This window comes from Polypterus senegalus, chromosome 4 (assembly GCF_016835505.1).
Source record: "Polypterus senegalus isolate Bchr_013 chromosome 4, ASM1683550v1, whole genome shotgun sequence".
NCBI lineage: Eukaryota > Metazoa > Chordata > Cladistia > Polypteriformes > Polypteridae > Polypterus > Polypterus senegalus.
Window position 1 is genome coordinate 14,950,169 of NC_053157.1, and position 144,179 is coordinate 15,094,347.

Here is a 144,179-nt window from a genome sequence, read left to right on the forward strand (position 1 = left end):
AGCTTGGAAGCTCAACCCTACAGGGGCTCGTGGCCACCACCAGGGGGCGCCCCGGTTCCTGAAGAACCCTGAACCTCAGCACTTCTGCCACACCAGGAAGTGCTGGGGGGAAGAAGACTGGGGACACCCGGAGACCGGGTGCGCAGCTGGCACTTCCGCCACACAGGGGAGTGTTCGTGGAGGAGTGTCGGGGAGCAGCTGGAGCCCATCCGGGCTGCTATAAAAGGGGCCGCCTCCCTTCATTCAAAGTCAAGAGTTGGGTGGAAGAGGACTGGAGTCTGAAGAGGGAGGAGTGGAGGCGGCCAGAAGGAAGGCACTGCGTAGAGAGGCCTGGACTTTGGGGGATCGGTGCTGGAGGTACTGGGTTTATGCACGAACTGAACTGTAAATATTGTAAATGAAATGTGTGTGCTGGGTGACAAAATGCTGTCCGTCTATCTGTGTCTGGGCCACGTTCCACACCTGAATCAGTGGAACAGATGCTAACAGGAGAGATGTGCAGTCTGTGGTAGAAATTTAACATCGCTCTATTATAATCAAAAAATCCTGTGATGAGACAACACTTTTTGGAAGATTTTTTCAAGTCCCGCGAGTCGAGACTTTGGCTATGAGATGTTTTCAAGTCCCGCCCTCCTCTCAACCATAGAAAACCACGCACACGGTAATCTCACCTCTAATTCGTGTGAATGCTTTTGACAGACACAGTTCCTGCTCTCTAAGCTCTTATAAATTTTTACATTTTCCCCACTTTAAGTTTCCAATTAAAGACTACGTATTATGTCCAAATGTTATTGAAGAATTTCATCACGAAGGGTTATCAACAGTAAAAATGAGTACACAGCAATCCTAGCACCGAGAAACGGTGAATTAACACGTCGTTCAGTTACATGGCAAATTGGTGCATCAATAGACTATGCTGAGACAGTTGGTGGTGATTGTGCAGAAGATCAGCTTACATTATCACGAAGAATATCTACAACCGTTAATACTGTCCAGTCTTCCTCCGCACGAATTACTGTAGAAATAAGGATGTATCCAAGAAAGGTAATGTAGTACATCTTCAGGGGCTAACATTACACAACAAAGGAGATCTTGATATGCTATTCATATTAAAATGTTAACAGTTTCCCATTAGAACAGCTTTTACAAAGACAATTTACAAATCTCAGAGCCAAACATTTGAAAAAATCGTTTTATTTAATAGGGAGAAAGAAATGAAATTCTCTCACGGGCAGTTATATGTTGTGTTGTCACGATAAAAGTCCAAACACAGAATCAAAATTCAATGCGCTATTGATGAACATTTAATTCAAAAAATTGTTTTTACTGAAGTTTTACAGTAAAAGTGTAAGTTTAAAAAGTTTTTGCATGTTAATTTCAAAGCCAAACAGAATGAAAACGTTTAACGCAATGAATACCTCTGACGCAACAAGAAACATCATTTTCTTTCAAATTGTTATGTTTTACTATTTTCTAATATGGTTAATTACTCGCTGTAATGTATACATTTTACATAATGTAAAATACTTAGTAAATTGTACATCTGCATCCCCATACGCGAGCAGCAGAACCGCAAACAGGCTAGAGCGTAACACAGGCAAGGAGGTGGGCGAGAGAAGCGAACAAGGGGCAAAGCCCCGTAGTCTTATTAAAGAAAGAAACATCTTCTAGCAAGACAAATCAATTATCAGGCAGGAGAAGCAGCTGTTCAGGGTATCTTTTAATGACTGGAGGGAGCATTCTTCAAAAGCAGTCTATAGGCGCTTTTCCACTGCATAGTACGGCACAGCACGGTTCAGTACAGCTCACCTTGGTTCGGCTCGGTTTGCGTTTCGACTGCAGTTTAGTACCGCTTTAGAGTGGCAGGATTATTCACGTGTCGTTAGAGTTGCGCCGCCTCTACTGCCGTGACACCGTAGAACTTTTACAACAACACGCAGACAACGACAACACTTTAGCTCGACGACGCGCAAGGTTAAGCATCTAAAAAAAGCACGTCACTAGCTAACTTTTATCACTGTTGCAAAGCATAAAATGAACTTAACTGCCAGTGTAACATTAAAATGCTGGTTCTGTATATTACAGATCTTCCACATTTTGCAAAAAAGTCGCCACAACAGACCATCTGTTTGGGCATTTAACCGTGCTTCAGAGTGGTGGGATGTGATTGTTCCCGGTTTTACAAACACTCAGTGGCTGGAGAACTTTCGAATGTCTGAAGAAACATTCATCCACTTATGCAACAAACTGTGTCCAGCGATGGAGAGACGGGACACAAACTTCCGCGTGTATAAAGAAAAGAATAGCCAGTGACGCAGTAATGACGATTTTCTCCGGCCAATCAGTGACCAGCAGTTTACACGTCACGTTTTGGTAACGGTTCGGCGCGCTTGGAACCTCGGCTGAGGTGGTACTAAAAAAAGGACCAGGTACCAGGTACTGTTCCCAGTGGAAAACCCCCCAAAAGTGAGCTGAACTGAACCGTGTCGTGCCATACTATGCAGTGGAAAAGCGCCATATTACAGCATGGTCAGAATGATCAGAGAATCAAAGAATAGAGATTACTTTTATAAACTATTGAATCTGCATACAGTGTGTCAGAGATGGCTGGGGAGGCGACCCGGCTGGGACGCCTAGGAGGACCGGAAGAGGGCTTGCACCTTCCCCAGACCATGTGGGGTTGACCGCCCTGGTTGCTTTGGGGACCACGGGTAGAAAGCTTGGAAGCTCAACCCTGTAGGGCCTGCGGTTACCGCCAGGGGGCGCCCCAATGCCTTGGAGACCCTGGACCTCAGCACTTCCGCCACGCCCAGAAGTGCTGGGGGGAAGAGGAGCAGGGACACCCGGAGTGCATCCGGGGATACAGCCGGCACTTCCGCCACACTGGGGCATGTCGGCAGGAGATTGCCGGGAAGAACCTGGAGCACATCCAGGTGTGTATAAAAGGGGCCTCCTCCCTTCATTCATTGCTGGAGTCAGGCGAGGAGAGGACGAAGCAGGAGAAGAGAGAGTGGAGGCGGCCGAAGAGAAAGGCAGATAGTGTGAGAGGCCTGCACGTTTGGGGAAGTCTTGGGGTTTGTGGTGCACTTTGAACTTAAACGTAAATACTGTAAAATAAACGTGTGGTGGTGAATTTGCCATGTCTTCCTGTCTGCGTCCGGGGCTTAGTCTGCAAGTGTCAATCAATGCATACATTTACTCTGGTTGGTCCGTTGGTTAACACCTAAATGACTTATCTTATATACTCAGCAAAAAAAGAAACGTCCTCTGACTTTCAACTGTTTTTACTTTCAGTAAACTTAATGTGTAAATATTTGTATGAACACTAAAAGAGTCAACACCATAAGACATAAACTAAAAATGTTTCACAATGTGTCCCTGAATGAAGGGAGGCTCAAAATCAAAAGTACCAGTCAGTATGTGGTGTGGCCACCAGCTGCTTGAAGTACTGCAGTGCATCTCCTCCTCATGGACTGGAACAGATTTGTCAGTTCTTGCTGTGAGATGTTACCCCACTCTTCCACCAAGGCACCTGCAAGTTCCTGGACATTTCTGGGGAATGGCCCTAGCCCTCACCCTGCGATCCAACAGGTCCCAGACGTGCTCAATTCCTTCGACGATAAACACAAATCCGTCCATCACCCCTGGTGAGACAAAACCGTGACTCATCAGTGAAGAGCACTTTTTGCCACTCCTGTCTGGTCCAGCGAAGGTGGGTTTGTGTCCATAGGCGGCGTTGTTGCTGGTGATGTCTGGTAAGGACCTGCCTTACAACAGGCCTACAAGCCCTCAGTCCAGCCTCTCTCAGCCTATTGCGGACAGTCTGAGCACTGATGGAGGGATTGTGTGTTCCTGGTGTGACTCGGGCAGTTGTTGTGGCCATCCTGTACCTGTCACGCAGGTGTGATATTCGGATGTACCGATCCTGTGCAGGTGTTGTTACACGTGGTCTTCCACTGCGAGGATGATCAGCTGTCCTTCTTGTCTCCCTGTAGTGCTGTCTTAGGCGTCTCACAGTGCGGACATGGCAATTTATTCAGCAGTCCTCATGCCTAATGCACGTTCACGCAGATGAGCAGGGACCCTGGGCATCTTTCACAGTCGGTAGACAAGTCTCTTTAGTGTCCTGCGTTTTTAGAACTGTGACCTTAAATGCCTACTTTCTGTAAGCTGTTAAGGTCTTAACGACCATTCCACAGGTGCATGTTAATTAATTGATTAGGGTTAATTGAACATGCATGGAAAACATTGTTTAAACCCTTTACAATGAAGATCTGTAAAGTTATTTGGATTTTTAAAACATTATTGTTGAAATACACAGTCCTGGAAGAAAGAACATTTCTTTTTTTTCTGAGTATATATAAACGTCTACATGTGGAAGTGTGTGTGTGTGTCTGTCCGGCCCGGAAGTGAGGGGCTACAGCATGAAGCTCAAAGAAAGTGACAGTGTTGCCAAAGTGAAACTCGCTTAGCCCCTAATACACAAGCGAGGCAAGCACATCTGCAAAATGAAACCTCCAAGGAGAGAAAAACTCGCTTAGCCACTGATGGACAAAGGAGTGGAACACATCGGCAAAATGAAACCGACGAGGAGCCGCTAATACACAACCGATGCAATTGATTGATTGAAGTACCAGATTCCATGGTTTCTAGGAGTCCAAGCTTTTTACAGCACAGGCTTACACAGTTAGTATAACATAAAAGTCTGTTATATTATATTAGCTGGGTAAGCCCGTGATGTAAAAAAGAAACCATGGATTCTGGCACTTCAATCAACCAATCACCTCACTTGTGTATGAGCGGCTAAGCGAGTTTCTCTTTTCTTGGAGGTTTGACTTTGGCGACAGAGTCGCTTTCTTTAAGCTTCATGCTGTAGCCTCGCATTTCATGGGCCGGACACACAGACACACACACTTCCATGCGTAGACATTTCTATATTATATTCTGGTTCTTCTTATACCTTTGAGTTGAGCCACCAAACTTGAAATTTCTGCGCATATAACAACTGTCCATTCTGGTTCTTTACAGGACATCTGCTGATTTCTTAGTCATCTCTCAGTACATTTTGTTGTTCACTTGACCTTTATCTGGTTACCTCACATGCCTGCCAAGGTTTCTGACATTTATTAACCCTTTCATGCTATTTTCTTTAAGATGAAAGCTATGCTACCCTAAAATTATTCTTCCACAAGTCTTCCTCCACTTTAAGGAGCTAATTAGTTTCTGAAAACTGAGTTGTGAAATGAATTCTTGTAACAGAAATACCTGATTACAATTAAATTAATTTGAAAAAAATGTTATGTGTTGCCTGCCCTAAAAGTGGCACCCATTTTTATTGAAATAAGGCTGAAGTACATAAAAATTAATGTACAAACTGATTGAATTAGTTTAATAAGTAAATTAACCTGACCTCATCAATAAACACTAAATAAGTGTTTGATCAAGCACTTCCCCTAGATGTCATCGCTTCTTGTATCACATTTAAAGGAATGGCCTTTCAGTTTATGCTTGGGCTCTCCCAGCTGTTTCACAATCTGTCGTGGAGCTGCGATGCTCCTAGTAACGTGAGAAGACACACAAGAGACTAGGAGAGAGAACAACGGCAGCCCGGGAATCAGCCCTGCCCTGTTTAGCAGGCTTCTGTGTGAAGACACCATCTGAACGCATCAGAATTAGCCGTAGACTTGTGTGGTGGTCCAGGTTGGCTGCAGCTGTCATCACGTTCTTGAAACAGGACCGTTGGTAGACATGTCTGAGGTGAGCTGAGCCAACAAGGAAACAAACAAGTAAGAGTGAGGTGCGTCAGATTAGATAGACAGATAGACAGATAGATACTTTATTAATCCCAAGGGGAAATTCACATACTTAATGTTTTTAGATTACATTAGATTGGATAGAACTTTATTTGTCCCCAGGGGGGAAATTTGGATTTTTACAGAAGCTCTTTAAACAAATAAATACATAAATAATGTGGCGGACGCCCCTTCGATGTGTATTCAGGGGGAGCAGCCCTGGACAGTGCAGTACCTACCCCTGGACACTGGATGGCCACCCCCCTGGGTTGGAGCAGTGTCTCAGTTTCTCGCAGGGCTTCATGGGAGATGGAGTTCTCCACAGCCCTGTTGAGGTCTGGGATGGCCACCAGGGGGCGCGGCATGGGACCCTGAGCATAGACATAGAATTACTAGACGCCGCATGACCAGCAGCATCGTACGCCAACGTTGCCGCCATATTGCGAGTGGCACTGCTATGGAGTGAAGTAATGGATAAAGATGCCTCACGCATGTGCTGCTTGGGATTGTACAAACCGCTGTACGCTCCAAACCAGATCACGGGGGATTACATTTCATAGGTAAGGCTGAACAATTGTTTTGGTTATATTTGGCCATTAGAAAATCACGTTTTATATCTTTACTTTAGCTACACCAGGCTAAGCTAGCAAAGCTACGCATTTATGTGCTCAAGTGAGCCTCCAAACAACGTTTTTGCTAAACGTATTTAGTCACTAATTATGTAGATTGTTGTTAGCTGTTAACATTTCTCAAACTCTGAAGGTTTCCCAAAGAAGTCCACCTCAGGAAGCAGTGGGAGTTCAGGTAGCCCTTAGACGGGACTTTGAGAAAGCTGTCCTGTGATGTGTGCCATGCTAGTTTGGTAACAGATGCTGTACTGGCATCATATGATCAAAGCTACCACTCGCTCACATTAAAAAACAAAGGAGGTTTGATGATTCCTTCTGAGGGTCCAGTCAAGGTGGTCAAAGTAGCTGAGCGTGTTATCCGACAGTCGACATTAGGGCAAGCTGTCAGTGTATCTTTGATCGATCAGTTTGTTTGGGCTGAGATTGGTTCAGATGATGTGTTTTTTGTCAAGGAGCACATCGAGGAAACACAGTTTGAAATTGACAACCAACATTTCATGCTCGTGTCTTTAGTTGTGTCTGTCTTCCACAAACTAAGGCTGCACCATATTGACAGACTGAATACTCTCAAATTACAGGATCTGAGTGAGCGAGAGGAGTGTCAGTCTGGAGGAGATCAGTGAGGTTGTGGAGAGCTTTCAATGTTCAGAGCGGGATTGTGTATTGTATTCTGTAGTGAACAGGGAGCCAGTGACGTTGTGAGAGAATCGGTGTGATATGTTCAGTGGATTTTGAACAGCAGGTTATTATCCTGGCAGCAGAATTTTGAAGAAGTTGTAAGCGATGGATACGTTTTTGTGGGATGCCAGATAGAATAGCATTACAGTAATCTATACGTGAGGTGACTCGGGCATTAACCGATACTTCAGTACTGTGTTGTGTAAGAAAAGGACGAAGTCTAGAAATGTTTCGGAGATAGAAGAAGGCAGTCCAAGAAATGTTACTTATATGGGAGGAATTATTTAATAATAATAATTATTATTATTATTAATTAATAATTGCCATTATTAGTGTATAAATGGATATAAATAATTGCATTTAAACGGTTCACCAAAATCTATTGTATGTAAACGATACTGTTTAAAACGTTATTGTTTTTTCATCAGAAAACCCGGTTTCCACATCTACCTGTATTAGTTGGCACTTTTGCCACTCGCAATATGGCAGATGCGCTGACGTATCGTGTCGATTGGGCAACACAGTGAATGCGACGTCTACCTGTATATGTCTATGTCCCTGAACCCAGCTGGACTAATCTTCAGATCCTCCCGGGAATGCAACCGGAAACAGGTGATCAAGCACCTAGAGCACTTCTGGGTGGGCCATAAAAGGAGCCAGCAACCACCACTGAATGGCCAGAGTCGGGTGGAAGGTGGACAAAGCTGTGGAGAAGTGGTGGTGATGGGAAGAGGAGTGTGGTGATTTAGTGTTTAGTGTTTGTCTGGTGGGTTCACGGGGAAGACGTGCCCTCCAGCTGAAGAAAAATAAAAGTCTTTTTATTTTATACGTGCCTCCCAAGTCAAGTCTGTGCCAGGTCGGGGGCAAAATATTGCCTTTCTTACAATAGGTATAAGTAAGTAAATAAATAAATACACACACACACAAATGGTCTGAACACACACTCAAATGACTAAAAAGCAAGAAAATTAAAATGACAGAAAAAGTCTTGACACACTAAAATCATCCCTAGTAAATGGTGTGACAGAGAGAGGATGTGCAGCATTGTTCATAGTGACTCCCAGTTTGTTTTAATTCTCCCCTTTGCTGCGACCTCCAGGGGGTCCAGCGTGTACCCCGTAACTATTAAACCGGCGTAGTTAAAGTACCTCTTTCATTGGAAATGTCAAGGAAATTGATGTGTCCGTTCATTTCTTTTTCCATTGTGAATTGGATTGCGGGGAATACTGAGTTTATGTGGCTGTAGAATTCATTCGTCTGGTTATTTTTTAATATGGTGAATGTGTCGTCGATATAGAGTGTCCAGGGTTTAAGTTTGAAGCAAGTTAGAGCCGCGCTTTCAAATCGCTGCATAACCAGTATATCTAAGAGTCCTAATAACGGAGATCCCATTGGCATGCCTTCTTTCTGTCTATAGCAGGGGTGTCAAACTCCGGTCCTGGAGGGCCATTTTCATTCTTACCATCTTCTTAATTAGTGACCAGTTTTTGCTGCAAATTACTTCTTTTAATTAACTTGACTCAGGCCCCTCAGTTGTTTCTTTTTCCTTATTTAGCAGCCAAACAATGAGACACAAAACAAGCCACCACATCACACAATATCTGAAAATAAAGAAAGGTGAAGGTCTCAGTAAGGTTGATCCATCAGCTCACCAAAAAATTTTGCCGAAGTTCTTATGAAAAACAGAAAATCAACAGTTTTGGAAATGTCAGCTGTGGCAGAACGGGAGCAACAACAAGCCGTGGAATTAAATAACGAGTTTAATTAACAGCAAACATCGGCTTCTCATTAAGAAACTGGTTGGAGTTTGAAGCCCCAGTTTAGCTGGTCATCTGTTGGCTCGTTTCACGTCTCATTTCTGTTTGGCTGCATTTTAATGAGGAAACAAATCAATTCAGAGGACTGAATCCTTCTAACAGGGCTATTAAAATGTGAATTAGCAGTGAAAACAGTTCACTGGTTGGGAAAAGGGTCTGAATGAAAACCTGTAGCCGCTGCGGCCCTTCAGGCCTGGAGTTCGACACCCGTGGTCTATAGTATTGTCCATTAAAATTGAAAGGAGTTTTTTTGGCAAAGTGATATTAGATGCATTATGTCCTTTATGTAGTTGGCGCTGTTATGATGGGGTCATTGATTAGTTCAGTCAGTCAAGTCCAGTGTCCGACTGACATTAACAATCAGTGGGAGCTTTCATGGTGGCCTGCTGCCTGGCAACAGCAACCAGTGAAATAAACTAATGGTGAAATTATCTAATGTTATTATACTGGGAAACAAAGAGGCGTTACTGCTCTGTAGTGGGCACAAATCCTTTCGGTTTCTTGTTTTTGTTCAAGTCAAGTTTTGACTACGCGTGCGTCTCGCGCTCTAACAGTTAAACAGGAGAGCTTTGATTAGAACGGGTGCGTACGTCTGATGCTTTTGTGATTACAGATATATATATGAAGATTGTTTAAAAGTTTATAATATACTTTAAATTATATGGGGATGTTGTATGAGTTTGGGTATTTTTTACTGTATATTATGTTTTATTTTTGTTTCAAATTTTAATGAATTGTAGCCGGGGCGGTCCTAGCCTGTTTGGTGCCCCTGGGCGAACACCCCCTCTGGCGCCCCCACTGAACAAAATCGGTGCAATAAAACAAACTATTGGAAATGTAATGTCTAACAGAGACAAAATCTAATTTTACATTTATACAACACCAAAATATTTTGTTATAGTGTACCATCTCCAGTCATCAGTTCACCAGGTCACCAACAACTACATAAACCTTTTCTCTCAGAGCTGCAGTCAGTTTATTAACTCAGGTTAACTTTCCCCGCCTATCACTCTCCACTACGCGAGTCACTTGCATTAGTAAGTTATCACGCAAACATATATATCCATACAAAAAAACTCTTACTAACTCAGATCATTTTATCAACATGTTCAAAATCTCATTCACGATATTTTACCGTTTTAAAGCCTGAAATGTGCACTGAAATTACGGCGAATTTACTAACCTGTGATAAAGAATAGAGCGGGCGTCAGTTTCACACAGGGGAATCCCCCGCCGCCCCACCCCTCTCCTCCCTGTGCGGCAAGCAGCAAGCACACCTCGCAAATGGAGGGCGCCCTTACTCCCCACAAATGGCCAACAGAAAACCGATCGGTGCCCATGCCATCCCAAAAATGTGCTGGCATGATGTCGGGGCAGCATGGGCATGCGCAAAAAATAAAAAAAAATTTTTTTTTTGCCGATGCCCAAGATGTCACCCCCACCATGATGCCGCCCTGGGCAACGATCCATGTCGCCCATATCAAAAACTGCCACTGAGTGTAGCGTATGGTCACATTTTTAACCATTTTTTTTTTCCTTTTTCCCTCATAGTGACTGAATAGGCTACACGAAATGTTTTATTTTATTTTATCTTTCATTAATGAAACACGTATGTGAGTGGAATGATTTGTCTTTTTAAATGTACCTAACCCTAATCCTAACTTGTTCCTTATTTCATGATATTTGTTAATGAACGTGTCTTGTTACTTTATTTGAATATTTTTAAAGTGCGTCTCTCGTGCTCTGACAGTTAAACCTTAGCGCTGTGATGAGAGAGCGACTGGACAGGCTAAACGAAATGTTTTATTTTATTTTATCTTTCATTAATGAAACACGTATGTGAGTGGAATGATTTGTCTTTTTAAATGTACCTAACCCTAAGCCTAACCCGAACCCTAACCTGTTCCTTATTTCATGATATTTGTTAATGAACGTGTCTTGTTACTTTATTTGAATATTTTTAAAGTGCGTCTCTCGTGCTCTGACAGTTAAACCTTAGCGCTGTGATGAGAGAGCGACTGGACAGGCTAAACGAAATGTTTCATAGTTTTGTATTTACTAAGTGCATTCTTTAAGAAATGTTTGACAGAATTCTATGGCACGGAGACATTTTCCGAGTCTTTTGTCTATTGAAGAAATTCGAAGTGGTCTTTTTTGATTAACTTTGTGGTAGAGTATTCAACGTTACCACCAAGACACGGACAGCGGCTTGGCTGTGGAGATTCAGGACTCCCAGTTGAAATTACAAACATAATCTCAGCACTGGGGATTCCACTGACAACGACGTTTTGTGGTTCAGTGCTTTTTACACATTTGTTTTGATATTAAAATTTCTAGAACTACAAGGTTTATTTATTTATGAAGTGTTGTTCCACACATTATCAGAGGTTGGCTTGAGACTAAGAGTGAAAACTATGTGTGAAAGCTCAATCTACTGTCTTCTCATTCATAAAGTAATTCCAAGACAAAATGGTGTTTGTTGGCTTTTTGAGTCTGTGCCTGTACAAGAAAACTGATGTCAATTGTGTGGTCTGCTGGGTTAGACTTGTAGGATTCCCGGCCTGAATAAGCTTCCCAGTCCGGTGTTCTGACATTTCAGCATACCTATCAGAATGGCATACTGTGAGCTACGTTAACACGCTATTTGCGCATGCGCTAAACTTTGTTTTGCTCTTGTCTATCATTTCAGGATATCACCGACTAAAGGTAAGTAATTGCGCATTATTAGTACCATTTTAACTGTCCATTTGTTATATACTGTAGCTACAGTTTGAGAGCAGTTCACTCATAAAAAACATAGTTGTACTCTTTGAAAGTGAAGTTTTATTATAGTTTTCTGAAATTGTTTCTTGCGATTTTGCACTACCAGTATGCTATTCTGACAAACTATGCTGAAATGTCAGAACACCGGCCCTGGTAAAGTCTCTGTGGCCAGATGAATTGGTGTCGTAGTAAATAATGACACAACGTGCTGTACTTTCTGATACACCACAATGATAAGGCAGGATGGGGTAAGTGCGGCGGGGGACCGACTTGGAGCCGACTGTGTGCTGAGGTCTGCGGCGTCTCCTATCTTCTTACATACCGTGGCTGCTCGTTTGTCTGTCCAGGATTTTAAATCAACTGTTGCTCGTAAACCACTTCACCTACCAACCTTAAATTTGGTACACATACACTATGTGACGTCTACTATCAGCTTTCGGGGTGATGATTCTTATTACTCTTTTTATTTTTATTTTATTGTAGAATCAACTTTTGGCAGGGCGGCCGTGCGGTGCATGTGTACGTGCATCGTTCTCATTCCCTACCACCTTCGCCGTCACTTCCCCTACATCTTCATATCTTCAATCATTCTTGAGGCAGATTGCTTCGCTTATGTAAAAAATTGAGAAAAATGTGCTAAGTAATTGCAACACAAAAACTAACACGAAAAGATGGCGACGAAAGAAGAGAAGCAGCGGGGCCGCTAGGGGGGAGAAAAGAAGAGGCTGCTCAGGAAGCAGCAAGCACATCAACCTCTGAGCAAACGAATGGTAAAACGTACAGAGAAAGAAAGTCAAGTGTATTCACTGCACGTCATCATGCAGTGTGCCGCTACTGGTTGTTTAATAAATGTTTTGGGGTAGCCGCTTAATGTGAACAGACAAAAAAGATACTGTCTTTCATTCTTTTTTTCTGTTCATTGCATTTTGGTGGGTGTTAATTCTTCTGAACAAAGTCCTAACACTCCATTTATGTCATTAAGTATTTTGTTTGCTTAACATTCCTGGCAATAAACATGGAGTATGATGAATGCAGCCAAATCCCAAGAGGTCCTTGAAGAAGACCTGCTCCAGTGTGCACTGGGTTCATCTTCCAGCATGACAGTGACCCAAAGCATACAGCCAAGACAATGCAGGAGTGACCTTGAGTGGCCCAGACTTAAAACCTTGCATGGGACATCTGTGAAGAGAGCTGAAGATTGATGCTTGCAGACGCTTCCCATCCCATCCCATTTTAAAGGAGTTTCTGAGGATCTGCCAGGAAGAATGGGATAAACTGCCCAAATCTGTGCAAAGCTTGTAGAGACTTACTTCAAGATGACACAAAGCTGGAACTGCTGCCAAAGGAGCTTCTACAAAAAGGGCAGAATTAAGGGACTGAATGCTTCTAGGAATGAGAGATTTCAGATTTTGATTGTTAATACATTTGCAAACCTTTCCTAAAACATGTTTTCACTTTGTTATTATGGGTAGAGGTAGATTGATGGACAAAAATGGACAGACGTATCCATTTAAAATGAAAATTACTCCACAGTAAAATGTGATTAAAATGAAGAAGTCTGAAAACTTTATGAATTCTACTGAAGGTCTTAGCACATAGAAGTCTGATGAGACTGGCGTCGGCTGAATTACAGGAACTACAGCGGAGTGCGTAGGCCATAATGACACAAGAGGAGCAAACACAACATTGCGTAAAGAAGAGGAGAGGCAAGATAGAATGTTCTGCACCGAGAGACGCCCTCTACCAAAGCGGGGCTCAACTATTGTGAAGTGACTATTTGTACAGTAAAGTCCAAACTGTTTACTTTAACATTTACTGTAATGTTGCACTGATCTGCAAATGTGCAGTTCCATGCCAAAGTTTAGACACCCCCGGCCAAATTACATGTTGATTTTTGAAATAAAAAATACTAAATACAACTTCAACATAAAAACTAAAACAGCATGTCTATGAACATTTTTTTGATTAACATGTCCTGTCATTTTGCATTATCCAGAGCAGGGTTGTTACGTGGAAGGGCTGGAGCCAGGGCACAAGGCAGGATCAAACACTAGACAAGGGCAATATATAATAGATAGGTGTAAAAGGCACTATATAGATAGATAGATGTGAAAGGCACTATATAGATAGATATAAAGTCACTATATAATAGATAGATAGATAGATAGATAGATAGATATGAAAGGCACTATATAACAGATAGATAGATAGATAGATAGATAGATAGATAGATAGATAGATAGATAGATAGATATGAAAGGCACTATATAATAAATAGATAAGAAAGGCACTATATAGATAGATAGATACGAAAGGCACTATATAACAGATAGATAGATAGATAGATGATACACACATAATACACCCATACATACACTGATACACACTTAAATGCAGATGTGTTAAACACAGATAGAACAAGGCAGAAGCTGATTAAACATCAACGGAAGCCAACAATATCTATCCATTAATTAAATATGGCAAGATGACAACAGTGGAGATTAAACTGTAAAAGAGAAAGTCAAAAATAAAGTCACCGTCCTGTAGAGCTCGGCCAACTGGCTGCCTACCTGTTCCAGGATTTTCTATAGTGGAGTCTGTGCTGGCTGTCCAGTCTGATGAGAGAATCTTTCCATGTGATGATTCCAGTGCTTCTTTATCTAATATGATATTTCTGTATGCAGGAGAGCAGCCCAGCAGTAGAGCAGTGGCACCAAGTGGCACCAAGTGCCACATTCAGATACTGAGAAGAGAAAACGTATAACATTATAAAGGATGGTTAGTAATGCCATCCATCCATCCATTATCCACCACTTATCCGAGGTTGGGTCGCGGGGGCAGCAGCCTAAGCAGGGAAGCCCAGACCACCCTCTCCCCGGCCACCTCCACCAGCTTCTCTGGGAGGACCCGAGGCATTCCCAGGGCCAACTGGTAGATATAATCCCTCCAGCGTATTCTTGGTCTGCCCCGTGGCCTTCTCCCAGTGGGGCATGCCCAGAGCACCCCCCCACCCAGGGAGGCAGCCAGGGGGCATCCTGACCAGATGCCCGAACCACCTCAACTGACTCCTCTCAATGCAGAGGAGCAGCGACTCTACTCCGAGTCTCTCCTGGATAACTGAACTCCTCACCCTATCTCTGAGGGAGAGTCCAGCCACCCTGCCAGAGAAAACTCATTTCAGCTGATTGTATCCGCGATCTTGCTCTTTCAGTCACTACCCAAAGCTTGTGGCCATAGGGGAAGGTAGGAACATATATTGACTGGTAAATCAGACCATTGCAGAGCCCGCATTACTGCAGATGTCGCACCGATCCGTCTGTCAACCTCCCACTCCATTCTTCCCTCACTCGTGAACAAGACCCCCGAGATATTTCAACTCCTTCACTTGAGGCAGTAATGTGTTCCCAAACCGGAGAGAGTATTCCACCCTTTTCCAGCAGAGAACCATGGCATCGGATTTAGAGGTGCTGACTCTCATCCCGCCGCTTCACACTCGGCTGCAAACCGCTCCAGTGAGAGCTGGTGGTCACTGTCCGATGAAGCCAACAGAACCACGCCATCCGCAAATAGCAGAGACCAGATTAAGAGGTCACCAAACCAGACCCCCTCCGCTCCTTGGTTGTGCCTAGAAATTCTGTCCATAAAGCTTATGAACAGAATCGGTGACAAAGGGCAGCCCTGGCAGAGTCCAACCTCAACAGGAAATGAGTTTGACTTAATACCGGCAATGCGGACCCAGCTCCTGCTCCTCCTGTACAGGGACTGAATGGCTTGTAACAACGAGCCTTGTACCCCGTACTCTTGGAGTACACCCCATAGGATGCTTCGAGGGACATGGTTGAATTCCTTCTCCAAATCCACAAAACACATGTGGACTGCTTGGGCAAACTCCGATGCCACCTCCAGGATCCTGGCCAGGGTGTAGAGCTGGTCCAGCATTCCACAGCCGGGGCAGAATCCGCATTGTTCCTCTTGAATCCAAGATTTGACCATCGACTGAACTCTCTTCTCCAGCACCCCTGAATAGACCTTACCGGGGAGGCTGAGGAGTGTGATCCCCCTATAGTTGGAGCACATCCTCCAGTCACCCTTCTTTTTAAAAAGGGTTAGTAATGGTATAACAATATTGTAATACTTATAATTTTGTTCAAATGACTTGAATAACAGAAATGCAGTATGCACAGCTAATCAGCAGCTCTAGTCAGGGTGTGCCAGACTAAAGTAGTAAGTCTCCAAATACTGCTCCTTTTTTTTTCTCCAAACAAACCTGTTTTGTTGTTTTGACCAAAGAGTTCAATTTTAACCCCTATCTGTGAGCATTATTTATTTATTTATTTCTCCAGTGCTTTCAGTGCCATGCAGCCATACCTGTTATGGGGTAAACTCAGAGATATGCAGGTGAATGCGTGTATGGTGTCCTGGATGATGGACTGTCTGTCAGGGAGACCACAGTTTGTGAGACTCAAGGACTGTGTGAGCAACACTGGAGCAGACCTGTCTCCTTTTCTTTTCACTCTGTACACCTCTGAAAAGAAATATAACTGCAGGTCATATCACTTTCAGATGATTCTGCACCTATGAGGTGTATTGACAAGGGAGATGAGTCAGAGGAGAGCAGTCAGGTGGAAAAGTTTGTCTCTTGGCGCAGAGAAAACTGTCTACATGTTAACATCAGCAAATCCAAGGATCTGCTTATTGACGTTCATCACTCCAAAAAGCCTCTACTCAGGGAGTAGATGTAGAGGTGGTCCACTCCTACAAGTACTTGAAGGGTCCACAGAGTCGCCCTCTCTGCAACTGTCTTTTCTCCTACTTACACGGGTCTGGAGGCCTCCCGATCCCCTACTTCGGTCACGCACTCATTCCAGGCCCGAGACTTGGTTCTCGCCCAAAGGCCAGGATGCACACGCTGGGGAATCCACCACCAAGCCTCCCGACTACCGCTGCCTTTCCAGTCTTTTGCGGCCAGTTGCCCTTCACTGGTCACTCCCGCTACTTGATTACTCAGCGGGAGCGACTTCTACTACGACTCCTGGGTGTCGGCCTAACACCCAGGCTCCCACACAGCTGCCTGCAAGCATTCTCTTGCTCGCTCGTTCTCCATCCACACACCGGTTCTCTCTCTCTCGCGCGTCCTGCCTTCTCCAGCCACTTCCGTCTTTCTTTGTTATTCTTTTTTCTTTTTCTCCCCTCTAACCATCTCAGGCTTCTCTATATATGCAGAGAGGACATGGCAGCTGCAGCATATTAGCCCCAGGAACAATCACGGATGTGGGCAGTCCCTCATCTGTGCACTTAGGTGAGAAATGCCCACACCGCAGATCGCCCTGAGACGCTAAAGCAACCACGCCCCCTCGCTAAGCCACGAGCACGGTGATTATTTAAAACAAAAACGGCCTTTGCTGGAAGAGCTGTGGACCCATATCACCACAACCTCACACTCAGATAAACGGACTTGAGCTCTGAGAATTTAACATCTGACATCAGCGTCAGTGAGGGATGAGATAACAGGCTGCTTGCTGCTTGTGCTGATTGACACATTTGCAGAACAAAAGACGCTGATGAAGAGGTGCAAAGGAATTTAAGGTGGCCTGGCATTACGACTTTTTTCGTAGGCTCCAGGGATTCTAGTGTTAAGGGTATGGCAACACTTTTTCTAAAAGGTCTCCCCATTTCAGGGCACCGTAATGTTTCAGACAATTGTCATCCCAGGTGTTTGTGATTTCCCCTGGTGTGTTTCATTGCTTCATAAGTTACCTCGTCTTGCTTCTAGCCTTTGGAGTCTGTAGATGCCATTGTTCAACATGAGGACAAGGGCTATGCCAATGAAAGTCAAAGAAGCCATCATGAGGCTGAAAAACAAGAATTAAACCATTAGAGACATCAGTGACACCTTAGGAGGAGGAGGAGGAGGTTAAGAGCACACACAGAAACAGCGCATTGCCACACCCACCACATGACAAACCAACTCAGTATCCCAGATTAGGACCCGAGCGCAGCCATGCAATGGGTGACACCTCAACACCACACCAGTTAAGATGGAGTGGAACAGTGTGAGGTTTTTTATGGAGGCTGGAATGCCAATTCTGCCACCAACCCCCAGGTTCTCCCTGCAGGTTGGAGGGTCTACATGCAGGGCTGGAGGCAGTTTAATGTCATACCCAGGACAGATAAAACCTTAGGATAACCGAAATTAACTGTGTGGAATATCATTAAGAAGAAAGAACAAACTGGAGAGCTCACTAATCACAAAGGGGCTGGTAGGCCAAGGAAGACCACCTTCACTACTTCAAATGCCTCCAAATGCAGATCAGAAACAGTCTTCGGGAAACAGATGTGGATGTGTCATAGACGACTATCTCCAGAAAAGACTTCATGATCAGAAATACAGAGGACACACTACAAGGTGCAAAACACTAATTAGCCTCAAAAACAGGATGGCCAGCTTACAGATTGTGAAGAAAGGACTTGAAAGAGTCTGCAAAATTCTGGAAAAAAATCTTGTGGACAGACAAGACAAAGATGAACCTGTTGCATCAGAGTGATGGCAAAGTGTGGAGATGAACGGGAACTGCCCAAGATCCAAAGCAGACCACCTCATCTGTTAAACATGGCGATGCTGGAGGTGTTATGGCTTGGGCATGCATGGCTGCCACAGGTCCTGGCACTGCTGATGGCAGCTGCACATGAATTTTGAGGTGTGTAGAAACATTTGATCTGCTCAAGTTCTAGTAAATGCCTCCAAACCTAGTGGATAGCACTTCATCCTACAGCAAGGTAATGATCCACACATACTGCCGAGGCCACACAGGAGTTTTTCAAAGTTAATTGAATTGGAATTGGTTTCAATCTAATTGAGCAGGCCTTCCATATACTGAAGAGAAAACGTATGGGGACAAACCCCCGAAATAAGCAGGAGCTGAAGATGGCTGCATTAGAGGTTTGGCAGAGCATCACCAGAGAAGAACCTCAGCAGCTGGTGATGCCTGTGAATGGCAGACTAATAGACCTGCCATTGCTGTGTGACCAACATTACGGTGTCCTGAAATGGGGTGGACCATGTAGAAAAAGTGTTGTCATTTCTACATGATGTGACCAAACTGTATACAAATACTTTAATGGAAAGTCTGCAATGTGCACTTCAATCGCATTAATCTGAGGTGTCTGATTTATAATTTGAAACTGTGGAGCAAGGGGGTAAATCAAGGACAAATTATGGAGGGCACCATAGATATTAACACGCAGAGTGGTTGCTCTGAGGCTAAGGATCTGCGCTGGTATCCTGAAGGTTTCCGGTTCGAATCCCCGTCACTGCCAAAAGAGATCCTACTCTGCTGGGCCCATGAACAAGACCCTTAACCTGTAATTGCTCCAGAGGCGCTGTGCAATGGCTGACCCTGTGCTGTGACCCCAAGGGGTATGTGAAAACTAACAAATTCCTAATACAAGAAATTGTGCAAGGCGAAATAAAGAAAAAAAAGTAAAGCTGTGTGTTTTACAGCAAATTTGCTGGCTTTGCTGAGTTATTTCTTGAAAATTTGCCACGCAGCTGACCTGGGCAAACATTTTTTTTCCTAATGTCCCATGATGCTTTGCAAGGCTAGTGTGACACATATCGCTCATTCCTGGATGTTTTTGGGACTTCCCAAAACAACATAAAAAGATGCAGCAAAATGGTAAACATTTTCTATTTTCATATTTTACCATAAAATGAAACAAAAATGTTATTTTTAGATTCCTTAAAGTTCAGAACCTCAGGTTTGAATGCATACTTACTAAAAACTGTCCAAGAAAAACTACAAAAAGATGAAAAAAGGGCTGCTAATCTGCATGTTTGGACCCGGCTAGTACTTGGATGGGAGAGAGAGAGAGAGAGAGAGAGAGGGAAAGAGGGAGAGAGGAGGAGAGAGGAGGAGAGAGGGAGAGAGAGGGAGAGAGAGGGGGAGAGAGAGAGAGAGAGAGAGGGAGAGGAGAAGGGCCAGTAGGGAATGGCAACATGGAGGAGGTCAGACAGATATGGAGGGGCAAGGTTGTGGATAGCCTTAAAATAAAGCATGGGGTACTTACCCTATGGTCTAAATGTGGGTCCTAATGCTCCAGTGCACTGCTGAGGACACTGTGTTGTAAAAATGGCACCATCCTTCAGACGAGACATAAAATCAAGGTCCTGACTCTGTGGCCATAAAAGATCCTGATGTCCTGGCTAAATTGTCCACTATGGCCGAGTCATTCTGGCCTCCTAATCATCCCCTGTCTCTAGTTGGCTAACTGTCTCTCACCCCTTCACCACCTAACAGCTAACGTCTGGTGAGCGTACTGGAGCAAAAATGGCCATCATTGTATCATCCCGTTGGATGCTGCACATTAGTGGTGGCTGAAGTGGCTCCCCACTCACTATGTAAAGTGCTTTGAGTAGTGGGAGAGCGCTACATAAATGTAAAGAATTATTATTATTATTTTTGTCTCTCATCACTCGCTCTGTGGGTGTTAGTCGTAACGAGAGGAGCTTGGGAAACACAGAGAGAGGTAAAGGAGTACTCTGCTATGCTATTGTAATTTCCTTTATCATGATTAAAAGGTCAAAGTCTGAATATATAAAGTCACATCTATGCTTATATGAGGGTGAATCAAAAAGTAAAAGAAATTTGAAAATTACATGGTGACCAAAACGGCGATGGCTCATTATTGAAAACGCACAGTGCAGCACTCAGCCATCAGTCTAGTTGAAGCCAAGGGAAAATGAACATGGATGCTCCGTTGAGGGATTGCACCTTTGTTGTACAACATGCCGTAGTGAGATTTATTTGGACAGAGGGAGTAATGTCAGTTGAAATTCAAGTAAGGTTGTTGGTTCAGTATGGAAGTGAAAACAGCGCGACTTAACGAAAAGTTTATGAATGGGTTGGAAGGTTTAAAGCTGGAAGAACAAACATAACTGACGAAGGTCGAGCTGGTTGTGCATCAACATCGCGCACACAAGTCCACATCAGCACGGCGAATGCCTTCATCAAAGAAGACAGATGGATTATGTTGTCTGCTGTTGCTGCACATTTGGATATCAGCTATGGATCTGCACAGCCATAGTGCCTGAAGACTTGGGGTACTAAAAAGTTTACACAAGATGGCAACCCAAAGATCTTACTGATCTGCTCACAAGCCAATATGCTTCAGTGAATTATCAGCAGGTTTCCATTTCCCCCTGTGCCCTGATGGACTCCCACCTGGATTGTTCCTGGCTTGTGTGCTCTGTGCTTACTGGGATGGGCCCCAATTCCCCCTGTGACCTTTTTGAAAAATCCTTGAGAGCGGGTACTGAAAGATTTGTTTGTAATCTGAGAACGATTTGTTCTTAAAAAACACCGCCGTCAGAATGCACCCTGATGCATGGCTGTAATGATTTATCTGAATTTCATGTTAGCTTTGGGGTTAATCTTCAAATTATTCACCACAATCCTCAGGGCTCCAGACAAATCTGTTTATTCGGTTTTAGCCTTTGCAATATAGAAGAGTCTAAAGTGGTGATTGATTTTCAGTTAAAGGAAAAAGTTAACTTCACCCCTGTTTAAAATATAGACCCCCGCAATACTTCAAAAGGCACACCAGTTTAAAAATGTCTCTGCTTTTGCAGCAGTACACCATTGTAGGGTAATATTTTATTACAAGGAATGAGGTGTAAGAATCACAACCTAACATCCATTTTAGAGTGTGACTGATGGACAAATTGGGCAGGAGGAATAGTTGGGGTACCAGCTGAGACATCCCGTTTAATTTCCAGGCATTCAGCCAAAACTAGAAAAAAAAATTGCTCTGCGGGTTAGTGGGCTTAAACAAAAGTGGAGTCATTCCGGCAGCCATCAAAAGTGGGTTTCCTTAGTGGGAACTCCGTCTGTATTTGCTGGGTTCCAAAAATGAGCCCTTTTGTGGACTTCAAGGAGCAGAGCCATCTCAGGGTTGAAAGTGGGTGCTGGGTGTCTTTCTGGGGCCATCTCTCGGAAACTGGGGGTGAACATGAAGGCAGTGTTTGCAAAAGGCCCCCCTCTTGTCTTACCTAGACAGAGCCAGGAAGGTGACCCCCAGGACAAGAATGTCTGGAGACTATCCAGGTAACAGTGGACATAAAGTAGGAGCCAGGGCACTACCACCAAGGTTCTGAACCTTTATTCCTCCATGGTCCCCCCCCAGTGAACATGAGAATATGTGCAGGACCCCCTACATAGGTCATGATATTTACCCTCTTGTACTTTCCCTACAGACTCTATCGAGGTCCTGGTTCCAAAAGAACGCCTCCCTGAAGGGGTGGAGCCTTCTTTGGTCCTTGTGGGTGGGGCTAGCTGTTCTCCTCAGACACCTCGTCAGAACTGTGGCAGAGAGAGAAGTGGTTAGTGCCAGCGCCCCCCTCTTGTCTTGTCCCAAGGTGCTACTGCTTACCATCTCAGGGCCTGGAAGGTGGTCTCCAGGCTCACATGCACAACACCTTACTAACCAATACTAAGAACCACTTAATACTAGTGAGTAAAAATACGTCTTCAGCCATCTCTTAAGACACTTTTAAAATAAAAGGAGACCTAATGTGCAGCGCAAGACATTTCCACTGCTTGAAGCCAATTACAGAAAAGGCTCCACCACCCTTTGTTTTACACTTCCTCCTCGGAATAGCTCAAAACAATTTATCAGAGAATCTTAATGAGATTGGATGTCTCCTGAAGGGGTGGACCCTTCGCTGGGCTTTGTGGGCCTCCCTGAAGGGGTGGAGCCTTCTTTGGTCCTTGTGTAGGAGTTCTCTTTGACTCTAGCGTGTCATCTAAAGCTCACATTACAAAGTTGTCCAAATCAGGTTTCTTCCATCTTAAAAATGTTGGGAAATTAAGGTGCTTTCTAAATAAACAGGATTCTGAGAAATTAATTCATGTATTTATCTCTAGTAGGATTGACTACTGCAATGCGAGTTCACTGGATGTTCAAACTGTTCTTTATTCAGCCTCCAGTTATTTCAAAATGCTGTTGCAAGAATTATTACAAGAACAAGAAAATACGAACACATAACTCCAGTTCTTAAATCCTTACACTGACTCCCGGTTAAGGTTAGGGCAGATTTCAAAATCCTCTGTTTAACATATAAAGCATTAAATGGCCGAGGTCCGGCTTACTTGTCTGAACTTATCATGACTTACAAACCAGAGCGCACATTAAAATCTCAAGATGCTGGTCTGCTTATGATTCCAATAATTAATAAAATAATGGTGGGAGGTCGAGCTTTTAGTTACAGGGCCCCTAAACTGTGGACTGGTCTGCCTGCTTCTATAAGAGATGCCCCTTCGGTCTCAGCTTTTAAATCCCGGCTGAAGACTCACCACTTCAGTTTAGCACACCCTGACTAGAGCTGCTGATTAACTGTACAGACTGCATCTCTGCTGTTAGTCATTAGCACTAAAACATAAGTAACATGAGAGTTATAATTGGACACTAACCCTCACCTATTCTGTTTCTCTTCTTGGTACTCAAATGTGGCACTTGGTGCCACGGCCCACCTGCCAAGTTGTTTTGCCTGCCTGTGGTAAAGTCATCCCTGATGGAGGATCACGGGAATCATTGGGTAGAGGGGTCCTTTCATCTGATTGGCTGGCCCAGAGCTGTGGAATGGCCAAGTAGGGGAGGCGGCTTGATGGCTGAGGTCTTGAGGACTCTAAACATATCCAAATCATATTATGGGATATCATCTATTGTTAAATTCTGCTCCGTACTTGTAATATTTTTATTTTACTGCTATATTGTATTGAGGATGACTTGTGTTCAGTTCTGTGTATTGTGTTCTATTGTATTGATCTCCTTTTTTTGACACCCACTGCACACCCAACCTGCCTGGAAAGGCGTCTCTCTTTGAACTGCCTTTCCCAAGGTTTCTTCCATTTTTTCCCTACAATGGTTATTTTTGGGAGTTTTTCCTTGTCTTCTCAGAGAGTCATGGCTGTGGGTCTGTCAAGAGGCAGGGCCTGTTAAAGCCCATTGCGGTACTTCTTGTGTGATTTTGGGCAATAAAAAAAATAAATTGTATTGTATTGTATTGTGGGCGGGGCTAGTTGCCATCCTCAAACACCTCATTGGAACTGCAGTGGAGAGGAAGAAATGGTTAGTGCCCGCTCCTCCTCTTCTCCCAAGGTGATACTACTTACCATCTCAGACACTGGAAGGTGGTCTCCAGGTGCCCATGTGTGACACCATACTGAGAACCACCAAACACCAGTGAGTAGGAATACGTTTTCAGCCTCACCTTAAGACACTTTAAAGTAGAAGTAGTCTTAATGTGCAGTTGAAGACAGTGCCCATTGCTTGAGGGCAGCTACAGAAAAGGCTTAGCCATCCTTCGTCTTATGCTTCATCCTTGGAACTACTAAAAAGCAATTTGTCAGTGGATCTCAGTGACCTTGGGGGGACATAAACAGTAAGGTGGTCCGAGATATACAATGGAGCAATACCTTAAATAAATAATAAAATCTTAAAGTCAATTCTCATTGTCTGCCTCCAGCCCTCCATCGCTTCTACATTAATCCAATGGGCTGCCTTTCAAAGTTCCTCTGTACCACAGTTAAAGAAGTTGAGGGCATCCTAAAGAGGATGAGGTCTTCAGCGTGTTCCTTGGACCCTTTCCTACTTTTCTGGTAAAAGCTAATGTATCAGATATAAGCCCTCTTATTGCTGATATCATTAATCACTTTCTCCAGAGCGGCTTGGTCCCACTGGCCTTGAAAACACCAAAAATTAGACCTCATTTAAAAAAATCCTCTTTGGATCCTGAAGTGATAGCAAACTATCGTCCGATCTCCGACCTTCCATTTTTGTCTAAGGTTTTGGAAAAGGTTGTTTTGGTTCAGCTTCAGGATCACCTCAAAAAATTCAATCTGTTTGAAAAATTTCAATCTGGTTTCCGAACTTCTCACAGTACAGAGACAGCTCTGGTCAGAGTCACCAATGACCTCCTGATGGCTGCTGACCAGGGCTCTCCATCACTCCTTATCCTCCTGGATCTCACAGCTGCATTTGATACGGTAGATCATAATATTCTCATCTTCACTATATAATTGGACTTTCTGGCATTGCTTTGGAGTGGTTCGAGTCCTGTCTTACAGATAGGGCTGAGTATGTGGCCTTGGGGGATGCTAAATCTCATACCCACACTGTCACCTGTGGGGTCCCACAAGGATCAGTTCTTAGGCCGACCCTCCTTAATATCTATATGCTACCCCTGGGTCACATCATCCGCAAGCATGGAGTTTCATTCCATTGCTATGCTGATGATACGCAGCTCTATGTGAGGCTGGATTCGACTTCTCTTACACCTCCATCAACTCTTTCCTCTTGCTTGGATGAGATTGAGGCCTGGATGTCCAAAAACTTCCTCAAGCTGAACAGCACCAAAACTGAAGCTCTTATAATAGGCACCCCCCATCAACTTCGTTCTTCTGTAAATTATATTTCCTTTTCTGACCGTAACATTAACCTCTCCCCTTCTGTTACAATTCTGGGTCTCAAGTTAGACTCCCGTCTGTCATTTGATACACATGTCCATCAAGCATTCCTTCATCTCAAAAAACACAGCCAAACTCCATCCCTACCTCTCCCTCTGTGATACTGAAAAGCTGGTTCATGTCTTTGTCTCATCCAGGCTGGACTATTGTAATGCACTCCTCATCGGGATCCCCAGTAAGAGCCTTCAAAAGCTCCAACAAATTCAAAATAGTGCTGCAAGAATCCTGATGAGGGTGGGGAAATATGAACACATTTCACCAATCCTTCGGTCACTTCATTGGCTCCCTATCCACCTCTGTATCATATCGAATACAAACTCTGTTTATTTAGATAGACAGATAGATAGATAGATAGATAGATAGATAGATAGATAGATAGATAGATAGATAGATAGATAGATTAGAAAGGTACTATATGATAGATAGATAGATAGATAGATAGATAGATAGATATGAAAGGTACTATATAATAGATAGATAGATAGATAGAAAGGCACTATATAACAGATAGACAGATAGCATTGGAAATCAGTTCATATTTCCTTTGACAGTTCGTGACATTATCAAAGTCTTTTTGATTTGTGATAAAAACAACAATGTCATCTGTGTAGGCCGTGACCTTTACAGGATTCCCAGTACAGTAAGGAATGGAGAGACCAGTCAGCACTTTTCTCAGGTTGACTAAGAATGGCTCTAAGGTGAGGCAGCCCTCCCATATGCTACAGCATCCCTGATAGCGAACATCCTTGTCGGACTCCTCTTTGAACGCTAAAAGGCGGTCACCAAGACCCCAGTTCATTGGTCACAAAGAGATAAACCACCACTGACCTTAACCTTTACCAGAAATGTCACAATACAACAGCCGAATGTACTTTATAAATTGTTCCCCAAATCCAAAGGCCTTGAGAGTGTTCCATAGATACGTGTGTCTGACTCTATCAAAGGCTTTTTCTTGGTCAATTGTAATACGTCCTGTTCTAAATTGAACAGTTTTGCTGCAGCAATAATATCTTTGACTAAAAAACTGTTATTACAAATGGATCTCTCAGGGATGCAATAGCTCTGATCTGGATGCACCAGTTTCACTAACACTAGATACTTTATTCATCCCAATGTGAAATTCACATACTCCAGCAGCAGTATACTGATAAAAACCAATATTAAATTAAAGAGCAATAAAAATGCAGGTATAACAGACAATAACTTTGTATAATGTTAACGTTTACCCCCCCGGGTGGAATTGAAGAGTCGCATATTGTGGGGTCTCCTCAGTCTGTCAGTGGAGCAGGACGGTGACAGCAGTCTGTCGCTGAAGCTGCTCCTCTGTCTGGAGATGATCCTGTTCAGTGGATGCAGTGGATTCTCCATGATTGACAGGAGCCTGCTCAGCGCCCGTCGCTCTGCCACAGATCTCAAACGGCCCAGCTCCGTGCCTACAATAGAGCCTACCTTTCTCACCAGTTTGTCCAGGCGTGAGGCGTCCCTCTCCTTTATGCTGCCTCCCCAGCACACCACCGCGTAGAAGAGGGCGCTCGCCACAACTGTCTGATAGAACATCTGCAGCATCTCATTGTAGATGTTGAAGGACGCCAGCCTTCTAAGGAAGTATAGTCGGCTCTGTCCTTTCTTACACAGAACATCAGTATTGTTCAGAATCAGTTTACTCACCAGTGTATCCATGGAAATGCTCCACAATATCTCAAGGAACTCCTTATACTACAATCCATTGCAAGAAACCTCAATTTTACAAATATCTACTGCCTTCGCCCCCCTGTCACCAAACTTTATACAATGGGTGACCGAGCCTTTGCAGCCGCTGCTCCACTGCTCTGAAATGCCCTACCAGAGAGCCTAAGAACACAGCAGATTGTGGGCCGTTTTAAAAAACAGCTAAAGACTTTTCTCTTTAGGAAAGCTTATTAACAAGAATGCTACTAATTATTGTTGTTTTATCTCTGTTTTTATCTTGCTTTGCCTTTGTTTAAACTTTTTATGTAGCACTTTGAGATTTACTGCTAATGTAAAGTGCTCTATAAATAAAATGCATTATTATTATTTCTATATTTAAAAGGGTAGCCAATGGAGCACAGCCAAGACAGTTATAATGTGCTTGCCAGTTGAAAGACGAGCTGCAGCATTTTGGAGCAGCAGAGTCTGGATAGCAGGGTCTGGCTAACCCCAGTATAAAGTGCATCTGGGTGATATAAAAGCATGAACCTCTTTATCAAAGTCCAAAGGAGGTATACAATTCTGCAGTTTTGAGATCATTCTTAGCTGACAGAGAGAAGTGTTAGCAACAGTGAATTTGTCAAATTTTAAAAACAACCCCAAGGTTCTTCTTCTGCCAGGACCGCCAGCAGGAATGTAAAGCAGCAGGTGTTACGTCCAATTCAGTTCCCATTGTCTCCCCCTGGTGAAAACATCAATGAAGATCAAAATCAGTGGCATCAGGGCTTGCACAGAAATCAATACTGGACCTCGCCCCTTCTTTATGGATCATAGCAAGGTCCAAATTTCATTCTCTTCAAAAAAAAGTTATTTGCTTTTATGAACGCTCTGCCCACAACAAGGAACTTGCAAAAATGCACATTTCTGTGGCTCGTTCACAGGTGACAATTGCACGTCCATCCATCTATCCATAATCCAACCTGCTATATCCTAACTACAGGGTCACGGGGGTCTGCTGGAGCCAATCCCAGCCAACACAGGGCTCAAGGCAGGAAACAAACCGCAGGCAGGGTGCCAGCCTACCGCAGAGTGCGCACACACTCACACAAACACACTGGGGACAATTCAGAATGCCAAGCTTAATTCTTCTCATATCACAGAAAAGGAGCACCGACTAATAAAAGACCTACAAATAACAGCACACTTCGAGACACCAATTCTCATGACGATAAAGTCGCACAGTGCCCCTCACACAATTGTGGCAACTCACGAGGAAGCCTTTCTCTTTGCTGCATCTCCTGAAATGCCATCTCACACCACCTATGGGGTGTGGGCATCCCAGGTTTGGGGCTCTAACTAATGCTTCTCGACCTTTTTTGAATTTTTGACAACATTTTTGGAGCCCTCAACCCTTATGTGTTATGGGGGCCTCCTTCTATTATGGGGGTTACCTTCTTCAATGGGATTGTTCCATGACAGTTCACCACACATTTTTTTGAAAAGCGTAACCACTACATCTCAGATCTTAATTCAAATCGTTGTACTGAACTAGTCCATTATTCATAATTATTTTTTATTAACTACATTCAGAATGAGACATCCTCAATTTGAATATTTTAATAATTTACAGCTAACCAATGTGATACTTTAAGAACCTTTGCATTTTTATTTTTACTAATATATTGTATTGAATTACACTGTATTATTATTTATGTTATTATTATTAGACACCCAAAACTTTGAAACAGTGTGGACTAAAGTTACTTGTGGAGCCCCTCCAGGATTCAGGGCCCTGAGGTTTAAGCTTCATTAGTTTCATAGTAGATCTGCCCCTTTTTCACAAGTACGTGTCTTGGTGAATAGAAGACTATTTACTGAATAGAACGTGTCATGATATTTTGCACAGCAATGCCGATTGTTTATACAACTCATCGTGTCCCACTTCCATTGTAAAGAATAGGGACTTGTGACCCACCGGCAGCAGCCCACATCCAATTTGTTGAGAAACGAGGCTCTGAACTACCGAGTCGTGTGGTAGACTGTAGGACTTTAGGGACCTTTAACTCGCAACTTGATGTTATTTTCGAGAATCTGGGTTAATAAGCTTGTTGGACTGAATGTCCTGTTCTCGTCACAAGTTTCATAATATTCTAATGTTCTAAAGGGTCACCATGTGTTTACCCCAGCACGTGTGTCCTGGCATTCCAGCTGTGGAATGGATAAAGTTGATTCAGAAAAATGGATTGTTGAATGGTCCAGCCAGGCAACCTCACAAACTCACTTTTACTATTTTAATGTGCTTTTACATATCACAGAGCAGGATGTTTGCTCAAGTATGATGAAGAAAACTGCTTGGGTAAGCCAATATGTTACTAATCATATGGTTTTTGTTTTTTGGAAATGTAAATGAGTAGGCTTTGGTGACAGGGATATCAGTATTTGCTTAGATTTTATGCAGTCATACGTTCAATGGCCTTTTGCTCTGTTTGATAAATAAAAAGCATTGATAATCACTGTTCAGAATCAATCTGGAAAGAACCAAGCACAAATATTTGCCTTATCTTGTGAAATTATTTTGAGCATTAAAACCACCTCAGGTCAAGTTAATCTTTTACTCATTCAAATAAAACTAAAGCAGGACTGGGAAAACAAACAAACAAATAAACCAAACTTAAAAAATCTTCTCTGCTGAGCTGGCCTCGCAACAACACTGGGAATAAAAATAGCGAGTTGGACTGTCACATGTACTGCAAGCGACACCTAGTGGTCAAGTGTGGCGGTGCTGTACATTTTGGACACATTTAAATAAATACATACATACATACATACATAAATGCACTGCAAAATGTTCAAGGTTGAAGGTTTTTAATTTGTCACATGTAAAACCACACAGGAGTATAAGATGTAGTAAAATGTTTTCTTCAAAGCAGATCCCAGACTGTGCCTAAAGAAAAAGCTAATACTAATACAATACCAGAAAATATAATCCGTCTGAATTAAACTATACGTGTCTGTCTGCATGTCAATCCAGTTGCTGTGTCTACGTCAATCCAACAGATGGTGCATCAGAAACATTAACACAGCTTTCATGAACCCCACACCAAATATAACATATGACAGAGATACATACATTGCATTTGTCATTCCAACAGATGGCACACTACAATCAATAACACTGCTTTTACAAATTCTGCACCAAATGGCATATAACTGAGACATATGCATTGCGTTTGTCATTCGAACAGATGGTGCATCACAGACATTTGCATTAATAAAACCCATTGCACAGAGTGACTGGCATTCTGAATGAAAAGGGTTACCACGGTTGGGCTGTTAGATCAGCAAAAGGGGGCTACATCAATGGATCAAACATTTGAATAAAATGTTGTACACTTAATAATTCCTTGACTTTTTTGCCATTGTTTTTTTGTTCTATACCAGTGTAACACTGTCCAAGTTGTACTTCAGAGGGTGTAGTAACACAGTCTGCTCCAACTCTGCTTTAAGACACACTGAGGGTTTTTAAGTAATCAACAGACGTTTGGACACCTGTATAAATTGTTTGCTTCAACTTGCAAAGCTTTACTTGTTGCAAAACATCTGTAGTTGTTCCCTGAAGAAGGCCCATTTGTAATATTCTGAAATGTCCCTTTTATTTCAGTGTGACCATGTCAAGACTTGGGGGAGATGTATTGGAGAGGGGTCCCATTTTTTTTTTTTTTGCCTAGGGCCCCCACAACCCCTAGAATCGCCTCCGATTTGGTCAATGCCAGTGGTGGACCTACATTTTTGGGGCCCTGAAGCTTTAACTGTTATGGGGGCGCCTTCAAATCCAGCAGCGAGGTCTGGGTAAACACTGTTATTTTCTTCAATGGGGCTGATCCATGACAGATCATCATTTGTTATTTTTTTAAATGTATCCACTACATCTGAGATTTTGATTAAAATTGCTGCAATGAATTATCTCACATGTCAAAGTCACTGGTGTGAATACAGATTTCCTAGGCCTTATAGTTTCAGCGTCTCCCCTTTTTTGTTACAACATGTCATCTACCGTTTGCATCTACCATAAATACTTTATTAACGTTTCATTTCTAATGTGAATTAATTGTACATAGGTAATGTTAACTATTAGTAAAGCATTATATGTTTAATAAGTTTTTAAGGTTTTATAAGATTACTAGCCATAATGCCTGTTGAAGACAGGTAATTGAATAGTTTAAAAATATTTGCTATCTCTTGCCCTACATGTACCTTCAGCGCCTCTCTTCTATATTTGTGCGGGTGAACGTCTTCTCACCACCTCTTCATCCCGAGCGCGTTCCCATAAAGCCTGCTTCTCAGACTCTGCCATTATTTTCAAGGCACCTTTTTCACCTCTGGTCCGGTTTTATACTTGCCATCTTTGAAGGAAACTCCCTCATTGTGTGCCTTCACTTTTCCTTTTGTGTCTCACACTCGTACTTTCTCTTTTGTTGCATCACCAAAGCCAAACTGACCAATCAGATTGCTTAGAGCAGGGGTCTTCAATCACAGTCCTGGAGGGCCACAGTGGCAGCAGGTTTTTATACCAACTAGTTTCCTAATTAGAAAGCAGTCCATGCTGATAATGAAACTTGCTATTGAACTATTTGGCTTGTTAATGCTTGCATTCATCCAAGAGCAATTTTAATTGCACTGTAGGGTTTCCTTCTGTGAGAACGTTACCCATGTGTTTTGTGGACCAGAATAGATTTAAACTTAACGGTCCTTCCAATACCCCTCGCATTCATTTCTAAATATTTTTATCACACATACTTCATGGTAAGCACGTGAGCTGGAGAGCTGCTGGTTTATTGGTTATCTCATTATTAACTAATGTCTGATTAAGAAAGCAGGCAACGATTAAAACTTAAATGCAACTGCTAAAATCTAAAACTTTCAATTAAGGGTTCTGAATGGTAACAGGCAAGACAACTAAAATTAAGCCCAAAAAACATATTGCTTTAGTGGTAAATAAAAGGGTTTGAATCAAAAAATGAGTTAAAGTGAAAACCTGAAGCCATTGCAGACCTCCAGGACTGTAATTGAGGACCTCTGATCTACAAAGGAACTGAAATTTGTCTTTAATGAATGAAAGGCATAGAGTTAAACAGCAACTATCATTATCAGCAAGGACTGAGTTCTAACTAGGACACTGGCTGGAATGAAAACCCGTAGCCACTGCGGCCCTCCAGGACTGTGATTGAGGACCCCTGGCTTATAGGGACCGGACACACAGACCTTAGTGTTTTAAGAGTCATGTAAATAAAAACTTACCAAAATATGCTTTCATTTTTTTCCAATTACGGCTAGCCTAAGGGAAATAATTTTAATAAAAAGTTCAGTTTCTGTGATGAATGTTAATAGTGTTTTAAATTATTTATAATTAGAACATAGGTTTGAACAGGCCATGCAGTCCAACAATCTTATTTTACATTAAATATACAGTGTTTAGAATTAAACATTCTTAATATGAACATTTTTTGTTTAAAAGCCTTAATTATTTTTCATTTTAACTAAAATTTTGTTTTGAATTACACTATATTATTAGTATGATTTTTTTAAACCCCTCTTATTCAGTAGACAAGATTTAAGGAATGTGGACTAAAGTCGCTTCTGGGGCCCCAAAGCTTAAGCTTCATTAGTTTCCAAGTAGAGCTGCCACTGGGTTAACGTATTTTTACACCCTACCAAAATGAAATGCACCGCAGGCATATGATTTACACTGCAATGTAGTTAACACGTTGTACTGCATTTAATCTTGGCACAATTCATCTTCCATATAAAATATATGAACATTTAAGTCAAAGCTAGCGGTGTCTTTTGTGGACGGTGCGCAGCTGACTTGAAGGCACAGTTTAGTTTGTCCCAAAGCTCTTCTAATGATTTGGGATCACAGCGACCAGACAGTCAATGTATGACCTTAAAGTGTTTGTGAAGAGCAGACCTGCTGAAAATCTGTGATGACAATCTCCGAGTCAAATAATCTTAACACCACAAACTAAGTGCTGCTGTGTTTTCGATCACAGGGCGGTTTAACAGGAACCTTTCTTCACTCGGCTGTTTTACGCCGGGGGGACACTGTTTCTCGCAACATTCCCGCCATCCGAACCTTTGCACACAAACAATACTGTATTGTTTGCAGGTTGTTAAATGCGCCGTCCTCATTTAAGGGCAAGAAGATGACTACGCTCGTGAAGTTTCCGAGCCTTCTGCATGCAAAATCATGCTTTTATTACAACTGTCACCCCGGTGCCATCCCGAAGTTCATCTCGAAGAAAACATTCTGGAGCCTCAGCTGCTCGCGTAACTCACTGAAGAAAAGTGTCGGCAGCCTTGTGTGCTGTCACGTCCAGACACCCAGAAGAAATGCCTCGACGAGTCAGAAGACTGTCCGGGTCGGCTGCGCCTCTGGCTTTTGGGGGGACACGGCCACCGCAGGTAACGTGTGTGTGTGTGTGTTCAGCCGGGTCGGCGGGGGAGGCGAGGGCGTGGTGACCGGTCAAGAAGAGCAGCTGTGTGACAGCAGAGCTAAGGGCGGGTCCTTGTCTAGGTGTGATACGCTGGGTTGACACAATGCACAAGTAGCGGGACTCAGAGGGAGGGAGTTCACAGCAACTAAGTGAAATTTAAAAGACCGCTGAGTCGTCGGACACTTGCCTTTCCAGTGACTGTCACCTTGCAATGATACAGGTAGCCCCGCCCAGTTGAAGGGAACCCAGTTACATAAACACGTACCCGGAGGAGTAGCATCCACTTGCAGAGCCACAGCACCATACGTCACCGCAGTCGTAGACATATATAGGTTGACGCCGCATTCACTGTGTTGCCCAGTTGACACGATACGTCAGCGCATCCGCCATATTGCGAGTGGCAAAAGTGCCATTTAAACTAATACAGGTAGACGTGGAAACCGGGTTTTCTGATGAAAAAACAATAACGTTTAAAACAGTATCGTTTACATTACAACATATTTTGCACAGGGAGCCCTGAAGGTGCAGCAGGATGGCTGTGATGTGCTCGCTGCTGTTGGTTTGTGTCAGGACATTTCCAGTTGAGTTTTTAATCAGCTGGAGCTGTGGTATATGATTATATTATTATAAAATTAAGATAACTTAATTATATTATAAATTAAGGCATGAGGGTTGCCCTGGACATGAAATAAAATACATAGTGTCTGACAATGGGTCCAAGGATTTCATCCCAATACCTAATGGCAGTCAAGGTGCCGTTGTCTAGCCTGTAAAGGTCTATGTGTCCCACCATGGATATGCCTCCCCTGACCATCACTGACCAACCACCAAACCGGTCATGCTGAATGATGTTACAGGCAGCATAACGTTCTCCACGGCTTCTCCAGACCCTTTCACGTCTGCCACGTGTGCTCAGGGTGAACCTGCTGTCATCTGTGAAAAGCACAGGGCACCAGTGGTGGACCTGCCAATTCTGGTATTTTATGGCAAATGCCAATCAAACTCCATGGGGCCCACTAGAACACGTTGAACCCTCAGGCCACCCTCATGAAGTCTTTTTCTTTTTGTCCAAGGTCAGAGACATTCACACCAGTGGCCTGTCTGCTGGAGGTAATTTTGTAGGCTCTGGCAGTGCTCGTCCTGCTGATGGATTAAGGACCTTCTACGAGGGGCCCTGTCCAGCTCTTCTAGAGTAACTGCTTGCCTGTCTCCTGGAATCTCCTTCATACCCTTGCTGGGAGACACGGCAAACCTTCTGGCAATGACGCGTATTGATGTGCCATCCTGGAGAAGTTGGACTACCTGTGCCACCTCTGTACGGTCCAGGTATTGCATCCTACTAACAGTAGCGACACTGACCGTAGCCAAATGCAAAACAAGTGAAAAAACAGATGAGGAGGGAAAAATGTTAGTGGCCTCCCTCCACCTGTTAAACCATTCATTCCTGTTTAGAGGGTCGTCTCATTGTTGCCCCTCTAGTGCACCAAAGCAGTTGAAACTGATTAGCAACCCCCTGTCATCCTTCACTGACCAGATCAATAGCCTACAAGTTTCATTGACACGATGCTATACTGAGCAGTATATTTTAATGTAATATTGGGGTTTTATAAGTCACTACATAAATTACTGAAATTCACTCAGTAAAAGAGTTGGATAGCCTCACACTTCAGTCCTTCAGAAATGCAGTAGTTTACAAACATCATATTTTAATTTCTCTTTGAAAAGCATGAAAGATAATTGTGGTGAATCTCAACTTATGATTACATTTTTGCGACGTATGTATTATTGAAGGACTTTTTTTTTTAAAATCAGATGGTCACTTTATTTTAACAAGCAATGTAAATAACCTGTTTACTCTTTACCCTATTTTCATTTTCTACACAATACTGTAATAACTGTACAGTTCACACAGTGAGACACACAGACACACTCACTATGCATACACACTACAGGTGCTGTCATTGGTTCCTCTGTGGATTGGACTGTTGAAGCAACACAATGGCTGCACATGCTGGGGTCTTTGGCACATGTTGTCCGAGAAGAATGCGAGGTGTCACCAATGGTTTACCCTGCTCCTAAAGAAGGCTCTGTCTCCTTCTCCCTGTTCCGGTCTCAGTTCAAGGTTGTCCAGATGACAAAAGTATTTTTTTCTGAGATGTTCAATATATTGAAAAAAGTGTGTGTGGCTAGCATCCAGCGTAATGTTTTGTCTAAATTTTCCACTCCTCTTTTTGTAGCATTAGCGTCCATTATCATTTCTAGCTATGGAATCTCCTATCCCTGTGCAGGTCACATTGTGCACCAAGGACGTGTCATTTGTTTAGACCAGTGTTTCCCAAACTTGGTCCTGGGGACCCCCGGTGGCTGCAGGTTTTTGTTCCAACCGGATTCCTAGTCCGTGACAACACCTGATAACACTGAGCTCATTTAATTAGCTGGTATTTTTTTTATGTATTTTTTTTTATTTTATTCGACATTCAGAAAAGCATAGCAGCATGATTTTTACATTTATAAGACATTTATAAATATTTCTGCTTTTGCTATAGATTTAAATGCTTAACTCTCTTTTGTTGATTTCATTATATTTTGCCCTTTCTCTGTGCAGTTTTTCTCCCTTTGTTGTATCTTAATAATGACAATTAGAGCAGACACCCAGGCAAACAACATGGAATAATCAAAGGCTGCAGCTACTTTAGAATCAGACCCACTAATTAGTAAATAATGGATTAATTAAATAATTAGAACACCTTAAAAAGCAGGATGAAAATCAAGATGAAAATACTGTTAAAAAGAAAAAAATACATTATCCCTGTATAACTGCTTGGTACATTTTAATATACAGTGTATATATAGTTTTGTAATTTCTATATTGTTTCCTAAACACAGAACAGGAGTTCAATTAAAAACAGAAGCTGGTTGGAACAAAAACCTGCAGCGACAGGGGGTCCCCATGACCAAGTTCGGGAAACACTGGTTTAGACAAACTTTCATGTTTTCACTGGCCTATTCTGTGTGGCTAGCAGTTGAGATGGGATGTTTGGCTTATTTTTCCTTATTGTGCTAAGCATTGTTACCTTCCTCTTGAGGAGCTACTGTCCCGGTTTGTGTAAAAGTAAAAGTTTTTGCATGTGGCTTATGTCATGTCCAGGGCAACGCTCATGCCTTAACTTCTCACAGGAGTTCCTCCATCTGACTTTCCATTGTTAATGAAATGACATCCTCTGCTCTTCTGTATCTCTATGCTTCCCCTTGGGTTATCATTTTATGCAGATGATGCTTATATCTATTTCAGTGTTAAAAGTGACACTTCACAGCTTTCTCAGATCACAACTTGCCTCAGTGAAATGAAATTAAAATTAACACCTGAACAGAGAAAAACTTTTTCAAATTAAATTGCAACATAACTGAACTTCTGCAAAGTGGCACTAAAGTGTAACGTAAGAAAACAAGCTCCTCTTCAACCATTCTTGGTGATGATCTCATCAGACCTTCTTTTACTGCAAAGAATCTCTGTGTCACTTTGATTCCTCCTTTTCTTATTTCACCCATGTAAGCCATATTAAGAAACTTCCACCGGTGTCACATTTCTTATGCTTGCTCATTCCTCTCCTTTTCTAATGCTCAGAGTCTTGTCCCTGCTTTTATCACATCCTGCATTGATTATTGTAAGTCACTACTGGCAGGTGACATTCTAATCATATATCACAGCTCCAGCTGATTCAAAACTCAGCTGCAAGAGTCCTGACATGAACCACCAACAGCGAGCACATCACAACCATCCTGCTGCACCTTCACTGCTCCCTGTGTCTTATGATATCAAATTCTGTTATTGACCTGCCCACTAAGGTCTTGTCATTCTGTGCCCCCCACTAACCTGCACTCCGTGGGTGACAGCAGGGCCTTCAGCTCTATATAGCGCCCAGACTGTGGAATGACCTCCCAAAATGAATGAGATCAGCTGACTCCATTCATTTGTTTTTAACTCATTAGTTTAGGAAGACAATAAACAGACCTGACATTCTGCCCCTTCATTCAGTTTACCCCCCTCAATCTGTCCAGGTACTCAGGGTTTGCATTTTTATCACAAATTATGTTATTTGTTCAAGATTTTTTTGTAGTATTATATGTTGTATTTTAGTTTGGATTATTGTCTTTTATTCTATTTAAATGTTTTGTATATCCTGTATTTATCTTTATTTTTGAACTAGAGCAGTTCCATATAATGCAATTAATACAGTATATAGCATAATTCAGTGTAGAATATGTATTGCCGTTTTTTCCACATACATGTTTAAAAATATTAGATTGGCTTAAATGTTTTTTCTAAATTGGTTTAGAACAATATTGCACTGTACATTTAAAAAAATGTAATAACTTTTATTATTAACGTTTTACTAAACTCTAACGTGGTGTAAACATGAATATAAACGAAAAACTATTTTCAATTAGCACAGATCTTGAGGATTTTAATTTTGCAAACGTTAAATGGTTCCCACAGACCCGAACACAACGTAAATGTTAATAGTGTATTTCACAGAAACGATCCGTATTGTTTAGTTTGATGTATGACACGACATGATGGCAGAAACCCTCTGAACTTCACAATGATGCGTATTATTTGGTGTGATGTACTGTTTTTCCCTTCTCATTTTTAATGCTTAATTTCTGAACGGGTCCTTGACCCGGTGTTACTTTCTGGGCTTTGCCAAAACCTTATGAAGTCAGTCCTGAAACGAAGTTGATGCCACTTCCTGGTCTGTAACTGCGGTGACGTAAGGTGCTGTAGCTCTGCAAGTGGATATTATTGGCCCGGAGCGCTCTATTTGGAATACGGGTTTGAGGTTTGACAATGCTGGGATTGGCTGGCTCCTGGTGCCGCGACACCTTGCCCTAGAATAGCGGATTGGATGCAAGGAAAATGGATGCATGGATAGATACTGACATGGTAGCAGCGAGACCTTAGTAAATAAGGACATTGGGTAAAGGCAGTATGTAGGTGAGAATATACACCACATTGCTATAGGCATTTCAAAACATGAACAGCGTCAAGTATAACATATAATATTATACAGAAAGGAATGTTTGTAATCAGTCTGCATATGGTAACTAATTAAGTATGACGCCTCCCCCCTCCTGCCACATGGGATTTTGCTTGTAAAGGAGGGTTCTGAGATTAATTGGAGAAATATAATCGTGGTATGTAGATGAACTTACAATGCTGTCCTGTAGGTGGCAGCAATGGACCATCAATGATGATATTGGTGAGCGGTTCAAGTCTATAGGGGTAGCCCTTGCTGGTTGAAACCCAATTGGAGTCCTAGGCATGGTGCATAGTTAAGGGGGTAGTGGCCCCCTTTTGGTTTCCTGAGCTTGCCCTCCTGCAGTAGCACAGACAATGCCATGCTTACATTTACTTTTATAAATGGCGCCCATCAGGTAACAGCGGCCACTCTGTATCATCAGGGTTCATGATTTGGTTTGTCTCCCTCGGTGTCCAAAGGGCACACGCATTAACTTTCATAAATGACACCTTTCAAACAATGGTGCCCAAAATGACTCGACTAGCTCTTAGGATAGTAATTGGCATTTCAGTTCACTTTACCAGTTTGATTCTTTCAAACTACCAGTTTAAATTGATTCCTTTGTTACTTATGATTCTTTTCATTCATTTTTAGAATTAGACGCTGGTGTGTCCATAAGGTAATGCCTCGGATCAGGTCAGGTCAGGTTGGGGAGCATGCACTTGTACAGTGCATTGCTGCACCCACCACACAACGAAACAGCTCGGGATTCTAGCTGGCAACCCCCAGGCAGACACGTGGTCCAGTCCCACCCTTTGGAAATGACTGCAGCCAGGTGGTTACTTGGGCATCCCCATGGCCTGGCCCAGCCGCTCAGGTCCTCCTCAACAATGAGCCGAATCACCCTTGAGGAGTCACACCACATGGCCGTTGTGCCATAACTGACGCTCCCTCACAATGCAGGTCATGTGCCTCATTCAGGACACCATGAGCAACATAAAGTCAGACCAGCAGCATCCAAGGATTCTCTGAAGAAACACAGTACCCTAGGAGTCCAACTCTGATTTCAACACAAATACATATTTGAATAATTTATATGTTTGTTTATATACCGTACCATACAATATCAAGGTTGATTGGCTGTGATGTGAGTGTGTGTGAGTGCACATGTTCACCCTGTGATGGGCTGGCACTCTGTCTAGGGATTGTTCCTGCCTTGTGACCTATGCTTGCTGGGTTAGGCATCAGCTCCCCCGCAGCCCTACTCAGGATTATGCTGGCTTAGAAAACGAAATGGTAATTTCAATTAATCAATCAACATTTATTTATATAGCACATATTCATACATAAAAAATGTAGCTCAAAGTGCTTTACAAAATGAATAGAAAAATAGAAGACACAATAAAAAATAAACATAAGTCAGCATTAATTAACATAGAATAAGTAAGGTCCGATGGCCAGGGTGGACAGAAAAAACAAAAAAAAACTCCAAAGGCTGGAGAAAAAAATAAAATCTGTAGGGGTTCCAGACCAAGAGACCGCCAAGTCCCCTCTGGGCAATCTACCTAACATAAATGAAACAGTCCTCTTTGTATTTAGGGTTTTCATGGAAGGACCTGATGATGATGGTCACGTAGACTTCTGGCTTTCAGTCCATCAATGTTGGTGCATCATGATGCTTTGAGTAGGTGGTGGTGGCGCAGGCCGCCACCACAAAGAAACCGGAAAAAGATAATAATTTGTGGCAAGTCAAATAGTTTTCCCTTCAGTCTCAGCTTTAATTTCAGGAACCAAATGAAATCACAAGGAGCAAGATCTGACAAATTCAGGGAGTGTGAAGCAACATCCTCTTTCTTTTTGGTCAAACAACTTTGACTGATAGTGCAGTGTGCGCAGGTGCGCTCTACTGGTGCGGTTTCACATGCGCTGCTGATGCTTTCCTGCAGATGTCCCATCAATTTGACGTAATGTTTCTGATTAATAGTCTGTCTACTGGGAAACTCTTTATCAGCAAGTGTCAGTTTGCAAAGACACAGTCATCATTGTGTTTTATATGACCTGATGTGCTTTTTTTTTCAGTCTAGAGAAAAATCGCTGAAGTCACCCGCACGATTAAAGAATAAATGTCAGAAATAAGCGCTCGATCAGCTCAGCACAATGCCTCTTGGCAGACTGGTTCTCGGTCCTGGAGAGCCGCAGTGGCTGCAGGTTTTTGTTCCAACCCAGTTTCTTAATGAAAAATCAATTATTGCTGATGAAGCCCTTATTACTCAAGTGACATTTTGATGCTTCACTTTATCGGTCTTGCTTGTTAAGGTTCCCCACCCTCAATTGCCTATTTCAGTCTTAAACAGCTACATTCAGTGTTTTAATGGATCCTTATTAGCAATAAGATGTAAATGACAAAGCAGCCAGCAGCTCTCTATCTAGCTTGTTTCCGTTTACACCTGTATGGATCCATCATGCACTATCTGGTTTATTAAAACACTTAATAGATAAAGGTGACATTTGTTGGGTTCAATTCACTTGGATGATATCCTTGGAAAGGAAAAAAAAATCTATGAAATAAGATCCTAACTTGTAGATAACCAAGCCATAAAATGAAATAAGGTCAGATTTTGGCAAAGATTGGTTTCTAGTTAAGCAATTTGGTTGTAATGAAAACCTGCAACCACTGCGGCCTGCCAGGACCGACGTTTCTCGCCCCTCGGTTAACAAGACTGTAGGCAGGCAACACCTGGGAGCACAGATAACTACACCCTACTCCTGTGCTATTGCCTGATTCTGGGAATCTTTGGAAACCCCCTGATATAAAGAGTAGACACATGTGTATTCAATTATATCCATCCATTATCCAACCCGCTATATCCTAACTACTAATTATATATTTAACATAATAATAATAATTCATATACATGATAACATATTTAAGATGCACAACTAAAATATGATTATGATACAGAATTACAAGTGAACAAGAATTGTGTGACTCGTTTTTGAGTTAATGCTTCAGTTCAACAATAAGATGAATGAGCATCATGCAGTTGGTTCTCAGGTAATTTATTTGTACACGAATAAAGAGGAGAATCGTGCAATTGGTTCTTGGGTAAGGATTATTTAACAAATCAAATCAACTTTGAAGGGTGAAAAATGGCAGTTTTCATTTCGAGGCATATTTGGTATACATGTCGTATATAGGTATATATCTTATATATAAGCAGCTACGTGTGCAAGTGTGTGTGTCTGTCTGTCCAGCCCAGAAGTGCGAGGCTACAGCATGAAGCTCAAAGAGCCGGCAAGGCGGCCCCAAGTTAACAAGTCGGTAGAAAAAAGAAATACAAGGCTACAGCATGAAGCTGGAAGAATTCGACTCCATCGCCAAAGTGAAACCGCCGAGGAAAGCAAACGAGAGAGTAACTCGCTTAGCTGCTGATAGACAAGGGAGGTGAGCACGTCCGCAAAATGAAACCTCCGACCCTGTATTTCAGTTTTTTTTCCTGACAATTTCACTAGGGTCTAGGAGCCCAGGCTTTTTACAGCACAGGCTTACACACCTAGTATGTCTATATGTATATACAGTTGTGCTTGAAAGTTTGTGAACCCTTTAGAATTTTCTATATTTCTGCATAAATATGACCTAAAACATCATCAGATTTTCACTCAAGTCCTAAAAGTAGATAAAGGGAAACCAGTTAAACAAATGAGACAAAAATATTATACTTGGTCATTTATTTATTGAGGAAAATGATTGAATATTACATATTTGTGAGTGGCAAAAGTATGTGAACCTTTGCTTTCAGTATCTGGTGTGACCCCCCTTTTCAGTAATAACTGCAACTAAACGTTTCCGGTAACTTTTGATCTTCCTGCACACCAGCTTGGAGGAATTTTAGCCCATTCCTCCGTACAGAACAGCTTCAACTCTGGGATGTTGGTGGGTTTGCTCACATGAACTGCTCACTTCAGGTCCTTCCACAACATTTCGATTGGATTAAGGTCAGGACTTTGACTTGGCCATTCCAAAACATTAACTTTATTCTTCTTTAACCATTCTTTGGTAGAATGACTTGTGTGCTTAGGGTCGCTGTCTTGCTGCATGACCCACCTTCTCTTGAGGTTCAGTTCATGGACAGATGTCCTGACATTTTCCTTTAGAATTCTCTGATATAATTCAGAATTCATTGTTCCATCAATGAAGTCAAGCCGTCCTGACCCAGATGCAGCAAAACAGGCCCAAACCATGATACTACCACCGCCATGTTTCACAGATGGGATAAGGTTCTTATGCTGGAATGCAGTGTTTTCCTTTCTTCACACATAACGCTTTTCATTTAAACCAAAAAGTTCTATTTTGGTCTCATCCGTCCACAAAACATTCTTCCAATAGCCTTCTGGTTTGTCCACGTGATCTTTAGCAAACTGCAGGCGAGCAGCAATGTTTTTTGGAGAGCAGTGGCTTTCTCCTTGCAACCCTGCCATGCACACCATTGTTGTTCAGTGTTCTCCTGATGGTGGACTCATCAACATGAACATTATCCAATGTGAGAGAGGCCTTCAGTTGCTTAGAAGTTACCCTGGGGTCCTTTGTGACCTCGCCGACTATTACACGCCTTGCTCTTGGAGTGATCTTTGTTGGTCGACCACTCCTGGGGAGGGTAACAATGGTCTTTAATTTCCTCCATTTGTACACAATCTGTCTGACTGTGGATTGGTGGTCCAAACTCTTTAGAGATGGTTTTGTAACCTTTTCCAGCCTGATGATCATCAACAACTCTTTTTGTGAGGTCCTCAGAAATCTCCTTTGTTCGTGCCATGATACACTTCCACAAACGTGTTGTGAAGAGCAGACTTTGATAGATCCTGTTCTTTAAATGACACAGGGTGCCCACTCACACCTGATTGGCATCCCATTGATTGAAAACACCAGACTCGAATTTCACCTTCAAACTAACTTTCACATACAGGTACTTTTGCCACTCACAAATATGTAATATTCAATCATTTTCTTCAATAAATAAATGACCAGGTATAATATTTTTGTCTCATTTGTTTAACTGGTTTCTCTTTATCTACTTTTAGGGCTTGAGTAAAAATCTGATGATGTTTTAGGTCATATTTATGCAGAAATATAGAAAATTCTAAAGGGTTTACAAACTTTCAAACACAACTGTATGTGGTATGTGGTGTCACTGAAATAAGTAAATGAAGAAATAAATAAATGAATAAAGAAATAAGGAACCAAGTACATGTATTTAATTATTTTTGCTCATTTATGTAAATATTCCTCCATACAGTAGATGCCTCGTGAGATGAGCCGTTATGTTTGCAGCAAGGGCTTCGTCTGGCACAATAACTAAGATTAAAATGTTTTACAAATGTGTATTACAAGTTATGTATATTTGTGCAAATATTCACATGTAGGTTTAAAATTCTGGGGGTTTCAATCAAGTATGTTTACTGTATGTACTGTGGTATGCCAGTCCTGAACACCGAATGTTCCTAACACACACAGTTTATTTTCAAAGTCCGGCACACAACACAGTGCTCTTGCACCAAACACCTTTCTTTCATCCTTTTCTCTCCTCTCCGGACTTCTCCTTCCGCCTTTCCACCACTCCTCCCGATTGTTACCTTCTTCCTCCCGACTCCAGCTCGTCTACTCGAGGGAGGCGGCCTCTTTTATAATCACCCAGATGTGCTCTGTGGCGGCCTTCCGGCGGCACCACCTGGTGTGGCTGAAGTGCCCATGAGCACCTGGGAGCTCTCCGGTTGTCCATGGAATTCCTTCCGCCAGCACTTTCGGGTGTGGCGAAAGTGCTGACATCCAGGGCTCCTCAATCCTCCGGGCGCCCCCTTGTGGTGGCCACGGGCCCCAATAGGGTTGAGCTTCCATGCTCGGTTCCCGTGGCCCCCTTACAGAACAAGGCGGCTGCCCTTTCGTGGTCGAGGGGAGGTGTAATCCCTCTCCTGGTCCTTCCAGGCGTCCCACCCATCCGCCACAGTACATATGAGATACCCAAATATAGGAGACCAAAGTTTTAAACTTTCATACTGTACATCCACCAGTAATAAATTACTGGTATTAGTACTTGAGAAATCTAGTCATAAATAGTGACCCCCTTATAAAAATGGAAATAGCTAAAGAATAAGAAGAAGAAGGAAATACAAGGGGACAGTCAAAAAGTTCATGTGCAAGTTATAATAATAATAATTCTTTGCATTTATATAGCGCTTTTCTCACTACTCAAAGCGCTCAGCAATTGCAGGTTAAGGGCCTTGCTGAAGGGCCCAACAGATCAGAGTCCCTATTAGCATTTACGGGATTTGAACCGGCAACCTTCCGACTGCCAGTGTAGATCCCTAGACTCAGAGCCACCACTCCGCCCTACAAATGGGGAAATCGACTTCAGATACGCTGCAGTGACGCTAGCGTACGAGTCCGAAATTTGCACATGAGCTCGATGTTAGCATGTTGTTTGAAATGCGACATGGCGCCGAATGACTATGCACATGTCTAACGCAAAACGGTAATTAAAACAACACTACACGCCGAGACCAATCCAGACCTGTTGTAACTGGTCTACAGATGTGCTGCGCTCCCCTCCACAACAATGTGTGCGTAATCTGATCTCTCACTCTCCCGCTATATCACAATTCTGCAAACTGCTCCTTGTATATATTAAACACCGTTTGGTTTTCAATTACTATTGAAAGTTCAATGTTAGTTAACCACTGAAGAAAGAAAAATATTCTGTGATTCTCTGTATCTCTACACCCATTTTTGTTTTCCAGCCATTTTTATTTTGGTGTTGTATAATGTTTGGGCGTATGGCTTGAATGACACCGCAACTGTATAAAGTCGTGTCATGATAATGGAACTATAACAGATGAGGCTGTGGTTGGTGATGTCATAAGTAGTTTGTGAAGTGGTTCAAGGCCTTGGTGGGTTGGGGGACAGAATTTGGGAAGCAATAAGATCATCAGGGTAGACCCTGATAATGGCCATTAGACTTTCACCCTCGAGAATTAGCTTTGTAGCTGTGCTTAAATTTGGGTTGCACATAAAGGTCCAGACACATGTGAACAGTCACAGAAAACAAAAAGGCGAGTGTCGGTAAGACAGTCCTCCTCTAAGAACCCACCATGATGTCCTGAAAAGTAACAGGAAACAACATTCCATCTGCTCTAACTCTTAACAGTCATGGATGTTCAAGATAAAGACGAGGGAAAAAGAATAGTTTAGGATCATTACTGCAAGTGTATTAATCTCAGTCAGTGCCATATTCCTTTTAAACTTTCCCCTTTTCATGAAGTGAGGGTGAAGTCTCTGGTATTATGAAAACTAAGCAATAATTAAAGAAATAAACAAGAAATCTAACTTGAACAGGCCCTTATTCTTTGCTGCTGTTCGGCCCGTCACTAGTAAAGGTGGATACATACTTTTGATTGTGTGACAGCAGATGGCGCTATACCAGCGCTTAACCCAACACAGACAGATGCAGGAGGCACACTTATAAAAATACAAATCTTTTTATTTTTCTTCACTCGTGGAGAATGTCTTCCCTGTTCCCAGGAGCACAAGCACCAAACACAATGCTTTACTTTTTTTTATTCCTTTCCTTCTTGTCTCCCTCTCCGAGTGGTGTCTGCTAGCTCCATTTATATGAGTCACCCGGAAGTGCTCCAGGTGATCATTGCCCCACTTCCTGGTGGAAGAATGGTTCACATGGGCTCTGGAGCAGCTGCAGCGCCCCCTGGCAACACCCCCGGATCCCAACACGGCTGTAGATAACCCCATCTGCCATGAAGCCATGAGGCCCCACTGCAACCCAAAGGGTCCTCTCAGTGAAGAGTCGCAAGAACCCCGGCCGTCTGTGACAATTGGTAGTACTGAATGTTTTGATGACCATCCATCATTTTTCAACCCACTAAATCCGAACATAGGGTCACGGGGGTCTGCTGGAGCCAATCCCAGCCAACACAGGGCACAAGGCAGGAACCAATCCCGGGCAGGGTGCCAACCCACCGCAGGATACACACAAACACACCCACACACCAAGCACACACTAGGGCCAATTTAGAATCGCCAATCAACCTAACCTGCATGTCTTTGGAAACCCACGCAGACACGGGGAGAACATGCAGACTCCATGCAGGGAGGACCCGGGAAGCGAACCCGGGTCTCCTAACTACGAGGCGGCAGCGCTACCCACTGCGCCACTGTGCTGTCTATGTTTTGATGTTTAGCATTTTATTTGAATTTTTTAAAGAACCAACGTGTATCCAGGTGTCCGGCCTTGTGACTTTGACATATGTAAAGGGAGTTTGATAGTGGATCGATAACATTATTTATCAAAGAAAAACAGGTAGCCATTTTTGTATGTGCACTGTGTGATGAAACAACTCTGTTTTTGTTTTCTGATAGAAACAGATGGTCATGATAGTCCCAAGCCCCCCACTCCCTGTTCTTTCAACTACCTAATATAAACTGGCAATAGTTTTCCATCACCTTTAAATGATTTTAATCATCTTTGTAAGGTTCACCAATCACAAGCGTCAGGTGCTGTCATGTTCATATGCGGCTACAACACCCTCGACACCATTTCTCACTTCTGTGGTGGTAAATGCTGTCAGAAAGTAAATTCTGTATGTATGTCCTATATTAAAATAACAGGTGGAAAATCACCCCTTTTCTCCCATCTTTTCCTGATTTTAGCAGAGTACATAAACATTAATATCCAAGGAGCCATGCCAGACTATTATTCTGTGAAGAGCGTTTGTCACTAAGCTTTGTATAAATCTCTGATTGTTGTATTTCAAGGGTAATAAAAAACTGTTTGAAAATTAAAACTTGTAGAAAGTTTGTCTTTTTTTTTAAAACACTAACTAATTTATTTGATCTCTTTTGCAGTTCCACAGCTTGTGTATGGAGGGAAGCTGGACTTTCTTGTATTTGACTACCTGTCTGAGATAACTATGTCTCTGCTTGCAGCTGCTAAATCCAGGTCAACGGTATGTTCAGCTCAGCTTATTCTTACTAACGACAGGAACTGAGCTCCTACAAACATTTTCAAAGGTAAAACTATAACAGAAAATGCAAGGCCATGCAACATTTACATACAAACCTACTCTGAACAGCAGCTCAGTTAAAGCAAAGGTGTCACCCATTACAACATCATGATACTAAAAAGAAATACAGCATGAGCAGTGGTTAAAAAGAGATGGTCATGAGGGCTTCCACAGCTTTTACTTTAGATAAATAACTAACACAGTATGATACGCTTAACTTCCAACTCTAGATCAGTTCAAGAGCGGGCCCACCAAATCAACAAGCTAATTAAAAGGGCAAACTCAGTCGTAGGACGCACTGTGGACCCCCTGAAACTAGTCGCAAAGGAGAGAACTAAAACAAAACTGAGTGTCATTATGAACAATGCTGCACATCCTCTCTGTGTCACACCAACACTGAGGACTTCCAGGCAACAAAATATTCAGCAGAAGTGTGTGAAGAAACCCAACTGGGGACTCCTTTATACCAACAGCAATACGTCTGCATAATTCCTCACTGCAACTATGACAGCCAAGTCCAAACTTTTTTTCTGTTGAATTTCCTTGCTTTATAGTCATTCCGTTGTGTGTGTGTATTTATTTATTTATTGACTTACTTGTTTATCAAGTTATGTGTTTATTTAAAGAACTTCTATCTATCTATCTATCTATCTATCTATCTATCTATCTATCTATCTATCTATCTATCATATAGTACCTACCTACCTACCCAACCCTACCCACCTACCTATCTACATACCCACTCACCCACGAGGAACACATTCTCTGGCAGCCTTGTGGTGATAGAGAGTGTTCAGTTACTTCCTACCAAATATTTGCTTCAGCCATCTCCAGTTACTTACATGTTACAGCAGTTACATTCAGTATAAAATATCAGTTTAGTTTTAGTGTATTTCTAAGTCAGCATTGAGTTCTTTCAAGTAAATTTCTTGAGTCATACCAGTTTAGTTCAGATTTTTAATGAGGCTCTGATCAGCATCAAACAAATATAGTAATGCCTTTTCATGTGATCTCATATCAAATAAAGCCCAAACTTATCAGTAACACGAGAAACTAGCTTAAAAGAAAATGCATGAAGGCAGTGCAGTAGATAAGACTGTGTAGTGGTATCGTAAGGTGTAATGAGTACAATAAAAGTGTGGCTTGTATGACCAACCATCATATGCAACACATCATATCTCAGCAGTGCCATGATAAACAAGAAAGCAGTAATATACACAACTTTATTTTATTTAATAGAAAACACAAATAAGCTTACCAAGTGTACCCCTGACACTGATCCTCTGCCATTCCTCCTTGACCTAAAATGACTGTCCACCAACGTTTACCATCCAACCTGACAGAACTGGAGAGGATCTGCAAGGAGGAATGGCAGAGGATCCCCAAATCCAGGTGTGAAAAACTTGTTGCATCTTTCCCAAGAAGACTCATGGCTGTATGAGCTCAAAAGGGTGCTTCTACTAAATACTGAGCAAAGGGTCTGAATACTTCGGACCATGTGATATTTCAGTTTTTCTTTTTTAATAAATCTGCAACAATTTTAAAAATTCTTTTTTTTGTCTGTCAATATGGGGTGCTGTATGTACATTAATGAGGGAAAAAATTGAATGATTTTAGCAAATGGCTGCAATATAACAAAGAGTGAAAAATTGAAAGGGGTCTGAATACTTTCCGTACCCACTGTACTGTAGCTGCAAGTTTTCATTCTAACTCTTTTCTTAATTAGTGACCAGTTTCTGCTAATTAACTGTTTCCCTTTATTTTAATTGACTTTACTTGAGACTCTGACCGCTGAATTAATTCTTTTTTTCCTTAAACGGCATCTAAACATAAATTTGATGTGAACTGAGCCAACAGATGACAGCTAAGTTGGGACCTCAACCTCCAACCAACTTCACTTCATTCAGTTTCTTAATTTGAAGCCAATTCTCGTTGCTAATTAAACCCGTTATTTAATTCCATGGCGCTCATTCTGAGCGCTGGCTGTTTTGTGGACCTGAGCAGATCAACATTACTGAGGCCTTCACCTTTCTTTATTTTCAGTTATTGTGTGATGAACGCAGGTTGTTGTTTATGTGTTGGTTCATTTTGTGTCTTAATATTGTTTGTTTGCTAATTAAGGAAAACATAAATAATTAAGGGGCCTGAATCTTAAATGAAAATTAAGTCAAAGAGTTCATTAGCAGCAAAATCTGGTCACTAATTAAGAAAAGGGTTAGAATGAAAACCTGCAGCCACTGCGGCCCACCAGGACTGGAGTTGGAGACCCCCGATCTAGTGCTTTATGACAGCAGTCCTATTCACTTTGTGGCTTGCTGTAGTATGAAAAGTCACTCAAAATATTTAGTTGGCTCAGCAAAATGTCTTAACAGGTTAGTTTTATGTACAATAGTGAACATCTGATTTGTTCAGTTAGTCCAGTTACTCATCATACCTAACATGCAGGTTACATTAATTGCTGACTGTAAGTTACTCCGCTGCAAGTGTGCCAGCCGGTACTCTGTCTAGCATTATTTCCTGCTTTGCTCTCAGTGCTGCTGGGATAGGCTTTGTCTGCTTATAAACCTGTATTATAATTTTAAACAATCAGTAAATAAACAAATGAGTAATTTGTGTAGTTTACAGCAATACTTATTCTATCGGTAAACTAAATACTATTTGTTGTATTAAAAAAAAAAAAAATCTATGGTCCCACTGCACACAGCTTGATTAACACATTTCTGTTTGTCAACTTTTCCTTTTGTTCTAGGACCTTGGATACACACCGGATTTTGTGCATACAGCTATGGCTCCTTACATTAAAGACATCCATGAAAAAGGTACTTGAATGATGCAGACACTAACAAAAAGGTTACAGTCATGATTATGTTGTAGTTTCAGTTTAAAGGTAAGTAAGAATTAGGGAGAAACTGCTTTTGTTAAACAAAGGGGAACATGCTGTGAGCAGCCAGTAGATGGAGTCAAAAGTCAGTCTGTAGTTAGCTGTATTATAGGACTGATCAGTCAGGATGGCAGGGTGGCCAGGTTACATTCATTGGAAAAGATTTTTTATGAAGTACAGTGGTACCTCTGTATTCGTCCTTAATCCGTTCCAGATCCTTTGACTTATACCAAACGGGACGTATGCCAAACAAATTTTTCCCATTAGAAATAATGCATCAAAAGAGCGACTCTACAAAGACAAAAGGTAGAAGGCGGTATGGCTCTACCTAACTTCCAGTTTTATTACTGGGCGGCAAATATACAGTCGATAAGAACCTGGACACAAATAGAAGAACATACACAGGCATGGACCGCAATAGAAGTAAAATCCTGCAGTACTTCTTTGTATTCCTTGCTTTGTGCACCAATAAACACACGTTATCGGCAATACACTAATAACCCAATTGTGCTCCACTCACTTAGAATCTGGAACCAATGTAGAAAGCATTTTAAGACGGAGAAGCTTCTTTCTGTGGCACCCCTGCAAAAGAACCACCTCTTTCAACCCTCACAAACATGTGCAGTTTTTAATATCTGGAAAAATTTTGGAATTAACTTGCTTAGGGATCTTTATATAGACAACGTCTTTGCATCCTATGAACAATTACATTCCAAATTTAACATTCCAGCTACAAATTTCTTTTACTATCTTCAAATCAGGAACTTTGTTAAACAGAACCTTCCAGATTTTCCTCATCTGGCACCCTCATCCACGCTGGAAAATTTATTGCTCAATTTAAAGGAGTTAGACTCCATCTCTACAATATATAAAATCCTTTTACAATCCCTTCCTTTCAAAGATCCAAGAGGACACTGGGAAAATGATCTCTCAATTAATATATCAGAAAAGGAGTGGAAAGTAGCAATGCAGAGAATTCACTCGAGCTCCATATGTGCAAAGCATACAATTATACAGCTCAAAATTATATATCGAGCACATCTGTCTCACTAAAACTCTCAAAATGTTTCCAGGACATGATCCAACCTGTGAACGCTGCAAATTAGCTCCAGCCTCACTAGGTCACATGTTCTGGGCCTGCACCAAATTAACATTATTCTGGACAAAATTTTTAATTACCTCTCAGACAGTCTTGGACTCACAATCCCTCCTAACCCATTAACAGCTGTGTTTGGGGTTCTTCCAGAGGGTCTTAAAGTGGAGAAAGACAAACAAATTGTGATTGCATTCACTACACTGTTGGCACGCAGACTTATTCTGATAAACTGGAAGAACCCAAACTCTCCTCTTTTAAGTCAGTGGGAAACTGATGTGTTATATTATTTAAAATTGGAAAAATCAAATACTCAGTTAGAGGATCTGTGCAGACTTTTTTCAAAACATGGCAGGATCTAATCAGTAATATTTTGAAATAAGTTTATAAAGCACAGAGAATTTGTTGATTTAGGTATTTTTTAAAAGCCTTAAATTTTACACCGTTTGGCTTGCTCTCTCTCTCAAGGGTGGGGATCGATCTGTTCTTAGCATAATTCTTTTTTTTTTTTTTTTTGTAAAAATGTGATTGCTATGTATTGATTGTAATAAAATTAATAAAAAAAAAAAAAAAAGAAATAAAGGGAAAATGATTAATCCGTTCCCATGAAAAAAAATCCTATTGTTGTTGGCATATTATACATTGATGGGGTTGTATAAAATAATTTAAACACTAATTATAAATAAATACATAGATACAAAAGCAATTAGATGAAATACATGAAAATTTAACCTCACTTTTTAATAACATCTTTGTTTTTCACAATCGTAGATACCGTCGTTCTCGGCATACGGTATGCAGCAGCCAAGTCCCGGATACGCATGCCACCTTCATACTTTTCAACAATCAATTCAAAGGTTAGCGCGTGGTGTTCTAGCACGCGAGTCGTATTCCAAACAAAGATCGCATACCAAGCAAAATTGTTCACGTCCAAACAGGACGTATACCAAGTTGGACTTATTCCAAAGTGGACAATACCGAGGTACCACTGTACTATTTTTTTAATCCAAAAGGGACAACTGGATAGTGAAGCATATATACTAAATAATACAGCTCAGAACATTGTCTAAATGAAAAGCTAGAGGATAAAGAGAGAAAAGTATAAATATCATATATAGGCAACTTTAAAATGAATTGAGAACATACTCTCCTTGGCATGAAACTGTCTATATTGTAGACCATTTTTCTTCAAGAAAAATAAACAATTTTTAAACATTTAAGCAAAAGGTGTTATAGTAGTTTGCATTATGGAGACAGAGTCTAGCAAGCATTACATTGAGCCAGTATATTAAAAAGGGCAAATTTTCCTTTTAAACTGTGTGTTAAAATGTATTTACCTCACAATTACGTGCAATTAAGTATTTTATTGAAAAATTCTTTGTGTACAGTATAGCCAACTAAATATTTCTGCAGTTGGAGAACTGTTAAATAAATTGACTTGATTGTTTTCATGCAGGGAATCTGTCACCGCACCCTGGCATCTTATCCACTAGACTACATCTGTTATTTAGCTACTGTATCAGATACAATCCTGTGTGAATGTCCCTGCTGTTCTTTGTTTAGGAATCCGTGTGGTCAGTAATGCAGGTGGTGTAAACCCCCAAGCTTGTGCTGCTGCTCTGCGGGAGGTAGTGAAGAAAGCCGGCCTCAGCATGAAGATTGCAGTCATCACAGGAGATGACATGATGGCCGAGGTAAACTTGGAGCCACTTTGTTTGTGCACAATGAATGGGTGATTTAAAAAAAAAAAGGATAAAAAATTGCCATTTTTGGTACTATTATTTTAAATTAAGCTAAACTATAAAAAACAATATTTATTAGTTCTTCCAGTTGTTTTGCACTGTACTGGCATGAAGACAAATGCAGTATGACATACAGTCTAAGCAATTATTTCTCCATTTATTTTTGCCATTTTTTTCAGGTATGTATTTATATTATTGTTTTTCAGTTGTGATGAAAAGGTCACTAAGTTAAAGCAGGGTTAATCTATTCAACAGTGAGAACACTTTTTAAGGCAGTTGTTCTGTTCCAGTATTTCCTTGTTTTCCTCATATGGTTGTTAAAGGTCCTCTACATAAGCTTTGGTTTCACCCTGCAGCCAAAAGTCATACTGTCGTGGTGAAAGTGGATTAGTATGGTGTAGGTGTGTTTGCAGGTATGTCCGACGATAGACTGGTGTCTCATCTGTGCTGGATTCCTGGTTTACACCCATTTTCTTAAAGTAATTTCTCACTTAAGTCCTAGTTACAGTGACTATAAAAAAGTATTCATCCCCTTGGAAGTGTTCACATTTCATTGTACAACACTGAATCTCAGTGCATTTAATGTGGCTTTTTTGAGACTGATCAACAGAAAAGACTCTTTAATGTCAATGTGAAAACACATCTCTGCAAAGTGGTCTAAATTAAGTAGAAATCTAAAGCACTAAATAATTGTTCACATAAGAATTGACTCCCTTTTAATATCTTCTTCTTTTTCGGCTGCTCCCGTTAGAGGTTGCCACAGCGGATCATCTTTTTCCATATCTTCCTGTCCTCGTCATCTTGTTCTGTTACACCCATCACCTGCATGTCCTCTCTCACCACATCCATAAATTTTCTCTTAGGCCTTCCTCTTTTACTCTTCCCTGGCAGCTCCATCCTTAAAATCCTTCTCCCAGTATACCCAGCATCTCTCCTCTGCACATGTCCAGACCAACACAATCTCACCTCTCTCACTTTATCTCCCAACCATCCACCTTGAGCTGACCCTCTAATGTCCTCATTTATAATTCTGTCCATCCTCGTCACACCCAATGCAAATCTGAGCATCTTTAATTCTGCCACCTCCAGCTCTGTCTCCTGCTTTCTGCTCAGTGCCACCGTCTCCAACCCATATAACATAGCTGGTCTCACTACCGTCCTGTACAAATTTAAGTTTGATGACTTGCTTCACCCCATCAAACCATTCATCAAACATCGAAGCCCACACATCGAACCTATAGGATCTGCAAAGCAGCTTTCTGTCACATGTTGATAGTCCAGACTGTGCCATCGCATCCCAACTTGAACACACTGTGCCCCCTGAATTTTTGCAGGCACTGCAACTCGTGCACGTATCACATTGACTTCTGAGAATGTGCTCGGAAGACGCATCAAATGAACGCTGGGAACGTGTGGAAGGCATGATGTGTGCACGTATGCGTTTTGAGAGTGGAGTATAAAGCGGCCCTTAGAGTCCAGATCTCAAAACACTTGAGAATTTGTGGCTGGACTTGAAAAAGGCTGCTCACTCATTGAAAAAGGCTGCTCACTCATAAACCCCATGTAACCAAACAGAGCTTGAGCAGTTTTACAAAGAAGAATGGGAAGAAATGTCCGTGTCCAGATGTACAAAGCTGATAGAGAGACTCAAGGCTGCCATGGCTTGTGAATGTGCATCTACTAAATACCGTCTTGAAGGTGGTGAACACTTAGGTGATCCATTATTTCATGTCATACATTTGTAATGAATTTAGATCAGTTTGCAGAAGTCTGTTTTTACTTTGCCATTAAAAAGTCTTTTTCTGTTGATCACTGCCTGAAAAGCAAAATTCAATCCATTGTTATTCAATATTGAAAAACAATAAAATATGAAAACTTGCAAGGCGGTGAATACTTTTTATAGGCATTGTACGTTTAAAACATAGTCAGATATTGATTAACTTACTAGTCATCATGTAAATAAGAGTTACTTGCCAGAGTATTATGATGATGAGTGTTTTTTGCATTTCCACAAATCCACAGTGTGTTGAACAATTATATTACAACTATATGGGAGTCAAATTTCTCATTCTTCTCATGTTTCATATAATATCGCTCTATTACATGTATTATTATTGACTGAATCTTTGTGTAAGACTCAAAAATACTGACAGGAAAAGCATATTTTTTCATGGAAATGAACAGTCAAAACTGATTGTTTTATAATCTAATTAAGAGTATTAATTTGTTCTTAGGTTATTTAGTGAATGACAACATCTGAGTGTGCCTCCCAGTGTCGGCGAATGACCTGCTAACCGTCTGCACTTTGCCTCCTTGAAGGTGGTATAAAAGTCCACGGCTCCCTGTGTCTCTGCTGACATTGTGTTATGAGGGCAGAATGTAGACGATCGTTAATCAAGGGAAGCATTGTTTTTGCTAGTGGTAGTTGCTAGGGGACAGAGTGTGATGAAAGCAGTTAAAACATACAGATGTATTTTCTAGCTAGGATCAGTTTTTTTTGTTAATGACACTGTCAATGAAGCAACAGACATAGGCCTTGTCCCCATGCCTTATTTTACTGGAAATGTTGTGATGATTGTACTTTTATACAAATTCAGTGCTTTTATGGTGCTCTGCCGGCATGCTAAGCCTAATTTAACCATCAATCCAGCCATTTTCTGCACCCAGGATATCACTGATTTACAATGAGCCTTTTACACTCCAGAAGGAAATGAAGTAACAGTAAGTTTCTGAGAAAAAAAACAGCGAACTTGCAAACCCCAACTATTGAAGCATTGACCCTGTGGGGAAAATTGGGGTTAGGTTCCAGTGGGACACTGGCTCAAGGGGAGGACTGGTAAGGGGACACAGTTTGGGAGAAAGCGTCGGCCCTCTGCTCTCGCCCCTTGAGGCTCAGTAATGATCCTTTCACAGGTTCACCTGTAGAAACCTTGTTACAAATTTTACCTGCTCTATAGCCAAGTTCGATCATCTTCTAGGCGCTCCATCAAAGGCTGTGTGTGACCACAGCAGGACCGATCCTGGGGCCTCATTAAACCAACCAGTCACTAGTAGCAGTGGGTGGTGTGTACAAAGTGCAGAGACTTATGAACCTCACTTACTTGGAATTCTTAATTCCTAATTCTTAATCCCAAATGGGTTTCAACTGCATATCCATGGGGCGGCACGGTGGCACACTGGTAGCACTGCTTCCTCGCAGTAAGGAGACCTGGGTTCGCTTCCTGGGTCCTCCTTGCGTGGAGTTTGCATGTTCTGCATGCAGGTTAGGTGCATTGGCGATTCTAAATTGTCTCTAGTGTGTGCCTGGTGTGTGTGTGCCCTGCCCGGGGTTTGTTTCCTGCCTTGCACTCTGTGTTGGCTGGAATTGGCTCAAGGAGACCCCCATGACCCTGTAGTTAGGATATAGCGGGTTGGATAATGGATGGATGCATATCCATGCCTTTTCGGCGCAGGGTCTGCATATGTTGATCCATTTAGTGAAGCACAAAGGGCATTGCAGACCTGTTATTGCTGAACCTCACGTTTTACCCTCTGAATTCTTTTTTTCTGCTGCACACAATGCAAAAAATGAAATGTGAGCCAAGTGAACAGTATTTAAATCATGCCATCAAGTCTAGTTTTTCTTATTGTAAGAATTATTGACTTATCCAAAAATTTGTATTTACGATTAGCTTACTTTAAGAAATCTTTTTTTTTGTCTAGTTTTTGCATATGCATTTTTTTTGCAGTGCATGGCTGAGAATATGTGCAAGGAGACTGTGTGTGTTGCGAAATGAGTTACACATTTATAATATCGGATAAGTGAATCCACAGGAACGGACTCCGTGGATAGTGATAATTTACTGTAACTTTCATTCCTGTGAGGGATTTACCAGATCAGCTCAGAAGGTATAATGTACCTTGCAATGGGTAGCAGCCTGTCTAAGGTTGATTCTTGTCTTGTGCCGATTACTGCTGGGATAAAACTATGGGCCTCAACACTATAAATTGGTTTAATTGGTTTTAAAAATTCTATGTTATGTTGACAAAGTTATGTTTCAATGGCAAATCAAAAAGTGTGTTTTAGCTTTTTATACCATTGGCTACAGTAGTAGTGTCACGTGATTGTCTTGCCTTTATTTGTCTTAGCTAATGTGACAGATATCCAGCTTGGTCTGGTTGATTGTTGATGTATTCTGTTACTGTTTTCATGGCTGTTCCCTTTTGTGTTTGCACCAAAGAAGAGTCAGGTCAGGTCAGGTCAGGTCGGGTTGGGGAACAAGCACTGGTACAGTGCGCAGCCGCACCCACCACACAAAGAAACAGCTCGGGATCCTGGTTAGCAACCCCCAAGACAGACACACAGTCCACCCACACTGCCAGGTGTTACATGGGCATCCCCTTGGCCTGGTCCAGCCACTCAGGTCCTCAACAATGAGCTGGATCACCCTCAGGGAATCGCGCCACATGGCTGTAGTGCCGTAACTGACGCTCCCTCACAATGCAGGTAATGTGCCTCATTCGGGACTCCATGAGCGACATAAAGTCAAACCAGCGGGACCCAAGGATTCTCTGAGGAGACATAGTACTGAAGGAGTCCAGTCTTCAACTCAGGTCACTGGATAGCTTCCATGTGTTACCACCATATAGCAAGACAGGAAGCACAAGATCTTTAAAGACTTGGACCTTAATCCTTTTGCAGAGATATCGGGAGTGGCACACACCCCATTCCAGCGACCTCATGACCTCCCATGCTCTCCCAATCATAGGATGAGCTACCAGAGACATGAATGTCACTGCCATCACTGACTTTCTGCATAGTATGAAAATGTTTTATGCCATACAGTCCTGTGAAAAAGTAAATACTTTTTTCTTTTTTACCATGTGGACATATCAAGATCTTCATTTAAATAGTATCGAGAGATAAAAGTGATCAAACAAACACCATGCCACATTTTCATTTTGTAGTCCATTGTATATTTTATATAATCATGCAGTAAATGGAAATTTTAAAAATAATGGAAATGGAAATAAATGGAAAAGGTAAGTCCAAACACTCCATTTGTCACAACCTCAGATACCTCAAATCAGAATTGGGTGCACCAGATCAGGTGGAATGATTAGAACATCATCAGAGAGGATCTCGGAGGAACCCATCTTATTTAAACCTCAGAGCATGGTCTGGTTTGCTCTTTGTTCATGACGTTTGTGTTATCACCACACTGAAACTGTAGGAGCTCTTTGAGGCTTCAGGATGAATGTTATAGATGCCTAAGCATTTTGGAATTTAGAAAGATCTCCAAACAATTGGAAATCAACCTTTCCACTCACTGGAAGGTCATGTACAAGTGAGAATGATTTCAAACAACTGCCAACTTGTCCAGGCCAAACCACTCCAGCAAGTTCAGTTAAAGGCAAGAACACAGGTTGTTCTAAGAAGTCTGTGACCAAGAGGCTGACACAAATTAGATCTACGTGGAAGGTGCGCCAGGATGAAACTTTTGCTCTCCAGAAAGAACATCAGGGTAAGACTAAACTTTATCTTTGAACACTTAGGCAAAGTCCGGGACTTCTGGAAAAATGTGGTCTGGACAGACAAGGCAAAAATAGTGATATGACCACAGTACCTGAAGAATTATTTATCAAATACCAAAGACCACATTTGATATCACCTGTAAAGCACAGTGGTGGAAATGTTGTGGTTTGGGGCTGCTTAGCTGAATCAGGGCCTGGGTAGCTCACTCTCCTAGAATCCACTATGAATTCTTCATTGTACCAGAAGGTGTTTGAGGATAAACTGTGACCATCTGTCTGAGGATTGAAGCTCAACTGAAAGTGGACCTTGCAACAGGGCAATGACCCCAAACATACCATTAGATCCACCATGGAATGACTGAAATGAAAGAAACGGAGGGCTCTGCAATGGCCAAGACAAAGCTCAGATCTGAATCCCATCAAGTTGCAGCAGTCAGTCAGGCATTATCCTAACACAGGGTCACGGGGCTCTGCTGGAGCAGGGGGATTTGAAAATGGGCTGTGCACTCAAGATGCTCCTCAAAAATACACAGCTGAAAGAATTCTTCATGGAGGAGTGGAAAAAACGTTCTACGTGGGGCGGACTTAATTTTTCCATCGATTGAAATGGCATACTGTTTAGTTGTCATTGAATAAATTATTGCAAAGTCAAATTGTCATTTTTTTTTATCTAAAGATACCATTTAAATAAAGATTAAATCTTGGCTTGTCCACATATGTGAAAAAAGAAAAAAAAACATTTCTTGGGTTGTATTTATATTTTTCACATGACTGTATGTGAAGTGTCTACAAATTGATAGAAACTTATGAGGATTTCTGCACGAGCATTACAGATGAAGTATGATATAGTTGCCTGGCAATGTCCATAAGCCCTGACAATTTTGAACACCGTAGCAGTCTGGTGCCGCTAAGATTCACACCGTCGAGAAGACGATGATTTATTTATTTTTTTTAGGCGGGGATCCCAGGAACGTGCCCAGCCTTGGCCCAACTCACACACACTCCCTCACAGAGACAAAAAAGGAACCAGTAATAAAACAGAAATTGAAGAATGTATTAAACAATAATAAACTAAATATAACTACACACTAAACGATCCCACCCCAGTTCCCTTCCGGCGATTATACAATTAACACAAACCACTAACAAAAACCACATACTATAAAGTTCATGAAAACGGCACATTGAATGGGAATGTAAAGATAGTCCTACCGGTATTTCCTGATGAGATGAAGACGGTGAATGGGATCAGGAGCGCTCCTTTCTTGACAGGATGATAACTATCCTCGGACAGTCCTTGTGCAGGAAGACACCAGACAGTCCATAGCCCAAAACAGGAGACAATCCAGGTAACAAAACAAGAATCCACGTAAGGTAGACAGACATGAAACACAAAAGTCTTTTTCTCTTTTTGCATCACTGGCCCCCTTTTAAATGTTGCGCCGGCCTCCTTGTACCCCGCAGCTCCTGCATCCTCAGCAGATAACCATTCAAAGCCACTGCTGGGAATTGAAGCTTCAATCCCCAGTAGCACTGCTACAACATGCCATGAACATGGTTTTGACAAATGGGAATAAGAGTGTTAATAACCTTGGAAAGTATGTGGAAAAGTGATGCTCATAACCTCTTTTGTAAATTTGTTGAAGACAAATTTTAATATGCCCTCGTGCATATCAGCCTCCACAGAAGAAATGTCACTGCCTGTCATATACCTGCATTTGCTCAGGCTGGGTCAGTTTACAGTTGTCAGTTGATCTTTGTTGAGTGAGAGGAATACAGAGTACATGGGAGAGCATGGAGACTACACACGAACAATGTCTGGGCCACCATTCAGATCTTCTTCATCTGACTCTGTTTAAATTGGGATACAAATGATGTATGAAAAGCTTGAACAATGTTTTTTTTTTTATTATTATTATTACAAAAGTATTGTGCATGAGCGTATTTCCTTGTGTGCTGTTTTTGCCATTTGACTGTCTTTGTAATATATTTTTCTACCAGAAAGATTCACTTAAGGAGGCAGGAACTACGGATATGAACAGCAATCGGATATTTCCAGAAAATATAACAAGCATAAATGCCTATTTAGGGTAAGTGAATATTGCTTTATGTTATTAATCAACATGTATTTAAGGACTAATGTGGAATTGGTGCATGAAGAAATGTTTTAGAATAATGTTTTACAAACAGAGCCATTTGCGTCACGAGGATTGAAAACTAAACCATTACAGAGGCAGGTGTTGGACAGTATATTATAACAGACTACATAACTAAATGAGCCGATTAGTGCTTTTGTTTTATTTTTGAGAACTCTTATGCAACTGTGTATTCTGCAAATCTGATTAACAGTTCAAAATAAACTGAAACGATTTCATAATCATTACATTGCAATGTGTTATATTGGGTTAATATGGTATTTTTTTTACAGTGTATAAAGCCTATACTGTATTCATAAACATGTTGATCACCCAGGGAAATTACAAACGATTATTAAGTGAAGTTAAATCAATATATTACTGTATGTTGTTCATCTAGTAATAGTAATAGTAATATCCATTTATTCATCACCCTGCTTAACCCAATTTTAGGTTTACAAGGAGCAGGAACTACATCAGATGTAAGTCAGGTAACCTCACACAGTACATGGTCACTCATAATGAGCCAATTTAGAGTCGTCAATCAACCTAAAATACACATCTCTTTGTGAGGATGGCAAAAAACTGGAGTGACCTGAGGAACACCTCACAGAGACACAGGGAGAGTGCAGAAACTCCATACGTGTTACTAATATTTCACGCTGTTGCTCCAGTTAACTATTTTTATTTGCTATGCTGATGATCTCGATTGATGAGAAAGGTCATTTATATATATATATATATATATATATATATATATATATATATATATATATATAAAATACACTACCGTGTCTGTCCGTTTGTCTGTCCAGGATTAAAAATCACCTGTAGCTCACTAACCGTGTGACCTATTGACATGAAATTTGGTACACATATATTACGTGTCATCTACTGTCCGCTTTCGGGGTGATGATTGACCTCCAAGGTTATTCCTCTTTTTATTTTTATTTTATCTTATTGTAGAATCAACTCTCGGCAACGGCCAGCAGGGCGGCACATGCATACAGGCGCCGTTCTTGTTCCTACTACCTTTGCCGTCACTTCACCTACCTCTTCATATCTTAAATTATTTTTCAGGCAGGTTGAATGTTTAATTGCCAACTTAAGTGAAAAATTAAGAAACATGTACTAAGTAATTAAAACACAAAAACTGACTTAATCAGTTTTAATGCAGAAAGATGCTGATGGAAGAAGAGAAGACGCGGGCCACTAGTGTGCAGAAAAGAAGAGCTGCTCAGGAAACAGCAAGCGTATCAACCTCAGAGCAAACGAATGCTAAACGTACAGAGAAAGAGGATGAGAACTAGGAATACTCAAGTCTAATGTATAACGTGCAGTGCGCCGTTACTGGTGTGTGTGTGTGTGTGTGTATATATATATATATATATATATATATATTCACATTTATGTATATATGGACACGAAGGTCTGTGATACACAAAGGGAGAAAATGAATCAAGTATCTTAATTTTTATTCCTACGTTTTTGACAACCTAACAGGTGTCATCATTAGAGGAAAGTGATTAGACAGGAATCAAAGCCTATATAGCAAATGAGTGAGTGGGGTTCAATAAGGTGGGGTTTGGAGGATGTTGGTCATAAAGTCTTTTTTATTATTTAGGTGTCCTTCTTTTTAAGACTGTATATGCTGGGTTCATGTCCAAATGTCTGTTAATGGTATTTTCAATAGAGAGCCACGATTCAGCCAGCTCTCTGGCATTTTTAGGATTAGCCCTGAATTTTACTGGCCACGTGTTCCAGTTAAACATTGTGACCATTTGAACTTGTGTGTGTGTGTATATCAGAGATTGTGTGTCCTTCCTTCTAACAGCTTTGCGATATTCCTGTATGTGTGTTGCCTGTGTTTTAGATGTATGTCCCATGTATATAGCTGGGCACTCATTGCATGGTATACTATACCAGTAACGGTGCATTGCATGATAACGTGCAGTGAATATACTTGACTTGAGCACTCATAGTTTTCATTCTCTTTCTCTGTCTCTGTTTAGCATTTGTTTGCTCAGAGGTTGATGCGCTTGCTGCTTCCTGAGCAGCTCTTCTTATCTGCACCCTAGCGGCCCACTGCTTCTCTTCTTTCGTCGGCATCTTTTCGCGTTAAAACTGATTAAGCTAGTTTTTGTGTTGCAATTACTTAGTATGTTTTAATTATTCACTTAAGCTGGCACTTAAGTCTTCAATCTGCCTCAAGAATGATTAGCGAAGGTGGTAAGGAATGAGAACGGCGCCCATACACATGCACCGCACGGCCGTCCTGCTGCGCGCTGCCGAGAGTTGGTTCTACAATAAAATTAAATAAAAATAAAAAGAGTAATACAGATCACCAACCCGAAACCGGATAGTAGACGTCACGTAGTATATGTGTACCAAATTTCAAGTCAATAGGTGAAATGGTTTGCGAGCTACAGGTGATTTCAAATCCTGGACAGACAAACGAACGGCCACGGTAGCGTATTATATAAGATACTGCATTCCGTGTTATCAGATCAGATGCTGTTTTGTGTCTCCGAAATTACTGTTAATGCCCACCAGCCCAATATTTCATTGCTAAGAGGTATTGTCCTTCTGTTTCTTCTTCTTCCAAGTCCGCATACACCATGTTCATGTTTGTATCCACCACTTCTGTTCCCACTCTCACCATTCATATCTGGCCCAAAAATAATTTTCTTCCCACCCTTTACCGCCTCATTTTTCCTCTGCAGTTGCCTCATTTTCTTTTTCGTGACATCCCTTCTGAAGTGCACATGCAGATATTTCCTTCACTACCTTCTCTGTAATTCCTTTCATCCCTCTCTACCTTAATCATAGTTTCTTACCTCTGCAGTGATAAGGCTGACTTCTGTAACAAAGCACTCAGAATGAGGAGTTTCTTCATGGATAGAGGATACCCTTCTCAGATTGTGGACAGGGCTCTCAATCAAGCCAGGAGTAGACCTGGGGTTCCCAATAATGAAACATGCATCCTGCTGGTCCTCCCATTCCTCCCTAACATTATAGCTGTTTCACAGGTCATTTAATACAATTTCCTAATTTTTGAAGACCAATTCTTCCACTGGAACTATTTTTTCTAGATAGATAGATCGATAGATACTTTATTAATCCCAAGGGAAAATTCACATAATCCAGCAGCAGCATACTGATAAAAATAAACAATATTAAAGAGTGATAAAAATGGCAGGTAAAAACAGACAATAACTTTGTATGATGTTAACGTCCCCCCCGAGGGTGGAATTGAAGAGTCGCATAGCGTGGGTTCTCCTCAGTCTGTCAGTGGAGCAGGATGGTGACAGCAGTCTGTCGCTGAAGCTGCTCTTCTGTCTGGAGATGATCCTGTTCAGTGGATGCAGTGGATTCTCCATGATTGACAGGAGCCTGCTCAGTGCCCATTGCTCTGCCACGGATGTCAAACTGTCCAGCTCCATACCTACAATAGGTCCTGCCTTCCTCACCAGTTTTCCAGGCATGAGGTATCCCTCTTCTTTATGCTGCCTCCCCAACACACCACCGTGTAGAAGAGGGAAATCACCACAACTGTCTGATAGAACATCTGTAGCATCTTATTGTAGATGTTGAAGGACGCCAGCCTATAAGTATAGTCGACTCTGTCCTCTCTTGCCCAGATCATCAGTTTTGGCAGTCCAGTCCAATTTATCATCCAGCTGCACTCCCAGGTATTTATAGGTCTGCATCCTCTGCACAGTCACCTCTGATGATCACGGGGTCCATGAGGGGCCTGGGTCTCCTATAATCCACCATCAGCTCCTTGGTTTTGCTGGTTTGAGTCACACCATTTAACAAAGTCCTTGATTAGCTTCCTGTACTCCTCCTCCTGCCCACTCCTGATGCAGCCCAAGATAGCAGTGTTGTCAGCGAACTTTTGCACGTGGCAAGACTCCGAGTTGTATTGGAAGTCCGATGTATATAGGCTGAACAGGACCGGAGAAAGTACAGTCCTTCCTTGATCTCGATCCATCGACCACCTTACCTACACAAGCTGCTTACTTCATAAAGAAAAGCGACATTCCTTACCAGGCACTTTAAGCTGTAACAGGAGTCACTGTGTCACCAGCGAGACCCATGTATCTGGCCCCTCAGGTCAATTCAACATTAAACAACAGGCCTCTTGCCAGTCTAAAAATCTTATTTACTGCATTTCTTACAAGATGAGTCCAGGCATCTATGTAGTTGAAACAGGGAGACGGCTGTCGGACCGTTTCAGGGAACACATTCGAGCTGTTAAGATCAAAGCCGTTACCAAGTCTATTTTAGATCATTTCATATCCCGTGAACACAGCCACACTGATCTCTCTGTTTGTGTTCTTTCACAAGGCGTTAAAGACACTTTTCACTGAAAATCAGAAGGCACGAAGCTCATTTTCAGCCTAGGATCACACATTTCTCTTTGTACTAAATAGTCTTAACTTTGCAGTTTTGGGCAGCGGGCCTAGGCTTTGATTAAAGAGTCTAAGCTACAAGGCAGCAGCTTCCCTTTAGTCTCCTTTCATGCTATGTAAAGATTAGCAAGAAAACAGACACTCATTTGTCTTATTTCATGAGAACTTTTAACTGAAGTTTATTAAACAACAATCAACAAATCATTGCATTATCATATGTAATGAAAACAAAGAACTCTCCCCAAAAAGAAAAAAATAAAATAAGAAAAAATGATCTCATTAATCTCAGGTTTACAAATTGCCTCATGAACACATCATCTTTCCACAAGAGAATTCACAATTGCGGTCATTCTGTAGAATTTATATTCTGCATACGCTCTGGCTTTCACAAGGCCATGAAATATCCTCAACATGTCCCACTGAATATTTGACTTGATTTTCCTTTTTCTTGATTTATAAATGGGCAGCTTGGCCTGTCCAATGAGGAAGTTCTTAATCTGACATTCATCCTGGTTATTCTTGTTTCTGGTAACATCATAAATAAGTACACATTCATTATAAGGCAAGTTAAGAACACTAAAAACAGAGTTTAGAACATTTAGAAAGGGTTAAAATCTAATGCAGAAAATGATCCCGTGCAGCACACGCCATTGCAAATCGGCAGCTCTTTTGTTCGTTCCACCAAGCTGGCCTCGGTGTCTGTGCCGCCCCCCTAGTCTGCTTGTCCAGGTATCTCTGGTGTTGAGATCAACAGCATCCTTATTCTGTACAGCTCTTTCCCCACAGCACTGTCTAAGGAAGTCACTGTCTAATGTAGATGGCGTGCATGCATACTTCAGTATCCTTGAGATCCAAGACAGCCAGTACTACAGTCACATCGGGAAATCCTTCATTGGACTCGGGCTCATCTCTTCTAGCATGGAAATTTCCTAAAAGAGATTTTAGTTCAGCTAGAAGGTTGTCATGGATCATTTGCAGCAGTTGATCAGCTTGCCTCAATGAGTGTAGTCTCAACACCTCCACCATCTTCTCAGGGCTGAACCAGCAGTGCTTTTCAATATCTATTAGATGGAGAACCTGAATTATTCCAGCCTTGATTAGTAACGATTGGACACTTACAGATTTTGTAACTTTGAGGTCCATGAGTGGGTACTGTAGAGCCCAAAAGATACTGGCAGAACTCCAGTCAACACGAGGTCCAAGGAGATTCTACTCTCTGAGCATCAAACTGCTGTAAAAAGGCAGAAGGCCTATTAAAAAGTGCCTTGTCAATATGTAGGTGTGCCACTTGTCATAACAAAGAAAGAAAGACAGAGTTTTGAGTTTTAAACATACCTTTTATTAATCATCAACAAGCACAAAAAACCAAAACATTGAAAAAGACATATCTTATAAACCATGGCGATGTACCATGCCATAGATTCATAGAGAAATTAAATTACAACAGGGAAAAAAATCCATCCATCCATCCATTATCCAACCAGTTATATCCTAACTACAGGGTCATGGGGGTCTGCTGGAGCCAATCCCAGCAACACAGGGTGCAAGGCAGGAAACAAACCCGGGCAGAGCACACACACACACACACACACGGGACAATTTAGGATCACCAATGCCCCTAACCTGCATGTCTTTGGACTGTGGGAAGAAACCGGAGCACCCGGAGGAAACCCACATGGACACGGGGAGAACATGCAGACTCCACACAGGGAGGACCTGGGAAGTGAACCTTACTGCAAGGCAGCTGCACTACCACTGTACCACCATGTCACCCAGGAAAAAAATCCTCACTGACAATTTTTTTAAAGTGCATTATGTGTACACCATTGTTCTCTAACATTGTGCAAATTATTAGTCATCTTATAAAATTTATCTCTCTATTATAATAAAAAAAAGTTTGGGAGACGAGACGTGTCTTTCAGAGATACTTTTTGGAATGAAGTCCCATGAGACAGAGACTTTTAACATGAGATTCTTTCAAGTCACTCCCTCCTTACAACCATTTTCAAACAAGACCACGGTCATCTAACCTCAGTTGTGTGAATGCTTTTGGCAGACACACTTCCTTCGCTCTCAGCTCTTATAAATGTTATCAGGACAATAATTTTATACATTCTAGATGACACGTCAACGACAAAGCAAAAAAGAAAGAGCATGGAGAAACATTTGAAAAAGTCAGTTTATTTATTAGAGAGAAAGAAACGTTATTCACTCACAGGCTGCGTTGCTATGTTGCATTGTAAAAATGTAAGTCCAAACACGGAATCAAAATTCGATGCGATTTTGAAAAAAAAATGTATTCAAAATATTGTTTTACTGAAGTTTTAAAGTAAAAGTGAAAATAACAATCTCTTTAAATTGTATATCCGGTTTATCAAACCTGGGGGTGGGCGAGCGAAGTGAGCAGGGGGCGGAGTCCCGTAGTAATCTTAAAAAAAGTGTCAATTTTAATGGTACTCTAAAAATCCATCTATCTCTCTTAATCTTTTCTTTCCTAGTAGCATAAATGGCAAGCTTAGCTTGACCCAATAAATAGTTTCCTAGCCTAACTAACAATCTCGTTTGCTCTCAAGTTAGCAGCACACCATAAATAAAAATCTGATCATTAAATCACACACCCAAATATAAAACACAGCTAAGCACACTGTAAAAGCCCAGGGTTTATACAGCCGCCCTAACCCCGACACAGACAGGCAGGAGACAGGTGTCGTACCCAGCACACGGTTTATTTACAACTGGGGAGCGTCTCACCCTGCTCTCCACAGCACAGTACATAAAATGCACAGCCCAACACAGTCCCCTTTGCTGCCACTCCTTCCGCTTCCATTCCTCTTCAGGCTTTGTCCCCTTCCTCCTGACTCTGGCGGTTGACTTCTGGTGACCGGCCCCTTTTTATAGGGCACCCAGAAGGACTCTAGGTGCCCAACGAGCTTCTTCCAGCCGAATAGGGCAAGTGTCCATGCACCCCATGGAGGTGGCGATGGACCCCAACAGGGTTGAGCTTCTATGCTCATGACCTGTGGCTCCGCTGCAAGCCAAGGGGGCTGTCCTTTGTTGGTCTGGGGGAGAAATGGTCTTGCAAATACTCTCTCCCCCAGGTCCTTCCATATTCAAGATGTCCCAGCCGGGTGTTGGGGTTAATTTAAGACAAAAAAGAATAAACTGCCACAACCCCATGTACAATTCCCTATTGCAGATCTTCAGTTCTCTTATTCAATGGTGGTCTGTACAGACTGTCCTAAATGGGTCCGGCACACTTTCAGGGGTATATCAGAATATCGGCATAGTAAGGACTGGTAACGAACTTGAGCACACACTTTGCTTCTGCAAAGTGAAATGGAAGATATTTAGTCTTTCTTTAGTATCCTGCATCTTTCCTTCATCAAAGAAAGAAAGAGAGAAATGAAAAGTTAGTACTCATAAATAGCTTCTAAGAAAACCGCCTAAATGTTCTAAGGTGTCATAACCTCTGGCCACATTGTTGCTTTTCTGAATTTCAGGAATACCATAAATTCACCGGCACTCTGGATTTTACAGTTGAAGGTACGCTTAGGGTGAATTCTTTGAAACTCACCTTCTAACCTCTCCACAGATTTTTATACTAACAAACTATAAATTTGGCATATCGTTAAAGGCATCTACTTTGTGCAGGGCGAAAGTCTTTTTTTTTTTCCAACAATATTTACAGACCTCCAAGTATTTCACTTTTTATTGACTGTATCACAATTCCAGTGGGTCATAAGGTTACACACACATTTTGTTAACTGTGCCTTTAAACAGCTTAGAAAATTCCAGAAAATTATGTCAAACCATTAGGCAATTAGACAATATTTTCTGATAGCCAATTGGCCTAATTGAAGTCCACATGTGGATGTACATATATTAAGGCCTACCATCAAACTCACTGCCCCTTGACGTAATGGTAAAATCAAAAGAAACCAGCCAACACCTCAGAAGAAAAAAATGTGGACCTTCATAAATCTGGTTCATCCTTGGGACCAATTTCCAAATGACTGAAGGATCCATGTTCATCTGTACAAGTAATAATACGCAAGTATAAACAGCATGGGACCACACAGCTGTCATGCTGCTCAGGAAGGAGACTTCTTCAATCTCCTAGAGAAGAACCTACTTTGGCACGAAAAGTGCAAATCAATCCCAGAACGACAGCAAAGGACCTTGTGAAAATGCTGAAGGAAACATGTAGACAAGTACCGATACCCACAGTAAAATGAGCCTGATATCGACCTGAAAGGCTGCTCAGCAAGGAAGAAGCCACTGCCCCAAAGCCACCATGAGAAACCAGACTGGAGTTTGCAGTGGCACATGGGGTCAAAGATCTTACCTTTTGGAGAAATGTCTGATGAAATCAAGGCTGAACTGTTTGGCCATAATGAGCACTGTTATGCTTGAAGGAAAAAGGGTGAGACTTGCAAGTCAAAGAACACCATCCAGACCGTCAAGCATAGTGGTGGTAGCATCATGTTAATGGGCGGGGGGCTACGCTGCAGGAGGGACTGGTGCACTTCACAAAATAGATGGCAACTTGAGGAAGGAAAATTACGTAGATATACTGCAGCAACATCTCCAGAGCTCTGCAAGGAAGTGGAAGCTCAGTCACAAAGGGGTCTTCCAAATGGACAGTGACCCAAAGCAGACCTCCAAAACTGTATCAAAATAGCTTATGGACAACAAGGTAAAGGTATTGGAGTGGCCATCACAAAGCCCTGACCTCAATCCGACTGAAAAATTGTGGGCAGAACTGAAAAAGCGTATGCAAGCAAGGAGGCCTACGAACCCGTCCCAGTTAAACCAGTTCTATCTGGAGGAATGCAAGAAGCTTGTGGAAGGCGACCCAAAACGTTTGGCTCAAGTTAAACAATTTAAAGGCAAAGCTACCAAAAATGAACAAAGTGTACGTAAACTTGTGATCCTCTGGAATTGTGATATGGTCAATAAAAAGTGAAGTAGTTGGAGGTCTGTGAACATTGTGGGGAAAAAATGACTTTTGCCCTGCGCAGAGAAGATCTCTTCAACGGTATGTCAAATTTATGGTTTGTTAGGGGTTAAAAAAGTGAGTTTTAATGAATTTGCCCCAAGTGTATGTAAACTTCTGACTTCAACTGTATCTTTGATGCACCCAATAAACTCTTTTGTATGTTTTATGAGCTGCAGAAGATTTGTCTTGTTCTTACATTAGTGTGGTTAGCTGTTCACGTTAGTATATGATAAAAATGCTTGTACAAAATGTTCATGTAGTTTATGATAGGACTTTAGTCATCTCTTCAACATTTTATTTTCATTACTGCATTATTCCTGACAGTGCTGTATGTGTTGCGTATTCATGATTCCTAACACCCCTAAAGCTCTTTTCTCATTTCTGAAGGTATCCATTTTCTCAAGCCCACAGAAAGAATTGCCTTAATGCAAAATGTTGTGGTGTCTTTATTCTTTGTTGTTCTGTACGTTTATTTCATATTTAATAAATTCTCATAGAGGTAAAACGTCAGAATCATTTTGGTCGGATGCTAATTTAAAGGTGCAAAAAAGCCAATGGTATTTTTAAATAACATATCTTTAACTCTCCCCGATTTTAGTGCATCACCTATAAAGAGAGTCCTGGACCTCGGAGCCGATATTGTGGTGACCGGACGATGTGTCGACAGTGGGTTAGTGCTGGGACCACTCATGCATTCGGTATGATATGTCTGCAGAATGGTAATTGTTTGTGTTTAAAAAGCACCATCCCAGCAAGTCAGCGTCCATGTTATAAATTGGTAATGCTTAACATTTTGTGTTAAATAGCCTTCTGTTTGTTTGGAAATACTGCAGAGAGTTCATTGCTTTGTTTTTATCTTTTAAAATTCTTTCAACATTAACTGTCTGACTATTCTTGAGCAATTTAGGCCAAAAACCAGACTTAATTTTACACAGAGCCTGTCACATTAATCACTCTCCTTGTGCTTTACAAGTAAGGTTTATTACAATTGGTATCTACTGTAAGTACGTTAAATGACACCCTCGGGATAATCCAAATTGTGCCTGCCTGCAAAATATAAATGTGGAATTTTAAAGGAAATGCATGGCTTTCACAGTAAGGCCTACGCGAATGAGAAGAATAAATCCATTCATCCATCCATCCAACCTGCTATATCCTAACTACAGGGTCACGGGGGTCTGCTGGAGCCCATCCCAGCCAACACAGGGCGCAAGGCAGGAAACAAACCCTGGGCAGGGCGGAGAAGAATACAGCTAATCTAAAAGATGAAATGAAGACATTATTCAAAATGTATTTTATCGTTAAGAATGAAGTGATACTGCCAATATAACTGAAAATGTAAAAGAGAAATAGAATTTTCTTTTCCCCTTTTGCCTTTGGAATGACAAATGTTTATTACAAAAAACAAATCCAGTTGTACACCGCAGTGGAAAGCCGTCTACAGACCTCAGCTCACAGCCAGTGGGGACGGTCTCACATATTATTTGTATTAAACATTCTTCCATTAGCTATACAGTTTAGTCATTCACTGCTAAGTACAGGCATGTTATGCATCTTGTATGGCAATGTCAACATTTTTACAGTGCTTGGGTATAATAATCCCCGTGGAAGATTAAAGGGATTCAAAGTTTATTTTTTTTAATTAGGGTGTATTTCTAAAAACTGAAATGGTATTGAGTACAACTACATGTATCTGTATTGTTTTCCCCTCTTTGATAATAAAAAAAATATTCTAAACCAGAAATACTGAGGGTCTACCAAAACACTTCATGAAGCTTATTTAAGATTCTTCAGCAAATTACAAATATTATAAGGCAGTTATATACACGTTGGATTCAAAAAATATTCAAACAACTTCACTTCGAATTTAGTTTTGTTGCAGGCTTGTGCTAAAATCATTTCCATTAATTTTCTCCCATCATCAAGCAACACTCAGTACCCCAGAATTATAAAGAGAATTTTCATTTTTTGTATTTTTTTTTTTTTTTAAATTTGCTTTTGTTTTGATTACAGTTTGGCTGGAAACCACAACAATATGACCTTTTGGCAGCTGGCAGGTAAAGAAATCATTAATGTGGATGTTCTAGTAAAGTTAGCAAATCAAAAGTTAAATAAACTACAATAGACAAGGTAAACAATTCATAAACTTTAATGACTAACTGAATTGTCAGAATGAGAAACAAACACCATTTGACAGTTTAGTATTCAAAGACATGGACATTTTGAAATATTGATTTACCTTTACATCAGAGTTAACAGTGACTTCTAATTCTGTTATGTTTTTTATACACAAAATTATAAAGATGGCTGATTAATGAATTGATTTTGCTTACCATTTAAACAACGTCTATCTGGACTGAAACAGTTTCACATTAAGGTGTGTATTCTAATGTGACTGTCTTTGTTACTTAGCCTTGCAGGACACTTGATTGAGTGTGGATCTCAAAGTACAGGAGGGATATTCACAGATTGGCATAAAGTGCCAGCCTGGTATGAGAATATTTTAATTTACATGTTATTTTTTAAGTCACTTGCTTCAACAATACATCTGAGCCAATGGCTACCTTCCCTGGTTTCTTTTCCTAACATACAGGTCCCTCCATAGTGTTTGAAAAAGTGTTGTCATCACTACATGGCGTGAATGAAATATATGCAAATACCCTAAAATGAAAGTCTGCAATGTCTGAATTGTTTGATTTGTAATTTTAAACTGAGAAGCAGTGCACTAAATCAAGGAAAAATGGGTCTTATCCCAAACCTTATGGAGGGCACTTTAAGTATAAAACATCAGCAGTGTTCCCCTAACAACCCTTTCAGTCCCTTTGAAAGCTCATACATGCAGCGGGTTTGGATAATATTCAGACCATTTCACTTTCTGCACACTTTATTGTGTCATAGATTTACCTTTAACATTAGAAGAATCCAGACGAGAACAGGCTGTTCAGCCCAGCAAAGCTCGCCAGTCCTCTCCACTTAATTCTTCCAAAATAACATCAAGTCGAGTTTTGAAAGTCCCTAAAGTCTTACTGTCTACCACACTACTTGGTCACTTATTCCATGTGTCTGTGGTTCTCTGCGTAAAGAAAAACTTTCTAATGTTTGTACAAAATTTACTGTTAAGTTTCCAACTGTGTCCCCGTGTTCTTGTTGAACTCATTGTAAAGTCACCGTCTCGTTCCACTGGACTAATTCCCTTTATAATTTTAAACACTTCACTCAGGTCTCCTCTTAATCTTCTTTTGTTTAAACTGTAAAGGCTCAGCTCTTTTAATCTTTCCTCATAACTCATCCCCTGTAGCCCTGAATCAGCTGAGTCGCTCTTCTCTGGACCTTTTCTAGTGCTGTTATGTCCTTTTTGTAGTCTGGAGACCAAAACTGCACACAGGATTCCAGACGAGGCCTCACCAGTGTGTTATAAAAGCTTGTAACCCATAACGACAAAGTAAAAACATTTTCGTAACGGTTATCAAAATCAAAAACGGAAATCTGTTGTAAAATAGAAGATGAAGTATGAGAATTACAAAGAAACTTGTCATCCAGATTAGTCACTGTAGGAATTTCCCGTGCTGTTTTAGATAAACATTTAAAGTACCGACTCATAAAAGACGTCAGTCTGTGTTTATGACGGTTCATACAGACACACTTGCAGTATTAATAAAACTTTTGTGGCTGAAATTATGTGGATGGGAGAAAAAATAATAAGGCAGGGACACTTTTATTGTGGCAGTGCTTGCTTTTGCATTAATAGCAGTATTCCAGTATGCATGCCTTTTATTTTTATTTTCTGTGGTGAGGTGCAGGGAGGGCTCACTGCCCCCAATAGTATTTGTGATAAATTACAAAACAGACCAGACAATTAGAATTCTTATAAATATTTGCTTAGGTATCACAAAACTGCTCACTGTGTGGTGCCATTCACAGTCAGGTTAAAACTGCTGTATGATGCATCTGCCCCTGTTTTTTTTTTAGTGTAATGTGAACTCGCCAAAATATTTATACAACTGCAAGGGCCAAATCGCCGTGGTCTCCAGTATGTCCTGTACAGTTTGACTGTTGCTGTTTGCTGACATGTTCATGTTGTCGCTTATTGAGTAGGGTTAAATGCATACAGCAGCACAGTTTCATTAATTTAATATTCAAACGTTTTTGGGGGGCACAATAGAGCTGTTAATCTAGTTATAAGAGTTCTAGTCACTAGAGGATGGGCTAAAGGTTTAGTATTTGCTTTTCTAAAACTGCTGCCAGTTCTTCTTCTATAATAGTTTAGACGAGCACCAGGCTGCTAGAATGAGGTGTTTAAGTTCAATGAAAATGTTCTTTTATGTATACAATTTGCTTGGAGCAGCCACAGGATTGCAGTGACATCTCTGAAAGCAGAACCTCACTTGACTGTGGCTAGCCATGTCTTGGACAACAAAAGATTTTACTTATTGAAATAGTACATCTTGAGAACATTCTGAATTTTTCAAAATAAAACTTACCACAGCAAGCGCACAACTTGGCTCATGTAGTGTTCTGCAGTGTCGTAGCCTTTCAATCAATTTGTTTTTGACAAAGAGTAGAAGAAGTAAAATATATTCCGTGTTTTTTTAACTGATTGATCCTTTTCACATGTGAATCTTATTTAAAAAAAAAAAAAAAAAAAAGACTTTTAATATACCAATGAACTTTTTTACTTTTTTATTGTAGGGATAATATAGGGTTCCCAATTATTGAATGCTCGTCTGATGGAACATTCATCTTGTCGAAGCCTCCAAAGACGGGTGGTCTTGTGTCATTTGGCACTGTAGCAGAACAGTTGGTGTATGAAATTGGAGACCCAAGTTGTTATCTTCTTCCTGATGTCACGTGTGACTTTTCCCAGGCTACCATTACTGAAATTCCAGGTCAGTTGTGAGTCATTAAACTGCAGTAAATAATGCATTTGTGAAAGAAATGATATGAAGCAAAATATGTAAACTAAGGCAACAGTCGTGTGGTCAAATTGTTTCATGAGGTAATTTTGGGAAAGATACAATCCTCATTTATGCATTCATTTTTTTCTATTTAGAAAGTTGCACTCTTTTATTAAAGGCATTTAATAAACGTCACACCTTCAGCTGATAAAACACAAAGTGTGGTTTATAGTGAGCCGTGCACTTTTCTCTTTGTTTTTTTTCTATACTCTTTCTTCCTCCTTCCACTTTTTTGGCGCCAGCACGGGTAAATCAAACAAAGAGTCTTTATTTTCTTCTTCACCCGTCCGGCCCTAACACAGTCCCAAAAATAACCAAAAGTAAATCACACCCCAAATCACACTCTTCTCTTCCTCCACTCCTCCCAGAGCAGCTTTGTCCTATTCCTCCCGACTGTGGCACCCAGAGTAGTGGCTACAGGCTCCCTTTATAGCCTACCTGGAAGTGCTTCAGGTGGTAATTAACCTAAATTAGGCTGCACTTCTGGATGTGGCTGCGTTGCTACCCACACGGGGTCAGGAAACCTTGCAACTCCCCCTGGCGGTGGCCACGGAGCCCAACCAGGACCTCCGGTGTTTCATAAAACAGGCCCCAATGCAACCCGGGGGGGCTGCCACCAAGTGTTCCGGGGTACGTAGCGTGCATCCCATGGCTGCTCCCCCGGATCCAATGTTGAAGGGGCGTCCTGGCTGTCCGCCACAACTGTAATTATTAACTTTGATAGGCATTTTGAAGCAATGAAGTTAAATCATTCAATTCATATGAAATCAGTCATACAATATTATAACTAGAAAATAATTTTATTGTATTATCTGGTTTGTAGCTATTAGTGATGTATACGCACATTTATGGGCTTATTTTACTACTTTGATCATTTCTTCCCTGGTGGCTTTACATTTGCTATACTGCATACAGATTGATGAGTTTGACTTGCGGGGGTGTTAGCAGGCCCACTTGGGCTGTCATTGTTTTATTGTTAACTTTAGACTCCCAGTCGTACTGGTTGTTGTTGTTCCAGTTATTATGAAATGTTAAACTTCCCAGCAGCTTAGCAAGGAATTGCACTGAAAATCAAAGAACAGAGAATGTGTGTCTGTGGTGCTGTTAATTTTGGTTTGATAGAACCTCACCTTAGCATTGATGGTGGCAGAAGGTTACCGATACTTACTGTAGCCATGTCAGTCTGAGCCTTTGGCTTCCACCATTTCCTTTCAGCTTTAATGGTACTTTTACAACTCACAGTAATTTTCCACAAGTAAATTATTGAGATGTTCTCAAACTGCATGGCCCAGGTCGAAGTGACAACTTTTTAGTGTTGTATTTTTGCTTTTGAGAAATGAATCCTAGTAAAGTTGAACAAGAATAATATTGTTAAGACTGTTAACTGCACTCACTTATAAAGTACGTCTGCACGCTAGTTGTTCGGTAGAAATTTTGATATTAAGAAAAAGATAGTAAGAATATTACACTTGTGGCTGACATTCCCAAACTTCATTTTGAGCCTAAAAATGTTATTCATAGTCTGCAGAAAATACATGGCAGTAGATAAGCAAATAGGATGGACACTTTAAGAACGAATAGGACAAATGTTATCTGTAAAACAACATAAAACACCATTCTCACACTTCTTTATGTATAACAGGGCATCAGGACCTGCCACAGCATCACTGGGTGCAAGGGAGGAACCACTCAAGAACTGGGCACCATTACATCACAGTAATACATGAAGTTAGTCAGTCATTATCCAACCTGCTATATCCTAACACAGGGTCACGGGGGGTCTGCTGGAGCCAATCCCAGCCAACAAAACCCGGACAGGGCGCCAGCCCACTGCAGGGCACTCCAAGCACACACAAGGGACAATTTAGGATCGCCGGTGCACCTAACCTGCATGTTTTTGGACTGTGGGAGGAAACCCACGCAGACATGGGGAGAACATGCAAACTCCACGCAGGGAGGACCCGGGAAGCAGACCCATTCTGCTAACTGTGAGGCAGCAGCGCTACCCACTGCACCACCGAACCGCCCAATACATTAAGTATTTTTTACAAAGATATTCTTTGTCATTATAGTGTAAAATAAACTGTCTTGATTAAAAAAAATTGTAAAATCAAATGTATTTGTAACTTTAGTTATACAGCCTACAATGGGTGACTGAGTTTAATTTCAAGCAATCCAAATCAATTGTGGTTCTAAAAAAGGGACAGATATGCTGACAGTCAATGCACAACTATTCATTTGTGCCATTAAGTAGTTATGATTATTTTTATTATTATCATGATTACTGTTTATATAGTATTGTTAAGGGTCAGGGTAGTGGCTCTGAGGCTAGGGTTGCCGATTCGAATCATGTAAATGCCAGAACTGGCTCTATTCTGTAGGGCTTATAAACAACGCCCGTAACATGCAATTTCTTTGTCCCGGGTATGACGTTAACCTGCAACTTGCAGGGAAAACTCGGGGGTTGGTGGCAGGATTGGCACTCCAGCCACTGTAAAAAAAACCTCACAGTGTGCCAGTGTAGTGCTGAGGTGTCACCCACTGCACTCGGGTCCCAATACAGGTGGTTCGGCATGTGGTGGATGCGGCAGTGTGCTATCAGCGTATGCTCCCAACCTCTCTCTATAGTGGTGTTAGTATTATTAATACGTATCTCATACGCAAAGTACACTATAAAACGTCATTTTAATTAACAGAAAACAAAAATCACCAATAATGGTATATCTCCTTACACTTAACACTTTTAAACAGCATTGTGACACATAACACCTTTCAAGATGAGGACAGAACTTATTTACACGTGTCTTTTACAGTTGGTGCATTTAAAGGTGAAGTGACTAACTTCAAGTCACACAGTGAGCTAGAGATAAACGTTAAGCTAGGAATCTAATGATGAAAACATAGCACCCTAACAACTACTAAATGGCCTGCCAAAGAATAGTACTTGTTTTACATTAACGCCTTTCTATACTGAACAACATCCCAGCATGCTTAAAGATACACATAGTATAATTTCCAGTGGAGAATAGAATGTTTAAATGACTCAATTAGGGCCACAAAGTAAGTCAGATGCAATGAGTTGGCCACTACACCACATGCCTTATCAACATACATCCATCCATTATCCAACCCACTACATCCTAACTACAGGGTCACGGGGGTCTGCTGGAGCCAATCCCAGCCAACACAGGGCGCAAGGCAGGAAACAAATCCCAGGCAGGGCACCAGCCCACTGCAGGGCACACACATACACACCCACACACGAAGCACACACTAGGGACAATTTAGGATCGCCAATGCACCTAACCTTCATGTCTTTGGATTGTGGGAGGAAACCCACGCAGACACGGGGAGAACATGCAAACTCCACACAGGGAGGACCCGGGAAGCGAACCCGGGTCTCCTTACTACGAGGCAGCAGCGCTACCCACTGCGCCACCGTGCCACCTGACCTATCAACATATAATCTTTATTTTATATAGCTTTCTACAATGGAGTACTGTTCTAAAACTTCCAAATGTGGTCACAGCGCCTTCAGAAAGTATTCATGCACCTTCAGTTTATTCACATTTTATTATGTTGCATCTGTGTGCTAAAGTCATTTAAATTGATTTCATCCCCTCATCAAGCAACACTCAATACCACAAAATGACAGATTTATTATAATTAAAAAACTGAAATATCACATGGACACAAGTATTTAATCCTTTTGCTATGACACTTGAAATTTGGCTCAGGTGCATTCCAGTCTATTGTCCATTTTTGAGATGTTTCTACACCTTGTTTGGGTCCCACCTAAGGGCAATTACATTAATTGGACCTGATTAGGAAAGACACACACCTGTCTGTATTATGTTAGGTAGAATGCCTAGAGGGGGCTGGGTGGTCTCGTGGCCTGGAACCCCTGCAGATTTTGTATTTTTTTTTCTTCAGCCGTCTGTCTTTTCTGGCCATAAGACCTTACTTTTTATTCTATACCAGTAACGGCGCACTGCACGTTTAAGTGCATAAAATACACTTGTCTTGTAGTTCTCATCCTCATTCTCTGTCTCTGTTTACCATTCGTTTGCTCAGAGGTTGATGCGCTTGCTCCTTCCTGAGCAGCTCTTTTTTTTTTCACCACCCTAGCGGCCTGCTGCTTCTCTTCTTTTGTCGGCATCTTTTCGCATTAAAACTGATTAAGTCAGTGTTTGTGTTGCAATTGCTTAGTACTTTTTGTTTCATTTTTCACTTAAGCTGGCACTTAAGTCTTCAATCTGCCTCAAGAATGATTTAAGATATGAAGAGGTAGGGGAAGTGACGGCAAAGGTGGTAGGGAATGAGAACAGCGCCCGTATGCATGTGCCACACGGCCGCCCTGCTGGCAGCTGCCGAGAGTTGATTCTACAATAAAATAAAATAAAAAGAGGAATAACCTTGGAGGTCAATCATCACCCCGAAAGTGGATAGTAGACATCACATAGTATATGTGTCCCAAATTTCATGTCAATCGGTCAAACGGTTTGCGAGCTACAGGTAATTTAAAATCCTGGACAGACAAATGAATAGCCACGGTAGCACATTATATATAAAGATTAATTAGTATTGCCTAATTTTATATTTTATGTTTGGTCTTTTTTCTCTTTCTTCATCCTGTAAAGCACTTTGAGCTACATCATTTGTATGAAAATGTGCTATATAAATAAATATTGTTGTTGTTGTAGAAGATCCTACAGTTGAGAAAAAAACAAGCCTTAAGATCAAAGAAATTGCCTGCAGAGCTTAGAGTCAGGGGTGGCACAGTTCTAGCAAATGCTACAAAAATGTTTTTCAGCACTGACCACATTGGCCTCCATAATTCCTAATGTGAAAACATTAAAAGCAACTATGATTCTTCCTAGAATTAGCTACCTGACCAAACCTGAGCAATCAGGTGAGAAGGGCCTTGGTAAGAGAGGTGACCAAGAACCAGATGGTCACTCTGGCTAAGTTCCAAATAACCTGTCTGGAGATGGGAGAAACTTCTAGGAGGATACTCTGCTAATCTGGGTGGGTGAGTGGCCAGATGACACATGGAAGCCTGCTTGGAGTTCTTAAAAAGATACCTGAAGGATTATCAGACTTTGAGAAACAAGACTCTCTGATCTGATCAAATCAAATTTGAAATGTTTGGCCTTAATTCTGGAGGAAACCAGGCACCGCTGATCAATGCAATAACAGTGAAGCATGGCGGTGGCAGATACAGGGACATGGGCACTCTTGTGAGTGATAGGGAAAGCTGAGTAGAGCAAAGTACAGAGATATCTTTAATGAAAAGATACTCCAGGGCAGTTTGGACCTCATGCTGGCCAGAGGTTCGCCCTTCAACAGAAGAATGATAGCACTGGAGTGGCTTGGGGACAACTCTGTAAATGATCTTGAGTGGGCCCGTCAGAGCCCAGACATGTGAACAGCTTTGGAGAGACCTGAATAGCTGTCCAGCCTGATAGAGCTTGAGAGGATCTGAATGTCAGAAAGTCCCCAAAGCCAGGTGTATGAAGCTTATTGCATCTTACCCAAGAATACTCCAGGCTGACAAAGTAAAGGGTTTGAATGCTTGTGTAAATGTGATATTTCAGTTTTTTTTTTATTTTTAATAAATTTGCAAACATTTCTAAACTCCTGTTTTTGCTTGGCCATTCCTGGGTTATTAATTGTTTAAAGAAGGAAAATATGAATTGAAATGATTTAGCACAAGGCTGCAATATAAAATGTGTAAAAAGTTAACAGGCCTGAGTACTTTCTGAAGGCGCTTAAGATCCTGAGTGTTGATATAAAGGTTTTATAGTTGGGACACATGCATGTTAGATGAGCTATTTAGGGTCACACAGTGAGTCAGATATTGGGATGGAGCTGGAAGTCGTGTGTGCAAAGTCCAGTACTGCACTGCTCTCCCTGCCTGAAGGGTACAGTTTTGAAGAAGCTCTATCCATCATATAAGCGTCTGTCTACATTTTGCAAAAATTGCTCTATCAAGTGATGATTGAGTGTAGCATAGTTGACTGTCCTGAACTCCCAGTGGCCGACACAAACTGTTGACTGGCCTTTGAATGAACTGTTGCCTTGAAATGAACCTGGCAAGGCACATGTGGACTCTAACTGAACTTTAACCGTGAACTTTCAAGTTGTCCGGCTTAAACAGGCCAGATGGAAAGTGTGCTAAGATACTGTTTTAAACAATTTGAGGGTCATTGAACTTCACATATACACTACAAAAGGATAAGATGGTCTCTTTTTGTTTCAGTGTTTATTTTACTGCTTTAAATCTTACTAAGTAATAATTGAGTTTCTTAAAATTCATATTACGGTATTGCTATAGTTTTTCTTTTTCTTTATATGTTCCAGTTTTGATTTGATGAATAAACTACAGCAGTAGAGTGGCGTCTGGTTTTTAATTTCCACAAAGCTGTATCCTTCATTGGAAGTCCTTTTCTTGGCCTTAGTTGACTTTTTTATATATTTAAACAATTGAATGTCCAGAAGAAATTCTAAAAGAAAGTTACTTGCAATTTTATGGAACTGGCAGCAGTGTTTCTTAAAAGTGTACACACCCATAGACAAAAGTAATTAATTTATTTCAGGGCTCAAAATGTAGGAAATGGCATGTCCTTAAAAGCCACTGTAATAAGCAGGAACCCTGCAGCCCACAGACATCCTCTGCATGCTTCTGTCACATCACCTATGTCCATATATTTGATCTCTTTTCGCTTTTACCTTTTCGTCAATATCGCATTGAATTTTGATTCCATGTTTGTAATTACATCGTGACAATGCAATTTATAACTGCCCATGAGTGAATATCGTTTCTTTCTCTCTACAAGAACTGTGTCTGACAATAGTATTCACACAAATGAGGAATGATTGAACTGTGTACGTGGTTGTAAATGTTTTAGATGTAGGCAGGACTTTTCCAAATCTCTTTGCATAAAGTCTTGTCTTGCGGGGCTTCAAATTTTCTCTCATGGGATTTCACTTTCACCAAACAACAAATATTTTAATTCTCGTGAATACGCCTCTTTATTGGGAAGAAACACTACTTCTCCCTGATGGCAACATGAATTAGGAGATCTACAAGTCTCCGACTTAAAGTTTAAATCCGAACAATATATTCAATCTCTTTTTGCTGTTCCATTATTTCACCGACTAATAATTTTTGCTTGGTTGCGCTTATGCGATCTTTACTATAATTTTTTTGAGACTTTCAAATTTTCGTACTTCCATTATCTCTATCCTGCTCTGCATGTGTATCTCGGCAACGTTTTTTGAGTTCTTTACGACATTCTACTTTGTCACCTACTCTTTTGTCTTTTATTTCCGGACCCAGGTGTGGTTAAATCTCTTGGCACAAAGTCTCGTCTCGCGTGAAGTGAAAGTGTCTCTCTGAGAAAGTCACGTCTTGTCTCTCTTCCCAAGATTTTTTTATTATAATAGAGAGATGATGAGTGAACCCCACTGAATTTACTTCACCCTAAGTTTGGTGAAAATGTGGATATGTTTGGGAATATTGGCAACTCATTGAAACCTTTGAAGTGAATGAGGAAGAAGAAACTGAACTAGCTTTAAATGGATCCTAAAGTTGCAATGGTCTTCTAAGGGTCCCTGTGGGATAGAGAAGTGTCTGCTAACTATGCTGGACCAATTTGTGGCCAGTTGTGGCCAAAAATGTATCCTGAGGTATTAGGCAGCAGTGCTAACAACTGTGCCACTGTGCTACTTGAAACAAAATAATACTTGAAATCCACAACACTCTGTCTCTCTACTGTCAATATGACGACACCCACATAGCCTGTAATGCATTATGTGCTCTCCCTGTCACTACTCGTTCTGCACTAAATAGCAAGGACTATAATATGCCTAAATCCAGGTATACACAATGTACAATGAATCTATGCAGAACAATATTATCATAATATGGTCATTATAGTCGGCTCATATACCCCTCAAATGAAAATACTGCAACTTTTTTTTTTTTTTTATAATGCATGAAGGGTGCAAATCCATCTGGAATACCGAATGAGTAGGGACATCATGCATGCGTGTATACACCATAAATTATTCGTGCATACGCAAAGTAAATCGGGCAGCACCATAAAATGTGAGATGCATTATGTTTACAGAGCTCATGCATGAAAGGTCTGTGCATGTGCAGTGCAGATTAGGTAGTGACACCCCCATCAAACATGGCTGCTAAAGCTCTGTGAAGTCATGTTGACCTTGCAAAGCATCATGGGGCACTGGGGGGAAAAAGTTTATGTAAGCTGGCCACACAACATTTTGAGGGAAAAATCTGGTAAACAACATTAGCATTGCACCTAGTCAATTTTAGTTGTTGATCTACACAAAACAAGAGCAAACCCAGGGCTTTTTCATTTTCTTTACCAATGAAAATGTGTGCACGATACTCACATTGTATGTCAAATGTTAAACCAGATGAAATAATGTGCACTACTTAAATGGAGAGGTTTAGCCAGACAAAAAAATACGTCTCACTTAAGTAGAGAGTTTTACTGTTATGGGAGAGCTTTAACCAGATAAAACGGTATGTCGTACCTAACCTCCTTGACGTTAACCCTGAGCATGACTCAGGATCAGAATTCATGCAATTATGGTTAAACCCGAGTCAGACTCGGGGTGACGTGTAATGATATGCTTTATAGTGTTAAGCCTGAATAAGTATTCTGCTGCCATCTAGTAAATGAAATAACATCATGCTGCAAAAAAAAAATAAAATTTCTATGCTTTCTACCATTTTACGGTAACTCTAAGGTAACTCATCAATATTCATGAATTGGGCGAAGCTTCCAACGTAAAAACATAGTGGCAAGCCAAAAGTGGTAAAGGCAGTTTTAGCAAAAACTGAAGCTGAACCATTGCTCGAATCAAGTAATAGTGATAATGACAGGAATTGGTCATCAGAGAAGATGATACGGATAATGAAACTGATGCATATGGCACTGTGTGATATGCCAAGTGAACTTGGTCGCATGAAGCTTCATCATGGTGTGATGGCTGCATGACAAAAAGGCAAAATGATTGCGACCAAGTAGAAGGACAAGAAGGATGTTGGCTCCCCTAAGCACTGTTCTGAATGTAGCAACCGTCAATGCTCGTGTCAGGGAAAATGTAGAAGTCACTAAGCCTACTTGTGTTAGCCTACAGTGACGCAATGGGTGGCATCGACCATGTGGATCAGGTGCTGACATTCAACCCTCTCGTGTGCACATAACAGAAAAAATATTTATAAGAAAAGGCTGCAGAGAAACATGCTTCTACTGTCCCAATTACGACGTCGAGATGTGCGTTGGTGTCGGCTTCAAAACATGTCACGTGAAGCGTGTGTACTGAATCTGCATCAGTATAACAGTAGGCACCAGACTTACCTTTCTACTGTATTTATGTTGACATTTTGGTATTTAGATGTTTCTGTTGCACAAAATAACACTTTTTCTTGTTGATGTTTTTGGCTCTTATTTCCAGGGTCAAAATAGAGAGCTTCAGTGTTATGGAAGAGCTTTAACCAGATAAAACGATATGCCTTACTTAAACAGAGAGGATTGCTATTATGGAAGAGCCTTGTTTAAATATTATGGGACTTTTTTTTTTAAAACAGGTATTGACGGTGGAGCTGTACGAGTACAGGGTGCAAGGGGTTCCTCTCCCTCAAACAGCTACAAGGTACCCAGTAATACAGCACTCAGTAAGCAATTTGTTTTTAAACTGTACAAGGTGACGTTTCTTTTTAGTGACAATTGATTTTAGATGAACTAGTCTAGTGTGGTTGGTCAGTCACTTGACCAGTCCATTGTACCAAATGTAGGTAACTGCTTCTTTGTTTGCTTGGTTGTTAAAAACATTCTTAATTATTAAAGATATAATTAAATTTTTAGCATCATTTTGTGGCTCTAATAAGGAGTACAATAAACTTATTAATGTTATTGTTTATCTTTAATAGTATTGGTAGAAATTATTAATTTGAAGTTTTCTATGCAGAAAATGCTTTTGTTTTATACAGTATTTGTATACGCTGCTCATGCATGCACCTATTTAATTCTTCTTTCTTTATCCAAAGATTTGTGCCACCTATATGGATGGATACCGAGCCACAGCAGTGTGTCCTGTGGGTGGCCCGAGGTCGGTGGAAAAGGGAAGACGAACGGCAGAAAGTATTTTAAAGAGGTACATAGTTTCAATTCTGTTTTTGGATATTTTATTATTTGTGGTACCTGGTTGACCTGAAAGGAACAAGAGTGGATTTTGGTGCTGTAGGTGCTAACCAGGCTATCAGTGTCATTTTCACAAGTTGCAAATTGGATGTCATGGCAGAGATTTGCTCGATAACCCAAAATTAGAAAAATACCATTGGAAATTAGTTCATAGTGGATGAAGAAACACCTTGGAAGGGAGCAATTTGAAATATTCTGGCCATAGGAAATAGCAGGAAGATTATCAAGTGCCTTGTAGCTTACAAGTAGAAAATACTGGATATCATTTGATATGATGATAGAAGGAGCTATGAGGAGGCTTCATAGATTGTGTTTATGCCTGCTTTATATAGCAGTCCAATATGAAAACCATATATTTCCTTATACTATGTGTAGCAAGTTAATGTTATATTTCATAAAAACTAGGGGGCTTTACCCCCCTGCTCGCTTTGCTCACCAACCCTCTGGCCAGCACTACACACTACCCTCTTTGCAGTTCTCTCGTGTATGGGGCTGTGGATGTACAATTTAAACAGATTTTAATTTTCATGTGAAGTGTTACATTTACATCCACGCAACATAGAACTACCCATGGCTGCATTTCGTTTCTTTCCCTCTATTAAATTAAGCAACTTTTTCGAATGTTTGTCCCTCTGATGTGTTAATTGTCTTTGCAAAAGCTATTCTAACGGGAAACTGTTAACATTTTAATACAAATTGCACATCAAAATCTTCTTTGTTGTGTAATGTTATCCCCTAAAGATGTACTCCATTACCTTTTTGGATACATCCTTCTTTCTACAGTAATTCATGTGGTGGAAGACCAGACGGTGTTAACAGTTGTGTGCTGTTATGTGACAAAGCAGCTCTTGGTCGTAATAATGCTTACAAATGATCATATAAAGTGTGTTTTTAAATAATATTCTAATGTTTTCTAGAACTAAATGTGATGGCCTGTAGTAAAATTTCTCTTGAATGGTTCACTCATGCACATTGACATGGCAAGACTTGCCTATAAATTCCTTGATGTTATCTCGGGATTCTTGGAGATTTCCCACTGCATCATCTAGTCAGCTCTTAAGCTAAATTTGGTGAGACAAATTTCCCAGAGATTGGCATTTTTCTCCATTTGTGGATCTTTTTCAGATTGCAGTGTGATTATATATTCCTTGAAAATTGCTTTAAAACCCACTCCAGATTCATGTAGCCACAAACATCCATTGCTAAAACCAAACCACACCACAGATTTCTGACGTTTAAATAAGGCAGATCCCTCTAATAATGTTTTTATCATCGGTTCTTGCTTGGATTCACCTAATTCTAATTTTAGGTATTGGATGCATTGATAAAGGCAGGGGCGTGTTAAGGAAATTGCATTGCTGTTGGCATTAATACAGGTTGAGTACCCTTAATTTGAAATTTCAAAATCTAAAGTCCTCAGAATCTGAAACCTAAAATTTCACAGCTGACTTCACTTGCCAATCTTCTTCTTTCAGCTGCTCTCGTTAGGGGTCACCACAGCAGATCATCTTCTTCCATATCTTCCTGTCCTCGTCATCTTGCTCTGTCACACTAATCCCCTGCATGTCCTTTCTCACCACATCCATAAACCTTCTCTTAGGCCTTCCTCTTCTCCTCTTCCCTGGCTGCTCCATCCTTAGCATCCTTCTCCCAATATACCCAGCATCTCTCCTCTGCACATGTCCAAACCAACACAATCTCACCTCTCTGACTTTGTCTCCCAACCGTCCAAATCGTCACCGCACAAATCAAAGTCACCCAGACGATCTGGATCTGCATAATTAGATCTGGACCACCCTGTACATTTTCTGTTTAGACTTGGGTCCCATTTCAAAGATATTTCATTATGTATATGCAAATATTCCAAACTCCAAAAATATCTGAAATACTTCTGGTCCCAGTCATTTTGGATTAAGGATGCTCAACCTGCGGTACAAACAAATGAGTGCAAAATGTCATTTACATTGTTATTCTTTAAAGTTAGATCACCATATATCTATTAGTATTGTTGATATGACAAATAGAATTTTGTGCAAAAATATAAAGAAGACAAATGTTTTTGCGAGCTGTACTTACTTTTCACACCACTGTATGTGAGTACAAACTGTATGTCTGTGTATTGCATCTCTGTCTATTATTTTCCTGCAGTGTGTATAGCTCCTTTCATTTAACATTTAAACAAATGCACTTAAAAGGTTGTTTTTATGTTTTTCTTCCTAGAACACGGAGAATATTTAAGCAGCTTGGGCTTGATGATTTTACTGCTGTAAATTTACAAGTGCTTGGCTCCGAAGATACTTATGGACCACATGCAAATACAAAAGATTATGTAAGATTTAGTTTACAAGTATTTTATCATCTTATATTGTGAAGTACAGGGTGTCCAGAAAGTCAGCGTGCAATTTAAAATACTGTATTTGTAACTATATGTGATAGAAAGAATCTTTAAAAAGGATTAGAAAGACGAAACACTTAACATATTTGGTTGTTCTCGTTAATTTTCAACATGCCCACCATCATTACTAACACAAAGGGTAATACGATTCTGTAGCTCTCGCAAAACCTTTTCAAGCTGATTTTCAGTAATGCCAACAATCACATCAGTTATCCTCGCTTGCAAGTTTTTCTAAAGATCGAGGTTTGGTTGAATAAACATTCGTTTTCACAAATCCCCATAAAAAGAAATCCAATGGAGTCAAATCTGGCAAATGTGGAAGCCAAGAAAATGGTCCACCTCTTACAATCCATCTGTTAGGGAATTTCTCGTGTAGAAACTGTCTAACATGCAAAGCAAAGTGACAAGGAGCACCATCTTGTTGAAACACTGTGTTCTCTATCAGTCCTAATTGTTCAAGTTGAGGAATAAAGTCATTTTGCAGCTTTTCTAAATAGCTATCACCATTAACAACACGCCCTTCAAAGAAGAATGGCCCTATGACTCGATTTGTTCCCAAAGCACACCACACATTAACGTTGGGAGAATCTCTTTCATGTTCAACAGACTCGTGTGAATTTTCAGTTCAGCAAAAACGGCAAAAATAAAACTTCTAAAGACAACATAAAACTAGATACATCAAGCTTTCTAATCCTTTTTATAAATTCTTTCTATCACATATACTTACAAAGTTACAACTATTTTAAATTGCACACAGACTTTATGGACACCCTGTAGAAAACTTTATTTGTTTTTGCACAAAAGTGAATAAAGGAAGTGCATTAAGTATCCAAGACAAACTTACTGCAGCTAAAATGAATGTAATATTTCTTAGTTTTTTGGACACCCAGCTAATGGGCAGGCACCTATTAAGTTAAGCTGGCATGTTTTCACAGAGCTTTCACCAAAGTTACTTAAACAGGCTTTTGTCTGCCCTGTAAACCTGTCTTGGATTCACTGCTGCCAAAATCGAAGCAGCCTATCAAGTGTCTGGGAAAAATATACTTAAATTGCACACAACACAAAAAGATGACTCATCATAGCACATATAAATCCAAGCATGTAAATGTAAATTCCTTTACAATGTCACTGGGAGCCAGGGGCTCACTCAGGAGTCGTTTTCTTTCGGCTGCTCCCGTTAGGGGTCGCCACAGTGGATCATCTGTTTCCATATCTTTCTGTCCTCGTCATCTTGCTCTGTCACACTCACCACATCCATAAACCTTCTCTTAGGCCTTCCTCTTACCTGGCAGCTCTATCCCTAGCATCCTTCTCCTAATATACCCATCATCTCTCCCCTGCACATGTCCAAACCAATGCAATCTCGCCTCTCTGACTCTCATGTCCTCATTTCTAATCCTGTCCATCCTTGTCACAACCAGTGCAAGTCTTAACATCTTTATCTCTGCCACCTCCAGCTCTGTCTCCTGCTTTCTGGTCAGTGTCTCTCAGGAGTAATAGAACAAAACAGAAAACTTTCCTGAGTGGAAAGTTTTAATCCATTGCAAAAAACACACATTCATACATTCATATTCACAAAGCAAATTTGGAGTTGGCAGTTAATTTAAGGAACACTTAGAGAATGTGAGCAATCTAATTTAAAATACAAATATCACGGAATGTCTAGAGCTGTCACTAACGTCTTGTGTTACTGTTCTATTAACCTAAGGCATGACACCTTTATTGCTGTCACTGGCATTTGTCTAACCTCCAGAGCACACCCACACAACACGTCTTGTCTATGAAACTGACTCCCCATATTTTCTTCACTTTGTGTGAGCTATGTCTTAGCTTGCCTTAAATATCCAGTACTACCATCACTGGGGAATTCTAGTTCTGTTCACCTTGGCAGGACGTCTGCCACAGGCCCCATCTTTCAAAGGATTTGGGAAGGAAAATGGGAAAGTAAAGTTAAAAATGATCTAGACAGAGATAGTTATAAATCCCGGGGGGAAGATGTATTTGCTGCAGCTGCCATATTGAACATAAAGTCATAGTGAAAAACAGTGTAAGTGTAACTGTTAAGTATGTGCAAGATCCTGAACTGTGTATAAGGCATACCCTTGGTCTATTATAACTGTCAAGGGTGATGGGCACAACAGAGAAAGTGTAGCACTCCTTAGCACAAGGAAGATGCATCATGGACAGGATGGGCAGCATTACTCAAAATTTTGCTGTTATACTCATTTCTTCTGGTGCCTATAGCAAGTCTACGGGCTCTTCTGTAATAAGGCAGGCCTTTCTAATCAGTTTATAATCAGTGTATGTACAGTCATATGAAAAAGTTTGGGAACCCCCCCTTAATTCTTTGGATTTTTGTTTATCATTGACTGAACTTTCAAAGTAGCAACTTCCTTTTAAGATATGACATGCCTTATGGAAACAGTAGTATTTCAGCAGTGACATTAAGTTTATTGGATTAACAGAAAATATGCAATATGCATCATAACAAAATTAGACAGGTGCATAAATCTGGGCACCCCAACAGAGATATGACATCAATACTTAGTTGAGCCTCCCTTTGCAAATATAACAGCCTCTAGACGCCTCCTAGAAATGCAAACTTTGATGAGTGTCTGGATTCTGGAAGGAGGTATTTCTGACCCCATTCTTCCATATAAAATTTCTCCAGTTCAATTAAATTTGATGGCTGCCGAGCATGGACAGCCTGCTTCCTATAGATTTTCAATGATCTTTAAGTCAGGGGACTGTGATGGCCATTCCAGAACATTGTATTTCTCCCTCTGCGTGAATGCCTTTGTAGATTTTGAACTGTGTTTTGGGCCATTGTCTTGTTGGAATATCCAACCCCTGTGTAACTTCAACTTTGTGACTGATGCTTGAACATTATCCTGAAGAATTTGTTGATATTGGGTTGAATTCATCTGACCCTTGACTTTAACGAGGGCCCCTGTCCCTGAACTAGCCACACAGCCCCACAGCATGATGGAACCTCCACCCAATGTGACAGTAGGTAGCAGGTGTTTTTCTTGGAATGTGGTGTTCTTCTTCGCCATGTAAAGCGCTTTTTGTTCTGACCAAATAACTCAATTTGTGTCTCATCAGTCCAAAGCACTTTGTTCCAAAATGAATCTGGCTTGTCTAAATGAGCATTCGCATACAACAAGAGAATCTGTTTGTGGCGGGAGTGCAGAAAGGGCAAGATGTTCTTGTAGGTTTTTGGAGGTGATCTGTGTGTTGTCTGCAACCATTCTCACAATCCTGCTCATATGCCGCTCCTGTATTTTTCTTGGCCTTTCAGACCTGCTGGGTTTAACAGTAACTGTGCCAGTGACCTTCCATTTCCTGATTCCATTCCTTACAGTCGAAACTGACAGTTTAAACCTCTCAGATGGCTTTTTGTAGCCTTCCCCTAAACCACGAGACTCAACAATCTTTGTTTTCAGATCTTTTGAGAGTTGCTTTGAGGATCCCATGCTCTGTCACTCCAGAGGAGAGTCAATGGGAAGGAAGCACAACTTGCAACTGACCACCTTAAATACCTTTTACCACTCGTGATTGGACACCCCTGTCTATGAAGTTCAAGGCTTAACGAGCTAATCCAACCAATTTGGTGTTGCAAGTAATCAGCATTGAACAGTGACAGGCATTCAAATCAGCAAAATGACAAGGGAATCCACATTTGTGCACAGCCAGTTTTTCACATTTGATTTAATTTCATACAACTAAATACAGCTTCACTAAAAATCTTTGTTCAGAAAACACCCCAGTACTCAGATGTTCCTAGGAAATGAAAGGCATACCACTGTTATCTTTTTTGTTGAAAGTAGAATAAATTATTATGCACGCTGACAGGGGTTCCTAAACTTTTTCATATGACTGTATATGCATTAGAAGAATAACAACAAAAAAAACTTTAATCAAGAAGCCAATTAACTTCCTTGGCCTTATCCTGGATTAGCCCATAGCGTCTCTCAGACTCGGAATTCTAATTAAAAATGTTTAAGCCTGAGTGTCTCTTAGGTTAAGTTGTTACAATCCATTGTAAAATGTTAAGCCTGAATAATGCTTGGGACAGTATTCTGTTGCCATCTAGTAGATAGAATAACATCACGAGATTATGAATATTACCTTGTATTTTGCCACTTTATGGCAACTCATCAATATTCATGGTTGAAACAGAGCCTCAATGGCGTGTAAAGGAAAAGCTTGAAAGTCAGTTTTAGCAATAACTGAAATTGCACCATTGCTCCAATCAAGTGCTAGTGACGACAATGTGAATTGGTCATCAGACATAGACGCAGATAGTGAAATTAATGCATGCATGCACCGTATGACACCATGATATGATTGTGATCAAGTGGAAGGATGAGAAAGAAGTTAACCCCCTCAGCACTGTCAATGTGCATGTCGGGGGCAACATGGAAGTCACTGAGCCTTGCGCCGTGGTCGCCTACAATAACACAAGGGTTGCACCGAATGTGTAGATCAGGCACTGATATTCTATCCTCTTATGCTCAAGGAACAGAAAAAATATAAGAAAAGTGTGCAAAGAAACACACTGCTACTGTTCCAGTTTCAACCTCAGGCCGTGTGTTGGTGACTGTCTCAAAACACAAAGGACGAGTCTGCATCAATACAGCGTGGACACTAGACAGAACTTCTCCACTATATTTATGTTTGAAATGATAATGCTCAGGACAGAAAATGTTGATATTTCTGCTACACGTGGTAACATTTTTTTTGTTAAGAAAAATGAAACATTTTTGACTTATTTTTTCTGGGGATAAACATAACACAATGTAGGCTACAAAGAAAAATATCAGTGATGCTTTCCTTTCCCTTTATGCACGCTGTTTTAGAAAAATCTGGAATGTGATTTATGGAAACAAGCATTTTAATAATTGCTCTGCATTTAACAGGCGTAAGTTATTTACTGCATGAGTTTTCAGAAAGGAGCTTTAAATGGGGGCGGCACAGTGGGTAGTGCTGCTGCCTCGCAATAAGGAGACCTGGGTTCGCTTCCCGGGTCCTCCCTGTGTGGCATTTGCATGTTCTCTCCATGTCTGCGTGGGTTTCCTCCAGGTGTTCCAGTTTTCTCCTGCAGTCCAAAAGTTAGGTGCATTGGCGATCCTAAATTGTCCCTAGTGTGTGCTTGGAGTGTGTGTGTATGCCTTGCGGTGGGATGGCGCCCTGCCCAGGGTTTGTTCCTGCCTTGTGCCCTGTGTTGGCTGGTATTGGCTCCAGCAGACCCCCGTGACCCTGTGTTAGGATATAGCAGGTTGGATAATGGATGGATGGGTGGAACAAACTTTAAATGGGTACTGAGCTTGGCTATTTATTTATTTATCACTGATTTACAATGAGCCTTTTACACTCCAGAAGGAAATGAAGTAACAGTAAGTAAGTTTCTGAGGAAAAAAAATAGCGAAAATGGAAACCCCAGCTATTGAAGCATTGACCCTGTGGGGAAAAATGGGGTTAGGTTCCAGTGGGACACTGGCTCTAGGGGAGGACTGGTAAGGGGACACAGTTTGGGAGAATGTATCGGCCCTCTGCTCTCGCCCCTTGAAGCTCAGTAATGATCCTTTCAAAGGTCACCCATAGAATCCTTGTTACAACATTTACCTGCTCTATAGCCAAGTTCGATCGTCTTCTAGGCGCTCCTTCAAAGGCTCTGTGTGACCACAGCAGGGATGATCCTAGGGCCTCACTAAACCAACCAATCACTAGTAGCAGTGGGTAGTCTGTACAAAGTGAGTGCAGGGACTTATGAACCCCACTTACTTGGAATTCTTAATTCGTAAAGAAACAATTGCAAGTCCAGGTCCCCATTCCAAATGGGGTTAACTGCATATCCATGGGGCGGCACTGTGGGGCAGTGGTAGCACTGCTTCCTCGCAGTAAGAAGACTTGGGTTTACTTCCTGGGTCTTCCTGCATGTCTGCGTGGGTTTCCTTCGGGTGCTCCGGTTTCCTCCCACAGTCCAAAGACATACAGGTTAGATGGATAGGCGATCCTAAATTGTCCTTAGTATGTGCTTGGTGTGTGTGTGTGTGTGTGTGTGCCCTGCGGTGGGCTGGCGCCCTGCCTGGGGTTTGTTCTTGCCTTGTGCCCTGTGTTGGCTGGTATTGGCTCCAGCAGACCCCCGTGACCCTGTGTTAGGATATAGCAGGTTGGATAATGGATGGATGGATGGAACAAACTTTAAATGGGTACTGAGCTTGGCTATTTATTTATTTATATATTTTACGTTAAACACTAGATTGACTTGCAAAAGACAGCAAAAAGAAAATGAAAATGAGCAATAGACTTGTAATTAAAAGATCAGGCCGAAGGTCAGAACCAGGAGACAAGGAGCTCTTTTGCCAAAGCCAAAACACTAGAAAAGATGTGAAAAAACAGGAAGGACTAAATAATAATCTTTTAATGCAGCGAAACAAGGACTTATCCGCATTTACATACAAAAATATGGCAAAAGAGTAATCAAACATAACAACCTAAAAAGGTAAAATACAGAAAACAAAGCCCATGACAGAAACACGTTCTTGCTAATAGTAAGAGTAGTAGTAAGAAGTGTACTTACTTCTAATTTATTATTTTCAAGAAATACAAAGAGGATGCTTTCAAGTAGGTGTCTTACATTCAGCTGCTTTTTCCCCACATATCTTTGAAATTCTGTGGTCCAAATAGCATTGAAGAGCTTTCTGCCTTTTTTTGGACCTAAATTATGCCAGTAATGTTAAACCATACAAGACGCCCTCTTTGAAAACAGGATGTGAATCTGACTAACAATACATCAGAGGTACAAAGAAGGTCACTAAAACATCATCTTGATATATAAACAGATGACTAGCCCTCCCATCAATCTAAATTCATTTATGTTTTTGGAAAGGAAAAAGGACTTTATTTGTGAAATTTTAACAGACCATTCCTAATGCAGCGACGTTGGGGAGGCTAATCTGAGGAATGCAACCAAAGTGTTTACTTTATATTATGTAAAAGGATTATTATACAGGGGTGGGCAAAAGTAGGTTTACAGTTGTTTGTATGGAAAAGGATATGCAGGTTATGATTATTACAATAACTTTATTAACTCAATCGTTTTATTAACTCAACAGAATGGCAAAATGCACTTAATGTGCAATCTCGTAAGTGCTCAGATTGCCGGCCTTCATTATTTAAACATTCTTGTAGTCTACTTGCTATACTCAAGCAAACGTTAACAATAATAATAAGAAGACAAATAATAAAATAATTAATAAATAAATAATAATACAAGAATAAACTCTATGTACTCACAACAGTAAACCTACTTTTGCCCATGACTGTATAATAGTAAAAGAGAACATTTCATTTAGATTTCTGCAATCTGCATGCTGTATGATTCACCTTATTTACAAATGAGTTCACTTCCTGAAGCTGAGTGGCTTCTTGTGCTTCCTCTAACCCTCTACTGGTAAAAAGTGGCTTTCGAAAATAAAATAAATATTTGCCTGCAAGAAACATTAATTAGTGCTCACTGAGAAAGGCTTTGAAAGTACTTTAACTCTGGAGATTTTCTTAAAATTAAATGAATTGAAAAGTTTTCAAGACTTTTGCTTCCACATTTTCCATTCATTTTCCCATCCACCTTTTGAATCTCGTTTACAGTTGTGTATAGCCTAACACCGTGGAAATAGACACAAGGTTGTAACCAACTCTAGATGGGGTGCCAGTTCATCATTGGGCACACTTATACACCCCCACACCACACACACTGATACCTACCTGCTAGTGTAGAGTTACTGCCAAAGGATATGTTTGGTATTTTTCAAGTCCAAGTTAAAAAATATCCTGCCCCCACCCTGGCAATTTACAATGGAGGGAATGGGGTACTTTCAGCTTAAGGGTGAGTGACGTACTCAAGGACATCAGTGGAAATTAAGGGGAAGTGCATTTAAAACTGAAGCCAGGAATCACTTCTTTACGCAAAGAGTTGGGGGACTTGGAAGGAAACCACCGAAACATGGAGTTAAAGCAGGAACCTTGACAACATTGAAGAGAAATGTGGATGAGATGTTGGGACAGCTTATCTATTGGCTGAACAAACGGGCTTGATGGACTGAATGGTCTCCTGTGGTTTGTCAGATTTCTTATGTTTCTTATGTATTAAGCACCACAGGAAAATAAAAGCCTAAAACTTAGCAAACATGTCCTCTCTGATTTTAGCTAAAAGAAAATGCTTCTGGCGCATGTCTCCCTATTATAAAAGAAAATCTTGAGACGAGACTATTGCCAAGAGATTTTTTCAAGTCCTGCCCTCCTCTCAACCATTTTTAACCACGCCCGCAGTCCTCTCACCTCTCATTCACGTGAATGCTTTTGTCAGACACAGTTCCTGCGCTTTCAGCTCTTATAAATTTTTACGTTTTCCTCACTTTAACTTCTTAATAAAAGAAGACTTATTGTATCCAAATCTTATTGAAGAATTTCATCCCAAAGGGTTATCAACAAAAGAAATGAGTACACAGGCAATCCTAGCACAGAGAAACGTTGAAGTCAAACAAATTAACACAAAAATTGTCAACCGGTTACGCGGCAATGACATGTAAAATTTTAACAGGCGACAAGAAAGGTAATGCAGTACATCTTCCACAGATAACATTAGACACCAAAGGAGATCTAGATATGCCATTTATATTAAATGTTAAACTGTTTACAGTTTCCCGTTAGAAGAGATTTTGCTATGACAATTAACAAATCATAGGGGCAAACATTTGAAAAAGTTGGTTTATTTATTAGAAAGTAAGAGATGATATTCACTTGAGGGTAGTGATACATTGCGTTGTCACGATGTAAGTCCAAACACGGAATCAAAATTCTATGTGATATTGACGAAGAGTTAATTAAAAAAATAGTTTTTACTGTTGTTTTACAGTAAGTTTAAAAAGTATTTGCGTGTTAATTTCAAAGCCAAATAGAAAGAAAACATATAATGCAATGAATACCTCTAGCGCAACATGAAACGTCATTTTCTTTCAATTTATTACATTTTACTATTTTTTAACTACGGTTAATTACTCACTGTAATGTAAAATACTTAAGTTCTATTATGCATATGTAACAATTTCCATGAAAATAACAATCTAAATTGTACATCCGCTTCCCCATACGCGAGCAGCAAATCCGCAAAATGGCTAGCGTTTAGCGCCCTCCCGGGGGTTGGCGAGCGGAGCGAGCTGGGGGCAGAGCCACTCCTAGTTTATGATAACAAAAGGAATCTGGAAATAATGTTTCTGGTACCATTTCTCTTGTGGTAAGGATGTGTTTTCTATTCGTGAATTCTCACATAAATGCAGAAGTAAATCAAACCAAAACTGACCACATGGCACAAACACTTTATTCTGATTGTGTTGTTTGAGAGGAAACCTCCACCCTGGGGGAAATAAAAGGTTATCACAAAAAACGACAAGAGCTCAGGTAGCGTGCACAGCTGGATTTCTTTTAGAATGACTGAATCTCATAATATTGGTGTCTTTTTTGTTGAAAAATTACAGTTATAAGCTATTAAACAGTGTGTGTGTAATCACAAGACTCAGATCAGTACTCGACAACTGGCATGGCGTGAAAAATGGATGTATTCAGTAAGTTTTAAAGCTTTTGTTTTCCGGTGGTGCTTTGTGCCCTGTTACTTCCAATGTAAAGCGCTAATATGGGCAAGATATTTTTTTTAATTTATTGAAAACGCTGGACTTTGGAACACAATTTGTGTGGCTAATGCATACATACCATTTTATGAAGAAATAACATACATACCATTTTATGAAGAAATAACATAAAAGTTGAAAAATGCCAAACATATCCTTTAACCATACATGGATGTTACCTTGCTGGCAGTGAGACGGTTCTTGGCCATCTACCAGTCTTCGAGGAAAACTCACATATGAGTAAAGGTCACCCCACAGCAGAACATGTAAAATCCTCCCAAGCAGTATGTTTTGGGTCATTGTCACTAAGCCAGGATTTTTAATAAATAGCTGTTGGTTAATCACTGTACCGTTATACCACCTATCAAAAAATGCGTTTTTATGACATTTGAATTATCTTTGTAGTATTTTTGCACAGTAATTTTACGGTAGTGTTAAACGTAATTTTGTATGCTATGAAAACAATCAGCTTTAGAATTACATGAATATTGTTTTTGTACAGTATGTTTCTTGTATCTATTAAGTACACAGCACTGCAGGCGGTTTTCTATGGAGGCTGGATATTATTCAGTACAGTTTGAAATCCATTTCATTAAAAACATCTTATCTGCAGGGAATTACATGAATATTGTTTTTGTACCTCTATTAAGTACACAGCACTGAAGCTGTGGTGTGGTTAGCCGTTCATCATCATCAAAAGCAACCTTTAGAAATTTTTGCAAGAGAAATTGCACCTGCTGGAACAGGAATGGGTGAGTATCTTAGACATGCTGTTTTTTGTTTAATACGTTTCTAGATTTGACTTGACTGTCGATTAAAAGTCGATGTCACAGTCCATGGCTTTTAATTGTCGTGTATGTCAGACTTGCTGAATGCTTTGTTGGTCTTGTCACCGGTTCACTTTAATTTACATGACTGAAAATTGCTATGCATGTCAAATTTAGCAACTGCATGGTGATTTTTAAGCACAGTCGTGGTCATCGGCAGCAAATAATATGCTATCTGATGTTGCCGGTGCTGTAAAAAGGGCTGATGGTATGACAAGTTCAAATACAATCTCTGCCCTTTTTCCCTATTCTGCTATGGTATGTAAAAAAAGAGACATCAGACAGACGAGCTTCTCTTCTGTTTGTGAGGTCCAAAACACCTGCGCGTTCCTTATTCTTTGTCACTGCATTATATACATTGTACTTCTGAGTGAGCATTCATTAGTTGTCAGCTCTCGTGCACTTAGGACCCGCTACAACTAAAGATGAAATATGGGCAAGTCGCAGGGTAGTTCAAGTGAGCAATTGGGTGTGCCACATTATTCGCCTGGCCTTTTTGGGAGTGCACTGCTGATCTCCTCTGTCTCACTAAGATTACGTAGATGAAGGCTTCAACTGAACGTTGCAGAGTGGTTAACCCTGACACCCGTGCAGCTTTAAAAAGTAAACAGTGTGGCAGCAGTGGCACTTGTGATTCTGAACTACTATTTCCTTAATTAGACTGTCAGATCTTTAGCACCCTACCAAAGTACTTTAAGTTCTTTATGAATGTATGTCATATCACTTTCCTTTTTCTTGTTTGATCATACAGCCAGCTTCCATTCTGAGTCCAGGTTAGTAGCTGTAGTGTGCTGTACTGCTCAGATAAATGCAGGCAGACCCTGAAGACACATTTTAATGTCAGGTGTAAATTTATCTACAGTATATACAACTATAATCTTGTATGAAATGCATTTTAAAGGAGGTCCTCAAGAAACTGGACAATGTGGGCTACATTTGTTTTTAATATTGATGAAGCTGGATGCTTTAAAAAGGTCCAAATTTCTAATCCATTCCAGTCTTTGCGTTTGACACCCTTGCTGTACAGTGAACATGGGACAGACAAATGGCCAGATTCTGTTGAATACTGAATCAATACTACTATGTAGCTGAGGATCATCCCTAAAGTACCTTTCAATAAATGACTCGTGTTTTCACCTATAAACAAATTAAAACATTGCTTGAGATCAAATTTACTTCCAGTTATTATGCTTTTGAACTATATAACAAAGCCTCTGGTTTAATAGAAAGAAAAATAGGCCAGTAGGTGTAATAACCAATTTTTCATTTGAACAATGTATGTATTTCAAGTACACTACAGGTCAGTTTTAGAACACCTCAGTTTTTCTTCATATTTAATCAGATGAAATGCAATAAATGACCTAAAATGATGCAAAGGCTTAAGCAGTAAACTGACAGAGGTTTAAATGTAATGTTTAGATTAGTAAAAACTGAAAAGAGAGAAAATATCAGAATATTAAAAGTGGGCCTCCCTCAGGGAATAATTAATAAGGAAACAACCTACAGATGTTCTGCAGCAATTTGAACAAAATAAGCCTTTCATATTGAAGCAAACAATTTGTACAGGTGTCCCAACTTCTGTTGATTACTTAAAAACCCTCCATATGTTTTAAGGCAGAGTTGGAACTCACTGTGTCACTACACCCTCTGAAGTACGACTTGGACAATATTCCAGTGGCAAGAAAAGGGTAATTTAACAAATGAAATGAGACACAACATTATTACCCATTGAACTGTAGGCCTTTCATTTAGAGAAACTACAAGTAATATAAAAGTGTCAGTGAGGCCAGTGGTGTCTCACACAATCCAAAAGCAAATGGGAACTGGAAGAAACTCTGACACGAAGAGATCTGGCAGACCCAAAGTCACAACCCAATCAGAAAACAAGTTTCTGAGGGTCACCAGCTGGTGTGATCACAGGGGCCTCACAGCACAAGAGCTTCAAACTTAACAGTGCAGGTTGACAGAAGCTGAGTGTCAGTCTGTACTGTGAAGAGGAGACTTTGTGCTGCAGGAAGAAAGCCATTCCTTAAAAATACAAAATAGGACCTTGAAATACCAGCTGTGGACTACTGCAGACTGGAAGAAAGTCTTAGGGACCGATGAATCAGAATTTGAAATCTTCATTTCATCACGCAGGGTGTTTGTACTCCGTCGAGTTGGTGACGGTGATGGTTCCTCAGTGTGTGACTCATACTGTCCAACATGGAGGTTCAAGTGTGATGGTCTGGGGTTCTTTTGCTGGAGGCAGAGTTGGTGACTTGCAGAACTGACTGGCATTCTGAATCACAAGGGTACCACAGTTTGGCTGTTAGATCAGCAAAAACGGGGCTACTTTGTTGAATCAAAAATGTGAATCTAAGTTTGTACACTTAATGACTCCTTGACTGAAGTCTTTTATTTGCGGTTGTTTATTTGTTCTATGCCTTGATTTCATAATACATGAGTGTATCTCCATAGTATATTTACTACCAAAAAGGAAGCAGAGATTTAGGGTTAATCTCTTCTGACTCACTGTTTCTTTAATCCCTTTCCGTAACAAATCCTTTTATAGAACATGGCCAATTAAAATCAACAAATCTTTGTTATGTATGGAGTTGCACAGTTTCTTAAGACAATGCAATGAAAAAGTTGCCTAATGAGCAGGCTGGAAAAGATCATGTAATAGATTTGAAAACCAAGTTTTGTAAGAGATTTTACATGATCTTCAAACCTCCTATCCTCATATCTGTAATCCTTTAAGCCATCAAAGTATTTCTTTGTAGAAACAGTAAAAATAGAACTCTTGAGTAACATTATTAAAAAAGAAGTTGTTCATTTCAGTTTTGTTGTAACTGGTTTACAGGAAAAAAAATCATAAGCAGTTTTATGACCTTCTGCCGAATGCCACAAGCTGTGAGGCCATTACGTTACAGTGAATTTCTATAGTTCAGTTGTTAGGGATATTTTTTAAGAAAGCGTTTGATCTCAGAATGTCATGTTATCAAATGTATAAGATACCAAATGATGAAACAGCACTGATTCTATGTTCCATGATAGTTCATAAAAGAGCAGAACCCTACCTCAAATCATACACAGGGAGAAACACTGAGTCTGCTTCCATAAGACCTGGAGGCGGGGGGACCTGCATATACAGTGCCTGCCTGTTGAGTAGCAGGTCCAGACAGGATGGACCTTGGTTGCCAAGGAAAACTAAACAGTCTGTTCAACGTGTAGATAACAGCCGTGCCAATGAAAGTAAAACAAAGAATAAAACCAATCAGGACATCGGTAAAATATTAGTTTGACCTAAATCAACTATCTGGGATATCATTAAGAAGAAAGGACACACTGGTGAGATCAGTAATCGCAAAGGAATTGGTAGGCCAAGAAAGACCACCACTGCTGATGACAGAAGAATCCTCACTATGGTAAAGAAAGAAGCCATAAATACCTGTCTGACAGACCAGAAACAGACTTCAGGGGGCAGATGTGGACGTGTCAGAGACGACTATTAGCAGAAGGCTTCATGAACAGAAACACAGAGGCCAAACTGCAAGATGCAAACCACCAGTGAGCCACAAAAACAGGATGTGAATAAGGAATAAAAAGAGCCTGCAGAATTCTGGGAAAAGGTCTTGTGAACAAACAAGACAAAGATGAACCTGCTTCAGAGTGAAGGCAAGAGCATAATGTGTGGAGACGAAAAGGAACTGCCTGAGATCCAAAGCAGACCACTACATCTGTTAAACATGGCGGTGTTATGGCTTGGGAATGTATGACTGCCCCAGGTCCTGGCACACTTTTCTCCATTATTGATGGGACTGCTGACAGCAGTGGTACAAGGAATTCTGAGATGTACTGTATAGAAACATCTGATCTTCTCAAGTTCCAGTAAGTGCCACCAAATTGACTGGACAGTGCCTTATTCTAATAATAATAATAATAATACATTTTATTTATATAGCGCCTTTCCCATGCTCAAGGCACTTACAGAATATAAGAAAGAACGGCAGGGTATACAGCGTATAGCATTGTACAAACCAAATAAATAAATAAAGAAGATTAAGACAGTAAATTCAGAGAAAGCCTAACAGACAACAGAATTGATGGTCTAGCATACACACACAGATTACATGAGCATCTTGACAGAGAGGTAAACTGAGAGAAGGGGAATGACGTCAAGTGGAGCTAAAAGCCTTCCTGAACAGATGAGTTTTGAGTTGTTTTTTAAAAGAATTCATGGAATCGGCTGATCTGATTAATTTCAGTAGGTCATTCCAGAGTCTGGGCGCTATACAGCTGAAGGCCCTGTCACCCATGGAGTGTAGATTAGTGTGGGGCACAACAAGATTACCAGAATCGGAGGACCTTAGTGGGCAGGCAGGCACATAGTGAAGGAGAAGGTCACTGATGTAGTTTGGCGCGAGCTTATTTAAGGCTTTGTAGGTTATTAGTAGGATTTTATATTTGATTCTGTAAGACACAGGGAGCCAGTGAAGATGGAGCAGGATGGGTGTGATGTGCTCGCTGCTGCTGGTTCGAGTAAGGACTCTTGCACCCGAGTTTTGAATAAGCTGGAGCTGTGATATAAGATTAGATGGGGCACCTGCCAACAGCGAGTTACAATAATCTATGCGGAATGTGATAAAAGCATGGACAAGTTTCTCAGCATTAGAAAAGGAGAGGAAGGAGCGAACATGGGATATGTTACGGAGGTGAAAGTAAGAAAGTTTCTTAATGTGATTTATGTGGGCGGAGTAAGAAAGGGAGGAATCAAAATGACACCAAGATTCTTTGCAGTAGAGGCAGGTCTGATGAGATCACTACCAAGATTGACTGGGAAGGAGCTCATTTTATTAAGTTGCATTTTAGTCCCAATTTGCAGCAGTTCAGTTTTGTTGCAGTTTAATTTTAAAGAGTTCTGCTCCATCCAGGTTTTAATTTCATTAAGGCATGTTGTGAGCTGAGAAAGCTCTGATGAAGTTCCACTTTTAACATTGAAGTAGAGTTAAAAATGATAGCCCAGTCCATAGCTACGAATAATATGGCCAAGGGGAAGCATATAAATACAGAAGAGAAGAGGGCCGAGGACAGAGCCCTGAGGAACTCCTTGTGTGACTGGCGCCAAGCTGGATCTGCTGTTGCCAAGACTAACAAACTCATGCCTATCAGTCAGATAGGACTTGAACCACTGGAGGGCAGTGCCAGAGATACCCAGCATGTTCTCCATTCTGGACAGTAGAATGTCATGTCTGACAGTGTCAAATGCTGCACTGAGGTCTAATAGAATTAATATGCTGGTTTGCCCAGAGTCTGCTGCCATAAGCAAATCATTGGTTACCCGTAGCAGAGCAGTTTCACAGCTGTGCTGCACCCTGAAACCAGATTGAAAGGGTTCCATCAAGTTATTAGATGTTAAGTAATTGGTGAGCTAGGAAGCTACAACACATTCAAGAGCTTTTGACAGGAAAGGTAAGTGGGAAATAGGCCGGAAATTGTTAAGATTGTCAGCATCAAGACCAAACTTTAACATTGGGGTTACAGAAGCGATTTTACAACAAGATAATGATCCAAACATACCACACAGGTAGTAATGGAGTTTTGTCAAAGCTAAAAAATGGAAAATTCTTGAATGGCCAACCCAGTCACCCAATTTAAATCCAATGGAGCAGGCCTTCCATATGCTGAAGAGAAAACATAAGGGGACAAGCCCCCCAAAACAAGCAGGAGCTGAAAATGGCTGCATTAGAGGCTTGGTAGAGCATCAGCTGACAAGACCCTCAGCACCTGGGGTAATGTCTGTGAATCGCAGACTTCAAGCTGTCATTGCATGAGAGGGATAAGCGACAATATCCTAAATATATGTATAAAAAGTGTTGTCATTTCTACAGTGGGTATGGAAAGTATTCAGACCCCCTTCAGTTTTTCACTCTTTGTTATATTGCAGCCATTTGCTACATGGAATGACCAAATGTATGCAAATCTCCTTAAATGAATGTGTACTTTAATCACGTCTGAATTGTTTGATGTGTAATATTAAACTGTTGAGCAGAGGGGCAAATCAAGAAAGATGTGTCTTTGCCCCAAACATTATGGAGGGTATTGTATAAATAATCAGCTTTATATTGCTTTTAAGCTGAAGTAAGGGTCTCATTCAAACATTTTGGAGAGCAATAGTGTGTGTTAAATAAAGTTACTCTTAAACTATCCATTGAGTATTTAACTGTGCAGGAATAAATGTAACTGTGGTGGGTTGGCGCCCTGCCCAGCATTGATTCCTGCCTTGCGCCCTGTGTTGGCTGGGATTGGCTCCAACAGACCCCGTGACCTTGTAGTTAGGATTCAGCAGGTTGGAAAATGGATCGATGGATGGAATAAATGGAACTGATTTTTTTCACCACAAGTTATCATTTGGGATTAAATTTCTAAAGGAAATAAATATTCCACTGCTATATGAATTTTGTGTTGTCAGGACAGAGTAATAGATTAAAATTTAACATATAAAAACCATTGTTAAAAAGCCTATGAACAATGTTTTAAATTACAATTCAGTATGAACCATAACTTGTGGATAAATAATGCTAGATGTAGATGATTGAAAAGTAAGTCTTGTACAGTCACTTCGCAACTGTGACATATAATATTTGATTCTGCCTTCACCCAGCCACTTAAGCTACGTCCACTTTTAATTTTGTAAAGAAACATGGTTAATATTCTGCAAAGGATTCTGTGTATTTTCAGTAAATCAATTATAGTTGGGCATTTTAAAATTAACACTTTTTATTTGTATGCTGTAGTTATATAATAGTATTTTAAATTTGAATGTACTGTGACTGCATCAATACCTGGTCACAGACTTAACCTTGTCACCCTTCTCTCCACATCAAATAATACAGGGTGAGCCTAAAAGAAGTACCACATTTCAAACATTTATTCTACAAAAATGCTACAAGGTAAAATAAATTTCATTGCGACACAAGAAAGGGTATACAAATAGATGTTTTTCACTGTGTTTTAAAAATGATGTCTTCAAGGAGGTGGTCATCATTAGTGATACACTCTTTGAGACGATTTCTGAACGCTCACATGACTCATTTGGCCATTTCAAGGGGAATAGCTGCAATTTCGTAGCGAATAACGGCTTTAAGGTTGGTGTGTGTCTGTATACCTTCGACTAGAGAAGAAATCACATGGAGCGAGATCAGGCGAACGTGAAGGCCACCCGACATCGCTGCACAGGGAGATCAGCTTCCCCGGAAACATTTTCTGCAAAACTTGCATGGATCCAATCTCTGGAGAGACCTAAAAATGGCTGTCCACCAACGTTTACCATCCAACCTGACAGAACTGGAGAGGATCTGCAAGGAGGAATGGCAGAGGATCCACAAATCCAGGTGTGAAAAACTTGTTGCATCTTTCCCAAGAAGACTCGTGGCTCTATTAGCTCAAAAGGGTGCTTCTACTAAATACTGAGCAAAGGGTCTGAATACTTAGGACCATGTGATATTTCAGTTTTTCTTTTGTAATAAATCTGCAACAATTTCAAAAATTATTTTTTTTGTCTGTCAATATGGGGTGCTGTGTGTACATTAGTGATGGAAAAATTAATTTAAATGATTTTAGCAAATGGCTGCAATATAACAAAGAGTGAAAAATTGAAGGGGCTCTGAATACTTTCTGTACCCACTGTACATGTACTGTACCTGTACATCTTCACCCGTCCCTATTCTTTTTTGTTTTCTGTCTGGATTGCCGTTCTTCTGCCAGTCTTGCAATATCGATTCCTTATTCTTGTAAATCTGGCTAGGATGAACGCTGTAATGTTTCGCAACAGAGACCTGACTCTCCCTGTTATCAAGTCTGTTTAAGACATCGACATGTTCAGCCAGAGACAGCAATTTTTACACATAGGACGACGAAGTCGACACCATAGTCAAAAGTCACAGCAGCTAACTTATCAGAGTTGAGTTGTAAGGCTAATCCGTAATGTCATTTGTTGCTAACAGACTTTTGTATAACACATTAGCAGTTCTGAGACGATAAGAACACGCTGCTAAACTGACTACAGTGAACAGCTAGTAACTGCACTGTAAACTGTTAGGCCTCAGTACAGTAACGGGATTGGACATCAGCAGCTGAACGATCCACCTTCAGCTGGTCACAAGAGCCAAACTAATTACATCATCACACGCTGATGACGTCATTTGAGCGTGTCAATCAATATCGTTCTTTGACTAGTGGATGTGAAGAGACTGTGCAGTTAACCGGAGTGAATTTGGCTGGAGAGACTAGCAATGATCAATAATGTATGTGCACTTAAGCGGATTGTGCGCTTATCTGAAGTTATTGCCCGTTTACTTGACTTTATACAACTAGGGGCCGTGCAAGTCACATGCAGTTAAGCAGAGCATGCGCTTAACCAACGTGCACTTAAGTGGAGTCGACTGTACTCCTAGAAAAGATCTTAAATATTTGAATTTGAGGGATTTTTTCCCATCTAGCTGTTTTCTTTCATTAGTATCACACATGTCTTTCATCATGCAGTCATTTAGCCAATTTAAGAGATTGGTGTCATCATGTGTCCCACACTAAACATGGACCAGAGAAAACAAAGGAGAGAGTTGTTTGAGGAGCTCAGAAATAAAATAGGCAAGCATGTTAAAGGCAAAGGCTAGACCCCAAGGTCCATCAGTGTCTCATCGCACCATCTGTTGCTTTCTGATTGACAGTGGGCTCAATGGAAGAAAACCCTGGACGACTCCACTGTTGGGGGGAAAAAAATAAAAGCCAGACTGGAATTTGCTAAAATACATAAGACAAGCCACAATGCAGCTTTTTCTCAAGTTACATCAGCTCTGTGTCCACAGGTAAAAAATAAAGCTTTCAAAGAAAAGAACACCAGACCTGCTATGAAACATGGAGGAGGCTCACTTATGGTTTGGAGCAGCTTTTCTGCCTTGAGTCTGTGCTGGGAACAATGAAATCGATAGACTATCAAGAATCCTAGAGTGAAATGTACTGCCCTGTGTCAGAAACCTCTGTGTCAGTCACGGGTCATGGATCCTCCAACAAGATAATGAGCCAAAACACACACATTAAAAAGCACCAAGAATGGCTAAGAACAAAACATTGGACTATTGTGAAGTGGCCTTCTGTGAGCCATGATTTGGATCCCATCAGTCATCTATGGAAGATGCATTTTGGAGAAGACCCCCTTAAACCTGACAAGCTGGACCAGTTTGCTCAGGACATGTGGACAGATGCAGACGTCTCATAGAGAGCTCCAGGAATCTCATGTGTGCAGTAATCGCAAACTCTAAAGGTTGTGCAACAAAATGTGTTGTTTAGGGTCCCACCATTTATGCTCATATGCCATTTCATTTGTGTTATTATTTGAAACTAGCCATGTGCGCCCAACTACGTTGCGTGTGTTAAAGTTGTCTGTGAAGGGCTCCCTGTTTAAACGCGGCTGCCAGTCATGAACTGGGCCCTTCGTCGCACAGTATTATGATTTTTTATAAGGGAAACAAAATTACAAAAGAAAACCCTTTGATATTGATTCGATAGGAACAGCCTACTCGGAATCACTGTCCGAATCGTAATTATGTGGTGGTGTAGGAGCATTTCTGCTTCTGTCCGTTCACAGTCCGTCTCGTTTTCACGACGCTGTCATTTCCTCTCACGATCTCTTCTCAACCTTTCTCCAATCTCGCAGGTTGCTTTGTGGCAATCCAAAGAGTAAGGCAATATACACGGAGCAATGGTTATAAAAGGGGGACACATAGGTATCCAGGCTCTTTAAAGCATAAATAGGGATCACTTCACTGACATGTGAGCAAGCCACGGTACAACTGTGAGACGCGCAGCACTCGCCGGCTACAACGTAACAATAATAATTTCTGGAACGTGCTGTTACGTTGTCATTCATTTTACTCACTGTCTTTCTTTCATTCATATGTTACGAAGGCACGTACCTTTTATCTTCGGCAATCTCATTCTCTAATCAGGCCTCAGGAGCTAAGCAGCGTAACACTGTCCACCGCCCCTTTCGTTGTTCCGGCACATTGTTGACATCCGTGAGTAACAACAATGTACTAAACTGGAACGTGGTCTACGCATGCGTGGAATTCAGGGACAAACAAAGATCAAGATCTAAATGAAGATCTCTTTAGTTAATTTAAAGCGCAACAATTTGTTTAGTTTAAATGTCTGTGTTTTGAGGTGTGACTGGCGTACTACAGTCTTTAGCAGTATAAGCCTGGAGGAGATTCTTAATGCAATGCCTATGTTTTAGCTGTCTCTCTACTGCCATCTAGTGCTTCTTCTTCTAATTCATTCGCGGACAAACAAAGATCAAGATTCAAATGATGATTATATATGGAGATAATCTGCTGAATTAAAACTCTAAAACAAAGTCTGAATTTTGTTGAATACAACATAAACAATGTTGAGTGCCAATTACTCAGGTAAGTTATTTCAGAGAAAATTGTGGGTTTTCCTTTTCTTCGTGGAGGGGTACCAACAAATTTGTCCTAGTCTATATGCAGATGAATGATTAAGATGATCAGCCCTGTCAGCCAAGTGCTTCTCTTTTGGTTACAAGGAGTCTTTGATGCCAGGATTTATAATGTTGTTTCTGTATTGAAATGTTAACTTTTGAAGCCATTTAGTGTACATTTTCCTTTTGCACTACATGAGAGTTTTGTCAGCTTGAAAGAAAGCAGATTGAGAAACTTGCAAAGATGTAACAAATATTAAGCTTACCAGAAAGACTAGCATAAAAACTTAGTGTCATGGAAAGTTCGTGTTAATCTTCTTAGAAGTGGATATTGGCAGACAAAAGTGTTTTTCAGAGTAAGTTGAAAATATATCTAAAGGACACCCACTTTCATGAATAATGGAGTAAACATTGTGAAATTGCAGTACTTCAGGCTATTTATAGGCAGTTGGAAAAGAAAAGAAAAGTGGCACTATTTAAACGTTCTTTATATATTTGACCTACTATTTATATCCAATAATCCAATCTGACCAACATCAAGTACAGTGGTGTGAAAAACTATTTGCCCCCTTCCTGATTTCTTATTCTTTTGCATGTTTGTCACACAAAATGTTTCTGATCATCAAACACATTTAACCATTAGTCAAATATAAAACAAGTAAACACAAAATGCAGTTTTTAAATGATGGTTTTTATTATTTAGGGAGAAAAAATCCAAACCTACATGGCCCTGTGTGAAAAAGTAATTGCCCCCTGAACCTAATAACTGGTTGGGCCACCCTTAGCAGCAATAACTGCAGTCAAGCGTTTGCGATAACTTGCAATGAGTCTTTTACAGCGCTCTGGAGGAATTTTGGCCCACTCATCTTTGCAGAATTGTTGTAATTCAACTTTATTTGAGGGTTTTCTAGCGTGAACCGCCTTTTTAAGGTCATGCCATAGCATCTCAATTGGATTCAGGTCAGGACTTTGACTAGGCCACTCCAAAGTCTTCATTTTGTTTTTCTTCAGCCATTCAGAGGTGGATTTGCTGGTGTGTTTTGGGTCATTGTCCTGTTGCAGCACCCAAGATCGCTTCAGCTTGAGTTGACGAACAGATGGCCGGACATTCTCCTTCAGGATTTTTTGGTAGACAGTAGAATTCATGGTTCCATCTATCACAGCAAGCCTTCCAGGTCCTGAAGCAGCAAAACAACCCCAGACCATCACACTACCACCACCATATTTTACTGTTGGTATGATGTTCTTTTTCTGAAATGCTGTGTTCCTTTTACGCCAGATGTAATGGGACATTTGCCTTCCAAAAAGTTCAACTTTTGTCTCATCAGTCCACAAGGTATTTTCCCAAAAGTCTTGGCAATCATTGAGATGTTTCTTAGCAAGACTGATAGATCTCAATTACTTCTGTTCTCATTTGTTCCTGAATTTCTTTGGATCTTGGCATGATGTCTAGCTTTTGAGGTGCTTTTGGTCTACTTCTCTGTGTCAGGCAGCTCCTATTTAAGTGATTTCTTGATTGAAACAGGTGTGGCAGTAATCAGGCCTGGGGGTGGCTATGGAAATTGAACTCAGGTGTGATACACCACAGTTAGGTTATTTTTTAACAAGGGGGCAATTACTTTTTCACACAGGGCCATGTAGGTTTAGATTTTTTTTCTCCCTAAATAATAAAACCATCATTTAAAAACTGCATTTTGTGTTTACTTGTGTTATATTTGACTAATGGTTAAATGTGTTTGATGATCAGAAACATTTTGTGTGACAAACATGCAAAAGAATAAGAAATCAGGAAGGGGGCAAATAGTTTTTCACACCACTGTATGTAACAATAAATATATGAAAGAGAAAATGTTGAAACATTTGATGTTTAAAGCTTAGGAGACCTAAGACTGAAACCCTTTCTGCAAGAGATCAATGAACAGGCATTTTGATAACCCGGAAAACTGCTGTTATATAATAGTCCTGTAACTGCAACACACCAACAAGCCCATTTCATTATTAACATTCATTAACTCATTTTACAAACCAGGAGTCTGAAGCCAATCCCTGCAGCATACAGCATAAGGCATGGAGCCAGCCATGAAGGAAATACCAGACTGTTGAACCTACAGACAATGACTCTGAAATCACATGTCTAGGGACATCAATGGGTGGGGAAAACAGAAGCACTTGTTTTGGGCCCCTGGGCTTGTGTGTGTGTGTTGAGGGGTGTGTGGAGTGTTTAGGACAGTCTATGCAGAATTTCATTTGTTTCTGTAACGGCGCCATTAGTAGCAATATCAGCAAGAACTGTGGCAACAGCTGTCTGGGGCTGCAGAAGGACTTGAACTAAGCTGGCCATTATGCATATTGACTCCCTACTGGGTGCGGGACAAAAGCAGCCTCCCTCATCAGCGAGATTTCATTTATTCCACAGTGGCTGACTGAACGGCCCTTTAAAGATTGCTGTCTGAAATCCATTAGAAGTGACTTTTATTTACATTAGAGCATGAGAACAATCTGGACAGGAACGGGCCATTCAGCCCAACAATGTTTGCCAGTCCCAGCCACTTAATTATTCCAAAATAACATCAAGTTGAGTCTTGAAAGTCCTTAAAGTTCTAATACCTACCACAATACTTGTCTTAAAGAATTCATTGTAAAGGAACCATCTTGATCCACTGGATTGGTTCCCTTCATAATTTTAAACATTTCACTCAGGTCATTTTTTCATCTCCTTTTGCTTAAACTGTAAAGGCTCAGCTCTTTTAATCTTTCCTCATAACTCATCCCCTGTAGCCCTGGAATCAGCCTAGTTGCTCTTCTCTGGACCTTTTCTAGTGCTGCTATGTCCTTTTTGTAGCCTGGAGACCAAAACTGCACCCAGGAATCCAGATGAGGCCTCACCAGTGCGTTATAAAGCTTTAGTATAACCTCCTGTGACTTGCACTCCACACATCAAGGCGCTATATAACCTGCCATTCTGTTAGCCTTCTTAATGGCTTCTCAACACTGTCTGGCAGTGGACTGGAGTTCACTAAGACTCCTAAATCCTTCTTATAAAGGTGTACTCTCGATTTTCCAACCGCCCATTGTGTATTCAGACCTCACATTTTTACTTCCTATGTGTAATTCTTTACATTTACTGACATTAAATTTCATCTGCCACAAATCTGCCCAAGCCAGTCTGCTGTCCAAGTCCTTCTGTGATGATTTAATGGATTCTCGATTATCTGCCAACCCATCTATATTGGTATCATGTGCAAACTTGTTGTTAATTATATTCCTGTCCAAACAATCTTTATATATAATACGCTACCGTGGCTGTCCAGGATTTTAAATCACCTGTAGCTCGCAAAGTGTTTGAACTATTGACCTGAAATTTGGTACACATATACTACATGATGTCTACTATCCGCTTTCGGGTGATGATTGACCTCCAAGGTTATTCCTTTTTTTTATTTTTTATTTTATTGTAGAATCAACTCTCGGCAGCAGGGCGGTTGTGTGGTGCATGCGTACGGGCACCGTTTTTATCCCTACCACCTTCGTCGTCACTTCCTCAATCTCTTCATATCTTAAATCATTCTTGAGACAGATTGAAGACTTAAGTGCCAGCTTAAGTGAAAAATTAAAGAAAATGTACTAAGTAATTGCAACAAAAACACTGACTTAATCAGTGTTTAATGCGAAAAGATACCGACAAAAGAAGAGAAGAAGAGCTGCTCAGGAAGGAACAAGCGCATCAACCTCTGAGCAAACAAACAGAGAAAGAGGATGAAAACTAGGAATATTCAAGTCAAGTGTGTGTGCAGTGCACCGTTACTGGTTTACAATACAATACAGTTTATTTTTGCATAGCCCAAAATCACACTAGGAGTGCCGCAATGGGCTTTAACAGGACGTGCCTTTTGACAGCCCCCCAGTCTTGATTTTCTAAGAAGAAAAGGAAAAACTTTCAAAAAAAACCCTTGTAGGGAAAAAAATGTGAAATGTTTTTCCATCTGCTACGATATAATTCTGTCATTTTGACTATTCCATCACAACATGGCATAACAGCAAACAGTCTGTAGGTAAGCATTGTAGTTTATTCACAATGTCTTAACATGCTGCAACAGTTTTGTCATGTCAATTTTGCATTTTCAGTTAGACAGTCATGTTACATTTCATTAGATATTCCTTTAGATGTGCAGTCTGAAGGTGTGTGCTGTGCAGCCTTGTTGTTCTGCTGGTGTCATTTGACAGATTTGTTGATTTGGAGGTGCCGAGTACTGAAATCTGCATCTCCTGTAGCTCTTCATTATTGGCTTTCTTAACGGCAGTCATTTTGATGGAGTGTGACACACCATTTACTCTGTATGTATATTTTGCTGTTTATATTTTCACAATCATACCTGCAAATTCGCTAACATCGACTCCTATACTGCAGCCATAATGTTGAATGGCAGAGAACAACACACAGTGCCTGTGCATTCACGGCTGATGTCTTCAAATGCCAACGTACAATCTGATGTTACAGAAAGTTTTTTCTCTTGCAACGGGTAATGTTTATTTTTAACATGCACAATGTGCTTGCTGCACACACAACATACATATGTTTAGTAGGGTTTTTAAAGGAGAGTTTTTGGCTGTGCAGTTTATCGTAATCAGAAGCTTCCTCTCTGTCTGCTGTGGTTAATGAAGAGCAGCATTGCTCTCTGCGTATAAAATCACCGCCCCTACTTTGAGCTGTGCCTCTATGAGGTGCTGGATTGGTTTAGAACTGTGACACTCAGTGAGCAGTGTAATTGTTCCCACCCACTTTTAAGAACAATTCACTCATGCTTGTCTCTAGCCGTATATGTCACATATCTGGCTCAGAGAGTCTATGAGTGGAGTGGACACTTGGGCAAATGACACTGACTGCTGAATGGCTGCAGCTACTTCAGTGTCAGACCCACTAATGTACTCATTGGTAAATAATGGGTTAAATGACCACAACACTGGATAAGGATGAAAATCTTGAAAACCAACTTAAAAAATAAATAGGTAAATCATAGGTAATCTCCTGCCTCCCTTGACCCTCTTCAGTTTGCATACCGCTCAAACAGGTCAACTGAGGATGCCATATGCTCTGCCCTTCACATCTCCCTGACACATCTGGATAAAAAGACACATATGTCAGGATGCTATTCATAGACTTTAGCTCTGCCTTCAACACAATCATCCCTCCAAAGCTGGTTGTAAAACTGAGCAGGTTGGGCCTAAACACCACCCTCTGCAATTGGATCCTGGACTTCTTGACAGAGAGGCCCCAGTCAGTTCGGATGGGCTACAACACTTCCAGCATCATCACACTGAGCACTGGAGCACCGCAGGGCTGTGTGCTTAGTCCACTGCTCTTCACCCTGCTGACTCACGACTGCACAGCCACGCACAACACCAATCACATCATCAAGTTTGGGATGATACGACGGTGCTGGGACTGATAAGCAGGGATGATGAAAGAGCATACAGAGATGAGGTGAAATGGCTGTCCGCATGGTGTGAAGACAACAATCTATCTCTCAATGTCGACAAAACAAAAGAGATAATCGTGGACTTCAGAAAATCACGTCCTGCCCACATCCCGCTCAGCATCAACGGTTTAGATGTGGAGATTGTTAGGAGTACCAAGTTCCTCGGTGTGCACTTAACTGAGGAACTTACGTGGACACATAACACCTCATCACTAATCAAGAAAGCCCAGCAGAGACTACACTTCCTGAGGCGGCTGAATCAAGCACGCCTTCCCCTTCCATCCTCACCATGTTCTACAGAGGCATCATAGAGAGTGTCCTGACCAGCTGCATCACTGTCTGGTATGGCAACTGTCACATATCCTACCAAGCGCCTGCAAAGGATAGTGAAGACAGCAGAGAACATTATTGGGGTGCCTCTCCCTTCACTACAAGACATATTTTACAAACGCTGTGTCCGCAAGGCCTGCAGCATTGTGCAGGACCCCTTACACCCCTCACATGGACTTTTCACACTTCTGCCATCCAAGAGAAGATATTGCAGCATCAAAGCCAAATCTGCGAGGCTGCAGGAGAGTTTTACCCCAAGCTGTTAGACTCCTTAACACCAGGCTGCCCCCTGGGACCTTCCACACGGCCTCAACCTCCTCTACAAAACAGAACTTTTATACATGAAAACCACTATCCTGCAAAGAACTGAAAATCTCATACTGACCTCTAAGGATTTATGAAACATTCTGACCTGTCATTGTTTACACACGTCTTAAACAACTATTATCATACACTGATAATTTCTGTATTATCTATATCTATTATTTATTATTTATTTACTTATTATATTACATATCTTACACATCAATATTGCTGCTACTTGTTTGTCCTATCTTTGCACAATGTCTTGTCTTGTTTGTTTGTGTTTTAATTATAAATTTTAAAATTTTTATTCTATTTTTAATTTACTATTTGCACATCATGTTGTTACACTGTGGACCCTGAGCTTCAAATTTCATCTATCTGTATACTTGTATATGGTTGAGATGACAATAAAGTTCACTTTGACTTTGACTTTGACTTTGATTCCCTTGCAACATACATAAAAATTTGGTAAACTTTCTACTTGGACTGAATACTGAAACTGGGAAATAACTGCTCACTTAATTAGTCTGGGAGTCCAATGAAAAACAGAAGGCAGTTGAAACAAAAAACTGCTGCCATAGGAGGTCCCCAGGACTGAGTTTTGAGAAGCCAAGTGACACTAATAGGGACTGACATTTGTAACTTGACTCGAGTTCACTTCTAATGCTTTCCTAAAGCCTATTCTGTCAGTCTCTTGTAGCTCCTGGTTCCTCAGCACCATTGTTTTTTTATATTTAAGCATCTGTCATAGTTTCTCTTTGGCATCATGGAATACAATTCTTCTGTTGTAAACTGGGACCCGGACACAGGCAGATGGACAACACACCACACAGTTCCACCACACACCGTTTATTTACAATAATATTTACATTAATTGTGCTCACGTCCACCCCCAGTGCCTCCAGCACCGTTCCCCCAAAGTCCAGGCCTCACAGTCCTTATGCCTTTCTTTTGGCCGCCTCCTGTCCTCTCTCCAGCTCTGTCCTCTTCCACCCGACATCCACTGCTGACTGGAGGGAGACGACCCCTTATATGGGAACCCGGATGCTTCCTGGCAATCAGTCATAGCCACACCCCAGTGTGGCGGAAGTGCCGGCTGCGCACCCGGAAGCCGTCCGGGTGTCCCCTGTCGTCTTCCCCCCAGCATTTCCTGGTGTGGCGGAAGTGCTGGGCGCCGCCTGGCGGTGGCCACAGGTCCCTACAGGGCTGGGCTTCCAAGCCCTGTACCCGAGGCCCCCAACATAACCAGGACGGACGCCCCCTCGCGGTCTGGATGAGGCACAAGTCCTCCTCCGGTCCTCCTGGGCATCCCGGCCGGGGACCACACTGTACATAATTATTATAAACAATATTTTGATACTACTATCACAATGAGCACCATGAAATACAGTTCTACATAATCATAAACAATATTTTGATACTATTATTACTATGAGCATCATGGAATACAGTTCTACATAATTATTCTAAACAATATTTTGATACTATTATTACAGTGAGCATTTCTTCAAAATTACTCCAACTCAGGTTGTGAAAAATCCTTTTTTTGGCTCAAAAACAACAGACACAAGGTGGATGTTTCTTTTAATCCAGGTAATATTACTGAAGATTGCTTAAACTAAACTTAAACTGTTTAATTAATTTTTAAGTTTGAATGTTAAACAATCTGGCTTGAATAAATATATATATATATACTATGCCTACGGTGTGCAGCCCTCAGTTGTGGCCAGTCTGCGCTCGTGTTGTGAAGAGGGGGGGCTGACTGCACCCCAAGGAGATGTGGTTGTACCTACGAAACCCCCTCTTAAATGGTGATACAATGGGAAACAAATAGTTTCATTTTTTATTAACCTCCTCTTTGCTCGATCAGCTGCTGGTTGCTGCCATGCTATGTTAGCTGCATCTCGGGCAGTGCTTAGAATATTTAAAAGCCTGTACAGTAGCCGTCCTACTCTTTGTCTTTTATTTTCGGCCCCGGGCGTGGTTGAATCTCTTGGCACAAAGTCTCATATCACAAGATGGGAGTTCTTGATATTTTTTAGTCTATAATTTAAAAACAGAATAAGAATTTGAAAATCTAACAACATTACATTAAAGATCGATAAATTCTGAAAAGAATGATACTAAACATATATATATATAGGTTTTAAAATAAACCCAATTTAAAACATGACAAAAAAGTGACATAAAAATGTCACATAAAATCGTTGCACAAAATCATTGCACTTTAAGGCTTAGGATTTAATATATAGAGAGTAGATGTTATACTAGCTGTGCTACCCATCTAAAGCAGGTTGAATTCTAAATATACAATGTAGATCTCAGTATTGTCATTTGCATGTAGTTATAAAATGTATTTACCATTCCAACAGATAGCGCATTATAAACATTTCTAGAAATAAAATGCATTAATACAAATACTTGTAATGTGCCATTAGTTGGAATGAAAAATTCTATGTTATTTTCAGTCCTGCTTTATCCAGACCAGGGCTGGGGGTGGAGAGGGGTGACTGGAGCCCATCCTAGGTAACACAGGGCACAAAGTAGGAAGAAACCCTGGACCGGGTTCTAGTCCATCGCAGAGCAACCACATTCACTCACACACACACACACACACACACACACTCAAGCCAATTTAGTGACGTAAATTTACCTAATCTGAATGTTTTTGGGCAGTGGAAGGAAACCAACGCAGATATGGGGAGAATTTGCAAACTCCATGTAAGGAGGACCTGGGATGTGAACCTTGTTCTCCTTACGGTGAGGCTGCACCACTGTGCCACTCTGCAATGTAAATGTCTCTGTTGTATGGGATTTGGCATGGGATTCGTAAAAAAGCAGTTTTAATGATTGTGATGTGCCATCTGTTTGAGTGACAACTGCAATAAATATGTTTCTGGTATATGGCATTTAGTATGGGATTCATAAAAACAGTGTTAATGTTTGTGCTTCTCATCTATGGAATGACAAATGCAATACATTTTATTACTACAAATATTTGTGATGTGACATCTTTTGGAATGACAGAGACATAGCAACTGGACAGACACACTGACACTTTTATTAAAGTGGATATTGTGGTTTGTGTTAGCAGACTGTTATTTTGCATTAGAATACTGTAGAAATTATTGAAAGGAATGTTGAGCAGCACTCTGTCTAGTAAGACACTCGGCCACTGTTCACTAACACACATGGTGGTTTTGTTAGGAATTAGTAGCAGAGCTTGAAAGCTGTCATTTTCCTGGCTGCTCTTAAGTACATGAATGTGATTACAAAGGTTATCTTTAACTCTCTCTCTCAAAACAAATGGTGTATTGACCCTTGTTTAACTTGAAAATGACCGAAGTTTGACTCCATTGTCACAGCTGGTAAATGTTGACTCTTTAGCAGTTATTGGGATTATAAATATTTTGACTGAAGTTTCACAGTGTCACAAGTTCAGATCTGCTGCTGTAAGCCTACACCCACTAAGCAAATTTAACAACTACTCGAGCAGCACTGATACTTGACAGGAAGTAATTCATTTGGCAGCAGACTTTAGAAGGAGTGACAGGTGTCAGTAGCAGAGAGTTAGATTTTAAGGACAGTCATACAGGCAACAGATAACGTCCTGAACCCACTCATCCCAGTACAGGATTTTAGGAGCTCAGTGCCTTGTACCTATAAAGCACTGGGCACAAGGTTGGAACAAACCCGGTGGGGGGTCACCAGCCTAGTGCAGTGCACATTTATCCACATGCCAACACCCTGCCTATTTAGAGTCACCCATTATTTTAAGAGGTACCAGGAGAAAAAGCACCATAGCATAAGTAGGATGCACAGATGTAGACAGATAGGGATTTGAACCCCGCAAGCTTTTGGAAGGTGAAAGGAAACAGGAATTTTTATAGAAAATCCAAGATGACACTGGCAGGAAGTGCAAAGTCCACACAGAATGAGACCAGGCCAAGAATCGAGGCAAAGTACTTTGGTGGGTGAGGGTGAAGTGGTAATCACTGCTCCAAGAATGCTGCCCTCTGTTACATCCTGTTAGACTTGCATCTGTATCAGTATTCCATAACGACTAAGAGAATTGTAATTTGTCAAATGTCTCAAACTGTTAAATAAATATCTTTATATTCTTTTCATGTTTAGCCTGATATAGGAATATGTGATATTAGCAAACAGTAACAACATTCACTAAAACTGCTGTTGTCATCTTATTGCTGCCCCCCTAGTATGAGTTAATACGGTGTGTAGGCTCACCACGGCCCAGAAGTAGATGGCAGATATTTAACCTTAATTATTGATTATTGTAATAAATTGTTTCTAATCTACAGTAATGCCATTGCACTAGTAATACCTTTATATATAAACCATGAATGCTTATCAAATGTGTTATTCATGGTGACAGACTTTTACCTCCTGTGGTCTTAAATGATACTATTGATATTTTTCAAGTCAAGGTTATTTCTTCACAGTCATGTTACTGTATTAATTTGCCACAGAAAATTGCACTATGAAGGGAAGCGGTTTTTAAAAATGCTTAAAATTCCTTGTCTTATCTTGCAGCTTACAATGGGACTAATGCATACTCGGGTCCATAGGTGAATGAAAAGCCTTTAAATTTACCAGATACATCCACTTTGAAGCAGCAAATAGTACTTTTTAATAAAATACACCTTTCACATTTATCAATATCATATTTATTTATAGAGCATATTGTATTTAAAAACAATAACTGACCAAAGTGCTGTACAATCAAGAATAATACAGCACAAAACAAAATAGACAAACGCAGCTCATATAATTAATTGAAAGCCAAAGAATAGAAATATGCCTGAAGCAGTGATTTAAAAATAAGCAAAGTAGGGGCCAGCCAAACATGAAGTGGGAACCCATTCCAGAGTCTGGAGGCACAATCTCCCCTACAATCCTTTCTTGATTTAGGGACCACCAGAAGCAACTGCCCAGTAGACCTGAGTGACCTTGATGGAATGTAAAATCGTAAACAATAAAATTGTAATATCAATCTGAAAACTGTCTGAGATCTCTTTTCTTCTAACACACTGGTCATCCTGCACGCACAATCAAACGCACAAGCTACTGCAAAACTCCAGCTGTGATCTAGTTAGCCTTCCAATTTATATCGACTAAAGAAGGGATTTTAAAAAAATTGTTTGGGGAGGGTATGGACTGGATGTGGAATTGGAAGAGGATTTTTTTCTCACAGTGTCACAATCGAAGTGTGTTTGTCTGATCTGTCAATCTATCATTGCTATTTCAAAGAAGGATAATGTGGAAAGGCACTTTCGAACTGTTCATAAAAACAACGAAACTGACGTCCTTCCAAAAAGCGATCTGAGAAAAAGAAATGAGAAGGAACTAAAATCGCAGTTAATCGGACAGCCGTCATTTTTCATTCAGCTGAATTCAAAAACTCCTTGACTGCATTATTCGGCTCTACTTATTTATGCGAATCAGCCTTTTCCCACATGACGATTATTAAATCCAAATACTGTAGTGACCATAAATGTTGAATTGTTACTGTGCCATAAAGGTTATTCAGTTATGCAAGGTATGACAACATACATTTTATGTATAAAGTATACTGAGTATATATATATATAATTTTTAATGTAGGTAGATCATTTCAACCTGGTCATTTTAAAAGTAGCTCACAAGCCGAAAAAGTGTGGGTGCCCCTGGCCTAAAGATTGAAAAGAGCCCAGCAGAGGCTTATTGTACAAATAAAAATCAATCTGTAAATACATGAGGAGAACATGCAAAACTCATACAGACCCTGGTGCTGTGAGGCATGAATGACAACTCTGTGCTACCTGCAGAGGCTGACGTCAAAGGAGCTCTGTGAGTGGCAGCAGCCCTGAGGGCTGGTGGGGGGGGATGAGGATGCAGACACAGCGCTTGCTGTACCTCATGTGACAGTTTACTTGTGAATTTGCATGACTGGTAGAAAAGTGGCGACTGAGATTGCACTCCTGATGTGTAGCCGATGGTAAGAAGCCGGGGAAAGGAGTGTTATATGAGTTTTCTCTGATCCTAGAATGAGCCGAGTTAGACAGGAATGCCACTTAAGCTGAATGTAGGTGTGCCCTTTTCAGTTATTATTGTGTAGCTGTCTACAGAACAAACAGAGCAATTTATATCTGCACATCAGCATTCAATATTGTCAATCACAGGCACTAGGTGATGGCTTTCTGAGGTGACTCCATGCAGAGAAAAATAAGTGCATGGCCGATCTTTTAAAATATCTGAATGTCACAACAGCCCTTTACTTTGTGCTTTTTTCCTTTTAAAATCAACATGGATATGCTTTTTGCAATATGTGTGCAATCTCAAGATACAGCTCAGTACTCAATGACATTTTTGGCTTGAAAAATGGACATATGCGGTACGTTTTAAGGCTTTTTCATTTGCTTATGGACCTGTGTATCCACTAACACCACTGTAAGCTGCAAGAACAGACAAGGATTTTTTAAAAATCATTAAGTAAATGCTTCACTTTAAAGCACAATTTTATGTTGCAAATTAATATACATAATTATACTATGATTGTGAGGAAATAAATTTGAATTGTAAAATACCAAACTTAATGTGCCTGTTTCTGCAAGGTGGCGTTCTCAGTTGTTCTGTGTCTCCTTATTCTGAGAGTTGTAGGTATCCAGTGTTTCCTGTTCATGAGCAGTTCACAGATCCAACACCATGATTCATTTCCTCTTGCAACTTGTTTGTTAACCGCTACTGTAGCCACCTGACTCTGCCATGGGTTTTAGTACCGATAACCATCACTCATCTCAGAGCAGAAATATTTCAACTTACACTGGACAACACATTTTCATCCATCCATCCATTATCCAACCCGCTATATCCTAACTACAGGGTCACGGGGGTATGCTGGAGCCAACCCCAGCCAACACAGGGCACAAGGCAGGAAACAAACCCCGGGCAGGGCGCCAGCCCACTTCAGGACACACACCCACACTCCAAGCAAACACTAGGGACAATTTAGGATTGCCAGTGCACCTAACCTGCATGTCTTTGGACTGTGGGAGGAAACCCTCGCAGACACGGGGAGAACATGCAAACTCCACGCAGGGAGGACCCGGGAAGCGAACCTGGGTCTCCTAACTGCGAGGCAGCAGCGCTACCACTGCGCTGCTATGCTGCCACAACACATTTTTTGCTTCCTGGAAAAGTTTTCATGATTATGACAGCTTCAAGGTAAACATAACGATAACTTCAGATTCACTCTATTGCAATTGAGTATAGAGAAAAAAGAAAGTAACTTTTACTGAAGTTTAGTGTGTTTAATCGCTTAATGATGGTGACATATTGTATTAGTCCAGTTAAGCTAAAAATGTTTTGCTACTGATTTTCATTTTGACTCTGCATCTGCTGCTTCTTGTTTCAGTGTCCATTAATATTCGGGCAGCAATAATGGATTCCGATCGCCCTGTTACCACTTTTCCATCTTTGAAATGTCCCGATGAAACCTTTCCCCATGTTTTTCACTGATTGCAAGATTACCAGGGAGGAAGTCCAAGTGTGAATTTATAAACTAAATCTTTAGCGACATGTTGCACTTCATGGTTTTATATTCTTGAAGCATGTGGTCAACCAGCTGGACATTGTTTTGGTGCTCTGTAGTTAGGAAGAAGATTCTCAACAACATTCTTGAACACCTTATATGCAATTACCTCCAGCCCCACAAGCAGATCTTCAAACCACTGGTCATTGATGACGTGTCTGATTTGTGGACCAAAAAAAAAAATGCCTTCTAAAACTTGGCATCTGTCCCTTGTGGAAACATCTGTTTGAAATGTCAGAATCCTTCACCTTCCTTGTTCATCACTTTCACAGTTTGTTCAGTTTTATACAAAGAGAAGGTAAAAACCTCTTTTTGTTGGGTCAGCTAGTGGTTTATGTGCCACACTTTTGTGCCACTTCTTTTAAATGCAATGAGACTCTTCAGCATGGCTGTCCCATTTGCAGTACTTGGTGCATCTCAGCTGCCGTGCCATGACTCTTAGATCAGCACAGATGTTCCAGATGCAGCTGCTGTACTGCATATATACATGCAGTATACTTACAATATGAAGAGACATCACAATAATAGGCTGTTGTAGTAATAAAACGGTACATGGCAGGCATATTTTAGGGTGATTTTTGAGATCAGTGGGCCAAAATCCATAAGATACACCCAAAGTGGTTCAGGAAGCAAAATGTTTGTTGTCTAGTGTTACTGGTTACGAGAACACTTGGTTTATTAGTGTTCACTGTTGTCATCAAGTGTGTTCTTCAGGTCTTTACAAAGTCATCTTTGGTTAATGTTGTCCTGATAGCACTTGTTTTTACATGAAATTCAGTAACATCTATTTTGTTATTAAAATATTTTAAATGGTACATTCACATTCATGCTATGTGATATGAGAAATGTTCAAAAAGTGTCCGCACTTTTATATTTTCGTTGGAAACGGTGAAGGTGGGAGGAGTAGTAATCGGGCATTAAAAAGTTGGTATGACGCTGGGAAAATTGCATCGCAAACAAAGGTGACTACATAGAAAAGTGAATTGTTTTTGAAATTCTTAATAGAGTTTAAAAAAAAAAAAAGTGTGGAAACATTTTGAATGTCCCTCATAGTTTGTAACAACCGAGTAGTTCAGTGTCCCTGGTGAAGGTGGAGGTTGGGAGCATGTGCTAATAGCGCCCACCACACAACGAACCACCTGGATTGGGACACGAGTGCAGCGTTCCTGAGTATCTATAAAGAAAATGTCATACAAATGCAGATGTTGAGATGTTTTTTAACATATATATATAAAATGCTTATTATGTTTATTTATTTTTTATCAGCTCCAGGACTAACAGCAATAGTTGGAGGACGGCCGAAAGTGTAAGAATATATAAATCTATTATTATTATAAGTGTATAGTCAGACTATATTGTTTGAATACATATTTACCATTAACCTCCTAAAATTTGTTTTGTTAACTTATTTTTATTTTCTTTCACCAACACAATAAAAAAATTATAACTGGAATGTTGTCATCACGCCACACTTAATTATAACATTGAAAAAAAATTTTTATTAAAATTCTTAAATTAATTTAACGTGAAAATATTGGGTCAGTCTAATATTTTTAAACATACGTGTAAAATAGACAATTTATGTTCATCAAATGCATACAATTTCTCTTACTTTTGCCAGTTCTTAGTTTTTTTGTTTGGTGGCCTGTCCTTTCTCCAGTATGTCCCTATGAATCCTCCATCATAATGCCATCCCACTTTCCTTTTCCATGCCCTTAATATCCTAATAGAGTCTTCATCCTGCTGTTCACTCGCCACTCCAAGATTTCTAAGGAAAAAATTTTAAAATGTGAATCTAAAATGTGAACTTTGAGACCCCTCTTGTAACCCAGTTCATTAAAACCCAACTAATAAATGTTTCACAATTTCTTCATTATTTGGATGTTTATTGATAACTAAAAACTTAGAAATCACTTCTTTGACTCCCACCCAAACCTCTCGCTCCAGGTAGTTAATCACACCCTCAAATTCTGCATCAGAACTCGGCCTCGAATATCAGCCTCAAACTCTTCCAAACCTGGAAACATTTTGGCACAAACCCATCAGACAAGCCCCATCTTTTGATAGAACTTTGACAAACTGCTTCATTAAACCAAGCGTAATGTGAAGAGGTGATAGCAGCTCTTTATCCGGATCCCCCAAGTGAGGTCTGATGATGTTTTTGGCACCAAGCTGTAGCTTTTTTCTAGCTAGATTTTCCTTCTGAACCCAAAGTCAGTTCTTGCCTGTCCCACACATGACAACTGTGTGTACAGACAGACCACTGGGCCAGTAAAATGCACAAAACTTTCAGGTCCTCACATATGAACCAACAGTGCTCACTGGAGTTAATTTTCTCAAGTAAAATAACTGTTTTGCTTTTAGATTTTAATATTATAAAATAATAAATTTGAACAAATTATCATCAAAATAAAATATTGATATTTAATTAATTATAGTGTGAAAACAATAAAAAAACATATTGACAGCTATAAATGTATTCTATGAAAAAATGTTATGTGATGCAGAAAAGTGCATGAAATAATCAAAGTACTTTTTTCAATGTATAAAAGTGCTACCAGCAAAGCTTTGAATGAAAATAAGGCTTGATGCAATAAACAAAGAATATAAACTGTCTGGGGAATATTTCAAAAGCTTTTATTTTGTAATTCAGAAAGGGCCAATGTAATATGCTGTGCTATTACTTTATTGTAATATTACATTTTTCTGACCAGTGCAGTTTGTATTATTTTTTTTAAATAACATGATGATAAAGGAGGATTCATTTTCTGTTTATAGGTCCCCGGTGCTGAAGCCTTTCTTTTTCCTGCACCCCAAAGCAAAACTAAAGGTAATGTTTTTCCTGTTAAATACAAGTCCAGTGGAACAGTTTTTATATGTAGTTGTGAAAATGTCTGTTTTTCCCATCCAAGACAATATGGGGTCACAAAGGCTGGGTGGTCAAGCAGGATAATCTGCAGGAACCAATCTTAAACAGGAAAACAAACTAGATAGTACATTATCTGACAAAATTAGATTGAATTTAAAACTGCAAAAATGAATGCTGGAAGCAACTACGAGGTGAGCCAAAGTGAAGTACCACATTTCTCAAGATTATTGTGTGAGGTAGAGGAAGCCGGGTGGGAGACCTTTGATAGGCGATCCTTTGTAGTTTTTAGTCGGCAGCATACCTTAGTTTGGTGTGCACTGTGCTTTACTGTTGAAGCGTTCTTCAAAAACAATGAATCCATCATCATTACGCAACGCATCTTCCAAACGCACTTCAGCATTCCTCCTAATGGCGATGTCCCAAACTGGAAAACAATTCTTCAGTGGGTGGCTAAATTTAGACAGATGGATACAACATTGAACAAAAAATTTCCAGGCTGCCCTCAGACTGTACAAACACCTGAAAACATCCAAGCTGTAAGGGCATCAATTTTGCCTTCTCTTAGACGTTCAGCGCACAAACCTACTTCTGCCTCAGGCATTTCCAACACATCTTTGAGGAGGGTTTTGCATGAGGACTTTAATTACCTTCCATATAAAATAACAGTAAAGCAGGAACTCACTGAGAGAGAGTCTGGGAGAGGCTGTAGAGAGTTGTGTGCAAACCATTCATTCTCATTTCCTTTTTTGCAGAACATACCTTCCATGACAAGATCAGCATATGTTGAAACTGTTCTATACAACATATTTACTGTCATACTATTACTGGTATACATATATACAAATTACAATAACAGGTAGAATGAGTCGCTCGAGGGGATTAAACCTGCAACCTTCTGGTTTAAAGCTCAAATGCTAGCTGACAGGCCACATTTCATCTTTGCCTTGAATCTGTTTAAAGTGACCACTAACTTCAAGCATGTATGTTTTGCCCTGCTGAAGGTTGATGTTTATATTAATGAAGAACACATTGAAACAATGGAAGAAAATGGCATTCCTGAAGCCACTTCTGCCATGCCCCTGAAGAAACAGAAAAAGGGGGATGACCTGAAAGGTGAGAGATTTCATTTTGAAAGGAGTGCAGTTTCCGTAGGATGTCACTTAATATTTGTTTCAAATACTACAGCTTGCAGTTTTTGTATTCTATAGAGAGCGTGAGCCAGCAGTTACACATTTTTTGGAGCTGTGATCTGCTTAATGCATGAGCCTTCTGAAGCTCAAATACTTGACTAATTAATCCAGTTGGATTTAGTTCCAATGCCAGACTTCGACTCTTACTCTAGTTGTAATACTTTTATGTAAACACATTCATTTATTGTTTTCAAAAAGAACTTTAGTACTAGGGTGTCGTACCATGTTAGCCATTATGAATGTAGTGAGAAGTCAAGCAATATGACACCTTTTATTGGCTAACTAGAAAGATTACAATATGCAAGCTTTCGAGGCAACTCAGGCCACTTCTTCAGGCAAGTTGTAATCAGCATTGTCATCCATTGTTTCAATGTGTTCTTCGTTAATATAAGATGTATCAACATCTAATTACATCCTGCCTGAAGAAGTGGCCTGAGTTTCCTCGAAAGCTTGCATATTGTAATCTTTTTAGTTAGCCAATAAAAGGTGTCATTTTGCTTGACTTCTTACTACAAAAAGAACTTTGAAATACCGTAGTTGTGCACGTTACACATTATATAAAAATGTTAATTGACTGGTTCAAGGTACAAATATTTAATAATGTTTAGTGTGTAATGCATTTCCATGAAGAAACACAAAAGCAGTGTTGAATTTAAGGGATTGACTGGTTAGCCCTGTGCTGCTTGTTTTCTCTTCTTTTTTGCCTACATGACTGTGCTACATAAAGCTTAAAGACTGGCCACTGCACTAGTCTGCGTTAAACTGGTTGCACTATAAATTTCCTTTCATATCTATCTATCTATCTATCTATCTACTGATTGGCTGTATTATCTGTCCTGTGAGTCTGTATCCTTGTTTTTTGTTTCTGCTGCTTTATGCACACAAATTTCCCATGGGATTGATCAACTTAATCTAACTGATTGTAATCTAAATGACAAAGGAACCCGCAGTTCTCCATCTAACTTGTTTCTATTAACACCTGCATGTGTTCATCATAAACTGTCTGGTTTAATTAATTTAATTGATTTCATTTTTATGTTTCTTCTGCTGTATGCATCTAAATTTTCCCATGGGATTAATAAAGCTTTTATAGTCTAACCTGGTAAAATATTTAGAAGGAAATGGAAAGAGACAAAAGTGAAGGACTGAGAATTATTTATCCACTTTAGGCTTCAGATCATTTGGACGATATACTTGGAAAGGAAAAAATAACAATATAAGAATGACCTGACATGGCAGAATTAAAACATGAACAAGCCATGAAATTAAATAAGAGCTGTTATTAGCGAGGATTGGTTTCTAATTATGCAACTGGGTTGTAACATAATCCTTAAACCACTGCAGCCCCCTTCCCGAGATAAAACCCCCACCCCAACAGACCCCAAACACCAATATTACTCAGCACTGCTTTACAGGTACTCACTCAAATGCCGGAGTGCCGGTCAAGAGAGGTTCAGAAACATGATGATAACAAGGAGAAGCACTGAAAGTACACATGGAGCAAGAGATAGCAAATATTTGTCAATTTATGTTACGTCTTCAATGAGGAAGGTGGCTAGTAACACATAAAATAAAAGTTCATCAAAATTTAAGTTAACAAAAAACTTATGCAGAGAATATAAAATAACACTATTTAAAGAAACCCTTTGGCACTTCCTAAATTTGCTCCCAGTTTCAGTGAGGATAGGTAAGTTTCCTGTAATGCAGTGGCAGCTTTCCCAGATTTGTTTTGCACTCGGGCTCAGGCCCCCTATAACTCTGAAAAGGTTTAAGTGGGTTGAAAAATCTCCATACACTTGTATTGTACATATGTAAATGGATATGAGCATGTGTTAACTTTAAGGCACTGAACCCTATGCAGTTTGTTGAGTATATAATGTTACATTTTTGGCATTTTGCATTGCGAATGTCTTTGACAACATAACAGCATGTAACACTTGTTCTGCAAATGTTTTGCACTGGAAGAATATGATTAAATACATACTAATACAAAAAATGTAGTTATTCATTTAACAGAAGATCTGCACGTACACAGACGTATCCTACCTCAAACCCCAAAAGCAGAATGAAAGTCGTGTTGTCTGCAATGAAGCCTGCTGCCCCTTTGTCAGCTTAGCTGTTACTTGAGAAGGTTAAGGCATTCAGTCAAAAAACACAGAACAGGACATCCATTACTGTGATAATCTTGGCGGCAGCATGCCACGCCTCTGTTAAAAACAACAATGATATGACATACTGTGTAAAGTTAAAAGTATGTACTGCTTCTGTTAAGACTTGTTCTTCAAACTAAATTGAGGCTATTTTTACACTTCTACATTTTCATCTAAAAACAGGGTTTTATTTTATTTATTTATTGATTGATTGATTGGCTGTATTAGCTGCCCTGTGAGTCTGTATCCTCATTTTTTTATGTTTTATACAACTGTGTGCGTCCGAATCTCCCCATGGGATTAATAAAGTTTATCTAATCTAACCTAAACAAAAGCGATCTCCATCCACACTAGTGTTTTCACATCATTTATGAAAGTATGCTCACGCACACTAAAATAACTGAAAACACTCATGATGTAGCCATTTGCCTACAATGAACATGCGCACATTGGCGGAAAACAGGAAGAGAAAGTGTCCTCCATGTTGGACATTCATTTGGCCTACAACCTGGTTGGGATGCCCTTTGGGAGAGAGGTCATGTCAACAGCAGTACCTCCCCCGAGGATACGAGAGGGCAACCTCCCTGGTTTGCATTGGGGCCACAGGCTTGGTGCTTAGAAGCTCAACCCTGCTGGGGCCCACGGCCACACCTGGAAGTACTGCCAGAAGAGGATCGGGGAGCACCTGGTGCAGTATAAAAGAGACCGTCTCACTCCATTCGGGGAGGCAGAGGGCAGAGCTTGCGAGAGAGGAATGGAGGCAGCAGTAAAGAAAGAAAGAGAAAGGACTGAGCACTGTGGGTTTGTGCATTGTGTTGTGCTGAGGACTGAGAAAAATAATAAACGTGTGTGTTTTTGGGACTTCTGAGTCTGCGTGTCTGTCTGTGTCAAGGCTGATCTTCCACTAAATATATATATATATATATATATATATATATATATATATATACACACACACATATATATACTGTACATATGTATGTGTGTGTGTTATAGTACCGGCCAAATAATACAAACAGTACATAATACGTGTTTTGCCCTAATTAGGCCCCATCAGGTGTACGCACTTTTACTTCCCCTTCCAGGGATCAAATCTTGGATGTCGGAGTCTGAGACAAAGCCTCAGACACTGTGCCACAGCAGCTGGTTCGCTTATTTGACAGGCTGTAAATCGCAGTATGACAACCAATCCCTGCAAGGAGAAGCAAAAGTGTGTACACCTGATGAGCCCCAATTAGGGCGAAACGTATGTCAAGTACTCTTTGAATTATTTGGCAGGTACTGTATCCTATATTTATAATCTGCTTCTCACAAATGAGAGGACGTGGTTGATGTCTGCCACCTGCCCGACTAACAACATGTGTTATCTGGCGGGTAACCACCCAATTATCAGATTGTGATCAGACCTATATGTGTGTGTGTGTGTGTTATTTGCTTTGCAGAATGTACTATGTTATTATTTCACCTTTGAAATAAAAAAATCATTTACTCTTTTAATAAAACTCAAAAGGAAAATGATAATGCAGTGTTGGCCAGCAAAAAGGAAAATATGATATTCATATACATTGTGAAATAATCAGCCTTCACACACACACAAAACATTTGGATCAGTCACCTGTATAATTTGGCTGCAAAAACAGAAAATAGGCTGCACAGTTGTGTTCAGATTGAGTCCAAAACAAAACTGATTAACAGAGTAAAGATGGCGGGGTTTTAAGGTTGGTTAGGGAAAGTGGCGTCATCGGGCCTGGAACCAAAGTGATGCCGTCTGACCCAGGCAGAATTTTCTATGTTTGATCTGCTAGAATAGCAGAGGGAGGATTATTGCACTCTGCCACCCCCTGACCTGGTGTGGAGTTACCTTCTTTCTGTCTCCCATGCGCAACTGTGTGACAACATATACAAATATTGTCAAGAACTTTGAGGATAATAATAAAAAACAACACCCATAGCTTGGTCATCTTTGTCCTCATATTCAAAATTTTGAAATTAAAAGCTAACACCTAATAGAAATGACAAGCTGAACAAGTGAAAGCAATGATGCAAAGAAGAACACAAATACCTGAGACAGCAATTGTCCCAAACATTACGATGCCCTGAAATGGGAAGGAAGGACCATGCAGAAAAAGTATGGTAATTTCTCCATGGTGTGAACAACATTAATGCAAATCCCCTCAAATGAAAGTGTGCACTTTAATCACATCTGAATTGTTTGATTTGTAATTTTAAAGTGTGTAGAGGAAAGGTCAGTCAAGGAAAAAATGTGTCTTTGTCCCAAACATTATGGAGGACACTGTATAACACAACAGTGAATTCTAAACTGATTGGTATAGAAAATGGAGTAATGGGAGATTGGGTTGTTCTGGACCATTCCAAATAAAGGGGCTTCAGTTCATAACTGAGTAGTTGCAGCGTGCTACATGTCAGGGCAGTGTCACTGTACTTTTACCTTTACATTGTCCACTGTTCTTGTGGCACTGGGTCAAGACTCTGTTCTGTGTCCCTTTCATGCATTGGCCATTAGACTACAAACATCAAAGGTGTACACCTGGCCATCTTAGCCACATACGTTATACAGATTTGGCAACAAAGGAAAAGCGTGTCCATGTCTTTTAAAGTGCGACAAATAATTAGTATCTTCTCACAAGCAAGATAAAGCAGAACATTCTGGAAATTGTAATTACATAAGATTCCATTTGGATTAGCTACTAATCCAGTCTTTGGAATGTACAAAATTTCAATTAATTTAGATTTTTTTCAAAAAAATAAATTGTAACATTCAAAAACAAAACACACCATTCATTGTTCATGAGAACTGCTTAGGGTCAATGGACACAACGGCTGGCTCTGTAACATAAACAAAGTAATTATCTTTTCAGCTTCATGATGTGAAAGCAATTGCAAGTTGGATTATTTTACACTGAAGAATACAAACGTTATATCTATTTTATACTTACTGATTAGAGCCTTGCACCAGGGTCCAGTACTAAATCACTAAAAGTGAATGAAATCAGTTTAGAAAATAGAAAATAGAAAAATGGAGGATTATATTCAAGAAGCTTCATTGCATACCTCATTCTAGACACTGTCTACGTGTAGTTTTCAAGTTAAACCTGTTGCTCTGCTGAATTTCCTTCCTCCCATGGTATGAAGGCTTATACATTCATTTTGATTGGCAATGATGACCTAGACCTGCATGACTGGTGAGCATGACTGAGCCAGGCTGACTCCTCATCTAGGATTGAATCTTACCTTCAGCTGAGAGTGCTGAACGGGCACTGGTTTCTGTTAAAATCAAATTTGTCACATACAATTATACACAAAATGCAGAATGCAGTTAAATGCATAGTTACAGAAGCACAAGAAAAATTAAATATTATGACAAACCACCATCCCACAAACACAAACAAAAACTTCTGGCTTGGATGACAAGTGAGCTGCTGCCATCTGATAACAGACTTGTAGGTGGCAATAAGATGGGGTCAGATCTGCCCAGTTGTACTACAGGACATCTTGTTGGACAGAGCATGTCCAGCTTGTTGTGTCTACAAATGGAACATCCTGATAGAAGTTTGTTCATTCTGTTGTCCCTCTGTTTGAGTCACCAGCATTCTAGGGTCAGAATGATTCACTAGAGTATTGGGAAGAGTGAATCATTGATAAATATTAGATAGATAGATATGAAAGGCACTATATGATAGATAGATAGACATAAAATGCACTACATATTAGATAGATAGGTTGATAGATAGATAAATATGAAAGGCACTATATTATAGATAGATACGAAAGGCACAATATAATATAGATAGATAGATATGAAAGGCACTATATAATAGATAGATAGATAGATAGATAAATAGATGAAGTGTTGTGAGGCGCCTGTGATCACACAAGCTTGTGACCCTCACAAACTTGTCTTCTGGTTGGCTTGTGACTTTGGCTCTGCCAGATCTCTTCCAATCAGAGTTTCTTCCAGTTTCCAATTGTCTTTGGAATGTGTACACATTGACCCTTTGATTTGTTTTTCAGTTTCTCTAAATTAAAGGCCCACCTTTCAGTAAGGGTAATAATGCAGTCTCATTTCATTTGTTAATTACTGTTTTCTTGCCATTGAAATATTGTCCCAGTAGTACTTCAGAGGGTGTAGTAACACAGTCTGTTCCAACTCTGCTTTAAGACACATGGAGGGTTTTTAAGTAATCAACAGAAGTTGGTACACCTGTGCAAATTGTTTGCTTCAACTTGCAAGGCTTCATTTACTTTAATTGCTGCAGAACATCCAAAGATTGTAATGTATTAGCTGTTCCCTGAAGAAGGCCCATTTGTAATATTTTGAAATTTCCTTTTTATTTCAGTTTTTGCTAACCTTAAATTTAAACCTCTGGCAGTTTACTGCTTACCTTTTTACCATTTTAGATCATTCATTACATTTCAACTGATTACATTTGAAGAAAAACTGAGGTGTTCTAGAACTTTTGACTGGTAGTGTATATATACACACACACACACTACTGTCTGAATACACACCAGAATGACTAAAAAGAAAGAAACTTAAAAAAGGAAGAAGACTTCTCAGAGCTGCATTCATATTGCCACTGTTATAAATGAACCCCAGTAGCCTGTCCTAACAAGTGTCTGTTTGTCTGACCAGTTGCTATGCCTCTGTCATTACAACAGATCACAAACATTTTTAGCAATAAAATGCATTGCATTTGTCATTCTAACAGATGGCTCACCAAAAATGTTAACACTGCTTTTACAAATTGCACACCAAATGGCATTTAACAGAGACGTATGCATTACATGGTGCACTGCAAATATTAACATCAAGGTCTGTAATTCATTGGCTAATAAAATGAGATTTTAATTTTCTATATCAGCACACAACTTGAAGCCAGCGAGACACAGTGCTAGCAGATACTTACTCATTTTGATTTCCGGCCAACATTGGATTTTAACGCGTAATGAGACATCCTTTTTCCACACTCTGTGAATTCAGAATTATCATCATCATGTGCTTTAATAAACAGAAACACTTCTTGTTTACTAGTTACTGCTTCCTCAGAGAATCTTTGCCAAGATGATTTGACAATATGACCCATGTTTGAGGCCTTTTATTCACTAACCCCTTGTCTCTCTGTGTTTCTTTTGGATTTACTTGTTGTCCAAATAACTCTTCACAGTGTGATTTATATCTCACATAACAGAAGCTAATTTATTCTTCAATGAATGCACTCCTCAGTGCAAGTTCATCTGTGGGAAATTTCACTGCACTGATAATACTGAATTCAAAAATTTGAGTGTATAAGATAAAATGTAGTCCAATTCAGAAGAGTTCAGTTTAAAGTGGCCATCCTTCATGTTTCCCCACTTCTCTGTGGGGTTGCTGTGCTTGATCAACCTTCTCCAAACAGCTCAGTCCTGTACCTCCTCACCAGTCAAGCCCTTTTTCTTAAGATCTTCTTTTACTTTATTCATCCACTTCCACTTTGGTTCCCCTTAATGTTCTCTTCCTCTGTATATCCACTATCATCAATCCTTTGCCCACCTGTTGACAGTCTCTCCTCATCACATGTCCATACCACTTCAATGTACTTTCCTGTCATTTCTTAGCTATCTCTCCCACTTTTGTTGTACCTCTGATTGTCTCATTTCTTATTCTGCACCCTTTTTTTTAACTCTACACGTCCATCTTAACATTCTCATTTCTGCCACATCCAAGTATTTCTCCTGCACTCCCTTTACTGCTTCATGCAACCTTACCTTTAACCTTCTTCTTAATTCTTCAATCACACAATACCTCTGATACCTTCATTTAAATGTTCTATCCACGCTGCACTCTATGAGTTATCTCTGCATTTAATTTTCCAGCTTGGGCTACCACTGATCTTAGATATTTAAAACCTATCCATTCTTTTCAATAGCTCTGCCAGCAGGCTAACTTCTGAATCCTGATCATCATTAACCCTCATATATTCTGTTTTCTTCCTATTTATCTTCAATCCACTATTTTCCAAAGCCCTGCTCCATTCTTTCACCTTCCTCTCCATTTCCTCTTTTCTGGTGCTACACCACAATGTCATTAGCAAAACGCCTACACTTGGGACTGGTTTTGTATCCCACAAGTTAACACATCCATAACCAAACCAATGAGGTAAGGACTTAAAGAAGTTCCCTGGTTTCAGACTGGGATCTTCTCTGATACCCTAACATTGCTTTTAACGTGAGTCCTCATTCCTTGTACATATCCTGGATAGTCCTCACATACTTCTCTGGTCCTCCTTTCTCTGTCACACACCTCCAAACCTGTTGACATGGTGCTCTACCATAAGCTTTCTACAAATCAATAATTAAAGAGGGGCTGTCCAACTTTGATTACGAGTACAGAGCAAGTAAAGAACGTGTGGGACCACCACAGCCCTTCTAGCACCACGCTGTGCCCAACAAATACAACATAGCTGCAGTCTGTCACAGTAACAAGGACTGAACTTTAAACTGCTGTGTTGCTTATTAAATGTCTGCCCTTGATTCAATGTGCAGCTGAGAGGAGTGCCTGTCCAATTCTAAAAACTAGAAAAGGGGATACACAGCAGTAATAATGATGTATTGTAAGTCACTTTATTGCTGTTCCATTGTTTGTTCTGTTTTTCACTTTGTACAGCAAAAATTATGATCAGTCACACCTTTATTTTAATATTTTCAGCATTGACTAAACTGTACACCAAAACTTGTACTATTTTTGATATTCACGTTTTACAAAAAGTGCCACTTCTCTCCTCAACTTCACCTAATCTGTGAATGGCGAATCCGAACTTGTAAGGTGCAAGAAATTTAACTGACACTACTACCAAGATAAGTGCCAGCTTCGCAATTACTTGTAATTTCAGTTCCGAATAGAGCGGACGTAGTTGATGACTAAATCAGTGTGACACTCAAAAAAGAAAAGCAGCTTCATCTATACCAGTGAAAGGCAACCTTTTTCGAGTTGCAGCGCACTAAGTCCAAAAATTTTCTTTCGTGGCAAACCTGAGGAACTGCCCATAAATAAAGTCGTGACAATACAATCTATGGACAATCGCCAATAAAAACAGTTAAATTTATAAGTTTGAAAGACATTTTATTAATAAAGGAATCAAAGGATAAATCTTAAATTTAATTAATGTGAACGCTGAGATTGTTTTTCAGCACATATGAGATTGATGCGAGGATCAATTTTCGAAAGACAGACGCGAATTTCCTTGTCGATCATTTGAAGTCTCTCGCGTTTCTTAGACTTCATTTCCGTAAGTGTTTCGTTATCTGTTTTTCCAACATAAAATATATTTTTTAAACATTATCTTTTTAAATCAACCAATAGTTCAAAAACAATAGCAATTTTAAATATTTTACAAAAGTTTTCGCGGCGCCCCAAGAAAATTCCACGGCGCACTGTTGCCCGACAATGATCTATACATTATTTTCTATTACAGGCTTCTAATTGGCATTATTTTGGATTTCCTGACGCGGCTAATGACACTGATGACTGTTCACAGTGACATGTCTGACTTGCTTAACAATAAACATTAAGTTATAGCAGAAGGAGGGTTTTAAAGTTTAAGTGGTTTTTTTGGTGTTTACATTGAAACAATATTTTCACCATGTAAGCAATGCACAGAAACTAATAAAGAGGCAAATATAATGTTACGTTATAAAATATAAGTCAAAGGAATGTTATGCTCAGACTGTATAACACCCTAGTGAGGCCACATCTGGAGTACTGTGTGCGGTTCTGATCACCACGCTACAAGAAAGACATAGCAGCACTTGAAGCTGTGCAGAGGAGAACCACCTGGTGCATCATGGGATTTAAGGACATGTCCTACTGTGACAGACGGAGATGATTAAACCTGCTTAGTCCTGAGCATAGAAGGCTTCATGGTGTTTAAAATCCTCAAAGGCATTGATAAAACTGATCCAGAAGAATTCTTTCAGCTTAACCTTGTATCACGTACTTGAGGACACCAGTGGAGATAAAGGTAAGGTGGAACTGTATTTATCACCTTTTTATGCAAGGAGTTGCGGGAATTTGGAACAAACTAGCAAGTCATGTAGTTGAACCAGAAATGTTGTCAATCTTCAAAAAGTATCTGAGTATGAGATATTGGGACAACTTTGCTAAACAAATGAGAAAAAGGTGGCCTAAATGGCCTCCTCTCATTTGTCCAATTTCAGCATTAAGTTTATAATGAAAAGACTGCACCTGATATGGAAAACCTTACCTCTTCTTTTTTCTCTGCATGAGCTAAAGTAATGTCACGTCAGTTTTTAACTGTTTAATCCAAACCAGGTATGTTTTAGAGGTTACTGGAGCCTAAACGAGTGCCGTGATGAACAATGCTGCACAACATCTCTAAGACACACTAATACTGAGGACTTTCAGCCAACGGGTCATTCAGCAGCAGTGTATCAAGAAACACTTTGGGGGCTCCTTTATCCCAACAGCAATATATCTGCATAATGTCTCACTCTGACTGTGACTGCCAAGTCAGAAGCTTTATGTCTTTCTTTTTAAATGGTCCTTCCTTTTTTAGTCATGCTGGTGTATGTTCAGGCCATAGAGTGTGTTATATTTATGTATTCATCTATCTGTTTATGTATTTATTTATTTAAAGAGTTTCTATAAAAAGCCACATTTCCCCCAGTGGACAAATAAAGTTCTATATACCAATCTATACTAGCATAAATTGCAAGGCAGGTACAAACCCAGGACAGGGTTCCAGTCCATCACCAGGCAAACACACACAGGGGACAGTTTAGCTTTGCCAGTCCACCTAACCTGCATGTCTTTGGACTGTGGGAGGAAACCCACGCAAACACGGAGAGAACATGCAAAGTGCACACAGGGAGGACCTGGGACACGAACCCTGGTCTCCCTTCTGTGAGACACCACTGTGCCATTGTGTCACCGTGATCCAAGTAATGATAATTAAAAAAAAAAATCACATAAAAAACAAGGAGTGCATGGTCATAATAAAGAAGAGAAAGCAAAAATAACACTTTAAACATTTGAATAATCTAGGTGAGAACAAGCCATTCAACCCAATAACCTCACCGTTCATATTCACTTAATTCTACTAAAATAACATCAAGTCGAGTTTTGAAACTCCCTAAAGTCCTCCTGTCTACCACACTACTTGGTCACTTCTTCCATGTGTCTTTAGTTCTCTTTATAAAGAAAAACTTCCAACTGTTTGTGCAAAATTTACCCTTAACAAGAACTAACCACATTACCTGTCAATGAATAATATCAAATGAATAACTCCTTAACAGAGAAGATATACAGTAACACAAACTGACTGAACATATAAGGTCACTACGTTTGAAGTGCTCATTCATATAAACAGATTAATAGATGTACTTGTGTGAAACAGATTTTTAAAATGATGCAAGACATATTGTCGTATGGGAAAAGTACAATGAGCTTCTCACCTGCATGTCTCTTGAGAACAGTGACAACAGTAAAATACCAACAAAAAAGCACACACGCTCACATAAGAAAACCTATACTGTATACAATTATATAACTTGTTTTTAAGTCCGTCTTATGTCATGCACAGAAACGGAGTAGGAGGAATCATTTGCAATCAAATAGTGAGCAATTTAGATGGGATTAGATAAAACTTTATTAATCCCAATACAGTATAGAAATTTTGATGCATACAGCAGCAGAAACATAAAAAACAAGGATTCAGACTCACAGGACAAATAATACAATCAATCGATAGATAAATAAATAATAAATGCATATTGTGCAGAATCGGCTGAAAAGTATAAGTATTTAGATTGGGATGTCAGTAGGCAGCATTGAATTAACTGAAAGCAGTGAGTTGAAAAGACCCTTGGAGACACTTCTTAGCACACTGTGGTAGAGAGAGCTAGTGGCTCCAAGAGAGTGCCGCCTGGAGGCAGAGTTTCATAATGGTATCATTTTCATTACTTAAGTCATACAGAGAAACAAGAAGAGGTGAGGTTTTCAAAATCAGGTGGGCTCCTTTCATTATAAACATAATGCTGAAGACCTCATAAGAACAGTTTTGCTACCCTCCTCTTTTTTTCTCCAACAGCTTCCAGCATGTCCACAGTTAGTCAGCCCTGTGGAGGTGCCGACTTTCCTCATAGGTTTCTTGAGGCATTGCATGTTTTTAGAACTCAAATTGCTTCCCCTGGAGACCACAGGGTAGGACACCACTCCAGCTATTATGGACTGGTAAAACATCTCCAGCAGCTTACTGAGTCTCATTAGGAGGTACAGTCCACTCTGGCCCTTCATGTCCAGCAGCACTGTGTTGTCAGTCCAGTTTGTTGTTTATGTGAATCTCCAGGTACTTGTAGCTTTTCACCACATCCATGTCCTACCATGAATGGTGACTGGTCTTAGAGGCTTAGAGGAAGTCCACCAGCAACTCTTTTGTCCTGCTGATATTAAGTTGAAGGTTGTTGTCCATGCACCACATGATGAAGTCCTCCAGAAGCTTCCTGTACTCTGACTCGTCTCCATTATTAATGCAGCCTATGATGGAGGAGTCATGTGAAAGCTTCTGTAGATGGCAAGTGCAGATATTGTGCTGGAAGTCTACTGTGTGGAGGGTAAACAGGAAGGGAGACAGGGCAGTTCCCTGCGGTGCTCCAGTATTACACACCGCCATTTCTGAAACACAGTCCCTCAGCTTAACAGTCTGTTGTTCAGGTAGTCCACGATCAAGGTGAGTGTGGGGGCATCAAGATGTGTACAGACTCACAGGATACATTTTATAATCGGTCAATAGACACATAAATAATAAATGTGCATTTCTCTCTATTATTAAAAAAATCTGCTGGCAGGCAATTACTAGAAGACGATACGTGATGTTCACGTTAAGATCATGAAAGATACTTAAAAGAGCCGCAAACCGAAAGAGAATCGCTTTAAAATATGAGACTTTGTGCCAAGAGATTGACCCAGAAATGTTTCACGGGGACATAGAACATGAGATTCTTGCAAGACACGCCCTACTTACAGCTAATTTCAAAGAATATGAAGAGAAAAACCATCAGTCGTGTTTTGGCTTTGAGCAAACACAAACTCAGGGCTCTCAGCGTATATAAAGCGTATAAGGACAATACCGAAAACTGTGGAATACAAAAGACGCAAAATAAACGAAGGCACAAAAAACATGCAGAGCAAGAGACAGAATATGAAAACAGAAAAATACGAAAGTGTCGAAACAAAGAATGTAAAGATCGCATTAGCACAAACAAAGAGAAAATATTACTAAGAGAAATAACGGAAATGCGAATAGAGATCGAATATATGGATATTGGTGATATGTCAGAAGTATGTAAATATTGTAAGGCTTTGGAGTTCAAGACAGAGACTTGTAGATCGTCTAATTCATGTTACATTTGGGCAGGTGTATATTTATGATCATGGAGAAGCAATACAACATAGCATCGAAAGAGTTAAATGATCAGACGTATTAGAAATTATACAGCCAATAATGGATAGAAATCCATACGTCCAAAGGTATCGCACTTTACATGAAATCTATCTGCAAAACACGGACAAAGAAGTTTTCTTGGATTTCTATATGAATCAAAAAGATCACGCATGCATATATAAGCCAACATGTGACGAGTTATCAGCGATAATAGTTTCGAAAGACGGAAATATCAAAAACAGAGTAGATATTCGTGTTTATCTGAAAGCAGATCATGAATCGACATTTCTGTCTAACAATTCAATACATTCCAATCCATTACTCTTTCCCTTGCTTTTCCCAGATGGAGAAACAAGATGGTCATACAATATGAAACACGCAAATTCAGAAAAACGAACAACACCCACACAATATTTCAGGGCAAAATTATCGATATGTTCCAATGTATTTAACCCACTTCTGTCATCTCAACATCTTTCTCAGCACTACATTATTAATGTGTATCTAAAAGTCGAAGCTAATCGTCTTTTCTTTATTAAATTGAATCAAGCAAAACTTAGAACAGAACATATGCAAGGACTAATTGATCACGTTCAAAATTCAATTATCAATAGTTCAGACAAATTCAAAATAGGTAAAGCAGTAATATTACCATCCTCCTATCAAGGTAGTCCAAGAGCATTGCAACAGTTACTGTATATCTTGATGCAACGGCAATATCCAGAACTATCGGTTGGCCAGATTTATTTATTACAATGACGTGCAATCCACAATGGCGAGATATACGGAGATTCTTGAAAACAATGCCACCAGCTACATCGGCGCTGGATAATCCGACTTTCGTGAGTAGATTATTTTATCAGAAAATCTTAATTTTATTAAAAGAACTCGAAAAGGTGTTCAGGAAAATCCGAGCATACATTTAAACAATCGAATTTCAAAAACGGGGTTTACCTCACATACATTTATTGGTTACTTTACAAAAAAAAAAAAATTAACTGCTGAAGATATGGATCATTTTGTATGTGCTGGAATTCCAAACAGAGAAACCTATCCTAAATTATGGTACAAAGTCATTAAACACAAGTCTCACCGACCTCATTTAAAAGATTCAGCATATTGGGACAGAAAAGATTCCAAATATTGGTTTTACAGAACTTCTGAAATAAAAGTGAAACTAATGAAATAGCAACAATTCAAAGAAAAAAAATCTTACAAGTGTGTATCCGGAAAACCAAAAATGTGGGTTGGCGAGCGAAGCGAGCAGGGGGTGAAGCCCCCTAGTGTATAGAAATAACAATTTAGAGAGTGTAAGTATTTAGCCTGGGATGTCAGGAGGAAACAGCATTTAGCTTCTTCCCTAGTCAATGAGGAAAAATTGTGTTACCATTATTATAACTGGTGTACAATGTGGATGACTTTGTAATATGTAAGTCTGTCAAAACCCTTACAAAATTTGTGTGAATCATTACTGCTGCTATAAAGTGTTTCCAGTTTCTCCAAATACTGACATTTAGCCCTTTATTTGCTTTTTTAAGGCCTTGTACCCTTAGTGCTTGTATGTTTCCATATTACTGTCCTTAAAATGCAGGGTTGCACGCCTTGTCAATAATATTTTGACTTTTAAAATAACTAAACATCTAAAATACTATTAAATCTAAGTCAAGTTTACAACCCCAAAGTCTGTGTCCATTGGGTCAACAGGTGACATCCAAGGTTGAGGCACACTGCTATACAGTTAGCAAGGCAAAGTGTGCACCAGTGAGCACAGTGCCATGCCTTTGTAAATTACTGCAACGAGAAAAACTAATCATGTTAAAAATATTGGATAAGTGAAGATTTAATCCTACATTGATAGATTAAAGGCCAGAAATCCACATGACCGTCATCATCAAGTTCTTCCATGTGAACCCTGAATACCATGATGACTGATTGTGAGGTCATTGATGGTAGGTAAAATGGCTAGAGGGGGCTGGGTGGTCTCGTGGCCTCGGTACCCCCTGCAGATTTTATTTTTTTCTCCAGCCATCTGGAGTTTTTTTTTGTTTTTTTCTGTCCTCCCTGGCCATCGGAACTTACTTTTATTCTATGTTAATTAGTGTTCCCTAATTATATTTTCCTATTTATTTTGTGTTTTTTCTCTTTCTTCATCTTGTAAAACACTTTGAGCTACATCATTTGTATGGAAATATGCTATAGAAAGAAATGTTGTTGTTAAGATTAAGTTGGGACACTTCCATTTGGGCTAGAATAAGCGATGACCATCACCCTAAATACAGAATGCTAATTAAACCGTGAAAACGTACCTAAACCTCTAAGTATTTTATTATCTCCCTTACAAGTGATGTCAGGGGTCCATAACTCGCTTGTTTAAAAATTGTTAAATGCTTTACTCAGTAAAATGTTGTTACCCTTTAAACTGGTGTCTATGTGGGGTTTTCTTCAAGTTTTCATTTATTCATTCTCACCTCTCTAGTCCACTTTTTATATCTACTTTTATGTGGTCACAGTTGCATATTTGAACTACACGTGATTAGAAAATAATCCCTTTTAAACATTTTTTCTTTTAGACTTACCAAGTGGTCCACATAAATACAGATTAGAAGACCTTGCCTATACAAGAAGTGGAGATAAAGGTGACACTGCTAATATTGGTAAGTTATTGTGAGTAATGTCTCAAAGATGTGCACTTTACTTCAGTTCTCAAATCAAAGTGATCTTAAGGGATATCTTGATGAAAGTGGACAAAATGTGTCCCTAAAAAGAAAAGAGACGTTGTAATAGCTAATCAGAAAAATCTTCACAATTGTTACAAAAGATGACACTAAAAAGAGTCTGTTGTGACAGTGGTTAGAGGTGTATGTAGAATGGCAAAGCTTTCAGTGCTGCCACATAGGATACATATGGAGGGCATAGCAGGTGACATTGCTGCCTTCCAGTTCTTGCGCCCCATTTTGAATCCGAACTGGGATGCCTACCATGTTGTGCCTGTGTGTTATGCCAAGGTTCTCATTTGGGTCCTTCGGTTTCTCTCTGCACAGCTGGCCTTCTGAACTACGTCCACTGTTGCCTGGTTCAGCATTAACTAAATTTCTTTATAACTATTTTTTGCCCAACTCTTGACTTTTCCAACATGTGTTCTGACTCACGTTTCATATGAGCTCAGTTATCCAATAAGAATCCTTATTAAAATGTCCATGTAATTTGCTCATTGAGAACTTCTGTTAATGATTTAAAGCCTGGGGGTGATTGCAGTCAGGTTTTGATTATTTCATGCTACACACAACACCGTCACCAGAGCCCACCTCTCCCACAGCTCTCTGGAAACATTCTTAGCTATTGCTGCTATGTCAGACATATGGATTATCAAGACAAATGTGTCTACATAAATGGCGATCAACAGCTCAGATGCAGCAAACTCCAGAAGACCCCAAAAGGCAATACACCAAAGATGCAGGTTTGAAATACTGAATGTAGAACATAATGTATATCCATCCATTCGTTATCCAACCCACTATATCCTAACTACAGGGCCACGGGTGTCGTCTGGAGCCAATCCCAGCCAACACAGGGTGCAAGGCAGGAAACAAACCCCAGGCAGGGCACACACACCCCAAGCACACACTAGGGACAACTGTAAAATCACCAATGCACCTAATCTGCATGTCTTTGGACTGTGGGAGGAAATCCACGCAGACACGGGGAGAACATGCAAACTCCACGCAAGGAGAACCTGGGAAGCAAACACGGGTCTCCTAACTGCGCCACCATGCCACCCCATAATGTATCTTTTACTTAAAAAACAAAACAAAAAACTAATAATGTGTCTATAAAAAGTTGTAAGTTTTCACACTGTATTGTTATAATATTGTTATAATATTTTATTGTTATAAAACATTGAATCGCCAAGGATTTAATGAGGGCCTTTTTTACATCGATCAAGCTTTTTAATGTCTATAAGGACTCTTTCATTTTAAGAGAAAAACATCT

The 144,179-nt window shown here is 40.3% G+C and overlaps 1 protein-coding gene across 1 annotated transcript; it reads left to right on the plus strand.

Annotated features, from left to right (window-relative positions):
* Positions 1–32,945: 32,945 nt before the first annotated feature.
* Positions 32,946–87,759, plus strand: LOC120527158. The gene is made up of 12 exons (XM_039750287.1): positions 32,946–33,332; positions 47,297–47,397; positions 50,204–50,273; positions 52,992–53,122; positions 60,686–60,774; positions 70,832–70,931; positions 72,247–72,290; positions 72,646–72,723; positions 74,923–75,119; positions 84,817–84,903; positions 85,276–85,382; positions 87,650–87,759. Exons 1-12 carry the CDS (start codon positions 33,074–33,076, stop codon positions 87,665–87,667), a joined length of 1,281 nt encoding a protein of 426 aa, XP_039606221.1. The 5' UTR covers positions 32,946–33,073; the 3' UTR covers positions 87,668–87,759.
* The last annotated feature ends 56,420 nt before the right edge of the window (positions 87,760–144,179 follow it).

Excerpts from the sequence above, each read along its gene's own strand:
- LOC120527158 (XM_039750287.1), top strand. The coding sequence starts at position 33,074 with ATGACTACGCTCGTGAAGTTTCCGAGCCTTCTGCATGCAAAATCATGC. Across the intron at positions 47,398-50,203 it reads CTGCTAAATCCAGGTCAACG|GACCTTGGATACACACCGGA; the intron begins GTATGTTCAGCT and ends CTTTTGTTCTAG. Across the intron at positions 75,120-84,816 it reads TACCATTACTGAAATTCCAG|GTATTGACGGTGGAGCTGTA; the intron begins GTCAGTTGTGAG and ends TTTTTAAAACAG.